A 144,179-nucleotide genomic window follows, 5' to 3' on the forward strand; every position below is an offset into this window, starting at 1 on the left:
ATTCTGGGTATTCTAGCCCCTGTCGACCCTCTCGCTTCACATGCAGATGAATGCCGAGGCAGCGTTTGATCTGTGAGGACTGGGGGTGGGCTGACCCGCTGGCAAGTGGCACTTCCTGTCCAACCAGAACTCCGCGTGGCACGTTTCCATGGAAACACTTCCTGATGTTTGTAAAGGCACAACCGGTGATGCTGTAAGCAGCACTCATCTCCTTCTCCATCCATCCATCCATCCATCCAAACATTACTGTACCTCACTGCAGAATGTAAGTCAAGCACTTTCATGGGTCGTTTTGTTTTGTGTCACTAGGTAACTTATAGTCTGACAGCAGAGCCCCAATATGATTTTACCAATGACAGAATTATTTAACATCTAACATCTGTCTTCTCTGTCTTCTTCCTCTTCTTCTCTCCATAGAACCTTCCGTTCAGCGGCTGGTAACAGCAAGCCGCGTCCCACCTCACTCTGCAGGCCTGTGAGCCTTCCTCGCCTTCCTCGCCATCCTCGCCATCCTCCAAGGCATCGCCCTATCGTTTGTCTTCCGCTTTGCAAATCCAGTCAGTTCTCTGTCAGACAGTGCACGGTGTGTAAATCAGACGTACGTACATCAGAAACAACCTCCGTGGCTGGGGAAACAGGGGACGGCCAATGAAACATGACGAGGAGTGGAGCGGAGCGTTGGACCGGGACGGTGTGGATTTCTTGGGGGAACTTAGGGAGTGAACTGAGGTTATCTAGAGAGCAGGACCACTGGGGCTAGACTATGGTTCTGCGCCTCTGGAATGGGTCATATTCTGCTATCAGGATGAAAACATACGAATGTATAATTTGTGCATCTCATAAATAAAATATATGAGATCTAAATGAAAACCCCAACCATGAAATGACAGTTATTACGAGTCCTGTAGGATGAGGCCCTGTGTTCTCTTCCCACAGTAATAATCAGGATTGAGGTCTAATTTCACGCTCTCCCGATGTTTTATAGTGGCACCGTTATGTAACTGTGACTGGCCACTGGCAATACGCAGCCTTACGTAATGACACAACACAGTGGCCACTGTGCCGGGTCCCCTCAGAGTGGCCCGTGTTTTTCCATCAGTGCACAATCACAAAGTCGCGGCCACACTGAGCGCCATTTACGGCGATGAGCATTTTTAATGGGATCCGTAAACAGCGTCCTTGCAGTGTTACTGTGAGCGCACCACGTGCAAACTGCACTAATTTTCATATGCAACAGTGTTGTAGATAAGAGCATAGGACCGGGGGTGTAAATGGGGAGTGCTCTTTATTGTAAGGCACCTGTGCGACAGCGCCTCCTGCAGGAAGCCAGTGATCCCTCAAGCTCGCTTTCTGATTGACTTGACTCTCAGTCCCCTATCCTGTCAATTGTGTTGTCACCTCTTGGCAGACAAGTCCTCCAGGCATTCGGAAATAAATCTGTTCTGTCAGCTGTCACTTTCCACTAGTCCTGTCTGTGTTTACTGGAGAGAAAAATCAATTAAGCTTCACCGGGCCATCGGCCGAGAACGGTGGGAAAGTCTGATGTGTTTATCGTTTCCTCGTGATCCTCAACGCACCTTATTATAGTCTGTTAGTGATCTTCTGCTCTGCTTGGATACCTGCCTTTGGCAAAACAACCAGGTCTTCACTCCTCTAACTCTGCCTACTCGGGTTATTCATGAGACGATCAGAGCCCTGAAGAGCACACTGATATCTGCTGATGACGCTAATCTGAGACCGAGCGGCCGCTACACTCGAACATCAGTCTTGTGGGTAGAACATCAAGGGGTCAGCATGACAGTAATGCATTCCAGATAAACATTGCAGATAAACAGCGCAATGGGTCTTCCAGCTTCGACACTTGTCTGCCGCACAGAGACTCCGGTGCCTGTCTTTCCGAGGGATATTTGGGAGTTTACACAGGATGTTCTCTATATCACTGCTGGCCACTCTAATGTCACAATACAAATGCAGGAAAAAAACAAGTATCGTTCATGGTAATTAATGCACTTATGTCACTTAATCGTATCACTGAAACTAAAAGAGTCTTTTAATGATAAAGGAACATAGAAATCAAGGAAATCACATGATCCTAATCACAAGATTGAAACTAACAAAAAAATACATAAAAGCAGGCCTCCACGTACAGGAGAGTATTGGGTGCTGGGGGGGCAGGGGGGGGATCAGTATGGATACAATTGGTTATATGGATTTTGAGTGGGCACTGCTCTGGTGAATGGAATAAAGCACATGAGCATACAAAACCGTGAAACGATTTTCTGCTATCAAACTTATAACCATTACAGCGTAAAAAAAATCGGGAACAGATAATGAGATAAGCGGCCATAAAGGTTACGGCAGCTTGTTCTGCTCACTTCCATTCATCTGCTCGATAAACATATAAAAAGCACTTCCTGCACAGCATGTGCTTGATTATTTGACTGCTTGAAATACAGCGTCGCATTATAACCTGTAGGTACAGATGCTAGTTTGATGATGTTTAATGTAGCCAATCTGTTTGCCCTCTTGTGACCAGGCAGGATTCTGCACTATATTAAATGACTTGGGTTTACTTTGGAATCTAGCATTAGCGATGTTTATAATAGTGTCATTAGTACCGCGACTAAAGAAATGTATTAGCGAACAGCTTTCAAAAATGCGGTACCGCAGGACCTTTTCAGTATTGGTATCTTGTGCTGGACTTGGCTGCCCCTGTTTGGACTGAAGCCTCCTCCTGGTGTGGGGGGGGGGGGGGGGGGGTAGGATTTTAGGTGAAGTCCAGGTGTTCGCCATGGCGACTCCTCCGCTACCTACTCATCTTCAGCTGCCCGCGCCGTTCAAAGGCCTCGGTCAGCCTCAGGTCCTCAAAGATGTCACTTAGCATCAGAGTGGTGAGTGCTCACCATCAAACCTCGCAGCCGCCGAGCGATTGGCGCCGAAGCCGGGCCTGTCCTCCCCTCCAGCCGCGTCTGATCTCTTTAGACCCCACCGGGGCGAAACCCCTTGAGAAGATCAAAGATCTGAATGTCTGCCTGTTTCTGCAGAGACAGTGTACAGTCAGTACTGAAAGATCGCTGAAACGAAACATGAGGACAGGTCAGTAGTCGCACGTGCAGCATGTCCCCCAATATTTAACTGCAGGAATATTAAAGACCTCGCAGCAGCTCCAGTTTCCTTGTAATATGGGGTCTTTTTTTAACATTCAGATGATTCATTATTCAACAGCAGATGCTAAAAACACAGGCTACCATACCCTTTCCTTTTAGAGATAGCAGTGGGGTTTTTTTTAGAGATCTGTTCACAGATATCTTTTGTTTTCCAGTTAACTCGCCCTGACTTTCACACTAATACAACTTCTGCCTTGGCGAAACTTATGGTGACGCAGTGGTTTGCACTGCAGCCGTACCCGATGGTGGCGGCTTTGAGTCTCTGTGTATGGAGTTTGAATTCTCTCCCCGCATTTTCATAATCCACAGCGTGTGCCCTGTGATGGACTGGCATCCTGTAGGGGGCGCCCCCTGTCTTCTTCATTGGAATGGACTCCAGACTCACCACAACTCTCTGCTGGGTTTGTGGTTATGGGTGATGGATGGGTTTTTTTTGCAATCAGAAATGAATAACTTTTTAAAGGTTTTCACTGTGGGGGTGGTGCAGTGGTTAGCACTGTTGCCTCACAGTTCTGGGATCAGGGCTAGAGTCTCCTCCCCGGCGCCATGTGTGTGGTCCTGTGCTCCCTGCAATGGATTGGCACGCCATCCTGTTTGGCGCCCAGTAGCTTCCAGGATAGGCATGAGACCCCCATGAGTATATCACACACAATCGCATGTCTGGTGTATTCTAAATTATTAACAACTGTGACACATTCCTGTGAGCTGTTTGTTCGGCAGGTGTGAGCCTCCGTAGATCCTCCAGTGTGTAGCGTGGTGGATGCGCGTTGCCGTCTTGCATTCTCGGGGTTGCCTAGGGAACAGAATTGTGCTCTCTGCCTGGGACCTGCTCTTCATGCATACCCTGCTGGCCGTGAAACGCGTGGGAGTGGGTCGGTGAACGTGACCGACCGTAAGCAGGCAGCTCTGTTCTTTTCAGCGTCATTCATTCCTATAATAATGAGCATTTGGCGTCTCCAAGTCCCGTATGAGCACTGAAGGGCTTTATCATGTGAAATACCGCGGCAACCCATCATCTCTCCCAAAGTCTAAGTATGCTCCCTCTCTGTGCACAAACTTCCCTCGTCTTACGGTGGCTGGCAATCAGTTTTAATTAGTCTGAATCATCATGTGACGTACAATAACTTATCAGCCTGTGGACAAAGTACACGGCAGTAGGTGTCGTAAAGGCTTTGTGTGAGAGACTGTTAACTTTATAGGTAGAGTTCACAGGTTCCACCCTGGGCTAGATTAATGAAATAATCACATAACGGTAAAAGGGGAAGTATATAAACGACCTGAGGACGGCATACCCACATAAACATGCCAGGGTAATGTACACCCCTTTCAAACACGGAGGTCCCTTTGCCGTCAAAGCTGTTAAAGTGAAGTCAAGTGGGTCACCGCGTGAATCCGCGCCCTTAGTGCGATAATTTATAACCCAGCCGAACTTAATCAGGGCAAATATGAGATAAACGGCTCCCGTGTGTGATTCAGTCGTAAATCGCAGAGGTGCCTTTGTGTTGGAAACCGGCTGTTTCTCAAGCAGAGGCCTTCGCCGTTTCTCACGAGCCTCACGCCGGGCCGCTGTGGGCCCGAGGAGGCCGCTCCGCATTCCGGTCACGGCCCTGCCAGGCTGCGCTCTCCTCTCCATTCAGCTCACGGGCAGCCTTGACGACGGCACAGGGGGGGGGGAACCGGAGATTCCAGTCAGGGAAATGTAACGAGTGAAGACGAGGGAGGTCCCAAAAAGGTGGAATAACAGGGCAGGACGTGCAGGACTCCTGACCTCAGCCAGCAGATCTGGCCACAGCTGTTCTTGTCCCCCTGAGGAAGACCTTTCACATAGAAGAGACGTGACCTCGGGTGCTAAATGGTTCATAGCAACATGCAGTTGCAGCAAGATTGGGTTTCTTAGCATGTTAGGCTACGTACCACATGCTGTCAGTCGTCACGGCGAGTTGAAGGCATCAGTGAATAAATCCAGAACTATATACTTTTATATATACTATATATTTCGCCAACTTTAGTCAGCTGGCTAGCGTGAGATTTTCAATTTGAGACAAGTATGCACACACATTTACAGTATATGTAAGTTTTATTACCTTGCAAATAGACTGTAGGGTTTGCAAACTACCTCGCCGCTTTTGATGTAGCTAATTCTAGGTTTATAATGGAATTATACAGATTTCTGGCGTGAGCGTGAGAGTCTCGCCAGATGCGTGAGAGTTGGCAACCCTGTGTACAGTCGTCATGTTGAGGACCAGGACGCTAAAAAAGACATCGGCCACTCGATACGGGTAGCGTGCCGTGCATTGGTGTGTTCGTTTTAGACAGTAGGGTCACATGACACAAACAGAGTTCCTTGAGGCCTGCTTCAGTTACAGCAGCTGTTAGCATGCGCTAAAAACGGGCCACTTAGGCTAATGTCGCTATTGCTACCGTACACACGGTTATTCAGTTAGCAGCCAAAAGCCAAATAGATTACGATCCTAAAACAAAAGATTTCATCCTGCGCATCTCCAAATGGGTGTGGACTCCATTTAATATCACGTATCGAGAAGACGGTTTGCGTTTTCTGCCTGCTGCAGTGTATCCACTCAAGGCTACAGTTGCGTCTTGGATGATGGGTACACAATGCAGGTTAAATGACATGACCGTCAGTCATCTTTTAAAGAGTAGATAGGTCTGTTATTATGGTGGTCACGTGACCACGTGTTTTGTAAAAACAGAAGGAAATCTGTGCCCCTCTCTGCAAACCCTCCGCTCCCTTTCTCAGTCTGTTGCATTGTGTCCCGTGGATTATTTGCTTAATTTCTTTTTAGCCCGTGATAAAAGACCAGCGTGTTGTTGCCAGGGCGACCACCTCCACTGACCCCTGAATAACAGTGAAGGAGGCACATAGATTGGGAGAGAGAGAGCAGGGGGGTGGGGGCGCTTAGCCCATTTCCAGAATTGTAGGCACATTCATCCCCGCGCTGTGAAGTGGCCCCATAGATGCATTCTGGGGGAATCATGGTGCCACAATGAGGGCTTCTTTCAACAGCCCCTTTAACACTGGACACTAACCGCAGTCAGTGTTTCCCAAACGAAAGCTGGGTCACTGCCACTGGCCCAGTGAGGACCAGTGACACCCGGCGGGCCATTTGCAGTGAACCGAAGCTCAGCACAAAGACAGATTCTGAGGATGGTTAGGAAGTCCTCACACCAGCACAGAGAGCGTCATCACCTCCGGGTGGCTCTCATGTGTCATTTTGGCTCCTCCCACTCATCATCACGTGACTCTCTTACGAATTGACGAATTGAAATAATACACCCTGTAACAATGCATTATGTAATAACACCACATTTTGTAATAACCTTCTGCCTTTTGTAATAGACAGCTTGAACACAATATGTAACAAATTTCCCCGCGTTTTGTAATAAATCATTACGTATTGGGGTGGTTATTACAAAATGTGGGAGGGGCGCTCTTTTACGGTGAAAATGTAATAATGCATTATGTGATAAGCAACCAAAATGGAAGTCTTCACTCACTCTTTGTCAAGCTATTATATAATGTGCTGATACACACCCCCTCTCACGTGACCCTCCCAGGTCAAAAACAGGCACGAAGCAGCCGCCTGCATGCAGTCACATGACCACCCCCACAGCCAATCTCGATGACGTTAATCACACCCCCACCCCATGCGCTGATCTAACCCATACTGTGCCCTCGGCAAACAGGCCCCACTGTTGGTTTTCCCTGATCTCACTGATTGCTCCCATGGCTCGTGTGCTGTGCGCACGGATTATCTCACAGGGTGCCGGCCTCTGCCTGGCGCCTTTCATGGAGCCACCTGCCGCTCCTGCTGGGCCTCGCCGGGCACGCGTTCCCGTTCTGGCGTGTCCCGGAACGCGCTCCTTCAAGACCGGCTCCAGAGCCTCAGACACCTACATGCAGATCCTTTCATATTCAGAGACCAGGAAAAACATCTATGTTTTAGTGATGGAGTCAACGAGGTGCCCCTCCTTGAAATTCACATAAACCCCAGGAACCCAAAGGGAAGTACAAGTACTTCAAGCGGATGAGAGTGTTTGTGTTGGCTCTGAGCACTAAGACGACCCTCTTGTGTTCTTGCTTAGAAAAGTAATCCCCTCTCTCTGCAACAGAACAGAATCTCAGAGCCTTGTATATATGTCAAGGTATAAATGTCTCCATAACCTTGAGATGGCAGTTCAAGGAAAGTTCAACTGGAGGTACTGAAAGAACGCCCTCTAATGGCAGAGCTCCTCTAGTGAAGCACTTAAGCACTTACTCCCATCGAGCTGCGGAAGGTGAGCAGGAGTGACCAATCTGCGCGCAGCCACATCGAGTCTGTGGACCTGTGTGGGATCTGACAGCAGGAGGTGACCTTCAGTACACCACAGTACATCTGCCGACCAGTTATATGGGTGTATAGGAATGAACACTGATGCACGGTATGTGTACAACAGCGAAATATGAAGTCACATTGCAAAGTAAGACCAGGTGTATGTAAATCAGAGAAGGGCAGTTGCAATCCTACAGGGGAATTCATATCAAATCAGAGCTGATATAAGTTCCACAACAGAATATTTTACTCCTGTTGACTTTTCAGACATTGAATCACTAATATATAAACCTGCATGGCTCTGTCTATTGACTTTAAGGTTAGCATTTCGCTGTAGGTGTGACTAGGAATTATTTCTGTATCTGTAATTGCTGTGTCTGCTCATGCTGCAATGCATGTGAACCTCCAGCAGGGGTCAGCATAGAGCCCATGTGTTTTTTTTTTTTTTATTATTTTATTTTTTCTTATTTTTCATGTGGACCCCCTAGGTTTTGTAGCAGTCATTGACTGATAAGCTGTTTACTGAAGAAGCACTTATCGGGGGTGGCCAGAGTGCGTCAGCGGGGAGATTAGAGTTCAGGGATGTCTGCGATGGGCAGGAAGCACTGCCAAGACGGGCCTCAAGCAACAACCCCCCCCTCCCCCCCAAGGACGTGCCGGCAGTGGACTTCCCTGAAAGACCTGCTCTTCCAGCGCCTGCAAAAGGCATGCTGGCACGAGACCCACGGCCTGCGTGTTTAGTCATTCCCATGGTGAGAGATAGCAACCAATAAGCTGACAACCAATCAGACGGCCAATCAGAGCACACACTGACCGGGCAGGTTTTTAAATGTACCCTGTACGCTGACAGTTGCCTCTTTTGTTTTTATTAATATACACTTTTTATATTTGAATGCAATTTTTATTGTTATAATTCCCCCCCTCCCCTTGCGGTTGTTGCTTCCACGACTCTGCACAGGATATGTGGCTAGAGAAAATGGATGGATAATACGTAGCTGTGTGACCTATGATTGATATTTTAAAAATAAGAGAAATACAATATAGTGTAACAGTATTATGGGTTATAAATTGGCTTGAAAATAACACAAAATGAGCCCCTTTCACAGAACTGACACTTACCCTTTGAGCCCGGAAAAGTGCACAGCAGGTTTAAGCCACAGTACTCTAGGCCCACCCAAACCAAATACTACACCGCAAAGTGCTTTTGAACCTGACTGTTTTATGCTAAGTTGTGTGTATAGTGCAAACTCCCAGCTGTATATCTCTATGCCGGATAGTCTGTACCAGTGGTCAACCACAAGCAGCCTGCAGAGAATCATTTTTTTTTATTTTGTAATTTTGCATTTACAAAATATTTCTCAGACAATGAGCGCTGCCCTCTTGCAGCGTGCTGAGAGAATAATTAACCCCCTTCCAGCTGACAACTATTACTGCCATCAGATAATTTTAAGTGATTATTGAAGTCAGTTCTTTCACTTCTGCTTGAAAGAGATACCAAAACTAAGCATTTGTTTTTTTTTGTGATGCAAGTAGCCGATGTACATATTCGCTCGGAAATTGTGTTCTGCTTTTACAGTAAGCAGCTGTTTTCGGTTCTGAAGTGTCTCAGAGGAGGTGTCACGTGGCCTGATGCCCAGCGTCCTCCTCGACAGGGGGGCGGCACTGCCCCCAGCCAGCGCTCTCCCGCTGTGCCACTTCCACCTTTCACATCTCCTCATCGTGCAGGATTCTGCTGTTTCACGTGATTTACTCTGAGGCAGTAAGAGGCAGTCTGTTCATATCCCTGTCAAATTCCTGCGCATCCATTTAATGATATACAAGGATTAAAGTCACTAACTAACTGAATACTAATGACTCAGGTAAATCTAAACAGTGGAGAGTTTTATCAGGAAGCACTCTCTGACACACACACACACACACACACACACACACACATCAATGGCAATTTAGAAATTAAGACTCATGGGGAAATGAATTCCACCCAGGGAGCTGACGGTGAATTCAGTGCACAGTCCTCTGAGTCATTACCTTTGTGCAGGCATCTTTCCTTACGTACGCCTCATATTAATATTATTCAGTGATTGGTGTGTGGGATGTCCCCCCCCCCCCCCCCGCACCCCCACCCAGTATCTAGCCAATAAACGGGCCCTCGCCCTCCAACACAAAACCTGACTCACCCCCCTGCAGTCAGTTTTGCCTTTGATGTCATTAATCCTATGTGTTTTTATTCAAAAGGTACAATAAGCAATAAAAACCGTAATCTGCCTGGAGTAAGGGTTGAGATGCTCGTCGGAGTAATGAATGTCAAAAGCCGACTGGCCTGCCTGCTTAAATCATTTTCATTACTTCTTTGTGATACACGTTTGTGGACCAGTGAAAGTCGATTCATTCAGATGAAGTAATTCTACATAATGGATTTTAGTTAAATGATTAAGCTAAACAAAAATAGTGTGTCATAATGAACCATAGCACAGTGTACAGAGCTCAGTATACATATAGTATCTATATAACTGGGCGGGGCTTACACTGCCAGGGTCGTGCCAATGGGGACGGGGGCCTCGCCCAGGACACACCCACCTTATCTCTGCCCCTCCCTGTCCCTATCTGCACCTGCTACGGGGCACTTCAGGCCAGCAAATCCCTCCAGAGCTCAGATGTGCTCACTTTTGTGCTGCCGGAGAGCACAGGCGGGCTCTGGCCTGCTCTATACCGGCTGACCTTCGACCTCAGATGGTAATGACCTTGCTCTGTTTGTGGTTTCCTGTCCGCTGGAAGTCAGTGTTTAAACATGTCTTTGTCAAATTCCTGTTGTTGTTTTTTTTATTTAATAATGACAGTTACATTTGTAACTGTGTGAAGTAACACTCTTCCTCTTCGACGATAATGCAACCCACACAGCTTTTTGAGCAGATTCTCACAGATACGTCTTACATCAAAGCACATGGCCGTAAATGTAGCATACAGCTTTTGCGCAATTTTCTGCAGAAGGCATGAAAACTACATTCCATGCCAAATCGATAATCCTTTCATCATGAAATATGTGCTCTTGCCAGTTTGTTCCTTCTGTCGGTGATCACAGCAGCAGTTCAGAATCCTGATGTCTGTGGCCATTTCTGGGACAGGGATCGCATGGGGGGGACACTATGAGATGAACTCTGGGTCTGTGACAGTCGTGGTCTCTTCCTGTTGTCACAATATGTCACATTGATTAAATCATGGGTCCCAGTACATTTAACAAACAACACTAACAATTACTTCAGGGGAAATTAAATATTTATACCATTTCCCCATGAAGTTACTCAGTTTCACATAGCTCAGTTAATTTGTATAGTTTATGTTTAATACAAGTTTTTCTAACTGGTAAATTTTTTTGGATAGTGGTTTGTAAACACTTTGCCGGGAATGTGTACTGAAAAGAGCAACCTTTAACACAAAGTTTTCGGTCTCCATCTTTGCATAAATAAGAGCGATAAAATAACGTTATGATGGTTAATTATTTTCAGGCCAGTCATGTATAATAATCACAGCTTAACGACACATTGGTGATATTTTAACCACCTAAATGCAGGTTTGCCACAGTCTACTGCATTCACTGGTCATGTTGTCACTGACACATGCTTGAATTAATCCTGAAAATATTTTTTCACCGATAATTTGAAGTTTGATGTGCACTGCCCGGCTAAAAAAAAGGTCACCATTTAAATTTAAATCAAGCAAGTACTTAAGAGTCAATTATTGCTCATTATTACAACTCAGCAACGTTGTGCAGCAATGGAGTAGTGAGTTGAGTACCTGAATCTACTGACTGGCCAGCTCATCCCATCAATGGATTTTTTCTTCCCTGATGGCATGGGCAGATTCCAGGACGATAATGCCAAGGTTCATCGGGCTTGAATTGTCAAAGAGTGGCGTGAGGAATCATTTTCACACATGGTTTTGCCACCACAGAGTCTTAACCTTAACCCCGTTGAAAAGTCTGTAGGATGTGCTGAAGAAGACTTTACAGAGTGGACCGACTCACCTGTCATCAATACAAGACCTCGAATCTGGATGGGAAAAAAAAACGTTGAGGCGTTGCGTCAGCACGTGGAAACAGTGCATTAAAGCATGTGCACCATAATCGAAGCTAATGACAGTTCAAAGAAATATTAAAGTGTGTGACTTTGTTTTTTTGGCCAGGTAGTGTATGTAGGTGTGTCCGTCATCTTCCATTACCACTTACCCAATACACTGTGAGCCTGGAATATATCACATTTATCCAAGGCTGGGAACAGCACCGCAGGAAGCAAGCTCGTTATGATTCTGGAGACGGAGGATTCAGCCCTGTCACTGGGGCCACCAGGCCACCCAGAAAGTGTCCCATTTGACCCATTAATCTCTTTGCTTTTCTTAAACATAATATTTGCGGTAAAACTCTGACTATGCCATAAATCACGTCCATGGGTCTGGAGTCTAAAATTACGTTTACTGAGCAAATAATTGTCGTAAGAGGAGTTGCTGGTTTATCAGGGGACTGTCACTTGGAGTTGGAAGACTAAGGTGTTAGAAAAAGTTCTGTATTGTTTTATTTTATTTCCAGCCTGCAATTTTGGGGGGAAAAAACTGAAATAATTAGTCAACATTAGTGTTGGCATTTAATAATGGTCCTTCCCAGTTCAGATCCCAGACTTTGAGAAAGACCTGCATCCTTAAAGCGCAAACTAACGTGAGTGGCCTGTGAGGGCCTGACCGTAGGCCAGATTCAGGCTCCGTTGAGTTTTATAATGGTTGTGTCTGGAAGAAAGCACAGCTCCGATATCAGCGCGATTTTAAGGACAAGCTTCAGCGGGTCCAGGCCTTCACAGCCACAGCCCTGAACTGTGAGGTCTGTGACTCAAACTGCCGTGCCTCCCCCATGTCAGGATGAGTTTCTGCATACACTCCAAAGTCAAGGAGCAAGCCTTGTGCAAAACAGTGACACATAAATAATAGCAGTAGTATAACTTAAGGGTGACTTGGGAAGGTAATGGGCCCCAATGAATGAGGGGGGAGTCCGGGGGGGGGGGGGGGGCCAAGTTGATGCGGCCGACTTCTGGAGCATCCTGACGTCGCCTGATGCTTGCTGTTATGTTATCAGTGCATATTTAAGTCTGTTCTGTCTGTAGACTTTTTTTCCAAGAACTGAATCTGAGGCAAAGTCTATTTTTCAGTGTTTCGTTTTTATTTTTTTCTTCCTTATTCACTGTTTTGGATGGATGTGTGAAAATGGTGGAAAATTCTCGTGACCAGGATGGGGACACTCCTGCCTCTAAGGGGCCGGCATCCCAACCCACATGTTAGAGAAACCCAAGCATGACATTTATTATTAATGTGCAGCCCAGAAAAAATGGATTGTAATGAAGTGTCAGTCTCCATCGTGGTGGCTTATGTGATATGTGACGCAGATGTTCAGTATCTGACCCAGATTGGCTGTTATAATTAGGCAGTGTTTTCTGTATCTGGATGTAAGTGGATGAAGCAGTTTTCCTGATCCTGTGAATCCCACTTTGAAGAGGCAGCTGACAATTTGAGATTTCCTGGATTCCATTGGATGAGACAGACTAACCCATTCAGATCCCATGAATCCCATTGGATGAAGCAGCTAACCCTTTCTGATCCTATGAATCCCATTGGATGAAGCAACTAACCCCTTCAGATCCCGTGAATCCCACTGGATGAAGCAGCTAACCCTTTCAGATTTTGTGGATCCCCATTGGATGAGACAGCTGACCCTTTCCGATCCTGCAGATCCCATTGGACGAGGCCTCCGACACACCTCTGCCTCCGTGGCATTGTGCTAGCTGGCATTTCCCGCGTACTGCCTGTGCCGGTGGGCAGGGCCTCGCTCTCCTTATCACTCGCAGCCGTGCACGACAGTGTGCGTGGAAGCTGGTGAAGTTCTTAACCACACGCACTGCGCAACGCCCTGCAGGCAACGAAAACAATCCCCTGTCCCCAACCCCCGAAGGTGACTACCTGACTATCAAACCCCAACACAGTCCATCCAGCAAGCGGCGGGGGGAATCCTTAGCTGAATGAAAATCAGAAGCGCCAGGCCCCCGCACCAGGTGATGCCGCTTGTGATTGTCAGTAGTGCGACGTTGGATGTTTGTTCAAACATGATGATATTTATGTCCCATTTGTACATAGGCATTGAGGTGCACTGAAGGGCATGAAGCCAACAACCAGATGGGAACCTTCCAGTCACAGACACGGACCTAATGTGCTGAGCCGCACGTCGCCTCTATATCTGATCGATGACTAATTTGTGTATGACCTCAGGTTAGCAAGATGAAAGTTATACACACTATGGCTTCATTGACCTAATTGCAAATGATCCTTATTTGGCTAGAAAGGAGTGTAACCCAAAATTTCCATCCATCCATCCATCAATAGCCATTAAGGCCACAGTATCCCTGGAGGCACAATTGGGGCAGTGTGTTTCTTTAACAGATGTCGCTACAGTGTAGCTGCCACTGACATTGTGGTCGAGATGCTTTATTTGAATAGGGTGGGGCAGCAGGGGGAGGCTGCAATGCGGGTCATGCAGAACCGCGTCTGATTTCTGATTTCCTGAGCCTCCCCATACCATGATGCTCCTACTTCCTCCTTTGACTCTGGTCACACCCTTCTGGGGCTGCACAAATATTCCTCCTTTATGTCATGAGGACTTTTTTTAGCTTACGACCCCTATTTCGCCGATGGGGTGGAGGGGTGGAATTGTCCTTCGTAAATTTTTGTTTTTTGAGGGGGGGGGGGGAGTGTCACCTTCAATACATTTCGCCAAACGGAAAGGGATGGGGCTGCAGTTATGGTTAAAATAATTTTTTTTTTACTTTTATTTTATTTTGTGACCATGTTCTCCTACGGTCTTTCACAACCCCTCCAGGGGTCACAACCTATACATTAGAAGGTCTGGAAACTACAGGTTGAATGAGCTGGGTGTCCGTCTAGTCTCCAGATTACAGACCTTATGCTCATGATTATCGTCTGCCCTGCTTGGACTCTCACTCACTGCCAGGGTAAATTCACGCTGAACGTTGTGCTCAGTGACACGACAGTGATGCTGTACCTTGGACAGAAAAGCCGACGACAGCCGCTTCTTCTCCGCCTCGTGTTAGTTTTCCCACCCGCTTGCTGGATGTTTCGTCTTCATCAGCCCATCGCCAGGAAGTCTCCGTGAACCACTCGCCATACTGACCTTCTTTTGTTTAAGTTGCTTTGCCATCTGTGCATGTGGCCCCTCAAAAGTCGAGTCTTTGCTGTCAGTTCTGCCATATGTACAGAACACACTGAGGATTGAAAGTACATTACTGTCAGACTCCATGGTGAGTGTACTAACAACGACAAGCAAGACAGACACAAGTATACAAGTACATGCGAGTATTGAAAATAAAATAAAATTAAATACTTTGTGCCAAAGACAATAAGGCAATTCCATATATGGTGGATTCACAATGCAAATGCAGACAGCAGCCATTAATTCGTTAATCAATCTATGTTGTAGGTAAGTAAGTAAACAAAGTAAAGTAATAAAATGGCTACTGCTGGATATAGCTGGGTGGGGGTTACAGAGCGGTGGGGGGAGGGGGGAGAGAGGGGAAAGTGTCCAGCATCCTGACAACCTGGTGGATGAAACGATTCCTCAGTCTGGTGAAGCAGGCGTGGAGGCTCCGGTACCTTCTCCCAGATGGTAGGAGACTGAGGAGGTTGTTAGAGGGGTGTGTGGGGGGGGGGAGGTTAGGCATTTATCAGCACTTATTCATCCATCGGGGCTTCTAACACCTGCAGAGGACTGGACATCATCCTTATTGCGTCTCTCACCGTAATTAGAGCGTGTGTGTCTTGCAGAGACATTCTATTGCAGTTGGATTATAAACAAACTGCTTTGGATAACATAAAGTGACCACAGCACAATTTTTGTTTCACTCATTTCTCAATTTATGGGTATGCGTCTGCGAATATATATATTAATTATAAATATATATGTTATATTTTTTGCAAACTGCAGCCTGGTTCTTCACTGTTTCTCATTAATGAAGGGCTTCTTCCTTGCTTTATGGCCCTTTGGTTCTGCTCGTAGGAGCCTGTTATGAATTGCCCTAGTAGTGCACTTCACACCTGCACTTAATGTTTCTCATTCTTTTAGAAGGTCACTTGAGATCATCCTCCGATTTATGAGGCACTGCCAGATAAGTTGATGCTCATCTCTGGCATTAGTTACTTCTGCCCTCCACCTGGCTGGTTTTTGTCATTGCCAGTGTCTCCTGCTTCACCTTGATCTTGTGTACTGCGGTTTTAGAAACCTTGAGCTTAGAAGCAGCCTGCCTCGCAGTGTAGCCTTCTTCCCACAGGACCGGGATTAAACCAGAATTAAACCAGGATTTAAAGATGCAGATTTTAAAAAAAAAACATAGAGTGGCCTCTTCATTTTTCCTGAGCTGAATCTTTGCCAGCTTTTAACTATATTAGTATGCTATCGCTGGAATGTGGAGGACAGGGAGTGCTTAAGCATATACTTCATTATACTGTGATCTTAAATACATTTTTGTGAAAAGGGCTGACAACAAAACACTGAACCAAAACTCAGTTCTTAACCCTTTAAAAAAAAAATCAGCAGATTTGGTGAAGTAATTCATGGGTTTGTTAGCTGCATTCGCACCTGCCATACAAATTCTTATTGTTTTGCACAATTGCATGAACAGACTTGGCACTGGAAAAGGGGACAGACATCTAATGGTGACTCTCCCCTGGCAACAGGGTTCGGTTTGTGTCTCTGTCACGATGCCCTGACGTGGGTGCTTCACTTCTGGGACGGCGGATTGTGACTCACTGGAGTTTCCAGAAGCAACAGGTACAGCCTGACTGATGAGAGACGTGCGTTAACATAAGAAGGAGAGATATCCGTCTCTATTGAGACACCTTTGGGGGAGGGTGGAGACCGTGGAAGTAATGTCAGGATTGTTATTAGTGACACATGCTGTATGCATTTAGCTGAGAAGTGGCGGAGCAGCATTATAGGATCAGTATTAGGGTTGGAGCTAAAATTAGGATTAGCATTCGAGATTGAGTTTTAATAAGATGGAACTTGAATCAGATGAGCATGTTTGGTTTCTGTAATTAATGGGAGACAGACAGACAGACAGACAGACAGACAGATAGATAGGTAGATAGATAGATAGATAGATAGATAGATAGATAGATAGATAGATAGATAGATAGATAGATAGAACCTTATATTTTAAGCCAATCACACTGGAGACAGCAGTCTTCTTAAAATACTTTTATTTACCCGATTCATCATCCCTGCTTTCCCAGCATCTCAAAACTGGAAATCTTCCTCTCCCAGTGCAACAATGTTGCTTGGTAAGACTTTAATATAAGCATCATTATTTAAAAACAAACTATAATATTTTTAAAAATCGACATGAAAAATATTTCTGTACTCTATATAATAATAATCTATACATTTTCATTTTCAAAAGCTATGCTTGAAACACACAGAGCAGCAAGCTGCGTTACATGGGAAGCCCCACGGGACTCGGGCTGACCTAAGCGATAGTGAGTATGACTGTTCAGCGGGCTGCAACTTCAGAATCAATCCGCACATTTCAATTTCTTTCAGCCAAGCTGCCATTTGATGCCAACTAGTGGCAGACGCTCTGAAAACGAAGACCCTGAGAAGCAAGACGGCAGGCTGAGATCTTTCCGGAAAAAAAGGCAGGTGGAACCTGACAGCTGAGGGGCAAGACGGAGTCGGCGTCGGATGGCGTTTCTTCAGAATTAGTGGCGGCCTTGTGGGACTAGATGAAAGTAAAAGGTCTCTGCAGATAAGGATGGGGGTGCGAGGTCTGCAGACTGGGAGTCATGAAGACGAGCAAGTGTGGTACTAGTTCTGCGTTTTTGTTACTTATAATGGACAGACTGAGTAGTTTGTTTACTTCTGGGTCGGGGGGGGGCGGGGTCAGGCTGGTGGCAGACGCTGTGTTCACTTGAAGGAGGCGCGGACCACGCGGCCCTTGAGGGGCTGGGGGGGACGGAAGTTCTCCACCATGCAGCAGGATGGCTCTCCCTCGGCGTTGGAGTGAAGGCTCCGGAAGTGTGCGATCTGCAGGGAGAGATGGGACAGGGTGAAGATGGAGGAAAGTGAGGGGGAAAGGAAGGAAGAGATCCTCTGAAAGCAGAGGAGAGGGAGCAGGAAGGAGGGGCAAAGAGGCACTTTGTTCCCCACCAATCACGTAGTCACTCATACCTTTCTGTCTAATGTCATGTCATCAAATAGCATGTCTGTTTATATCTTAGTATTTATAGTCCATTTTTTTCATTTTCATTTGCACTACGACCAGTGAGACTGACATATCAGCTCAGTGTATGACTCTACACGTCATATATCAAGCTGGCAACAAAACACTTTGATACAGGAATAAACAGAGTAACAGGTAGTTTCCCAGTTGCATCCTGTGGTGAACGAGGTAACACATCCCACGCCAGCCTCATCCCCAGTGCCAGTGTCCTACGGACATCTAGCTATGCTTCTGCAGCCACTGGGTGTGTGTGTGTGTGAGCACAGGGGTGTCACCGTGTGTAAAAAGTAGCTATTGATGGGAATGCATGATACCAAGGAAGTGTGTGAGAGTGCAGGACACAGGAACAGAGCAGGTGGCGTCGGTCAGATAGTTACTCTAAAACACGGCTCTGCTAAATATAGATGCCGGATTTAACGCCTTCTACATTAAGCTGTCATGCTTCCACCACCTTATGGGACATCCATGTTATCAGATCTAATCAGGATGAAATGGGTAATAAAATGATAGCTAAACAAACACAAACTAAGATAAAAAACAAAGATCAGCGATCTAGATAAAGTACCACTCAAGTTGTGAGATGAGTCAGAAATGCATTCTAAAGTGGTACCAGTATACCTGTTATTATTGCAACGAGGCACTCTGAGGAAACGGGAGCGTCGGACAGAGTGTGAAAACCGAGATCTTATCTCTTGTGACGTTCGCGCGCCTGCCAGCGAGCAGGAGATATAAGCCCACAGGGAGCCCTGAGAGTGGCCAATCTACAGAGCTTCTCAGATGTTTGCGTGGCCAGATGCATGGCTCGACCTGCAAACTTAAAGCCAGCAAGTGGGCTCCTTCCACAAACTCCAGCTCAGTGTTGGACAGTTCAGGTCCAGAAGCTGCAAGTCCAGACCAAGACTCTACCAATGAGTTGAAACAACAAAACAAACGTGCTTTATTTGACCTTGGAACGAGTAGAGATACAGGTACATGGGAATGCTTCTCCTCACTGACCCCAGCTTACTTTCCATAGCTTGGAGGTCAGCGCACAGGGTCAGGGGATGTGCAGCAGCCCTGAAGCTGGGAGTTAAAGGTATTGCTCAAGGGCCCACAGACATGTGACTGTCAGTAAATGCATGAAGAGTCACAGTCGCAGAGTGCTCAACTGGGTTGGTAGAAACAAAATCGTGGTCTGGATTTGTAGCTTCTGGACCTGAAATACCCCAACCGTGCTCCTGTGGAGGCTTAGACCTTATTTTTTACTATTACAACTAAAATGAAATTCATTTTCAGGGAGCAAAGTGAGAGCTGGATGCCTTCTGTATTACTTCATGTTTTTTTAGCACTGTAAATCGTAACATTGTAAATCGTAAGCCATTGTCTTGGTTACCTAAGGGTACACAATAAATCTACAGTATATAATATAGATGTACAGTATAAAATAGACCTAAATAAATGGTATTTGGCTCTTTTGGCAGGGGCATGATCACCTTGTCTTTTTATAAGAACTAAGTATGAAAACACAATGCCATTACTCAGGGCGGTGAATACGACTAATCCACTGGGCCGTTCGGTCTCTGTGCAGCACCTACGACAGGTATTCAGATGTGATGTGCGATAGGAGGGGTTTTTTGCATGGAACAATTACAGGCGTCAGGCCAAAAGCAAAACTGGAAACCAGCCAGTCACGTGGAATAGCGTGTAACGTACTCCCATCTCATCCAGATCCTCACTCTGAGGTCAAAAACGACTATATTTACCGAGTGTTTTTGTTTTGCTGTTTTGTTTTGTTTGTTTTTTTTTTACCTGTGGTCAGTAGTTAAAAAAAGAGTCAGCCCTGCTCTGATGTAAGCCAGACTAACAATTAGTACTAAATTACATGTTAGGTCAAGGTGAAATTGCTGGATGGATTTCAGACGTCAGGAAAAAAAAAACCTGTTTTTCACTGACAGGCCGAGCAGCCAAACGTGGCAGGAGAAGCTGGTGACACAAACAGCCCGAGAGGGAGCAGCCTTTGATGTTTGCTGTATTAAATCCCTCCTCTAACCCAGTGGTATTCAAACTTTCTTTTTAGCTGGGCCCCCCTAGGGCTGATATATTTGACTTGATCTCCTCCTCCCACACACACACTGACGTGGTGCATGTATATTTCAGACATTTGAATTATTTTAATTTGTTAGCGCCATATACTGTGTGTAGGAATATAATTCGTTCACATTATTTTTCTATATCTAAAGCTTGCAATTTCAAAATAGGTCTGCCCCCAGCCCTCACACAGTCCTCTGTTTTGTTTTCAATCACCCTCCTTGCCCCATCCGGGGGCAGTGCCCCACAGTTTGAGCACCTCTGTTGAATACGCTTGGCCTGGTCAGCCTGCCTTAGACAAGACAGTCCACAAGGCTTGGGTACAAACTTGAATGGGACACCAGTCCACCACAGGCCACACACACACACACAACAAGCAATTTAGAGACACCAGTTAGTCTAACTGCATGTCTTTGAAATGTAAGGGAATACTGAAGTAGCTGGAGGAGATCCAGACGACATGGGGAGAACATGCATGTATCTAGAGCGGAGGCAAGATTCAAATCCCCAACCCTGGGGGTGTGATGCAAAAGGATCAGCCACTAAGCCATTCTGTCACACTGTTTTGCGTCAATGTTTATTTTTAATTATTATGGTATTCGAATCTTTTGAAATGGCCAGTTTCCCCTGTCACGAACTGACGTCCAGCCCACTGAGTACTGTAGCAGTCAATCAAATTTCTCAACAAGCACCAAGTTCCAGATGACATGTAATGCAGTCGTTATTGGTGCAGTTGTGGCTAAGATTACGACAGAAATACCTCGGCTGAAAACAATTAACTCCTGAGGCGTTGAGTGACGAGTGAGGGAACCAGATCCGACAGCAACTGACAGCTCCAATGCACAAAAACCACAACGGACTCAGGCAGAGGTGCGTGGGCTGAGGAATTCGATTTACCTGGCTGGAGCTCACGGTGATCGGCTCCTTCAGGACGATCCATGTGACGCTCTCATACAGGGGGGGCGTGGTCAAGGACCCGTCGTAGGTCCAGAAGTCCAGGGAGCCAGGAAGAAGTATTTTGGGATCAAAGTTGGAGAATGCGGTCTGATTGTTCTGATATCAAGGCCACATAGAAAGGTACCAGTCAAAACATGTTGAAAATTTTACAGAGAGCCCTTTTTGATAACAAAGAATCATGCTTAATTTGCAACAATTTACAGAGAGCCCTACTTCCACCCCACCCCCCCCAGGTTGGCAAATTTTACCAAGGAGGACTGCCCCTGTCGTCAGACCCCGCCCCCACCCTCATTGTGAGCCCACTCCTCCACCCCAGTATGATGGTCTGCGATTGACAGAAACAAAAGAGGAACAGCGAGTGTCGTGGAGATGCACTAACAGTAAGCCATCCTACATGAGCCTGCATGTGCCTTAGTTTTTATCTGTGATATAAGTCTGATACAAACCTTGTGAAATATAACCGGCATCTAAAATGTCTACAAAGAGCAACTGTTAATACCTCTGTCCATAGAAAGTGCTTGACTTAATTGTACAATGTGATGATGGCTCCTCAGTAGGGGTCATGACCCCAGAAGACTCATTTTTGTAATGGGGGGGGGGGGGTTGGATTGTGAAACTTCACCTTGAGTTTGATGGCACTCAGAGCATCCAGAATTCTCTGGAGATGGTTGTTGGGGGCACCGATCTGAAACACAAACACCCAGATGCCCGCTGAGCATTTCCACCCAAGCGCAAGTTTCTCTTTAGACCGACGCGATACCGGATGCGTCTGAACACGACATGGTTTCGGTTGCTGTGATCAAAAGGCGACCGCTTGAACCATCTTTCCATCTCATGCGTTTTTTACTGCCAGCCTTCGCACGCCCCTGTTTGCCCATCAGGGCGCCGGGGCGACCGCCCACTGTCTGACATCTCTAACGTCTTTCCACTTTTGGTTAGGAACTAGTTAAGCAACTAACTCAAGAGACCAAAGAAAGCACAAAGGTTCATAAAAACGTATGTCACCATAAAAGTCATGAAAACAACAGTGATAATTATACCTTGAGGAAGACTCCCACCACGGCCAGTCCGTCAGGCTTGGTCACAGCCTCCGCGAAGCTGGGGTATTTGGTGTTCCAGTGCACCAGGTGGAGCTGGAGATAAGGAGATAGCAGTGAGGTGACATGGACCAGCACCGGTTCCTCGAGAGGCGTCCTTCTGTCTGCCTGCTTTCATCTGCGAGATAAAGCGGGCCGCGACCCCAGCTTACCTCGGAGGCGTACTTTTTCCCAGCTACTGTGTGCTCAGATCCTTTGTGGTCATTGGCCCCCCAGTGGAAGTGGAACTGGCGGAGCCGGTATGTCCCAGAGACAGGTCCCCCCTTCAGAGCTGCAGGTCAGAGCATGTGGCATGAGAGCAGGCCCTATTACCCCCCCCCGGCCAGGTCCACCCCCCTCCCTTGAACTGGCTACAGGCACACGAGTTCAAGTCTACAAAAGGCACTCAGTCACTCACACACACACACACCCGCATGCACACACACACCTGCACACATACAAACACCCGCACACACATACATATGCACACACACACACGCATGCAAACACACACACGCATGCAAACACATGTACACACACATGCATGTACGCACGTGCCTGCGAGAGAAAGCTCAGTGTCACCCAGCAGACAATGGCGGCTCCTCCTGCAATTCTTACGCGCTTGCAATTAGTAACAACTCATTGTCAGAACTTCCTAGCTAGGTGTGTTAATATACAGTACGGCCGTGTATCAAATGGCAGGGCGGGGGGCTCTGATGTTCACGCTGCCTTTTAGTGCCCTTCATCCCCGCAGGCATAATTGCTGAGCAGTACTGTCGGAGTTATTCAAAAAACTCTGTGTGTCAGGATGGTAAAGCCCGTTTACCATTTACCATTAAGCGAAGTCATACAGTAATAACACTTTGGTTATACAATGTAAAACACAACATTAAGCATAACAGTAATATAAAATGGATATATGTTATTTTGTAATATATAATACAAATTAGGCCTATAACACACGTTAAATGTATTGATAAATTCGACTATATAATATATAAGTTTTATATATATTATACGTACAGTACACACGCATACATATATACGCATACAGTATATGTTTATACTATAGACACACATACACACGCACATAGACCTATAAATGTTAAAATGTATCGTCTAGGTAAATATTGTGTTGCCTGGCATTACCTAATTTTTCAAAATAAGTGACAAAAAAATTATAACTAACAAAATGCAGATCTGAAAGCAAAACAGGCTGAATAAAATCAAACAACGCTGTTAAGTTAAAGCGGTTCCCAAAGCAAAATGTTGATGTAGTTTGACATTTATTTTGGCTGGACTTTTAAAGGAATAATAGGACTCAGCCAGTCACCCGTGGGAACGCAATGAACAGCAGTAAAACTAGACGTTAATTATTAACTACTAACAAAGACAAGGGTAAAACTACATGTACATTAAATATATATGCAAGGGCGTCGTTAGGTCCGATGATCTCCGATCACTCGGGGCTATAGCGATACCCCCGAGTATTTCAGCCCCGATGCCAATCTTCCTTCAAAAAAACAAAGTCAGGCCCCAGGTAAACTTTTCGACAGCTAGAAACGACCCTGCGTATAAGAATATTAAACTACATGTATATTAAATGTAGGTTAAGAACTATTTGATCAGTCTTAAATAAAAATGACACATAAATGCAAAATAAATATGCCCGAGACACTATAGCAAACTTTTTTAAAAAACATAAGCGGCACTTTGTTGACTCACTTGAGCTGTCGGTGCCATCAGCGAAGTCCACCTGGAAGGAGTGTCCGTTGTTGAGAATGTCTATGGTGGTCTTGGGGTCGTACTGGAGGCTGAGCGGCTTCAGCGCCGGGTCGTGGTGCGCCTGGCTGGGGACGATGTCGATGGGGGACTGCCGGTTACCATTGGCAATAGGAAACTCCCGGTGCCACTCCGCGGGTCCTGCAACACAAGCCGGCAATCTCCATTTAAAAGCCGGCTTTTTTACGGCAACAATCCAACGTGGCTGTGCTTCACAAGCAAGTTTTTTATATACTTTTTCCCTCTAAAGATCGCTTGACCTCTTTTACCCCCTGTTAAATATGAACCCAAAAGCACACACCGAGTGGATGATCAACACGGACGGACACGACATTTAGTTAATGCATGAAAATGGTGATGATATACTTGCAATTCATAGAATAACTGGATAACTGGTGTCCGACTGCAATACTAATAATAACTAAAAAAAAAAAAAACAACAATATGAAAAGCTCACCATGTTTGGGACCGTATCCCCAACAGTGAGACATGCTTTTGAAATATGATCTTAAGTCTTAAATCCCAAATGAAAAGCAGCCACTCTGTGACAGACTGACAGCCCCCGCGGACCGGCGACGCGCTTTTTATACGCTCAGCTGCTATGTATCGCAATCTGATGGGTTTGGCCACATGATCTCGGTCATCTTCTGCGGTCGCAGGTGGAGTTAAAGAGGGTTACATCAGTCCTTGGGCTGCCCAAAGCCAAGTTCCTCCAGATCATGATGGTTTTTAAAGAGTTATCCTCACGGGCATTTCCTTCAGGGCGAGTCGAGGAGAGAAGAAGCGTGTGTCCATGTCCACTTGTTCTCCTAGAAAAATAGTATCTGCTTTCTTGGTGCTTATATGGTCTTGGCTGCTGGGACATGTTTACACCGTCTCATTTGTAATGGTGGTTCTCACCATTGTCAGAAAAAAATTGTACACTTAGACTGTGGGTTCCGGTATTTAACGCTTACCACTCGATCATGGCCACTTATAATGAGACAGGAAAGCAAGACGGCCAGCTCTGAGGCAGTCCTTTAAATGCGTTACTTCAAAAGAAAAAAAAAACGCCGCTCTTCTGACCAGCAATTATAGTTTTCAAACAGAAGTGAATGGAGGTTAAAATGCACTCCGTGCATAGCTGTCCGCGCGCCTCCATACACTTTTAAAGGAGCCACTACATGCCAAAGAAGCGCGCCGAAACACAAACCACGTACTCTGCATTACATGCACCTGCATCCGGAATACGGTTACAGTACTGTACATGCATGCAAGCATAACATACTGTAACATCCCAACATTCAGATTTTCCTGAACGATGTTTACTTCGTTAGAAACACCTTATCAAATTTAAGGCAGATCATTCCGCTCATATCCATCATCACTCATTTCTACATTTGCTTGCTAAATCCCATTTCTAATCACCTTTCCGGGTCACATTTTTTTTCAGCATTTTTCCAAAATTGTATTATGGCGACCAAAATGTGGACCATTACATTTGTTTGCACCATAAATTCGTACATTGATCGCAAAATGAAAATGTACACACCTTCTGCAAGTTGCTGTGGACATGAAAACAAAATTATATGCGGTAATAAACTTTGGACAAAACTAATGGCTAGCTGATGCAAGCCTTTACATATTTGTATTTGAATATGAGATTAAGTTTGATTCTCACTATATTCTTCAGAGTAGCCTAAATGTTGTGCAGAAAACCAGCTGTCAGACCAGATGTTTTATTATTGATAATAAATTTGTATATTTTTGTATTTTATTTAATAGTACAATGTTTTGTTCAAGCTTGTGAAATTAAATTTAAATTTTAGTTTCCTGATGCCAGTCTGAGTTTCCTGAGGTTTTCCCGCCCTCCATTATATTGAGGGTATATTTTTTACCTATTAAAGTGTAAATATATTAACAAACTAGTAACACGAGAGGAATCCTGGAAAAAAACAGCTCAGTAGCGACATCATGCGGAAATTAATTTGTTGTATCAAGAGGAAAAGATCGTAAATAAATCGTTTCTGTATTTTAGAATCTGGCTTATGCTGTATAAAACTATTCGGGACATGAAGAGCATCCACACGCTTTCCAGTACTTCTTGAACTAATTCGCAGGTGAGGTACAGTAGCATGAAACCTGTTTACATTTGAGCGGGAGAAGGATGAGCTTTTTTGCAGTGTCCCCCCCCAGGGCTGTACGACTTCAAGTCAAACCAGTCTGTCACACACACCCTGAAATACCACGTCAACTTCTCACAAACAGTGATGACTGTTCAGGAGGGCTGATGCTGTAATTGGAATAACAGAACCTTTTGTTGGCCAATACAAAAGCAACAACAACAAAAAACAAATACCTGACAACATATTATAGTAAAAGCGTATTGTGATGACTTCTGATGTATATCCCAGTCAACAAAAACAGTTGTTTTGTTAATATAAATAGAACCAGTTTGGACATTTCACCCTGAGACTTTGAATACAAGCAGTCCCCGGGATAAGAAAAGTCGACAGACGCACAACTCCTACTTACGAACAGACTGCCATAAAGCAGATTATATTAAAAATTAGGGTTAAATACAATTGCTCGTAATAAGGAACGCACGCATTATTCCGTGATGCTCATGAAAACATTGCACAGCTTCGTCTTCTCGAAGTACAGTAGGCCTACTACTCCGTACGTATGTAGTTACTTTCATATTACGGCGTTATTATTACGTACTACATTGTGTTTTGTATTATTATTGTTCAGACTAACCCATAAATACGATTTAAAGATATAATTATGAAGCGGATCTCGTTCGTAACCTACAGACTACCGGTATCCAGAATTTGAATTTTTCTAAATTAGGATCAATGCATATAAGTGGTCTTTAAATTACTGAAAGGGATTATTAAGGTAGAATAAAAGTGGAAAGACATTTTATTAAACCCTTAAATTAAATGCTGAGGGGAATTTTCCAAGGACCAGCAAAATTGTTTATGGCCGCAGTGTGGCACAGGAGCGGCAACTGGCACGTACGTTAACGGGGACGAGCTCATACGGCAGGTGCCTTATTAAAGGGGTAAAGCAGGCCAGCGACGGCTGCCAAGCCCGGCAGACAGGCTCACACACACCAACTGCCGGAGGGTGTGCTTCTTCAGAGCCGCACCTTCTCCCAGCTCTGGGAATTTCGCGAATGCTACTTTTAACCGGAATGGTTTCCAGGAGCCGTTTACAAATCAGCGGAGTCTTGAAAGTGCAGGTTTCGGTTCCCATGCGGTGGGTCCATGAATTTGCAGTCATTTCTCATGGCAGTTGGCACGCTCTGGAAACTGCGCGCTCCACAGAGCGGGTGTACAGGCGACGGCTGACAGAGGCTTTGACAGAACGGGGCGACCAGCAGAAGGTCTTTCAGCACAGAGAGACACCAACAGCAGAGTCAGCAGAACGCTTTTTATATTAAACTTTGGTTCAACAGAAAAATGTGCAAATACAATTGTGGGGGGGGGGGGACTTAAATTGAAGTGTTGGGGAAAAAAGGCACCATTCTGGTCAGTGAATTTACAGACACATCATTGCAAGGCAAAGCAAGGCTAAACAGACAGAAACTACACTTAAGTAAGCAAGCGGAAGTATGTTCATTTGTTAAAATAAGGTATGAAATAGGGCAGTGTCAACATTTGGTTAAGGAAGAACATTGATGTTTACTACAAATCAGATCAGTGGGTCTTCCTGCACCACGGGAAGCTGCTCTACTGACTCACAATGGCTGATATCGCGCAGGGAACACTGGTCAGGTTAAACCACGCGGAACACAGGGTTAGGGTTCCAAGCTTAGAGTTAATGTTCAAACAGCTCCAGAAAATATGAGCTGGTATTCAACAAAAAACAAAAAAAAAAACAACAAACCAGCACTTCCAGAGGACCTTCGGATCTGGGTTTCCTGCATTCCTGCAAGAGCAGCCTTATAGCTTAAGGCTTTTCACCCTGTTACTGTAACAAGAGCCCTGAGGTTGGCGAAATGGATTCAGTGCGATATTATGCTCCCAGCATTTTGGTTTCGGTAATTACCAGTCTGTGCCAAGCACAGTCCGCAGCCTGATTACAGGGCTGTGAGGACGAGGGGGCCAGGAGTACAGAGCGATAAATTGAAGCCATAGTAACCAGACTGACCAAGACACCCCCTCCAGGTAGCAGGGAGGGAGCCAAGGTCCACCCTCAGGTTTGGGGCTACCTGAGCACTTAGGCACTTTTAAACCAACTTTTAAGCAAGTTGAATGAATTTCATTCATCTCAGCACTGGGGTTGTTAGGATACATACATGGCAGTGACACCAGGCTTTGGGGGCAGGAACAGCGGCATTAAGGCAGAGAAAATGGGGAGGGGGGGGGGGGGGGTAGAGAGGGATGCTGGGAGAGCCAGAGGTAGGCTGACGGTAGCTTCTGTCACAGTTCATCTCAGTAGTTAAGAATCTGAACGTCGAACAGATCGCAGACGCCCTCGTTGTCATCCAGGTTGAAGTTGTAATCCGCGGTCGGCGCGGGAGACAGCCGCAGCAAGGGAAACACTGCGTGAGGAAAAAAGGTCAAAGGTCGTGAACGTAGGGAACGATCGCGAGGAGAACGAATTATAAAAGACAGGGACAAGACGCTGAAGGACAGGAAGAACTGGACCCACCATCTAAAGACATTAACTCATCAATCAGGTCGGCGACCCCTGCAGGGCAAGCACAGTAATTACATATGCACACTGAACTCAAAGCCAACCCCCCCCCCCCCCAACACACACTAAAGAGCTCCTCACGGCCCCCGAGCTTAGACAAACATAGGCGTTTATCCTTACCAGTCTCTGTAACAACCCCAGCACAGGTCATGGGTTCGGGCATCAGTGGGTATACAGGAGACTGGGGGGTGCAGTCTGGGTAGCATGAACATGTCAGGATTGTGAAAAGGGGACTGAACACAACCATCAGAGCCACTACTCAGAACATTAGGAGTCAGCCAAGCTAAGTCTTCTGTAAAAAACTGTCCTACTGAATCGTTAATGTGAGGCCAACGACCTCAGGGTCAAAGGTCAGTAATATGACAAGGGATTTTTTTTTTTTTTTTTTAGCAAATGCTTCAATGCAAAGCAACGTACATTTTCGAGAAAACAGGCTAAGACAGTCCCTGGAGCAACTGAGGGTTAAGGGATTTGCTCAGGGGCCCAAAGGTGAAATTGCTCTGCTGACTCTGGGATTTGAACTGATGACCTTCTGATTATAGGCATGGTGTCCTAACCCGCTGAGCCACACGCCACCCTCCCAGAGGGGTCTTCTCGCTCACCGATATGCACGTCGGCTGCGGGGGCACTTGTGAGCTGGGGGTCCGCCAGAGAGACCTTGCGGTCAGACGGCGTACGTAGATCCACCGAAGATTTCGGCAAGCTGGCCGGGGTGTCGGGAGGGGTGGGAACAGCGGAGATGTCGTCGGGGGGGGGGACAGAGAAGACCACAGGCTTGGAGGAGCTCGTCTCACGGTTGATCAGCAAGACATGGATGGGCGCCGATGAACTGCGCAGGTTCACCTGATACTTCTTTTGGCCATTATGACCCTGAGGCAACACAACCATTCGTGTCAGGACATCTGAAATTCATTCTGGAAAATTCTGTTATGTCAATTATAAAAAAAAACGGCTGCTGTTTCTCAGGGACTTTCAGAATCACTGTACTTGTAGAGGTCTGGTTGCAAAATTAAACCAGAGGAAAGTAATGCACACACACACACACACAGCAGAAAGTGTATTTCAGCGAGACTCTCCAGAGACCATGACCATCTGCTGAACGACAATTTGGAACGAACTGCAACATACCATCTCTGGCATGGGGACCTCCAACTGTGTCCCAGATGGAGCAATGACAGCCAGCAAGTTGTCCCCTGTCCCACACAAGACAATGGCTTAAAGAGATTTTACTACAGCTAAACAAGATCACGCAGGAAGTTCTCAACATAACCAAAGGTATGGAAGAAAAAAAATAAAAAATGAAAAAAAATCAATCGTAGACTTTTCTAACATGTCATGATCTAGACTTCCAGGCCTGCAGGGGACCTTATTTGGGTCTCCATGGTGATGAAGGTTCTGATAACAGAAACATTGATTCTTCTGAATATTAACTTCCTGCCACATTAGAGACACATGCAAGGGGCATATCTTTCGACTGAGTCTTGGTGTTTAAATCAGCCGGCACTGCTCTCTAAAGAATACCACAAGGGGCAGATGCTTTAACGGCGGATGGGAAAGCACGTGGACCAGGGAGCTGAACATCTTGAAGTGTACTTACCGTTAAAGGCGTTGCAGATGTCCTCATGAGTGACGTATTTAAATGTGAGCAATGTTAAGGAAACTGCCAGCGTTCCTCTGAGCCAAATATTGGTCTAGGGTAGATGAGGTAAACAGGGGGGCTTATACCCACACCCCCCTCTGCTGTCATGTTTGAACACAGTTAATATCCAAAGATGCACTGTTTACATTAGAAAGCAAAATCCTTTTCTCATCAAAATGGTCTATTACGTCATTATCCATTCATGCAGATTGAGTAATTAAATTGTAGGACACTATTCAGAGGTACTGCATCACCTATCATTCTCATCAAGGCCCAAGAAGCTGGTGCCCTTATGGGCCAAGACACCAGGAGCCCCAACCCCCTCAGAAGGATATTTGCTATCCACAGGATCGTCACTCAGGTAGTTGATGCTCTGCTGCAGCCATGATTTCTGACTGTCAAGTTCCTCCTCTTTCAGGACCAGCTCCGAAATCTGAGCCCTCAGAAGCTCGACCTGGTCCAGGGCTTCTTTGGTGTGGCAACCAGAGTTTTCACCCCTGGAAGAGCAGGATGAGAAAATCCAAAATTGGAAGGATTCGTTTACAGTATCAGTGAAGACCTATGACCTGGGAGGTACGCATTCCCAAAGTAACCTTTCACCCCCAGTGCCTTACTTCCACTGGATAATATTCTTGGTCTTCTTCTCAATGAGTCCGACTCCCTCGAGAACATTGGTGATGTCATAAATCCTCCTCTTCTGCCTCACCGCCAGGATATCGGCAGCCTGTCAAAACAAAGACCGGCCACTTCGATCGGGGCTCTGAATGGAGGCGGGTCCTTCAACTCACAAAACTATGAGGAAATTCAGTTACGAAATCGCACCGGGGAGGCCACCTTAAACAAAACCCCAATGAAGAACACTTTGTGCACCACGTGTCAGAATACACGAGTCTGCGAAATGTGCGTTTTCTGAAGCATAGGGTCCCGCTGGAGCAGAAGCAGCTGCTGAGCTTCTGGAGACCCATGTAAAATCATGTTAAATAGACAACCATTAAATATTGCAAGTTTAACGAAACAAAAAAGGAAAACGGCATCGCCATTCTGCGAACTGTGTTTGCAGCTTTAGTATAAGGCAGGTATGAAAACGCCGCTGTAACACACCCATTTCTAAACCTGGAAACATCAGCATTATCCGGGCTGGAAGCGCAAGAGCAGTTCCACACCTTTACTGAACGCGGCAGAAAATGTGATTTCATATTCGAACAAGCAGAAAACGGCGCCCGAACTCCATGCACGGTTTACGTTATCGGTGCTGAAACGGGTCGGATTCTTTGTCTGGGAGAAGCGCTCATAGAGGAAGGTGTGGAAAGCCGGGACGCACCGCTTTGAGGTCCAGCACGCCGTCCTCCGCCTCCTGCAGCAGCGACACGAACTTGATGGTGAGCAGACCCAAACTTTTCTCATGGCGACTCGTCCCGACCGGAACGCAGCTCAGAGCTCCGGCCATGACGGCGAGGGCCACCTCACGTCGCCTCCTCTCACCTATACACCGCTCACCGTGATCCCATCCAGAAAGGACCGGACCCGCACCTCGGCCACCCCACCGGCCCCCGTGCGAGGTTTTTAAATCGCAGGAAGTGACGTCGGATTACCGTCGCCAAGGCGACCGGCGCACCTGCCTCCTGCCCACGGACCTTCGCACATCTTTGGCTGAAGCCCGTAATTAGTTTGCATGGGGAAACTTGAGAGGATCAGCCTGGGATAAACTTTACTTCGACTTCCGAACAAAGACCGTAAGTTTTTGTTTCTTACGAACCCATTTTTATACATACACACACACACACAGATATATATATATATATTTTTAATATATTTTAGATGTCCACCAAAGTTTTTATAACATTTTCTGACCCTCAGACTGCTTTTGATTACAGAATTTATTTTTATTTTGCATCCTGGCCGTACAGCCCACAACACTTCCAGTTCACAAAGCACAAAACATTCCCAATCCCAGACGACCTGATAGAGACCATTGACTTTCATTTTTTTCTTGTTCACAACAGCTCCTTACATAAACAGTAAAACTCCGTATAAACTACAATAAATGTAGAGCACTGAAAAAATACCTGACTGATCCTGTTAAGGCTGGAACGGAAACACCTGGAGGACTACAGCTTAAATCTATTGTCTGAAACGTCAGCTTAGTATTCGAAGGAAGACAGAATCTGTCAGTAAACAGCAAATGCACTTTGCCAACATTTTCCCCCAAAAGCATTTTAATTTCGTGTTGCAGTACATGGTTATATTTAAAAATACGTATAAATAATTACAACAGGAACACTGGAAATAAAGTGTATCAGCATTGCATTTGCCTTTCCACTGTACAGAAAACACTAAAAACCATAAATAAAAAAATCGATCATTTAAGGAGAAATTTCACTAAAATTGCTTTTTGTCTCGTGTATAAAACGAGCTGTGGTTTCATACGCATTAATAAAAGAAGCTCGGCATGTTTACAGTCCCTTGAGGAAGGAGTATAACGGCAGACTGGTTAAAAGTCCTTCAGCACACTCGTCAGCAGCCTCATCTTCTCGTCCATCGTCCTCCTCCTCGACTCGGTCTCTTCCAGTAGCTGCCGCATCTCCTCCTCCACCTGGAGCACCTGGAGAAGCAGGTGAAGTGTGGACCTTCAGCAGCCTTATTAATCCCCACCCCTAACTAGTAAACTAACTGCTTATTCGAGGAACATAAGCTGCAGACACACCACCTTAACCTGCATTAACAGGGGAGTCCACTTCCCCGTATTAAAGGCGAAATGGCCGGTTGCCACGGTTACCCTCTGCCTTGCCAGCTCCACGTCTTTCTGCTTGTCGCCGGCGAGCTGCAGGAGTTCAGCCTGGTGGGACACCTGCAGCGCCTCCATCTGCCTGCGGAAGGCGTCGTCCATGCTGTGCAGCTTCTCCACCGCGGCCCTGGGCACGTAGGCACACGCGCACATGGTAAATTAAATAGCAGGAGGTGTAACGGCATGCCCCCCCCCCCCCCCCCCAGTCCCCGGGGGCCACCTTACCTGTGCTCCTGCTGGGCTCTCTCTTTCTCCTCCATGAGCACCTTCTCCTTGATGTCAAAGTTCTCCTTCATGCGTCTGACCTGTGACTCCAGCCGGGTCAGCAGCTCTGCCTTGTCCTGCCACTTCCTGTTCATGGTGCTGTTGGATGGGGGGGGGGGGTTTAATGGAAAAGGGGCGATCTGTGATCCAATGAGACAGAACATTCCGGACCAGAATCATATCACGCAACACACCATTCAGGTATCCCCTCTTTATCTCCTCCTCACCTGTGCTCCCTCTTCACCTCCTCCAGCTCGGCCTCCCTGTCCTCCAGCAGCAGCTCCAGCTCCTCCTTGCGGGAGCTGAGTTGATCCAGGTGCTCCTTCTGCTCTCTCAGCGGAGCCGTCTCCTCCTCTAGCCGCGCCTCGAACTGCCGCTGGGCCTGCAGGGTCTCCTCCCGGAGGCGCCGGGTCTGCTCATCGCGCTCCTGCAGGCCCTGGGGGCGCGAGCGAGAAGGAGAGTGATGGCTGGGAGCCGATTCCTCGCTCGACCGTGAGGACGGCCGGGGCTCCAGGACGTCATGCTCATAGGAGGTCATCTCGGCCGGGCTCTCGCTCGCACCTCCTTCAGCTTGCGGATGGTCTCCGTCTGGTCGTCCACAATCTTGGCTTTGATCCTGAGTGAGGTGCAGTCGCTCTCGCTCTGTTTCTTCAGACTCTGAAGCTCCGCGTTCAGCACCTCAATTCGGGCTTCAAAGCGACCCCGGTCCTGGGCCAGGGAGGCCCCTGCGGAAGCAGAACTGGACCGTCAGGCCGAGGCGGGCCGGCGACAAACCATGAGAGAGCCCGGCTCGCCATTCTGACCGGGCCTGAGAGATCGTGAGTCCAATCAGAATGATCCCCTTAAAGATAAAGTCATTTGATGACATGCTTTTCGGTTACCTAAGAATATGAATTATCATCAACAGTAATTAACTGCTGCAATTGCTCATATTTTTCATTATCACCACAAGTTATTGCCAGGCTCAAGTAAAAAAAAAAAATATATATTTATTAATTACTAAATTATTCATAAAAATATTTCTTCAAAATGCTTTATTAAAACACAAGCACAGCCTACAGCCAACATTTTTCATGTCACGCTGTAGATAGTGTGCAAAAAAAAATGGCCACCGGGTGGTGCTGCAGGGTAACAGACTCCCGGTCCTCCTCTATAGGTTAGGTCCTTCGAGCCTCGTCCAATAAGCCTCCCCGGCATCGTGCTGTGGCCCCGCCTACCCTGCTGTGCCAGCTCCTGGCCCCAGAGCTTGCGCTCGGCCCGCAGGCCCTCGATGACGGACTCCTGGGCGGCCAGCTGGGACAGCAGCTTGGACTTCTCCTGCTTCAGCAGCTCCACCTGGACGGCCTGGCGCTTGTCCTCCTCTGCCGTGGCCTCCAGGGACCGCAGGCGAGCCTGGAAGACAGGCTGTGATGAGGGCGGTACCAGGACGACCTGAGCGGCCGCCATTCAGAGAGACCGGAAGACCTCCCGTCCGGGCAGACAGCCATTTAAAGGGCGATAACGATTAGTCTGCCGAAAACCTCCGTCCACCACACTCCTGTCAGCCAGATGATAGAGCAAGACACCTACTTACACACTGATCTCATATAATATCTTCACATTCTTAAATTCAGAAACATTCTCCTACAAATAATGCACACGATTCTACCTTAATTCACAGTTTAAAAGGTTTTGGATCATGATTCTTAATTTAATCGGAAATGCACTTCGATAGAGTACGAGTGCATTTTTGCGGAGGATGGCACACAGACAGGGAACGGGAACATCTCCACACTCCTCACGCTGACAATGGCTGCTCTCTCCTGCCCACATTCCCCGGAGAGTGTGAATGGAGTCGGCGTGACCTTCTGCGCTTCCTTTGATGCGAAGGTCACTGCTGAAGGAAGGAACCTCACGATACAAAAGCATCTGCGTTTTGAAAAGCGATTACCCCCCCCCCACACACACACACACACAGACGGCGGCTCCTTTATGTGCCACACACACACAGCGCCACCTACCTTCAGCTCCGTGACAACCTCCCGCTTGGATCTCACCAGCTCGCCGATGCGTGCCTTCTGCTCCTTCACCATGCTAGTGAGCTCCTGCACCAGTGCTCCGGACTCACGCTCCCTCTGCTGACACCTGGACAGTTTGGCCCTGCATTCCACCAGCTCTGCCGCCTGGAGTTCCAGGGCCGTTTTCACCTGCAGGGGGCAGCACAGAGCAGAGTCACTCACAGACGAGGACTTTGCGGCATTTCAATGGTAGCCACCCCTTTCATAGAAATGAAGCAGGTGTGAGGGATTACTCAATGAGATTTGTGGTAGCTGGCGCCCCCTAGTGGTCGGCTCACCTCGGAAAAGCGACCAGCCTCGATGGTGAGCGCCGCGCGGAACTCGTCCTCCAGCTCGCCGTATCTCGCCTGTGCGCCGTTCACCTTCTCCCGCAGGTCAGCCAGCTGCTGGGCGTGGCCCCGCTCCACGGGGGCCACCGCACGCGAGACCGCCTCCTGGAACTCCGGGCCGCCCGGGATCAGCCGCGCCTCCAGCTCCTTCCTGGGAGAGACAGGTCCGAGGGCCCCGGTCACACGGGGCCCAGACGGGCTCCCCGGGTCCTGGGGCCACGCGGCAGGCGTACCTGTGCTCTTGCTCACGGGAGGTCAGCAGCTCATGCAGCTGCTGTAGCTTATCCTTGTGCTGCCGTGCAGACGCCCGTAGGATCTCCAGCTCCCTCTTCAGGGCAGACACCGTGTTCTCCAGCTCCTGGGTCCTCCTCGCCTGACCAGGCACAGGAGATCCCAGGTCTCACAAACGGCTCGACGCGGCGGGCTCCTCTACAGCGAGCCGGTGTTTGACTAAGCCAGTGTTTCACAACCCGGTCTTCAGGGACCCCTAGACAGCCCATGTATTCGCTCCCTTCCAGCTCCCTGACAGACAGTCCACAGTTTTGGGAGCAAAAACATGGACTGTCTGGGAGTCCCCCAGGACCGTTGGCAGTTACACGTACTTCATAAATATTAAGTGCTAGAATATATATATAATATTTATAAGTGCTAATGCTGCTAGCACTTTTGACCCAGCAGCACCTCATCAGCCCGCTGCTGGGCTCTCAGAGCTTCATCCCGGGCCGCGGTGTCCTGGAGGCTGCGCAGCGCCCCCTGCTGGCGGTCCTCCCGCCCATGGGCTTGGGCCAGCTCCTGCCGCAGCTCCTCCACCTGCTGCTGCAGCTCCACTCGTGCTGCACGCTCCTTCAGGAGGACCTCTTTCAGCCTACACCCACCCACACACAGTGTCAATCGCGAAAGAGCGCCCCCCCACAGACACACAAACAAAATCAGTACTGCATTCATTTCTCCCTACACAAGCACACACCCACTTTTGGCCACATCACCCTGATACTTGTACCCTTCCTTACTCTAACCCCAGTAGGAAGGTCAGCCATTTACACGCTTAACGGCGGCTTTCCAACCTAACATTCTGATCCTCAGCTACACCTTCTAGCCTCTGGCTACAGACAGACATAAAAAAACAAATCATACATAAAGAAGTCTGCAAGGGACAAAACTACAATCACTGCCAATTCACACCGCTTTATACGAAGGGGTCCCACATCTCTGGCTGACCACATCTCACAGATCTGAAGATGATCTCCTGTGCTGCCTCTCTCTCGGTTCAAAGATAGCGATGATCCTTTCATTTGGGAGAGAGCCAGGCAGCGTGGCCTCACCTTGATTAGCAAAAGCTGCTAAACAGTCACACGTAAAAAAACAAAAAAAGAAGATGTTTACCCGTGTTCGGAGCCACACGGCCCTCGGCAGGACACTAGACGGTACATACTGAGCACACCAATTAACATCTCCTTTCCGGAAAATGCCGGGGAATCTCCTTGGTTACCGGTAACTCGGTAACCCTGCACGTTTGAAACAGTTGGATGCAGGATTCAGGAAGTGCCGGGCTCGGTCATGTGACTGGCACGTGACGTCAGCCTCAGCAGCTGATTCGGCCACGGGGAGGGGGACCTGCCCGTCACTTTAAATACCAGCTGAGGGTTTCACGAGCGAGAGCACAAAGGTGACGCGGAGGCTAAGCCGCCTAATCACCAGCAGGGCGGCCTCACCGGTCGGATGTGTGCAGCGCCATGCTCTGGATGTCCCTCTCCTGGCCGGCCTTCCTCTCCAAGCTGCTCAGCTGCTCCGTCAGCTTCCGGACGGCCTGCTCTGCTTTCCAGCGCCTCTCCCGCTCCTGGTCACGCTCCTCCACCACCACCTGCAGACAGAGCGATCGCGGGCATCGCGAGAATGCCACCCCCCGCTCCGTAACGCGCACGGCACAGGTGCTGCGAACGCACGCACCCTTCACGGACTTACTGCACTCAGTGCTGCTGATGCATCCTTTGTACGCGGCATTAACACGGTAAACGGGCTCCGGCAGCACAGCCGGGCCCGGCAAACGGCACGACCGGGTTCAACAGCTCTCTAGGCCAGCGTGCGGCCTGTTCCGCAGTGGAGTGTAGGAATTCTACATAAATAACTTTATTTACATGTGAAAACCACTGGAAAATCCGCGCCTGTAGCTCCTTGAAACTGGTCTTTCAGAGCCCCCAGTTCTGCGTACATAATACTTCCAAAAGCCGGATTATGGCCCAGCGTGACGGCATTCCCAAGGCTCCATGAGGCGCCGAGGCAGCGGCGACCAGACCAGCGAGAGCCGAATGGGGAACGGAGGGCCGGCGGGAGACGACGCCTTGATCCCCGGCGCCTCACACCCACCCTGAAGCTCTCCTCCTCTCTCTCCTCTGGGAGACACTCTGCATCCTTCAGGCCCGCTCTCTCCGCCCTCCCCGTCTCCACGCGCTGGGAAGATGAGCAGGGGGGCGCCTTCTTTCCCGAGGAGGTTGCCGACTTGCTGTCTGAGACGGCACTTTCTGAAGTGCTAGGACAAAAAAAAAAAAACCAGTAGCAATATTTGCCGTACCAACTCTAAGCCAGTAATAGTACTGAAATCCTGTCTGTAACGTCACTGTCTGCCAAGTCTATTCCCAGGTATAAACCAGCATCCCGTACAGAATGTACCCCAGTGTGTACCCTGCGCTTCTGCAAATAGGCTCCAAGGACTCATATTAGGTAATCAGTATGATGGATGGATGGATGGATAATGGAATAAGTAGGCAAAATAAGAGCCAAGCAAAATGTACAGAACATGACGTTAATGACACTAGGTATGTTAGAACAGTCGGTACAGAATAAAGACGACCCATCCTCCCACGTCGGCACACCCAGGGTCACGAGTACAGAGCGGGCCGCGGACGAGCGGCAGCCTCATCTGAACTCGGGAGTGCCGCCGATCAATAAGCCATTCTGTCCTTTAATCCTGCATGAGTATTTCTTTTTTCTCCTCTCACCCACGTTTTTCTCCAAAGCCAAGAAGGAGAATGAGGGCCACCACACAGACACCAGTGGGGTACTTCATTAGCCACACCTAGCTAGTGCAGGGTAGGACCCCTGTTAATCTCCAGAACCGCTTCTAGGGTTGATGAATAGAAGCCAGTTTTACAAAAGACTGCAGTACCGAGCTGCTATTCCTGCACTTGGGGCCTCCTGTAAAAAATCCGGCCACTCCCCTTCGATCTGTCCGTATAACAAGCAGTTTTCAGCTTCAGAACTGCCACAGACTGGATGTTTTTTGGTCGTCACTCCACCCTCTGTAAACCCTACACACTGCAGTGTGTGAAAATCCCAGGAAGGCGGCTGTTTCTGAGACGCTGGAACCACCACCTCCAGTAACTGACAATCACGCCACATTCAAAATCACTTCTCAGCCATTGTAACCCTCAGCTGAACAGTAAGTGAGCCTCTTGACCCCGTCTGTGAGCTGTATGTATTCAGCCCATGATTGGCTGCCTGGAGGAGCAGGCTGCTTGCATGCAGGTGTCCTTCCTAAAGTGGCCACTGGGCGCAGACTATTCACGTCAGCTTTAAAAACATAAGAGAATTTACAAGCCAGTCAGTCAGTAATGCAGAGGAAACGGCTACAGGAAGTGGTGTCTGTCATACTGAAACCTTTTCACTAAATCCTATTTTTATAAAATGTTGTGTTGATTTAATGCAGAATTAAGCAAATTGATCTCACACACAAAAGGATTTCATGCTGCATCAGTCCTCCATTCCTCTCTAACACACACACACACACAGACACACACACAGACACACACACACACAGACACACACAGCGCACCTGTGTGACCTCTGTCCCTTCAGCTCCCCAGAGTTCTTCTTCCTGGGGGCCACTGGGCCCTTTCGCCCAGCGGGGACCCGGGACTTCTGCCCCCCCCCCTTGGGACAGCTCTCCTCCCTGTTATCGCACTCGCTGTCAGAGGTGTGGTCCGTGTCTCTGCGAGGTTTACAGACGAGGGTGGGGGTGGAGGTGGAGGTGCTGGGAGTCTGGGGGATGGGGCAGGGGGGGGGGGGGGGATCAGCACATCATCATATTTAAAAATAAAACCGGCAATAAGTAACGATTAATAAGTAAGATTTCCTAGAACTGCTCCGAGACACAACACACCTCCGGGAAAAGCTGGGAGACCTGCGGCCTGCAGATTCCGGGGCCCGTGCTCCTGGGGCCACAGGGTGTGCACTCCCTTACGCCGGTGGCCCCTAGAATGCCCATCCGCTGGCGGAGGCTGGTCAGTGTATCGTCGACGGATGGCGTCAGCTGCGGGGCATCCGCACCGGCCTGTGGGTCGGCGGAAGACGAGACGGAGCCAGAAGATCAGCGTACAGCCTCCACGCTGACTGTCCACGGCGCCAAGCAAAGACGGGATCAGGGTCCAAACAAACGGAGACGTTAAAAGGATCAGGTCAAGCTAATCGCATTAAGTCGCTTCGGGATTTACCAGATATTAAGTATGTGCTGTACACCGGTTCCCTTCTGCACTTTTAAATAACCTCATTAAAGCATAACCTTGTGAAAAATTTAGGATTAATTAAAATCCTATAAGTCCATTACTAATTTATTCTGTTTTGAGAAGTTTTACTCCTTCCCGATAATGTATTTGCATAAACGACTGTATCAGTTCACTGATCTTTCATGCACTACTGATAATTCCTGGCTGAGATACATTCAAATGTGCTCCATTTCAAAGCCTAAGGCCCTCCCCTTTGCATTCACTCAAACACGACGGGAGTTATGCAATTTGCAATCGACCAAATGCAGCTGGGGAAAGAGACGGCATGGGGCTGCAATCCTTTAGACCAGAACATCCTCCAGAAAAACAAACAAGGAGATGCTATTTGAATGACGTATATTCAGCTGAATCTGCCAGATTGAGACCATCTGCAGCTAAGGAATATCCTTGTTAACATCTGCGAAGAAGGACCGAAAGCATTAATGTTTCCCCAGCAGCGAGTGCGTTTCATGCTGCACCTGGTCCCGGCAATTCTACATTTACCCTCTCGTCGGCGATGCTGCTGTCTGACAGCAGGAACTCAGAAAAGTCCTCCATCCCTGGGATATCGACAGCACACTCTTCCAGACAGGGGGAGGGGTTACCCTGCCGGTCCACTGCATCCAGGGAAGACAGCTGCGGCAGGGACTGCAGGATTAGGTCTCTGTAGCCTTGGAGGGACCAACAGATGAGCAACGTTTTGTAAAGTAGGAGAGGAAGTGAGGACCATGTCCGCCTTCTATTCTATGATATCCTTTTTGAAAGAAACCGATCAGTAACAACACAGAATAATAAAATAGATGATAAAATAAAGGATAGAAACATCTAAACCAAAGAAGCTCAACTGAATTACCACCTACCCGGAACATCACAGACCGGATTCCCACTACCGTCGGCGCTGAAGGCCACGCTGCTTAGACTCGGCAATCCCAGCAGGCATTGCAGCACCTGGCTCATGCTGCTCACATGATTGCTTTGCAGGCGAAGGTGCTTCAGTTTGTATTGCGTCCCATGGAGGTGAAGTAAACCTGCACACATTAGAAAATGATCTTCCGGCGCTCTATATCTCTTTAAGCAGACACGCATGCCTGCCTAAGCACTACAGAATTTTTACCTATAAACAGCACCCCATAATGTTAAAAATCACACTGTAATACAAAAGCATCCACTTACCAGATAAGTCACCTATCTGATTATATGACAAGTCCAGCTTCACCAAGTTCACAAGCCCTTGGAGTCCTAGAGGAAAGAACTGTTAAAAATTCAAGAAAAAAAAAACCATAGGAGAGTCATGGAAAAAAAGAGAAGTCAGGACACTGGCCTTCGACCCTGGATATGACGTTGCAGGAGAGGTTGAGGCTCTGCAGGGAGGTTAAGGAGCACAGCCCCTGGATGCGGCTGATCTGGTTAGAGGACAGGTCCAACTGCCGTATATGCCAAGCAGAAGTCAGCCCCTCGATCTTAGAGATGCGGTTGCAGTGAAGGTTTAGAGATCTGACCTTCGAACTAAGCGGGATTTCCAATAAGCTACGGAGATAAAATGAAAGAAGCGGATACGTTGAAAAGTAATTTCACTTAAACTTCGCCTTACATGCAACCATACATTGACTTAGGGAAGCGAGAGTAATTGAGTTCCAGCGGTTACCTTCTTATGTTCTTGTCAATCAGACTAAGCTCCCCATCCGCCATCGTCCGCGAATTTTAAGGGCTGGTACAGTCGTGGCTTTGATAGCTTATAATGTCACCCAGGGAAAATTTAATTTGAAGCGTTTCGGTTGAGAAAGCACATAAGTTTATTTTTACAATACAGCCGAGCCACAGAATTACGTAACGACGCATCGTATTCGTCATTTAAATGGTACATTTATAAGGTACATTTATATGGTAATTTACTCTACATACTGTTATTAGGTGTAAGGTTTTGCAGTAACGCACCCACAACGTTATAACAACATTCAAAACAAAGTCATTGAAAAGAGCCGTATGCTAGCTAGCTAGGCTACCTACTACCAGCTGTCCATAGACATCCAAACGATTTTTATTTTTTCTTTTGCTATCTTTATAATACAAGAGACGTGAATTTAAAATCTAACAAGGAGTAAGCGCCGGTACCGGGTCTACAGGGAAGACAAGTATCGCGCCGTGAAGAACCGCTCAGCTCGGACACTCAAACCAGCCGCCATGACTGCTGGCTTCCGGTGACGTCACAGACCCGCCCACCAACTTCTGGTTATATGGACGCGGCTGTGCGTTACCAAGGATACCGGTAATACATACATACACACATACATATATATATATATATATATACACACACACACACACACACACACACACACACACACATACATATACACGGATAAGCCATAACATTAAAACCAAACAGCACTAATACTAATAAGTGAAGTGAATTATATTGTGTTTATCTTGTTATAAAGGCATCTGTTAAAGGTGCCATTATACATTAGGCAGTGATGTACATTGACAGTGAGTTCTTAAAGTTGGAAGCAGGAAAAATGTGCAAGTGTAAGGATCTGAGCAACTTTCACAAGAGCCAAACTGTGATGGTTAGACAACTGAGTCAGGTCATCTCCAAAATGGCAGGTCTTATCCGGTGTTCTCAGTATGTAGTGGTCAGTACCATGTATAAAGTGGTCCATTGAAGTCAACTGGTAAACCAACAACGAGGTCATGGGCGCCCAAGGCTCACTGATCCCACAAGAAAGCTGCTGTATCACATATTACTGAAAAGGTAAATGCTGGTTAGAAAGGGGTCAGATCACACAGTGCATCACAGTTTGCTGCGTATTGGGCTGCGTAGCTGCAAACCGGTCAGTGTCCATGCTGACCCCTGTCCGCCACCAAAAGGGCTTTAAGTAGGCATGTGAGCATCAGAACTGGACCATGGAGCGATGGAAGAAGGTGGCCTGGTCTGATGAGTCATGTTTTCTGTTACATCATGCTAATGGTCTGGTATATGAGCATAATTTACCTGGGGAAGAGATGGCACTAGGATGAAGTATGGCAGGGTTCTCCAATTCCGGTCTTTGCCGGTTTCCCAACTCAACACACCATAATCAGCTAAGTACCAGGTTTAGTAAGTGTGGTTGAACAGAGAAATCTGTAAACTGTGTTGAATTCTGGCCTTCCAGGACCGGAATTGGGGAACTCCGCACTACGGGATGAAAGCAAGCCAGTGGAAGTAGTGAAATGCTTTGCGTAATGTTCTGCTTGGAATCTTGGGGTCCTGGCGTTTTTGTGGCTGTAACTTTGACATGTACCACCTACCTAAACATTGTTGCAGACCAAGTACACCCCTTCATGGCAATGGTATTCTGCAATGGCCATGGTCACAATCAGCAGGATAATGCGCCCTGCCACACTGCAAATACTCTTCAGGAATGGTTCAGTAACATGAAAAAGAGTTCAAGGTGTTGACTTGGCCTCCAACTTCCTGAGATTGCAATCCAATCAAGCATCTCTGGGACGTGCTGGACAAATAAGCCCATGGAGTCCCCACATCGCAGCTTACAGGACTTGAAGGATCTGCTGTTAACATCTTGGTGCCAGATGCCACAGGACACCTTCAGAGGTCTTGTGGAGTCCATGCCTTTATGGGTAAGACTGTTTTGGTGGCAGTAGGGTCACTTCCAGAACATTAGTCTAAATACTAGAACTCGTGGCCATAAGTGGAAATTAGCGGGAGAACATTTTAAAACAAATTTGAGGAAGCACTTCTTTACACAGCGTGTAGTTAGAGTATGGAATAGTCTTCCTGCTAGTGTAGTGGAAGCTAAAACCCTGGGTTCCTTTAAATCAGAGCTAGATAAGATTTTAACAACTCTGAGCTATTAGTTAAGTTCTCCCCAAACGAGCTTGATGGGCCGAATGGCCTCCTCTCGTTTGTAAATTTCTTATGTTCTTATGTTCTTATTAGGCAGGTGGTTTTAATATATTGGCTGATCGGTATGTGTACATACACTATATAGACAAAAGTATTGGGACACACCGTTTAATCATTGAATTCAGGTGTTTCATTCATTACCAAAGGTGTATAAAATCAAGCACCTGGCAATGCAGTCAGGTTTATTTGTGAAAGAATGGGTCACTCTGAAGAGCTCAGTGAATTCAAGTGTGGTGCTGTCATAGGATGCCACCTTTGCAATAAATCAGTTCATGAAATGTCTTCCCTGCTAGATATTCCACAGTCAACTGTAAGTGGTATCATTGCAAGGTGGAAGCGTTTAGGAACAACAGAAATTCAGCCACAAAGTGGGAAACCACATAAAGTAACAGAGTGGGGTCGCCGAGTGCTGAGGTGCATGGTGCGTAAAAGTCACCAACACTCTGGATGATTCAGTAATTGCAGAGTTCCAAACTTCCTCTGGCATTAACTCCACCAGAAAAACTGCACTGTTGAGCTTTATTTAAGGAATGGGTTTCCATAGCTGAACACCTACATGTAAGCCTCACATCACAATGCCAAGCGTCGGATGGCGTGGTGTAAAGTACGCCGCCACTGGACTCTGGAGCAGTAGAAACATGTTTGTAGAGCAGTGTTTCTCAGAGCAGTCCTCGGGGACACCCCCCCCCCCCCAGCCCTTGGAGACGCCCAGGGAATTCAGAGCAAAAACGTGGAATGCCTGGGGATGTCTCAGGACTGATTTGAGAAACACTGCTGTAGAGTGATGTAGTCTGATGGACGAGTCTGGGTTTGGCAGATGCCAGGAGAACATTACCTGCCTGACTGCCTTCTGCCAACTGTATAGGTTTGGTGGAGGAGAGATAATGGAATGCGGTTGTTTTTCAGGGGTCGGGTTAGCCCCCTTAGTTCCAGTGAAGGAAACTTTTAATTCTTTAGCATATCAAGACATTATGGACAATTTTATGCTTAAAACTTTGTGGGAGCAGTTTGGGGAAGGCTCTTTTCTGTTCCAGCATGATTGTGCCCTAGTGTACAAACCAAGGTCCATATAGACATGGTTGGGTGATTTTGGTGTAAAAGAACTTGACCGGTCCCCACAGACCCCTGACCTCAACCTCATCAAACATCTTTGGGATGAACTTAGAATAGATATCGAGAGCCAGGACTTCACATCCAACATCAGTGCCTGAGCTCACAAATACTCTTACGGATGAATGAGCAAATATTTCCACAGAAACACTCCAATATCTTGTGGGAAGCCTTCCCAGAAGACTGGCAGCTGTTATAGCTGCAGAGGGGGGACCAACACCGGATTGATGCCTATGGATTTAGAATGGGACGTCATAAAAGTTCCTGTAGGTGTGACGGCCAGATGTCCCAACATTTTGTCCAGATAGCGTATATAATGCAGTAATACTGAAAACACAGTAGAAAAAGAAACAAAACAAATGTTTTTTGTTACATTTACTGTTACAGTACATTTTTTCCATGGCTATATACAATTCTCCTTGTCCTATTTCATTTTAATTTTACTTTTCGGTAACGTGTGCAGCTTGGCACACTGTGTAAGAAATTAACCAGTCAGGAAGGATACTAGTTAACCAACAGGAGTGGAGAGGTTACTTGTGTCACCGGATGACAGACTAAAAGGTATTTAACTTGTCTGACGGATCGGCGATCACATAAATTATGTTTGATCCTTTAAAACAAGTTTGCAAAGGCCATTCATTAAAAAATTCTCAGCACAATTATGTTCTTCATATTTGCTCGTCATTGTGATAGTAATTTAAATCTACGATACACAATCAGGATTTATATTTGCCACATGGCATAAAATATTGGCTATACTAGAACAGCTGCATGATTGGTTTTGCAATCTTGGCTTTCAGACAAAATCGATTTAGCCAATTACCTCCAGTGCAGCCACTGGCCCTCATTAACCTTAGAACATTATATTCTGGTGCTGATTAATTGGGCAAATTAGCTCCGCCATCTGTTGCCGCTACACTGCCTTTCTGTAGTCCTGTTCTGGGGACGGACTTTCTACACCTCTGCTAAACACTGTCAGCTGTCGTTAATGACAGCTGTACAAGGTCAGTAATAGAGATTGAATGTAACGATATCACCCAACCCGCTTCTGCCCGCAATTTCTCATCTAACAAAGACTTAAATCACTATGGAATAAGAAGACGTTCTCTTACATACATTGATAAAATGCATATTTCCCTGTAATATATAAATTAAATTGAAACACTACATGGAGTATAAATGTCATGTCCACACCAAGTCATCTGTTTTACTCTGGTTTAACAAAGACAAATCGGTCCACGTTGGTGTAACTACAACACTGAAAGAGGATTCATGCTAGCCAAGATTGAGAGTAATTTGTTCGTATTATGAAGCTTGTTCATTACGCTGTTTGTTCTCCATGTACACATGCTGTGATTCACATTGCAGTCCCCATCACAATTATAACTGTGGGATATTAAAGATGCATTAAGTCTGTAAGCATTTTTTTTTAATGTGGAGAATCGCGGAACTCAGCTTTCCTCTGCCCGACTCCACGATACTTCTACGGCACTTGGTCTAATGGGGTTCATTTATTGCTGTGGATCAGTGTTTCTCAAACCCCAGATAGTCCACATTTTAGCTCCCTCCCAGCCCTTAAGCACACATGAACCAAACAATCCAGACCACTGAATACCTGGTACAACAGAAATGTGGGCTGTCTGGGGTCCCCCGAGGACTCCGGGCTGAAAATCACTGCTGTAGAATATCGTGGCTCATAACACATTGCACAAAGACATATTATTTAGATTTAAAAACGTTTTTTTTGACCGACCCAGTTTTGGTTCTAAGCCTGCCAGTCTGCATTTCCACGTTTGTCCTCAAATGTTTGATCCATCTATCCATCCATTGTCCAACCCGCTTATCCTACTGGGTCGCGGGGGGTCCGGAGCCTATCCCGGAAGCAATGGGCACGAGGCAGGGAATAACCCTGGATGGGGGGCCAGCCCATAGCAGGGCACACTCACACACCATTCACTCACACATCTTGCAGTTGGTCTTTGGTCGCTCTAATAGAATCTATCACATTCTTGTATTTGTAAAGAGAAAAAATTTTTTGGACATGATGGTATATAATAAGAAAGGCCAGAATATGCATTATGACAATTTATTTCATCCTATTTCCTATGTAACTGAATCAATAACCATACAACAAATGTAAATAAAAATGCATTATAGCAACAATTAACAACATGCTTATCATAAAAATAGCTTTACAAAATGTTTACATTTCTGTACAAGTGTATTTCGGAAAAATGCTGGAAATGTATTACTGGTTTTAAATCCCTTTGTCATGAATTATTTGCTGAATGGTATCTGAATATGTTTCTGTATTTCTATAAGCATTGGCAAAAAAAATCTGCATAAATAAATGAAAATATACATTAAAACTTGTATTGTACTATATGTATTACTGTTAAAAAACATACATCATTACCATAGCTGACACATACATATGTTTGAAATATTCACTCTGTTTATACATTATCTTTTAACCATGAATTTTGCTCCAGAGCAGTGTTTCCCCAACCAGTCCACATTTTTGCTCCCTCCCAGCTCCCTGCCAGACAGTCCACATTTTTGCTTCCTTCCAGCTCCCTGCCAGACAGTCCACATTTTTGCTCCCTCCCAGCTCCCTGCCAGACAGTCCACATTTTTGCTCCCTCCCAGCTCCCTGTCAGACAGTCCACATTTTTGCTTCCTTCCAGGAACTGGAAGGGAGCAAAAATGTGGACTGACTAGGGGTCCTTGAGGACTGGACTGGGAAATACTGCTCTATAGCGTAATACCAAACAGGAATGTTCTGGGGTAGATCCACCAGCACACTTGTGTCCAAAGGTACAAGGTTTCGCTATATAAAAATAAAGAACCAAAAGTATCATTCTCAGCCTTCACAAATACATTTGTGGGGCTCTTTAAAGAAAACTAGGCTAATGGGGCAGTTATTATCGACGTGAAACAAAGGAAATGAATCGAGTTGTCGTTAATGGTGAAAGATGTGTGCTGGTCTCATCTCGCAGTCAAACACACAATTCAGGCTGGTCTATAGCAGTGCTTCCCAACGAGGTTCTTGGGGTCCCATGTTTCTGCTTCTTCCCAGCTCCCAAAATCTGGGTTTGATAATCACTGGTAAGTTTTCACTGAAGCATTACATTTTACTCATTTAGCCCCCAAAAAGCAGGGTTTGTCAGTCCCTGGAGCAATTGGGGTTAAAGGGGGGCAGCAGGGAAGTCACTCTGCTGGACTTGGCATTTGAACTGGCAGCCTTATGATTACAGACAGAATCCAAACCTGTTGAACCACAAACTGCCCCCATTGGAGCAATGGAGTAATCATGGTTATAGAGGGTGTCAATGTGGCCAGATGATTGGTGGTAAACGACTGGGGGCGGGGCTTATCTCTAATCATCTCCTCACAGCTGGCAGTGGTGATGTCTCTGAGAATGTGTGTTTGTTATATGGTCAACCAAAGGATTTAATAAAGATATAAAGAATGTTGAGATGTTAAGAGCCACACATAACTCACGGAGCACAGAGAAAATCCCGGTCTAAATTTGTGTTCTCATCAATAATACTTTTGTCCTTTCTGTAGGTGGATAAACAGAGATTAATGATAACTACAATGCTTTCATTTTCTCTCACACATGCACGTCAAGGACGGCAAACATGCATCAATTTTGTTTTGTAACCTTTTTGCAGACCTGGCCCTTTGAATATGTTTAAATTAATGAGTCAATGCAGCGACTTCATTTTTTATTTGTCGCAGTTTTACTGCATCCAATCAGGAACGAGCAATGCTGGTGAATGTCACAGCGACGCCGTGCATCCGTCACTTTCGCCATCTCCCCCGCTTCGCCTCGGCTTCTGATCAGCGTTGGACTTCCAGACTGCATTTATTTATTTTTACTTTCACATTTGTATAATACATACCATTTTATTGAGGTGGCAAATCATGTACAAACAATGACAATGTACGTCACCATAAAATGGAATTAACAACAGCAAAATATAGACTTCAGATGGCTTTGTGAATTTTCAAAATAACGGAAAGTAATTAAACTCCACATTCCGATTTTCTTCCAAAAATATTCGCAGAACCAATGTTGACAGGCAAATTCCAGAAGCTTCTTCAGACTGAAACACTAACATAGATGAACACTATTACTGAACACAGCACCAGTTGCTCACGACACCTGATTACACCAAGTTCTTTCTGGAAGTTGGATGTGCAGTCCGGTATGGGGCTGTCGACGCAGGGGGGGGGCAGTGAACGGGTAGTTCTGTTTTTGTCCTGTTCCTCGGACATCGTGGAGTCGTTCTGCAATAAGTCCTGTCATATCCTTCTCCAACAGCCAGTGCTGACCCTCAGTTAACAAGTCCTGTAAATAAGACAGTGGAGTAATGGGGGGGGACATGATCCAGGTAATATTCCCTACAGGTCTGGATGCTGTCCAACCAAATAGTCATTTCAATATTAGGTCAAATACTGTACAAGAACTCGTGGCCATAGGTGGAAATTAGCGGGAGAACATTTTAAACTGAATTTGAGAAAGCACTTCTGTACACAGCGTGTAGTTAGAGTATGGAATAGTCTTCCTGTTAGTGTAGTGCAAGCTTAAAACCCTGAGTTCTTTTAAATCAGAGCTAGATAAGATTTTAACAACTTTATGGTGCTTATCCAATGGTTTGTGACTGATTGAGGAAGCCAGCTGATTCACTGATTTAATGTTCATTCTGGAACAGAACAGCAATTTCAATATCTTACATCCATCCATCCTCTGTACTACCATTCCAGTACAGACTTGTGGTAGATGCCATGATGCCGTCGTATATTTGCAAACACAGTAATGAAATGGTAGAACATGTGACTCTTAGGTAGGACTTTACAGACAGCCCTACAAGTCGGTATAGAGTAAAACTCCTCTGCCTTCAATCCAAACGGCCTGAGTGATCAGCGCTCGCTGACAGCTTCAAAGCACCGTCTTTAGCTTCATAAATAATTTGAGAGCAGCCCCATACAGGCCTGCGGTCAAACCTCCCGCTTGTCTAGCCTTAGCTATGGGACGCTGAGCTAGGGTCGGCTCAGCCAGTGGCCACGGCAACCAGACCGCCATCTGCAATTCAATTAGCGTCACGCGGCGTGCGTGGCTTAGTCAGGGGTTCCGAGAGTCAGCCGCCATCACCGAGGTTCAGCTCAGCTCCAGCTGGCCAAAACCTGCAGCTTACGGGACCAGGATCCCAAAACCGGCCAAACCCTGCAGCTTACGGGACCAGGATCCAAAAACGCTGAGGGACTGCACGTGCTGGACTGTATGTATGTGAAAACCGATCCCATCCTTCACCACTGAGAATCAGCCTGTCTCATCTGCATTTATTTCAGTAAATCCAAAAGTCATTTTCAAGAACTAATGGAAGAGGTTATTCTCTAGGTATTAATGGGATTCCAGGTCCCTATGCACCAGAAATTGGCCAGTTTAATGGCATGTTATGGTGACTTTTGTAAGTGTTATATATCTCTTTTGTCTTTTGTCTTTAACATGTCGCCCACAGTAAACCAAAAGCTAAACTTCCCTCTACCAATTATTTATACTAATTTGGATAATGGTCTCGGTGTGGTAATTATATTAGTCTATCACAAGGAAATAATTTCAGAGGAATAATTAAGGAATCTTACATTCTCACATGTTTAAATAAGAATCTTCCAGTCACGTTTCACCTGCTTCGTGGGACCACCTTAATGGTACGATTATTCTGCAGCTTTCCAGTAGGAACAATCGCTTCTGAAGTACGACTCCGTATTACCACCATAACCAGACACATACGGCGAAAAAAAACAAAAAAAGTCTGGTGTTCAAAAGGCCAAGTTGCCGGAATTAAAAGGAAAAACAGATCGATGTAGCCGAAAACTGGCTTATTAAAAAGCAGCACGCTGGCAGCGACTGACCCCTGATCCACAGCAGGGAAATATCTAAGGGGAATGTAGCTCTCGCTTTTTCTATATGATAAACACATACAAGCGACCGAACGAATCAAAAAGAGCCAGTGACATTTAACAGCTTATCAGCGAGCGAGCTGCCTCCCCCCTTGACGGGGGCACTTTCGGGCGCTCAGAATAATCCCCGTGTTGTCATCAGCGGCACAGTGCGGCGGGAATCTCAGCAAAGACCCACCCTTCGCTAGAATGAGAGCGAAGTAATAGATTTTTCTTCTCGGTCAAGGAGAAGTGAAAATCAAAACGATTACTGCCAATCGGGGAAGGACAGGCCATCAGTCAGCAGGAGCTGTACGTTCCTTTTTACTTCAGATGAAAAGGCATTAAATCACAGCTGTTATAGCACCTCTGTCTGTCGTGGAATCAGGTGACCTCGTATATACTGGCACGGCAAAAACAACCTGAATATTCTTAATTAGACAAACATCCGCTGCAGGTCAATTCGGTATGTGTCAGTATGTCAAGTTTACGCCGTCAGATTGTCAGTGTTTAAAATTCCTTTTATTTTCATATTCATATTCAATTTACAGTTTTTCTTGCACTCAGATTTCATCTCAGTGTATGACGCACAGATAACAATAAGGAGACTCAATACCACGGGTCACTGTCACTCAAAGCCTGACATTTAGAGAACCCTTACCTCAGTTGTCGATGTCTGACGCGTGGTTCTCTATCTGAAACACAAGTAAAAACACTCCAGACTTTACCAAAGTGCTCAGAGTCAGGGAAGCCTGCAGAAATCCTTTTAACAGTATATAATACCCAGTTTTTGTATTATTCTGAGTGTATGATGATGTAATCTATCACAACACACCCATGTAAAGCACCTTGGGCCCACTCTGCTGTGAAAGGAACTGTATAAATATACTGTAAACTGAATCCAATGCTTTCTGCACTCTCGCACCAGCCCTTTGTCAACGGTTCTGTGCCCGTCTTATCACCATATCGCTGCCGCCTTCGTCCTCGAAGTCATCCTCGCCACCGTCCGTGACCTCCCCTGCTGCTGCTTCAGCGGCCTCTTCGCCCGAGTTGTCCGCCGTCTCCGAGACCGACTCCTCCTGCAGAGACTCGTAGCTGTCCTTGTACTTCCTCTGAGCCTCTAAACGGAGGGATAAGGAAGTCGCCCCACGAGGGGCGGGGTCACAGGGCTGTAGTTATTGGCTCAGCACTGTTTTGGGATGTTTCTGCCTTCTCTGATTGGTCATGATGAATCGTCCCGCAAATGGGCCGCTGCGCGATTACAAGGAACTTTCCCAGTAACGCCTGACAGGCCACTGACCGGCCAATGGGGCACGTTATCTGTGAAGTACACTCTGATCCCCAAAGCTGAGCTGTCTCATGATAAGAGTCTAGACTATATATGACTGACTCATATTCTGCCAGTCTGGAGTGGCCAATCTCCTCCTCTGTTAATGGCCTCCCCCCCGAAATCAGATGCCTCTTTCTTTGACAAACGCCTTTGACTGTTATTGAAATTCTGCCGACAGTACGAATGATAACTCCTGCCTTAATTCCCTCTTTTACTGGTCCCCAACTCTCCCAGCCCTGACAGACACGTTCGGGTGTCCAGTGACTGAGCACCGTGGACCTCTATCTCCAACGCTGTCAGAAAGAGCAATGGTAGTGTGTGCACTCCCTTACCGCACTCCACTCTCTGCTGCTTCTCGATCTTATCCAGCCGGCTGAGCAGGGAGTCGATCTTGGTCTTGATCTGCGTCATCTCCCGCTTGATCGTCTGCAGCTGGCCCGTCTTCACTGCAGACAGACAGCAAATGGTTAGATGCTCAGAGGAGATTTTAGGGTTAAGTGGTTGATACGAAAAACTGAACTAATAAAGACACAGATCAGTGCCCAGGTCCCTGGGCCACCATTTTTCTAAGCTTTCTGCATCACATGACCCACATGTGCGGACAGTCACGTGACCCACATGTGCGGACAGTCACGTGACCCACATGTGCGGACAGTCACGTGACCCACATGTGCGGACAGCATGGATCCTCAACTGCTCTAATTTAGAGGTTCCCAACCTTTCAAAGTACGGGGGACCGATCAGCATTTTCGTAACATAACATTTCCGAACAGACAGAAACGTGAGGGGTCATAAAACATGAAAATGTACAGTTTATTTTTGGAAATTAACCAACCCCTTCGCAAAACCCCACTGCTATACTGGCCGTGGACCAGAAACAGGGATTGAGAACCTCTACTCTGATTAATTAATAATCCTGCCATTAATTCAATAAAAGCAGGTAACAGAACCGTGAGCTTTGGTTTATTACACACTGACTTTTATTATTGCATTCATTTTTCTGATCATTATCTTGTTAAATAACGATAATGCTTCTTTATTTCAGGATATATTTCAGGATGACACCTGACATGACAGCTGATGACACCCGCGAGGTGACGCACGCGTGTCACATGTAATGTCACAGCGGCGGAATAGTGTGATCAGTCCGGCTGCCTAAACTCCAGGGAGCCTTTGAGGATGAAGCAGACGTTCAAGATGAACCAGGCGCTGAAGGCATGAAAGAGACTCCCTAATTTGGCTCCTATGGAGAATCCGTCTTCAGCACATCCTGGACGGGAGGGAACCGCGACAGCGCCGGTCCATCCTAATTTGGGATTAAACTGAGCAGATTCTCATCTTCATAAGTAAAACTCCGAAGGTGAATTCCCCCCTAAATTAATTTGCATCATTATATCACCCTCTACCTCTATATCATCGCTCTCTGATGAAAACTTTTTGAAGATTGTGACTTTTTACTATAGATGGAATACGCCCTCTGTCTACTGATAGCATTTGACACCTAAGTGACCAATGAAAAGATGTTTTATAAAGTCATCTATCTAACTACCATTTACGTTTGTGGTTATTAACATTTATATTCATGAGGGTTGTTTGTATGGATTACTTTATATTGCTAATTCTAACAACGTAATGTTGATAGCTAGATAGCTAGCTAACTATTATCATTGCTAATTGTGAATATAAAGTGAGAATTGTTTGTATCTTGTTGACAGTGACATATCTCCCTCCCTGGTAACAATCCACAAAGGTCCATTTAACACAGTATACTGGTCACTTATGGCTGCGTCAAGGTAGGGTACTAAGGGTGTCTCATTGTGTTGTTTTGGGTTTTTTTGTATAGTAGCTTCTGTGAAAATGCATTTTTTTTCACTCTCCTGAAATAATGGAGTTTTGGAGATACAGGTTTTTCATTGGACAGTGATGATATACGTCCTTCAAAAATAATTAAAAAAAAACAAGCAAAATAGTACTAAGCTACACTTTTGCGATGTAATCGGTAAAAACTTAAGGGAGCGACTGTATGTTGTTTGGCCAGTAATTTGAAAAGGTCATTGACCCCTACAGACCAGAAAAAGGAAAAATTCACAGCTCTACAATGTGGCAGCGATAATTAAACACAGGGCCACAGGTGCAGTGGACATCCCGCCAGGTAGAGGGCGCCGTCACACTCCCCCCTATTGGAACAGATGGCTTGAGAAATCCACGGGTGACAGCTGGTGATCTCCAAAGAAGAACCTCCACCCTGCGAACCAGGGTGCTGTCAGAATGGCTACTAGAGAAGCATTCTGAGAACAATCCAGAGACAGGTGACAAACTGTTCATGACTGAAACTGTCTTACTGTCTAATGAGGCTAAAGAGAGAGTCTGGTCGATGTGCACTTACAGATTATGGATGGATGGAATTATAGTCAAACTTTTAAATATTTCCTGAAAATGGACCCAAAAAGTAACAGACATCTTATTATGGTATATACACCCCAGACTGAAGTAGAAACTCTACTTCAGGATCATCATAACCTTTAGACCCGAATCTAACATACCATTTATGATCTCACTGTTTCTAGTATAACAGTGTTATTTGAAAAAGATAGATAGCATAAATTTACGAGACAAGACATGTAATAACAAACATTATCCATCCATTTGTCCATCCATCCATCCATCCATCCATTTTCTGAAACTGCTTGCCCTGTTTAGGGTCATAGGGGGCCGGAGCCTATCTTGGAGGCTATGGGCACAAGGCAGGGAACAACCAAGGATGGGCCGCAAACCCATCGCAGGGCACAAGGCAGGGAACAACCAAGGATGGGGCGCGAACCCATCGCAGGGCACAAGGCAGGGAACAACCAAGGATGGGGCGCGAACCCATCGCAGGGCACAAGGCAGGGAACAACCAAGGATGGGGCGCGAACCCATCGCAGGGCACAAGGCAGGGAACAACCAAGGATGGGGCGTGAACCCATCGCAGGGCACAAGGCAGGGAACAACCAAGGATGGGGCGTGAACCCATCGCAGGGCACAAGGCAGGGAACAACCAAGGATGGGCCGCGAACCCATCGCAGGGCACCTAACAAACATTAATGATTAAATAGTTAGAAATATCCATGGTGTGCAAAAGGCAGCACAAGCATTACAGAATAGATAAGTATTTACATATGTACACGTGTGGGTTGTTGCAGTGGGAAATATATCCTGTTCATTTGGAATGATCACCACTGCTGTCTATTTCAAGGTTGAGAATGAAGTTGGATGTGGAGGTTCTTGCTCCTTCAGATGACAACCGGAACTTTCTGTAGCATTTTAGCCTCTCGCTTAGTGAAAGATAAACAAATACAGTCTGGTAATGCTCGCTATTCGCCTGTATTCCGGTGACTGTCAGATATTTTTCATCTAAAATTATCATGGAAGAGGCGGTGACTAAATCCTCACGGAAGATTTAATTAAACACTGATTCACACGTCCAGAAACAAAACATGCTTACTGGCGGCAAAAACATAAGTATTGAACATACAAATCATGCCAAAAAAAAATCACAGATAAAACTCACCAAATAAATATTAAATATAATCTTTCAAAAGAGGACGATGTAATAACAGGGAGAAAGAGCAGGATGCGAGCGGACTGGGAAGGAAAAGAAATGTTTGATTCATTCCGTAAAATAAATATCCCGTATTTTTTCTCGGATAAAACCGCGTCTTAGGGATGCCGGGGTCCTGCCGTATCGCGCTGCCTGTGCTGCCCCCCCCGTCACGGTTCTGGGGAGCCGCTGGCAAAGCAAACGCTTCTTACTGTCTGTGAAATCACCCGATGGACCACGATCCCCCCGGGGATGAGCATGTACCCCCTCCCCAGGGCCGGATCTACCTTTTCAGCATCCCCAGGCAAAGCTTTACTAGGGAGGCCCCCCCCACCAAGAAACCTGATGACCATTTCACTGCTTCTGCAACGCAGGTGATTCAGAGGCCGCAGGCAACTGCCTATTTTGCTGATAGCTAGACCCAACCCTAACCCTAACCCGATAAACCCTTTATGGATGGATGGATGGATGGATATATTATACATGAACACAAATGTATACATTCTGTAAACAACTCCTGTGCAGCCAGGGAGTTTTTAATCTTCATAATGAATTGATTTGGCACCGAAATTGGCACTGCAAACTGCAATAAAGTAGGTTTTGTATGGATATCATTAATTCCTATTAATTATCTCCATATATTATCTCCCCTCTCTGCTGTTCTCTGCATCGGCCTGACATGAATGTAGCCCTGCTTCCTGAGCATGTTAATGCACGCGGTGACGCGGTGACAGCGTCTGTCGTCTAGCACCTCGTTGTACCCGCCGAGCGAGTCCCGGGAACCGGCGAGGTGTGAGGTCACTGGCCACTAGGGCGGCGCTGTGCCAGCCCGCCCCCGAGCTCAGGAAGGCGTGAGGATGCAGAGATAGCGGACTGATTTACTGACCGCTTAGCCTACAGGCTGTATGTGTGCCCCCACACACCTGATCTCACATTAAAGCCCCCGCTGTCCTCTTTATGAAGCAACAGGACGTAATAGAGTGACATGCACAGTATGAGAGATGTGAGCAAAAATTGAAAGTCCTCTTCAGAAAGCAAATATAAAGTGCAAGATCTCAGAAGGACAAGACTTCATAGCATTTTCTCCTGCACACTGTGAAGAGGCAAACGAACTTCCGGGTGCCCTACGGGAGAGAAGGGGAGGCGGGTGTGCTTACGTTTCGGGCCAGAGGATGAAGAGCTGGCTGTGGGCACTCTGGAGGATGAGGAGGAAGAGGACACCATCTTGAGAGGGAAGGAGGCGGTCTTCACCCTGCGTGTGGAGGGAACCACGACCCGGGATCGCTTGATCGGAATGACCGGTCGCGGGGGGGCTGCTACTCGGCCGTGGTATTCAAACAGACTGCAAATCAAGCAGCGGGAAGAGGCGTAACTATGCGGGACGGAGCAGAGAGCCAGGACTGCACAACATCTGCTGGTCCAACAAGATGATTCGCAACACAAAGTCTTCAGCCTGCGATTTTTTTCGTTATAAATCAGAACGAAACAAAGTCGACTGACATCAAACTTACACAATCGTAACGTGTAATGTTTAGTCTATAGTCCTGAAGACGATGTAATTAAGTTGAACAGCAAGCCTGGCATATTTCATAGTTTGGATCGCAATTTAATGATGTTCTCTTTACATGGAGATTCCCCAGCATCTGACTTCCTCCCCGGTTTCTATTCGTATCCCATGGGTTGCTTGGTGACCAGAAAGTGAAATATCTCCGATCACCCCCAGGGGCAATTCTAGGACATTTCAATGTGAGGGACATATAAGTCATACAAAGGGGCCGACCTTATCTATAATTAGCCAATCATATGTTTTGAATGAGTGGGTGACAGAGGAGGGGCTACTCTGTGGGCCAATCAGCTTTCAATACCCCATGTGGCCCCACCCCCTTAAGCTCCTAAACACCAGCCATGGCCGCCACAAACCCACACCTGGTTCACAGGCTCTTTTTCTGTTGCTTGGTGACAGCAACTATATCACATAAATTTCCCTTTTTATCCATTAGGGGAGTCGCTCTGCGTTTTTCCATTTCAACAGCAGAAGGGAACCTGCCTTGTTTACCAGAGAGAAACACGTAAATGAAATCCACGTCGGACGGACAATTAACCCTGTAGCTTTTCTGAGGTGAAAGTCATGTTTTAAACTGAGGGCGAGTTCAGCAGCTCTCAGACATTTACATTTCATTTATTTTATCCAAGGTGATATTGTGAAAGAGGGGTCAGTCAGTCCCTGGAGCAATTGGGGCTAAGGGCCTTGGTCAAGGGCCCAATAGTGAAATCAATCTTCCAGCCCTGGGATTTGAGCCAGTGACCTTCTGATAACAAGCACAGTGTCCCAAACCACTGAGCCACAAAAGCCTGCTGCTCCGATATGAATATTTAGCTGCGAATGCTGCTGACTGCACAATGACAACACCTTGGGCCAACAAACACAAAAGGATTTACTCTCTACCTGCCACACTTGATCTCTTTTTTTAATATTTAAGCTGCCTAAGCCCCATTTATGAGAAAGATTATAGATGTATGTCCTGTCTCTAGTGGCAAATGTGATTCACACAAAGTTTTTAAGCACACAGAGGTATAGTTATCGGTGTGTTCAGCACTTTGGGGAAATTATTTTAGACATTGTTTGCTTTTCACTGCTACATGGGTGAGCTTATATTAACATTAAAGAGCGACATGATGCAACAAGGGGAAAAATGGTTTGACATCCATTTGGCGAGCGGGCGGTGCCGTTCAGGACAGGGACGTGCCACAGTCACCTACCGGCTGTAAAAGTCATCTCTGTAGTAGTCGTAGTCGAACTCATAACCACTGTGGACGTTGAGACAAACAGGAAGAGAGAAAGCATGTCAGGTAATAATATAATTTCACTTATATAGCAGGCACCTTAATCCGAAGCCATGTCCGTTGTTGAAGTGACTCTGCCAACCCTGGGATTTGAACTGGCGACCTTCTGATCACAGGCATGGAGCCCTAAGTTGTTAAAAATTCCCACGCCGCCTCTCTTTTCTAAGTGTGCTATGCACGGACCACAAGAATAACCTCCAGCGATGTAAACCTAAAACGTAGTGGGAAGATTTAAGGTCCTTAACCCCGCGTGTACCGACTGATGAAGGACGGTACATCCTGGTCAGTTTATCTGAAGGTGCCCTTAACCTCCTGATCATCTCAAACTGCCAGGTGAAACCCAGACACTCCACCAACATTTAATGGACCTTACAGCCCCCCAGTCACCTCTTTCAGACCCTTTTCAGTTATGGCACTATACTGCCCCACAAAGGTGACACACAGTAACTACACTGACATAGAAATTGAGAAAAAAGGGCTTCTAAGTTTCTTGACTGTCCACCAGTACTTCGATAGGTAAATGATAGTGTTTTCTCCAAAACCAAGTATAAGATATTTTGTCACGAGATGAAACAGAGTCTGAGAGACCTGGGGCGAGTTTCCCGAAGTCTCCTTAACGCTACATCGCTTGTAAGTTCTATCCTTTACGAAGGTAACGTTAAGGCTGCATCAGGAACCTCACCCCTGATCTCATAACTCAACTGTGATAATAATTAGTTGTGTTTTTCCTTCTGATGCATACCAGCTTCTGTTCAAGCGCACAAGTCTGTCCACATACGGCCCTGCTGCTAGCTCACCATCCCGTCTAAGGATAACAGCCGGCAGGCCCTGCCGTCATAGCTGGCCTCACCTGTAGATGGCAGAGATGGGTCGTTTGGATCCCAGCTTAGGCCTATAGGGCCTGGGTTCGCCTGCCATGTTGATGTCTGAAAAACAGTCACATAAACATTGGATAATAATGCTCGGGCACGCTTGCTAATTCACAGAAAGATTAGAACGTCAAATGGTGTTTGTGCAAATACGTCGCTTTTATTTGTGCAACTTCACCAAAATAGAATAAATTAGGCAATTATTAAGCGTAATCGGTTCTATAGTTTTCAGCTCAGAAGGCTTAAGTAATAACTGATTAATTAAAAAACATTCCTAAATGAGACTAATTTAATTTAACTCAATTTGGAAAAGCTATAGTGAGATTTGAATTGTAATTAACTTCAATCAAGAGTCCTGTCGGGATAATTAATTAAGAGATCAGCTGGAACAATAACTGACATAGGGAAGGTATGAAGGGGACCAGGAGGGGAAAAAGCCCCCCCCCCCCAGGAGGGGAAGGCAGAAGCCCACAGACGTGCAGGACCTGACCGGTTCTCCTGGTCCACCTTACATTTTTGGAGAGCTCATGGAAAATGTTCACCTGTGCCAAGTCAATTCAGCACATATGTCTGTAGTTGCTTTGGAAGATAAAAATAAATGTAAATGTTTTTGTTTTTTAACAATACTTCACCTCCAAACTGAGTGGTTTTTTGGATGTTAGGAGAACAGAGGGGACACATAATGAAACCATGGAAACGCGAAGGGGCGGAGCTTACAGTGGAAACCATGGAAACGCGAAGGGGCGGAGCTTACAGTGGAAGTGTGCACCTGGCTGACATTACAGTCAGCAGGTCTTCGTGTTGAGTAAGGACATCTTAAACCAGGACATCTTCTTATCATCCTTCACGAGACCCCAACACCACCTTGCCTGAACATCACCCCAAAACCTAAATTCCTCCTCATTAGTGGAAAACCTTGACACAGCACGACACAGCACCAGAACCTCCTCTACAGCTGAACATCACTGGAACATGGAGGCTTGAAACCAAAACATCTCTTCAAAATCCGAACGTTACCACATCACCGCACATGTTCTTCTGTTGTTGGGGATTGTGTGCCTGACAAGCATGAGAAGTCCTTATTGGGACAAATTCCAACTGTCAAAATGCTTCAGGTTTATAACAAAGCCAAACGATTTCATTGGTTAGCACCAATGCTTGAAGTGGGGAAAAACAGGTGCCAGTACTCCCCTTGTTATTCAGTACCAAGTGCCAGTACTCCCCTTGTTATTCAGTACCAAGTCCCAGTACTCAGCTTGTTATTGAGTATCAGGTGCAGGTACTCACCTTGATATTCAGCACCAAGTGCCAGTACTCCCCTTGTTATTCAGTACCAAGTGCCAGTACTCCCCTTGTTATTCAGTACCAAGTGCCAGTACTCAGCTTGTTATTGAGTACCAGGTGCAGGCACTCACCTTGTTATTCAGCACCAAGTGCAAGTACTCTCCTTGTTATTCAGAACCAGGTGCCGGTACTCACCTTGTCATTCAGCACCAGGTGCCAGTACTCACCTTGTCATTCAGCACCAGGTGCCGGTACTCACCTTGTTATTCAGAACCAGGTGCCGGTACTCACCTTGTTATTCAGCACCAGGTGCCGGTACTCACCTTGTTATTTAGCACCAGGTGCCGGTACTCACCTTGTCATTCAGCACCAAGTGCAAGTACTCTCCTTGTTATTCAGAACCAGGTGCCGGTACTCACCTTGTCATTCAGCACCAGGTGCCAGTACTCACCTTGTCATTCAGCACCAGGTGCCAGTACTCACCTTCTTATTCAGCACCAGGTGCCGGTACTCACCTTGTTATTCAGTACCAGGTGCCGGTACTCACCTTGTTATTCAATACCAGCAGATATTGAGAGGTGCCCATACTCTGAAGTAAAAAGAGGAGCTGGTAACACGTGCTGGTGAGTACTGGCCCACCAGGCTAAGATCATGAAAGTGCTTTTGTTGTCTTTCGGTGGGAACTGAGAGGCTCAGAAGCAGCTTCTACCCTCAGGCCATCAGACTACTTAATACTAACTGACAGTAGTAATTACACTATGTTGCACATATCTGACCTTCTTTCTCTTATTACCAGCATAACTTTACTGTTCCTTATTTATTCCATATTTATTATATTGTAATGTTGTGTTACTGCTTCCAGTGTTTTTATGGCGGAGTTCGTCACTTTGTATTTCACTGCAGGTTATGGTTGGAATGCATACTGTGCATATGACACATAAAAGCTTTGAATCCACTTGAATCACTGGTTACCACTGATGGCTTTAGTCACAATAGGGCTGAAATCATTCTGGTTTTGTTACAGACCTGAAGTCTATAAATTTCATTGACTGAGAAAGCCTGATGGCTCGGTCGGGCACGTGTCACTTGACCCCTGAAGCAGCGCAGAGTGACTTCTTAACACCACACCAGTTAATCCATATCTCACAAAGAACAACCCTGACAGCAGAACAATGATCGCCGCTATCGGAGTGCACTAGGCGTGAAAAGCCATTTAGAGCGAGGATGACTGTGACAATGATGACTGCCTAATAGGAAGATAATAACCCTAAAAGCAAAGATATATTCATTGTGTCCTTTGTGTAGCTGCGCCGTATAACCAGCTTAATATCCTTTACCTGACTCAACACTGCGTCTCATTTACGCCTGAATTCTGTGACGTTCCTGGTTTCCAGTCCGGGTGCAGGTGCCGAGGTCGGATTCAAGCAGGGGAGCCATATCTGATAGGATGTATCCTTAATGTAGATGAATCCACTCTCACAAACAGCTTTCCAGGCACTTTCAAATAACCCTCAAACCGCAACAGTATGTGTCTCTGCGTCTGTGTGTGTCTGTGTGTTATGTGTGTATCAGTCTGTGTCTGTGTGTCAGTCTGTGTGTGTGTGTCAGTCAGTCTGTCTGTGTGTGTGTGTCTGTGTGTGTCAATGTCTGTGTGTGTGTGTTGTGTGTCTGTCTGTGTGTGTCAGTCAGTCTGTATGTGTGTGTCTGTCTGTATGTGTGTGTCTGTCTGTGTTATGTGTGTCAGTCTGTGTGTGTGTGTCTGTGTGTGTGTGTGTACGTGTGTTTGAGTGTTTCTCAATCCCGTCTTTATATAGCAGCATTCTCATTTTCCCTAAAGGGGAGTGAAAAATAATCAAAATCGCAAAGCCTCCTAAATTAAATCTCATCTCTGGCTTGTGTTCTTTAAGGACAGGGATTCCACGGTATTCCATGTCAATTATCAGTAGTTCTGCAGGGAAATTTTTTACAATAAATAAACATTCAGATATGCGATCTTAATCTTTTTTCAAGCATTGCTTCTTTTGAAGCCTACAGCTAATTACATTTAAAAGAATAATCCACCGATATGGAATATTAATTAGTGGACCGTAATACGAACCAAAATATCCAGACCCTATGTGTTTTCCACATTAGATCAATAAAGCCCTACTTTATGGTAGTATGTCTGTGTCACCTGCAAGAGAGGGCAGCCCTGGCCAAAGCCACCCCCCCACCACCAAGACCACGCCCTCCACACCAAGACCCGCCCACTCAGAAAAAATTACATTTTAGAAGCCTTTCCCTTCTGGTATAAACATTAATATTTAAATTCTAGTTTTTTATTCTATTGCAGTACAGCACAGCAGTCATTTCTTCCAGTAGAATTTGGGCACATTTAGAAGGCCTTTTCTCGTGTAATTAAGGATCCATTATTACATTCGGCACAATAAACAGGGGGGGGGAACGGTGCTGCCAGGACTTTGCCAAAACAGGTGGTTCTGTAGCTGCCTGTGGACCTGAAGCAGATCGCCGCTTAGCAGAAGAGGAGCAGACGGTCAGATAAGCAGGAAATCTGCATCGCTAATGGGATGAAGGGTGATCAAAGCGTGTGGATGGAGGAAAGGCCCCAGGAGAGCGACGCTCTGGACCGAGGATGGGGGCTGAGAGCCAGCGAAGGCAACCTGAATATACCGCTTGCATCCAGTCCCTCGGGCACTACGCCACCTGCTGGCTGCGAATTTCCGAAATGACGATACGGCGTGGTCTATTTAAATAAACAAACCGCCTCCCTACTACACCAATTAGATGAACCTAGACACAAAGGGATGACAGTCGTGTTTCCCAAACTCGCGGAGAGGCAGCATTGAAGCCCAGACTCCCCAACCTCCTTCCTGACAGCCGGCGTCTCCCTGAGGAAGCCGCCTCTCTTTCATCCCACACACTCCGTCACCCTCCTCTCCGCCCTTCTCTTAGCTCACAGAAGACCGTAACCCACAGAGGAGGATCCTCTGTCATCCGCAGACTCTCCGGGAAAATGTGACATGAACAGCGACGGAGGGACACACTTCAGCTCGGCTGTACGAGTCACAGCTGGCAAATAACAAGAAAAACACACATTACTGTTGCCTACAGGGGAGACGGTCTGTGTGTGTCTGACGGGGGGGGGGGGGGGGCGGCATGTGAGGACGCCAGCCCTGGGGAGTTAAGCCCTCTGAACCAATCTCAATAAGACTAGAGCCGCCTCCTCACATCCAGTCCAGCTGATTAACTATGTTTTCACCTCCCACTGGTGCCAATTTGCCCCCTAGATCCTGACAGTCTGACATACTGGGAGGGTGAAAGCAAGAAAAATCACATGCACACAGTACTTCCCATCTGCCACAGTTACGTCTCCGTTCTATTTGACAAATTTGTAATTAAGGGGATAAACCGCTCTCTTTGTGTGCGACATCGGGTCTGGGCTTCTTAATTAGTTCGATAACATAATTAATCTTAAGACTCCGGCACTGCAGAGAGTGATGGACAGATGAGTAGATGTGCGCATTCCGGTTTTTGTCCACGGCACAGGGATGAAATGGTTCAGCCCTTGTGACGACTAAAGAGCTGGGGTGGTTCTGGGAGGGGTGAGAGGGAAGGCAGGACCCCCCCCCCCCCCATATTCGTATGCTATTTGGGTCTGAAATAAATACATTATTATTATTTCTTACTTATTATTTACATTTATATATGTGGAGTAAAATTTTGTGTACTGGAAACAGGCGAAACACTTTCATCGAATCGCTTCAGTTGGTGAAAAAAATAAATCAACCGTCTAAGCAAGAAATCAGAGTGAGTTACATGTTTGTGAAAACTGTGAAATGTAACTGTGAAGCATCGCATTAACTTATTGGTTTCCGAGAGTCTTTTGCTTCTTAATGCTGGCAATTTAATGTATGTAATACTTGGAGGACATTAAGGTCAAATGGGTTCAAATCCCGCCAATGACTCTATGCACGTGCATGAGCTTGCATGTTCTCACCATATCTGAGCAGTTTTCATGTTCTGATTTTTTTTTAACCATTTTACTACACGGATGTAGAGTGTATGACTGCGTACGTGACAAGTTCAATTCAATTCAATTTTTTTTTCTATATAGCGCCTTTCACAACAGAATCGCCCCAAGGCACTTTACATGGGTGTGTTGTGATACATTCCTGCATCATTTATAGAGAAAAATAAAACTAGAAAACGTGGTCAGCCTTCCCCAGCAGTAACCTGAGAAGAATCCCCTTCATTTTTGCCCTCTAACCATGTCCAACCAGGAACGCTCCACTAGATACTAACAAAAGAGAGCACAAACACCGTCAATATGAGAAGAAGATGGAGATGGATCGGACACACCATCAGAGAAGAACAAGACTCCATCAAAAGGACAGCTCTTTGCTAGACCCTAGGAGGAAAACGGAAGAGAGGCTGGCCAAAGGACCCCCTAGTGGTGAATCGTGGAAACACAACTGCAGACCCTGAACCACAGCCGGGGCCCAGTACAGAAACTTGCCGTAGACTGACAGAAGCAGCAGTCCTCATGTCTAGCCAGCGGCATGGGGTTCATGACGGCTGTCCCCTGTGACTCCCCCTCTACTCCACCCTCCCCCCGTCCTTCGCTCACTGTCGCCTGCAGGACTCCATCCATGAAGCTGACGTGAAAGACGACACGCATGCGATAATTTAAGAAATCTGCAGCATTTACACGCCACGCCATCATCCCCCCGCCGCCATCTAATCTGTCCACCCTCTTGGAGACATTTTCCACCATAACTCAACATCTAATCCTAATCCTGTTACCCAAGTCCCTCTGAAACTATGTCACCCAGAAGACCCACGCACAGACTTTACAAAGCCCGTTCCTCTGTAGCACGTACTTCTTAAAGTGCTTCTGAAATATGACGTATTTGAATATTTGTGTAAAAAGTCCATGTTGACTCTAAGCCTTGTCGGCATCTGTGACTTAGGAAACTGTTAGAATATCCGACTGCCTGTATTTGTTCATTTAAATACGTCTTATACAGTAGGCACCTCATATCACATTTTTATTTATTACATCTCACGACGCATTCAAATTTATTTATTTAAATATTCATTTATTCCTTGAATAATTAATTTTTTCCCTAGCTTAACTGTGGGCTGGCGGATCGCACTGCAAGGTCGCGGTTTCTCGTTCCAAGCCTCACTTCCCACAATCCTTTTCAAAGAAGCGCTTTGAAAGCATTAAGCCAGTTTAAAGATGAAGTCATATTTAAGATTAAGAGCTTAAAAGAAAATGGAACAAATATATATAACTCCCTTTGGAATATAACTCTCTTTGGAATATAACTCCCTTTTGGGATACAGCAGTTTTATCTTCAAAAAAACACTTACTTAAGCCAGTTTTATTCACTTTTTTTGGATGACAGGAAAACAGCATGAGTAAAGCAACAGAAATGCTCATGACAATATTCATAATTTCAGAATATCACAGCGTCCAAAGAGATATGGGCCAGAGGTGCCAGCATGCTGTACCACCTCATCCTTAGGGGCCAAACAAGAGAGCGGGTATCAACTGAGAGAGCGGGCATCACGGAGAGAGCGGGTATCAACTGAGAGAGTGGGAATCACAGAGAGAGCGGGTATCAACTGAGAGAGCGGGCATCACAGAGAGAGCGGGTATCAACAGAGAGAGCGGGTATCAACTGAGAGAGTGGGCATCACAGAGAGAGCGGGTATCAACTGAGAGAGTGGGCATCACGGAGAGAGTGGGCATCACGGAGAGAGTGGGCATCACAGAGAGAGCGGGCATCACAGAGAGAGCGGGCATCACAGAGAGAGCGGGCATCAACTGAGAGAGCGGGCATCAACTGAGAGAGCGGGCATCAACTGAGAGAGCGGGCATCAACTGAGAGAGCGGGTATCAACTGAGAGAGCGGGAATCACGGAGAGAGCGGGTATCAACTGATAGAGTGGGAATCACGGAGAGAGCGGGTATCAACTAAGAGAGTGGGCATCACGGAGAGAGTGGGTATCAACTGAGAGAGTGGGAATCACGGAGAGAGCGGGTATCAACTAAGAGAGTGGGCATCACGTAGAGAGCGGGCATCACGGAGAGAGTGGGAATCACGTAGAGAGCGGGTATCAACTGAGAGAGTGGGCATCACGGAGAGAGCGGGTATCAACTGAGAGTGGGAATCACGGAGAGAGCGGGTATCAACTGAGAGAGTGGGCATCACGGAGAGAGCGGGTATCACGGAGAGAGTGGGCATCACGGAGAGAGCGGGTATCACGGAGAGAGTGGGCATCACGGAGAGAGCGGGTATCACGGAGAGAGCGGGTATCACGGAGAGAGCGGGTATCACGGAGAGAGCGGGCATCACGGAGAGAGCGGGTATCACGGAGAGAGTGGGCATCACGGAGAGAGCGGGTATCACGGAGAGAGTGGGCATCACGGAGAGAGCGGGTATCACGGAGAGAGTGGGCATCACGGAGAGAGCGGGTATCACGGAGAGAGTGGGCATCACGGAGAGAGCGGGTATCACGGAGAGAGTGGGCATCACGGAGAGAGCGGGTATCAACTGAGACAGCAGGCATCACGGGCATCAAACTTGCTACATAATCAAGGCAGGTGTGAAGAACTGGCTTACTGTCAGAGAAACCAAGACAATAGAACGGGCATCAACCAAAGGAGTGAGCATTAACTGAGAAAGTGTGCATCAGTGAAGAGAGAGCAGGTATCACGAAGGCGGGCATCAGAGAGAGACTGGTCATCAACCGAGACAGCATAGGGATCATGGAGAAAGTGGGCACCACAGAGGGAGTGGGCATCAACCATGAGAACGTGCATAAATAGAAAGAGAATGGGCATCACAGAGGGAGAAGTCATCGATCGAGACAGTGTGGGTATCATGAAGTGAGCAGGCATCCCAGAGAGAGTGGGCATCAGTGAACAGACAGCGGATACCACAGACAAAGCGGGCATCAGAGAGAGAGAAGGCATCACAGACAGAGTGGGCATCAACCGAGACAGCAGGCATCATAGACAGAGTGGGCATCAACTGAAGAAGCAGGTATCGCAGACAGTGTGGGCATTACAGGGTGACTGGGCATCATAGAGAGACAGGGCCTCACTAGAAACAGTGGGCATCAACAGAGTGCGAGCATCACAGAAAGAACGGGCATCCCAGTGAGTGGACATCACAGAAAGAATGGGAATTACAGAGAGAGCAGGCATCACAGTGAGCAGGCAGTACTCAGAAAGTCAGCATCACAGAGAGAGAGGGGCTAAACAGAGACAGCAGGGATCAACAAAAAGTGCGGGCATCACAGAGAGAGCGGGCATCACTAGAGATTTTGGGCATCACAGAGACAGTGGGCATCAATGGGCACAATCCTCCACCAAAATCACTGGCACAGCAGCGATATGCATGGATGACTGTCTCCACTGGCATCCTCGGAGGAATCTGCTGGCTTGTGACACTGCCAGTGACGGGCGTCTCGTGCGGCAACAGCGAATCTCTCGACAGGAAACCGCAGCTCGTGGCATGAATCCGCAATCTGTGGCACCGTGGGGTGGGTCTCACAGCTGAGGGCCTGTCATATCAATGACTAACAGAGGAAGCCGTCTCTCTCTGCTCCGCTCCGAGCGCCGCTTCACACACCCAAAGTTTCCACTGTTCCTACAGCCTACATTCCGCCTCTCAACGGGAACAAGAAAAGAGCGATGGTGTGTGTCTTTTTCAGGCACTGGCCTTCTCACTATCGGCACTGCCGGGTAAATATAGAAAAGTCATGAGAATGTTCTTGTCAAAACCCTGATATAATCAGCACTTGTTATTATTATTATTATTATCATCATCAGCGGAAGTAGCGATCATAGTAGTGTTTATGCTTTTCTTGTTGTTCTCGGGTAGGTTACAGTTCACCAGTATACTCACACATTATTTCTATGAAATATTTTAAATAAACTAGTGCCTCTTAAGTCCTGCTCTTTAACAACATGTTCATGATCCTCTTCTCCTTCTGGAATATTAGGAGTGACCCAGTAATTGCGTGCGGTATATTAGAGTTAAAATATAATAAACCAGCCAAGATCTGAACGTGTGTCAGTACATCATTAGATTGAATCGGTTTGTCTTTCTCCAGGTATTTCCATGCAGCCTGTATATATACAGAATCTGGGCAAGTTAAAAATAATAATGATTTTTAAAAACATGCAAACGCTTTTATTACTATTTTTCCGTTTTCTTGTCTGCTCTCAATTGTAGCAAAAGTTAATGATCTTGATTTTATTAGCCTTTATTTTCAGAATAATACTGAGATTTCGGGGGGGAAGCACACACACAGCGGCTGAAACACCGCCGGTTCACACTGATCGCGTACTCTGCTGCCGGACCCTAAAATACTGATCCACTCTCTTTGCACCGAGCTGCGTACCGACAATGCCCCACTTTCCTGCTGTAAATTGTGAAAAGTTGCCGATGTTGTGACAGGACGTCTGTCTGTTTCTCTCCGTGCGTCGCAGATGATTAAACATCCACAGCAATTATAACAATCAAATACCGGTATTTAAAATAGAGAACCGGAGATTGGCGCTGTTTGCTCTATTCTAGTTTCTATTTTCTAGGGGTTATCGTTATATATAGACAGGCAGACACACGGACTTATAGACGGACGGACGGACGGACGGACAGATGGATGGATTTATTTACGAACAGGCAGGCTGCCTGACTAGGGGATGGGTCCTCCGCCCCCGTCCCGATCGGCGACCCCCGTCCCTTTCTCATACTCACATCTCTGGTGGCGTCGCCGGCCTTTATACACGCTCATGCTGGACGCGGCTTCGCTTCGGGTTCCGTGTCTCGCCGAGGTAAAACGCAGGAGCCGGGAGCCTGGCTGCTACCATCCGCTTTAACGGGGGTGTCTCTTTATTTCCGAAGTCAGCCCATGTTCACAGCGACGGCACCCAGGGTACTGGGATGCTCAGCGGGACTCAGCAGCGCCGCCGTGCGTTTGACACGAAATCCCGAAATTAGCGCCATAGCATAACCGGATGGCTATTACAATGTTGTAAAATGCTCATTTAATGATTCACAATACGGATAACGTAAACTGCTACATTTTAAAGCACTGATGTTTTGACGTAGTCAGCATCTTGACATCTTATGACAAATGGTATAACTTAAGTGAAGATGGAATAAGACTCCCGGTGCACATCTGATTCCGGAAGCCATTAAATAATAGCACATTACTGGACATTACTGACCACAGGGCACGAGGCATGGGGCACCTTGACGGGACACTCAAGATATGGGCATTTTAGAGATGCCAGCTCACCTAAACGCTTATCTTCCGACTGCAGGAGGACACCGAAAGAGATTCACACAAGACTGGGAGGACAGGCAAACTCTCCACACACACACACACACACACACACACACATGTATATACTCACATTTGTATTCATATCATTTCTATGGGCAAAATCCTAATCACAGCATGACGACCTTAACCCCATCCTAGCTCCAAGCTTAACCATAAGTAACCAAACAAAATACATCTTTTGGCATTTTTATTTTTTTGATTGCATTCACAGATCTTTGTGGGGGACCAAAAATATGCCCCCCACAACATCAAAACAACAGGTTTTTATGGTCCCTACAATATAATATATGCTTAACCCCCCCCCCCCCTACACACACACACACACAAACATACAGCAGCAGCAGCATGGTTCAAACCCACAACCCTGGAGATGTGAGGCTATAGAGTCACACCAATCCCGTTTGTGTTACTATCTCTGTCAGAAAAACACTTAAATTCCTTTCCTGGTTCTAATGGCACCTTAAGTGAACGTGGCAGATCAAACTTCACTGGGGGATCGTGGGCCCTCGGGGGAGCCTAAAGCCGCGGGTATTACACAGACAGTGCCGCCGTAAATTGCAATGGACGCTCCTCAGAGCCAGGTGGCTCATCTCCCCGTGGTGACGTCACCACTCCTCTCTCCGCTTTATTCAGCTCAGCACTCTGAGTGGGTGCAGAAAGGTAACGGCACATGCCTCCCAGTGGGTGCAGAAAGGTAACGGTACATACTGTGGGTGCAGAAAAGTAACGGCACATACCGGGGTGCAGAAAGGTAACAGCACATGCCTCCGAGTGGGTGCAGAAAGGTAAAGGCACATGCCTCCGAGTGGGTGCAGAAAGGTAAAGGCACATGCCTCCCAGTGGGTGCAGAAAGGTAAAGGCACATGCCTCCGAGTGGGTGCAGAAAGGTAAAGGCACATGCCTCCGAGTGGGTGCAGAAAGGTAAAGGCACATGCCTCCGAGTGGGTGCAGAAAGGTAAAGGCACATGCCTCCCAGTGGGTGCAGAAAGGTAAAGGCACATGCCTCCGAGTGGGTGCAGAAAGGTAAAGGCACATGCCTCCGAGTGGGTGCATAAAGGTAACGGCACATACCGGGGTGCAGAAAGGTAACGGCACATGCCTCCGAGTGGGTGCAGAAAGGTAAAGGCACATGCCGTGGGTGCAGAAAGGTAAAGGCACATGCCTCCGAGTGGGTGCAGAAAGGTAAAGGCACATGCCTCCGAGTGGGTGCAGAAAGGTAAAGGCACATGCCTCCCAGTGGGTGCAGAAAGGTAAAGGCACATGCCTCCGAGTGGGTGCAGAAAGGTAAAGGCACATGCCTCCCAGTGGGTGCAGAAAGGTAAAGGCACATGCCTCCCAGTGGGTGCAGAAAGGTAAAGGCACATGCCTCCCAGTGGGTGCAGAAAGGTAAAGGCACATGCCTCCCAGTGGGTGCAGAAAGGTAAAGGCACATGCCTCCCAGTGGGTGCAGAAAGGTAAAGGCACATGCCTCCGAGTGGGTGCAGAAAGGTAAAGGCACATGCCTCCGAGTGGGTGCAGAAAGGTAAAGGCACATGCCTCCGAGTGGGTGCAGAAAGGTAAAGGCACATGCCTCCGAGTGGGTGCAGAAAGGTAAAGGCACATGCCTCCCAGTGGGTGCAGAAAGGTAAAGGCACATGCCTCCGAGTGGGTGCAGAAAGGTAAAGGCACATGCCTCCGAGTGGGTGCAGAAAGGTAAAGGCACATGCCTCCCAGTGGGTGCAGAAAGGTAAAGGCACATGCCTCCCAGTGGGTGCAGAAAGGTAAAGGCACATGCCTCCCAGTGGGTGCAGAAAGGTAAAGGCACATGCCTCCCAGTGGGTGCAGAAAGGTAAAGGCACATGCCTCCCAGTGGGTGCAGAAAGGTAAAGGCACATGCCTCCCAGTGGGTGCAGAAAGGTAAAGGCACATGCCTCCCAGTGGGTGCAGAAAGGCACTTTCATACCTGCTCCAACAGCAGCGACACTGCAGCTCACAGAGCCAAACAAACACATTTATTTAACTTTGTGTATATCTGCACTATAAGTCACTGGTTTTATTGTAGGACCAGCTACATATAAAAGCATGTCCACCACCCACAGAACGTTCTGCAGGTTCATCCTGGTGTCGGGTTAAGCATCCGGCATGTTTCTGTGAGTAGTTCAGCTCACAGCACCTCACACTGGTGTTTATCTTCAAGTGAATCCACCAAACCCTTCACCCTGGCAGCTCTGAAAGCTAAATGCAGATAGATGTCTTCCCTGTGAAGGTTCAGAACCTTTTGAAAGAGCATTTTTTGCATTTCACTTATTTAGCAGCTGAAAGCAGGTTCAGCCAATCCCTGGAGCTACTAGGGGTTAACGGCCTTGATTATGAGCCCAGCAATGACATCACTCTGCTGACTCAAGGATTTGAACCCATGACCTTCTACATACAGGCACATTGTCTTAACTTGCTGAGATACACGCCTTTATTACAAAGCCTCACAGCAACCCCAAGGTCCCCGAGCAATGCTTATCCACAGCTAACTGGCTGTGCTTTTCTGTCATGGAGACTATCTTTTCCACATCACATATGAAATCCACCAAAACGGTGGAAGAATTCAATTGGATTTGAATCGATCTGAATAAATGAATATGAAAGCGTTTCACGTATCCAAAAACAACACAGAAGACAATCGATCGAACCTGCTGTCCTGCCAAAATATGCAGAGTCATGCAATTTTGGACGTCAGGCATCACAGAGCTGGCTGGCGGCGGTATGAAAATAAAATCTTAAATCAATAGGCTGATGTGCGCCATCTCATGGACACAGCTGCATGGTGCAAGTTTCAAGACAAGGGGCAAGGAGCCCGTCCCGGGCAACACAACACAGGAGGAAGAGGTGCAGCCTAGACGGGATGCCAGTGCATCACAGGGCACACAGATACAAACAACGGACAGATGAGAAACGCAGATTAACATAACTGTGCATGTTTGGCCTGGAGAACTAAATCGAGGAAGCCCATGCATAATCCTCCGGGTTTAAAGTATCTAACCCAGGAAGAGCGTGCAAATCACACATACACTCACTCACGCCGAGCAGGAGCCGGACTCAAACCCTCCATCCCCAGCAGCTGCTCCAGCGACTGATCCGCGGTGCCGCCCCGCAAATTACCGCCGTGGCGATTGCCGTGGTATCGGGGCGGCTTTTGTAAAAGAACAATGGCGGAGATTCCGCTCCAGGTTTCCAGTTTCTCATGTCTTTGTGTTCACTCTCAAATGGAGTCGGTCTTTTCTCATCTTTCCAGTGTGAGGAAATAAAGACCACTCACCACACTGACAAGAATAAAGCGAGTGACTTAATTCATTTTAAATAACTTTAAAGTTTTATTTATATTACAAACATTTATGTTCTGATAATGAAAAATGACAAGTTGCATATAGACTATACTGTATGTATTCACTGACGACATCAGACTGCGGAAAAGATTAAACGCAAACCCACTGCTAATTCAAACGCTTGACTTGATAAGACTATTAGAATGACTAATCTAATCCTACAGCCCGTCATTCAGGCATAGCCTACAGTTTAATACACAGAGGACAGAGGAGCAAAAATTAGGCTCTGTCATTGCCTCAAGATCTTAAGCTGAATTACTCAACTGGAAGATCGCTGGTCACATTGAACCGATTAAATATCCCGTTTCCTGCTACTCTTCGGGAGCGAATGCTGTGGGAACGCTTAACGAGATCCCAAGGGTGCGTTTCAAAGGCTTCAGCCACCACTGAAGAGATCATGGGTCAAAAAGAACATATTTCAACATATGTAAATGTTAAGAGTTAAAATATAAGCATACATGCAAATTTAACACGCGGTACTTCGAGGTTGTATTAAAATACTAACATTGACCACTTGGTGGCGCCAAAAGACTAAAGAGAGCGAAGACTCCGCATGCCTGCCTGGATAATCAATTACGAATAAATTGTTTTGTGCAATTCCACTTAATACGATATAACAAGCAGGTTTAAACTCGGATTCAAATCCCACCAGACTTCAGAACGGTTACTTAATAAAGTAATAAAGGCCACAGTTGTTTCTACAACTATTGAGTTAAGAAGCATTTTAAGACATTGCTACAGAAAGATGGCGCTATTGGCAAAAGAAGACGTGAATTACCATGCGCCCACATTCAGAAACATACTCATGCGAGTTGACGCTGGCATGGTAAAACACATCTTTACACGCAGACACACTCAGGCACCCAGCCCATCGATGTCAAAGTGTTTTAAAAAATAAATAATTAACAATAAATAATCAAATTAAGTAATCCGCCTTAATGGAATTATCCCTTTAATTTACCAAAGTAATCGCTCTTAGTTTAATCTGGGATGCAAAGTAGGTAGTAAACTAGTAGTAAAAATGGACAAGAACTCCTGAAGCCACTTGATCAATGAGTTACAGAGTGAGAAATTTGCTCCAGAAAAATATCACACTGTACCAACACGTAAACACCTTAATATGTTTAAGATGTCACCTAAGTAACTGGGGGATAGCACAGTATCTATATTGGTTCTGGCTTTTCAGGGAGTTAAAATGGTAAAACTTGTCTGATTTGTCTGCGTTTGGGATCGTCCGCAGTGTCCCTGAGGACTGGTTGACCAGTCCTCCAGCAATTTGATGAACACTGGAGCATGGAGACTGGCGTAGGAAAGCCTGGAGCTATCTGCTTTGGTGAGGGACAGCCAGTGATAGGGAAAGCCCACCAGGGCCAGGAAGAGGCTTCTCGCAGAGCCTGTGACAGCTTGATAGCAAAGGATGCTCAGCAGGAGATGGGAAGCTATGCAGTCAGTGATGGATGTGCAGTATCTTCTTGACCTCTGTGCACTGGATACTAGTAATGGACAAAATGGCTTTGTGAACCATTTGCTGTATTTTTTAACCCCACTAGATGGTGCTCTCTGCTCAAAAAAGGGCAAAAAGCATGCCCTAAAGCAAACCAAGAGCTCCATCAAGTGGGAACAAAAAATGGTTCATGGAACATCAGTTTGTCCATCACTACTGAGTACTCAACTACCCACAATTCCAGCTCCTCCAGGGACATAGAACACCTCTGATTGGGTGAAAATAATGAACGTCGGATCAGCCACACCCCTGAAAGCAGACAGGAAGCTAGAAGATCTGATGTGTACCTCAGAACAAACTTCAGTCGCCCTCTCTGACCTTTAACAAGCTGTCTACCAACTGTTCTACACATACAATTATAACTGGACACGCTGAGAGGGACGGATCACTTGACCAAAGAGGCGATCTCAGCAGAGGATGCCTCAGATGTTTGAAAGAGATGCACTATACTGACATACTGACAGGGGGCGCTGTGGAGGTATGACTGCCCCCCACCACCCAGCAAAGCCCACCAGCTCTGTATGCTTATTACTGGACTACAGCAGCATCATCTCATGGGCTTCACAGTGGGTGATGGCCCTCAAAACTCTTCTCTAACTGGAGCATAATGTCTTGCGGCACCTTGAGAGCTTCCTGTCAGTCAGAAACACCTCAAAAGTGAGTACCCAGGCAGGGCCTGGTTGGCCTCCTCATGCGTTTATAGCTACTCATATAGCCAATCAGAGAAATGCCACGAAGTTTGGTAACATCTGGTTAACATCTTGGTAAGTCTCATTTATATATAAGCAAACCCAGTAATGCTTGTCTATGACACACACACACAAACATCTTTCTATACAGCTGCTGAACTACCAAATACTAAAATAACTATAAACATCAAGATTTCATTAAGAAAAACATTAACTCATCTGTCCTTTACTACTCTGACATTTTGATATTTATAACTTAACAAATGTTCTTAGTTAAAAGTGCTGTAATCCAGGCAAACAGTGAAATCTGCCGATCGATTCATTAAGCGTTTTGTTAAAAGAACAACATCATATTTACATTTGGAATCTAGTTCCCATGAAAACAGGAATGACCTACTTTTGGTTTGTTGGTGTTAAGAAAGTATTAGTCCCAGTGAAAATGAACATAAATGGGAGCGAAAAACTGTGTGATTACTGAAAGGAAAGAGTATAATGAGTATGAAATGGGAACTTTACACACTGGAGAGCACAAACACACACACGCACACACAAACACACGCATGCACACACACAAACACACACGCACACATGTGCACACACACGCACACAAACACACACACGCGCACACACAAAAAAAGACACACGCATGCACGCACACACAAACGCACACACACACACACACAGTTAGACCCACATCCCTTACAGATCCATGACCCCCTGCCCCCCCCAGTGCCTGAGAAGCGCAGCTAATAAAGGCAGCAGGTGAGGCAGCGGTCAGCCTGCACACTCAGTCAGGTTTATTAGATTTCCGGTGCGGTTCTGTAGGAAGGACAATGATTTGTGCAAAGAGACAGGTGGGAGAGGGTCTCGCAGCATGAATTAGGCTGACACGCCTTTTCTTTGTTGGGGGGGGCTGTCACTCATAACATATATCTTATGGCTGGAGAATAGTAAGAGGCCAGAATGTATGCTAAGTACTGCTAAGTGTTTGGAAACACACACACACACACACACACACACACACACACACACACACACGCACACACGCACACGCACACGCACACGCGCGCGCACACACATGTACGGTAAACATATCCTTATGGGGACCGCTCATTCATTTAAAAAAAATGCTAACGCTAACTATGACAACCTTAACCCCTACCCTGCCCTAACCATAACCATAAGTAACCTAACAAAATACAACAGTTTTTGCATTTTTAGTTTTTTCATAGCAGTCACTGATTTTTATAAAATAGAGTTTTCCCTTATGGGGACCAGATAACCGGTCCACATAAGGGAAAAAAAATGGATATTTATCACGTTATGGGGACATTATGTCCCCATAAGGATAGGTAAACCCGCTCGCGCACACACACACACACACGCACACATACACATACACACAGAGCACTGAGGGGGGCAAAATGGCTGCAGTCATAGGCCAGATCATTCAGGATGTGACGTCAGGGTGACAGGATGGTCACTGTTCTGAGATTGGGCACAAAGGGGGGAAAAACGTGGACTGTCTGGGGATCTCCAACGACCGGGTTGAGAAACACTGTCAGATATAGAGTGACGTTTATAGAGTGACGTTTACCTTCTGCTGTGCTTAAAGAAAAACAGCTGTGAATTAATCCAGAGATTATGTTGTGGACCGGCTGTGAAGTGGCTACTGCAGCAGCACAGTGCAGGAGACCAGCAGAAAACCATATACTGTAATCCTGAGGACCTCCGGAGTGCGAGAACCAGCAGAAAATCATATTGTATGCAGCATGTGAATCAAGGGGCTAACAGAGACCCAGCATGATGCATGAACCAGAAATGAAGACAAGTCGCGGCATGATCCCTGGTGGCACTTACCGAGAGGCTGTCCGGCCACCACTCGGCTGTTCTCCCCCAGGACGGCGGCCCTGGCGTTCCTCTCGCTCATGTACTGCACGAAGGCAAAGCCCTTGTGCACAGAGCAGCCTACGATCTTGCCGTATTTCGCAAAGATCACCTCGATGTCGGCCTTCTTCACGATGGCTGTGTTGAGGTTGCCGATGAAGACTCTGGAGTTGAGTGACCTCGGGTCATTTTTGTTGGTCACGTTGCTGGTCTGGCTCTTCCCCGTCATCGTCGCCCGGGCGCGGTCCTGAAGAGCAGAGGGGACAGCGGCGTTGAGGTTCTTAGCAAGACGGCGACCCTCCGACCTTCTAACAGTTAACTTCGCGGCAGAAACATCTCCGAATAACCTTCTGAATGACAACACGGTGCAGCCGAGTTCTTCCCATTTCATTATCTCGGTCAGGTTTAAGTTGTTTTTCATAAATACATATCGCTGTTTATGAACAGGAAGCCTCTTTTGAAGTGTTATCAAGATGTCTTTTGAAGGCCTAGTCAAACACTGACAGAAACTTCTGCCCACTGAAAACAAATAGAGTCAAAACGCTTTTCATGTGATGGAAAAAAAAAACGCAGGTAAAAGTACAAAGCGGCGCAGGAGATGTTTATTCTTCAAAAAAGACGATATAATTACAGAACTCTAAGGCCTGGAATGAGGAGGGAAATGCAGGAGAATGGAAGAGGCATGAATAGACACTAAATGTAATTTTTTAACAAATTCCGACTCAAAGTCCTCCAGGTAGGTTTTAAGCCCTGAAGTGTGAGGACGGTGCCCCTCGCTGTGCTTGGAGAGTGTGGGTGTGAAGTCCTTCCTGGCCTGGAACTCCGGTTTCCACATCCAGCTGTGTGATGCAGGGCAGAGGCGGCTCTCTTCAGGCTGTTTACTGGGATTTCTCTCTGTGAATCTGCATGAAAACGCAGTTCACTCTGTAACTTTACTATCTTATGATCTTTCCAGTTCATTGTACAGCATGTCTACGGGGAGAATCTCTTTAATGCAGTACATTTTCTCCTCAACAGGATGCAGTATGTACAGAACTGCCTGTTTACTCACGCATAGGAGCATCCAACCACATCGGTAACCTGTCATTTATAGAATCAAGTAATAAATTTTACTCATTACTTACAAAGCTCTCCACAGACGTGCTACCCAATATCGGTCTGACCTTCTTCCCTACACTCCAGCTCGCGCATTAAGATCATCGAGCTCCAACCATCGGACTGTCCCTAAATTCAGACTATCCTCTATGACACGGCCTTCTGTGTGGCAAAACCTACTCTCCTCCTCACACTTCCTCACATCCTGTGAGAGGTACAGTCTCTTAATGTTTCCAAGCATCAGTTGAAAACTCATTTTATTTCAGGAATTCTATAATATATCTATCGGTACGTAATATTCTGTGTTGTTGCTGCTTTATTGTATTATTGTTTGCATTGCAAAATGTCCTTGAGTGTGAGAAAGCCGCTATATAAATAAAACTTTATAATAATAATAACAATTATTATTATTATTATTATTATTATTATTAATAATAATAATAATAATCAGACTTCAAAGATGGGAGATGGTAGGCATCAGACCAGCATCCAGCTATGACAGAAGCTATCTAGCCAGTCATGAAACCATCCAGGCAAACTCTGCAATGGGCCTGAAGCTGTGCAAAGGTACTGGGTCAGTTTACTGCGCCTGATGCCGTGTAAAGATACCGCTTCAGTGTATCATCATTCCAAGACATTAAGAGTCATCCTCTGCGATTTTCCCATAACGGCGGATAAAAAAAATCAAAACAGTTATTCTAATGATGTGAATTAAACATCACCTCTACGGTGTAATTTTAATGGTGAGGTCAACTCTCTCTATCCGGGATTGTTCTAGTGGGTTATACACCCCCCCCCCCCCCACCCCCCACAGTAGAAACTCATATATAATGCAAGGCGATCTAGCACATGTGGAAACGGACAGAACACGCAGCAGCTCGCGACGGGCCGCACACACCTGGCAGCTGCTGTAATCACGCCCCCCCCTCCTCCACCAATCCCGTGTCCTGAGCGCTTTTCACAAAACGCTCAAATTAACTGCTCAGCTCAATTGAGCAAATTACCCCCGAAGCTCCATTCTGAAGCTCTGAAAAGGTTTATTGGGAGACGGCAAACATTAGTGAGGCAGCGACGGGCTCGTTTTGCTATGACGGAGCTTGTACGTGCCACATCTAACCAAATATTGTCCTCTGAGCCACGTGACCCCCCCCGAAACGCAGCATCACATACGCCTGACATCTCGTGCAGAGGGAGGGGGTGAGGAGAGCAAAGGGGGTTTGATTGGTCAAGGGAGAGTGTGACAGCTACGTGGCCCCGCCCCCAGCTCCGGGTCGACACGCCCACTAAACAAGGCTGACATTCAGGGCCGCAAGCCGGGTATTATCTTAGTGCCACCAATACTGAAATGAAGCTAAAAAAAACCCGATTCTAGTAATAAACACTCATTAGTTCATCGATAGATGGACGTAACATTAGCAGAGAGGCGATGCCGGTTTGCAGGCAGCTCCCACGCTGACCTGTTCTCCACCCATTAACTTGGGAAACGGCCCAGTGCTTAAATGAAACAGCAGAGCGAGGGGCCAACGGCGGCGGCAGGAACCAATAATGAGGGAGGGCCTGTGTGCCATTCCCCCAGGGGCACGGAGCTGTCACATCCCGGAAAAAACGCAATAAATTGGAGGGAAACAAGGGCACATTCCGACCTTGGTCCTGAACGCACCCCCCCATCGCAAAACAGTCCCTAAGCAGGATGCTTGATTGATAAATCACTCAGAATAAGGACATTTGGGCCAAAGGCACACTGCCCTTCATAGTTAGCACAGCAGAGCAGTTTAAAATCGGTAGGTGCTCTCCCTGATTTGATTAAAGTAATATTGCAGTTTTTGTTGACACCTAAATCCATTCCACTGCTCAGTAAGCAAGGCTACTACCTAATCAATACTCGTAGTCGTCAGGATAATCAATGCTAAACAATGTTAAAGCACTCCCTTTGTTGAGTAAGTCGATTTAGGAAACAGGCACACATCATGTACCTGTTATTAAGTACCTGCTATTATGTACCTGATTCATGACATGTATTCATTGTTTTTTATTGATTTTGGGGGACATATGTGCAAATAACTGGGAAGGTGGTGCAGAGTTGGTGTTGCATAGCAATAGTTTAGAGTCACATTGATTCACATCAAGGAGAGTCACACCACATAGAATCACAAGAGACGAAAAGTTCAGGTTCAGAGAATAACAATCCATACCAGGATTTTGGTTCAACCAACCAGGTGTGTATAAAGAGTCACAGTCACAGAGTACTCAACTGGTTGGTTCAACCAAAATCTTGGTCTGGATTTTTACTTTTTGGACTATCCCCCTCTAAGAATCACACAGCGCAGAGTCAGACCATGTCGATTCACACAGAGCACAGTCAGACCAGAGAGTCAGACAGTCTCACTGCAGCCCTGGAGAGCAGGTCAATTAACACCTGTCACGGTGTTTCTCAGATACGACTAGACCAGAGCGACAGGATGAAGTCTGAAACAGAAAACAAATGAATCTCAGTTCTCTTCTCTGCACATCATTCATTTTATAAATGGCTCCTTCAGGCACGGAGTGCAGCGCAGGCTGAGCAGTGCTGAGATTAACCCTTCGGTGTCCATCTCTGTGGGGTCAGCGACTTCCTGGTAGCAAGCAGGCCCGCATCGCTCCCCCCCATTAAATTGAGGAGGAGAGGATAGGACAGAGACCCCCCCCACCCCCCCCTGTAATATGGAGCTTTGCGGAAGCGACTTTTGAGAAGACATTCACATTCTCCGCAGAGTAAAACCCGACTGCTTGACATTTCAGCTTCACTGGAGCCCTTTGCTGTAGAAGGGAAGCCTTCTTCCACTGCCCCCCCCCCCCCACCCCCGCATTAAGCTTTAAAAGCAGGTGACAATTCATGCTAACCAACTCTCTGCCTCCCACTCCCAATGACCTCTGTGCCAGCGTCCAATTAGCTGCCCACTTCGTGTGAGGACCCGTCTCGCACTGCCCCCCGCCCCCCCATCCAGGCCCCACTGGGAGAAACGTGGCTGTGCAGCCTCCATCCAGGGCTTTGTTTCCCAGTCAAGGCCATCTACATGCAACTTTATGTGAAAAGATACCCCCCCCCCCCCCCCCGCAGCCTTTAACCACTGCCCATTGATTATTTTTGTGGGTGGGTGTCTAAACGACTTCTGCAGGTTAGTTAAATGCTAGAGCTGATTATTGGACATCTTGATGCAAGGCAACAGAGAGTTGAGAAAGCAGGGTTACCCAGGGGTTAAGGCCCTTGGTGACATCACTTGGCTGACCCAGGGATTCAAACCAGCATCCTTCTGAGCACACAAGATGAACACCTCTCTTCTTAAACAGTTAATTGTCCAATTTATGGAACCCAGATGAGTCTTTCTCTCCAAATGTAGATTTATCTGGGATGTTGATCGGCGTAGGTGGTGTGATCGTCATTGCCCCCCCCCCGCACAGGTCATGTAGGCTTTAATATGGCAGTAACCTCATCCATCTAGGTCACCTCTGACATGTGACACTGATTAAAGTCGCTGGTGAATGAATGACGAGTCCCCTGGCAGGACCTCGCAGAGCTCCGCGGAAATCGCCCTGCACCAGAGACGCCGTTTACCTTCTGGGATCTTCTGTCATTTCCGTTACTGCTCCAGTTCAGCCATTAGTATGAATCCCAAAGATGCAGGGTTGAACTTTGGTCAGCTGGCTGGTGTGACATTTTAAATTCGTAATTTGCTTTAAATAAATAGTCTGTGTGGTTTGCAAGCTACCCCAACGCTTTGGGTCTAGCTAATTTTAAGTTTATAACTGAATTTGCCGTAAGTTTTCTTGCGTGAGCCTGAAAGCGTGATTTGCCGACCGTGGTGATGGACTATTTTGCCTGTTAGGAGGCTCTGCACAAACCACAGATTAGTGCCCCAGTGCCTTCCTGACGGTGGGAAAACGTGACGGCGTGAGCCTCCCCCACCACAGCCCTGCAAGTCGCATCATACTGCGGTTCATATCACCCGGAGTCAGCCATCTAATTCGAAGAACGAAATCGGTCTAATGAATCTCTTTTATCGTCTCTTGCTGCATTATTAGTTTCATTTTCCTTACATGAAGCTTTAAATGTGTTTTTGTTAAATTATGGTCCAGATATCAGTTTCTCCATATTCAGTTACAACTTATTAGGACTGTCTGAACAGGGCAACAGATCACGAGTGGAAGCCTATGGCAAGAGGGAGACTCTGGACCAGCACCAGAAGAGCGTGGGTTTGTACCAAAGGAGGAAATGTGATCAGAGGTCTGCTCAGGTTCACTCCCTAACCCGGAATCCATGATGCATCTGGTTTAGCTACAGCCCGGGCCATTTTAAGACCAGCACCAAGGTGAATAATCATTTTCTGATCTCCCTTTGTTTGTGTTAAGCGAATGGTTTTATCCAAAGCAGCATACATTCAGAGAAATCAGGGTCAGAGTCCATGGAACAATTGGGGATTAAGGGCCTCGTTCAGTGGCCCCATGGTGAAACTGAAACTGGGCCAACCTGAGGACTAGAACCAGCAACCTACTGATCACAGACACAGCACCTTGACCCACCAAGCCACACAGCATCCCCGGTGCCAAGCCATGTCACGGGCGACTAAACGCCACCCAAGCTTTAGATAAACCCCCAGGCGCACATGAGGGCTGCCAGTGGTTTGGGTCTGAACCCCCCCCCCCCCCCCCCCCCCCCCGTCCCTGCCACGTGATGGATCGGTCCACAGGGGCCTCTCAGAGCTTGACAGCCAAGGAGAAACACTGAGCACTTACTGGGTCGGCCGCTGAGCTTTTACTCCGGGCGAGAGGAGAATCTGCGCTATAAAAGATTAAAAGCTCCTTGGCGGATCTGGAAGCTCTCTGGCCGATAGCGAAACGCGGACCGAGACGGCGATGGGGGGCAGGAACCCGACTCGGTAGGAATGTGAGGAAGAACTCAGCCGCTGGGGGCTGGTAGACCAGGGAGAATACAGCACAGGGTCCGGGAACAGCGCTTACGATCACGCTCCTGTTAGTGCAAAAAGAAAAAGAAATTCCGGAATACACATCCTGTTTTTTCTGGGAAAAGGGCGATGGATCAGACCAGAGCAGGGATATGGAGTCCCAATGCCGCTTCACAAAGACACAAAGATAACAGCCTCCTGTGGCGGCAGCGCGAGACACCTAGGGTACGTTTCCTTTGTTTTCCCGCTAAAACATGCTGCCCTGTAAAGAGAGGGAGTACTGGCAGGTTTCTGCATCTTGGTGATCATCTCTGATTTGAAAAAAAAAAAACAAAAAAAAAACAGACAGTTGCCAAGCAACAACATCTGACATCAATCTAGTGTCCGGAGGATCCGCAGCACGCGTTTCGGGGCGTAATTTCACAGGAAGGCCGTTTATCACGTCACCCCGCCATGCCACACTTTCAAAACATGCATTTTTCAAAAGCAGAAAAACATTTTTCAATAATCACTTTCTTTACTGCAAAAGAACGAATGTAACAGAATGTAAGAAAGCTCACTGTAAAGAATGACTGTCTCACAAACACACAGACAAAAGGCATAAAATTCAGGGGGGGTTCAAGGGATTTGTATTGGCTGGTTTTGATTACTGGGGGGAGGGGGATTACCCTGCCACCCCCCTATAATTTACACCCATGCACAGACACAACAACGACTCTTAGCTAGAACAGCTATTGCTGTTCTGTTTCTCAGCAACCGTGTTCGGAGTTTATTCCTGGCCGTCTATTCTCTAAAAGCCCTTATGCGGAGAGGACTGTGTTGGCATGTTATACGTCACACCGTTACATACAGCAGGGCTCACGTAGTCACATGCTAAGGGCACATCTCAGTCACCTGTTCACCAGAACCTGGTTCAGAACTTCCGTGCCGTGGTGCGGGATTAGCGAGCCGGATGAGGTTTAGCTAAACAAGGATCAGCATGCAGCAGAATGATGCCACACGAGACACCGTGACTGAACACAGGATGCATGAATTCCTGTGCTTTTCCGCTATATAACGGGGTCTGTTTGTTAGCTGCTAAGTGCAGATAATTCACGTTAAAAGCACAGTTCAAGGTGAGATTTCCGATTCATTCAATTACAAGGTATTGAATCTGATAACTTTAGAAACAACATAAATCGTAAGCATCATACATAAGCCCCAAATTATCCAGACGCCAGACCATCATCCATCTTTACTAACATTTGAAATGAATGACAGAATTCATAAACGTTATTCTCCTGAATACAATGCATCCGGCTGGAGAGATGCCACGCCATTTATGATATATTTTACAAGCAAAACATATTCTTTGCATTTCTGTGTGAAACGTGGCAGTTAGTTATAACATATCTCTCACTGACGGCAATGGCTGGCGGAAAAAACACACTTATTTAAGCTCTGGAACATTCTGAATAATTCTTTCGAAAGATGTCAAGTAAGGAAGTGCGGCTGTGACATCCTGCTGGTTTTGATATTTGCAGTTCTGTAACAGCCAATAATGGGTGACATCTTATTTGTAATTTGACAGATGTAGAAATAAAACCAGGTCGACTTCCCATGCCGTGAAATATGGTCTTTGAATAAAAATATCAAGCCAGAGGTTGAACTTGGCTATTTTTGGTTCAAAGATACAAATGTTTTGTTAAATTAGACAATTATTCAGGTATATATCCAATTGCAAGATGGACAAAAAATAATTTTATCCTGATATGAATACAATTAGCCTACAGTACGTCATTTTACATGTCTTATTCCTGGTAAGCAATCTGTGAGGTTCACATCCATTACAGAACCTGAGCACATTATGAAATTAGCTGAACACTGGCCCTTTAAGATCCCAGTTACCCTGCCAGGCAGAAATAACTAGTAAGGGTAGTAACGGAAAACAACTTAAATTAAGCTGTAGGACTTTATGGTGAGTGAAAACACACCATAACTTCCTGTCCAAACCGGAAGGTTTCCTTTGGTTTTTTTTGTTTTGGAATTAAGATCAATGTTTGCATGATTTGCATATTTATATTTTTTTAACCAGGGAAAATATTTCATTACAAAAGAGCTTCAAATAATTTACAAGGATTTAAAAAAATTCTAGTGATGCAAATTGGCATGCAAGCTCTATTTATGATTCGTCCTGTTCTGCTTCTGACAGACCCGCCTGCATCTTCTCTCTTTTCTTTGGCTTCCAGAGGCATTAATTAGCTCAGTAATTACCGAGCCTCAGCAGACACGAAGCCAAAGCATTCAGAGACACCAATTAGCAATTAGCCGTAACTAATATGGGACAATTTCATGCCTTCTGGAGTCCAGCGGCTGCTGTAGGTTGCCTCTGGCCAGCCATTGGCCGTCACATGTCATGTGACCTCAGAAAAAAGGAGGCCACGCCTCCCGATGGAGCCAACTTGTGATCAATGTGATAAAAGCAGACACCCCTTGATGGGCCTCCCCCAGATGGGTCTCCTTTGACGTGCTCTGGCCTTACAGCCAGAGAGTCCAGGATTCAGACCCCATGGCCCAGTATATAAAAGCTAGCTATTTATAAACGGTCAGCTCTGTTTCTAGAACAGTCCGTAGTGACAGCATGAGAGGTGACTACAGGCACTATCCTCAGCTGATAAACAGGGGCTTATAAATACCTTCATTTGCTTAAAAAGGTCTTCTTCCTGTACTATGACAGTGTTTCTTTGACCAAATTATGGCAGAAAAATGATAAATATCTATTTAGTGTATATGAAAGTCTAATGTGCATAGTATGCTGTATTATTTAGACACAAACGGGTTTGAAATTATATCTTTGTGGGGACTCTCCATTCATTTCTATGGGGAGAACTCTAATCACAGCCTTAACCCCTACCCAGCCCTAACCTTACCCATAAGTAATCAAGCAAAATACAAAACTTTGATTGCATTCTTACTGGATTTTTGTAGGGACTGGAAAAATGGTCCCCACAATCAGGTTTTTATTATACATTGGGGGATATTTCGTCCCCAAAATGTAATATAAACTAATCCACACACACACACACACACACACACACACACACGGAGCTTTAGCTGATGATCTTTATGAGGTCACACACCACACCCACCATACCCCTGACCATCTACCATCACTCAGCACCCGAAGTGGACATTCTGCCTTTATCATTTCAGGATATTTCAGAATTTCTGCTTTGATTTGATGATGGTGGTGAAGATGATGATGATGAGGATGACTGTTATTTTGCTTCTTAGAAAAGCCAGCGGCGTGACCTTTTCCGGCGTGAGGACAGCGGCTGTGAGGTCAGCAGTCACTGCCTGACTTTCCCATTCTCCCCCCCGATTTGCAAACCCTCAGGAACGCCACGGCACTCCCTCGGCGTGGGGGCCGCCGGGGGCAGTAAGCGGGTGGGAACGTCACGGCATTACTGTTATCCCCCCCCCCCCCCCAGGTGGCGCTGTTTGGTCTCCATGTTCCTAAGCTCCACCTGCTCTGTGTTCATCCTTCTTCTCGCGAGGGGGTCTTTAAACATGACGAATCTGACCCGCCCCAAAGTGGCCCCCAGGAAGCAAAGGTACGCTGACATTTTGTTAAATCACAGCCACTTTCCCCCTCAGCATGAACACGGATGAGTTTGTGGCCTGTTTCCTGTTGGATGAGGCAGGTTTTACTCTGTTCAGTCCAAGGGGGGGGGGGGATTTTTTTTCTACCCGGTGCTGGAAGGCTTGAAGTTCGCACAATACACCCAGACAGGGATATTTCTCCAGATGAGAACGACCATATAAACTGACACTACAAAAGACAGCAAACGGCCACACCTTCACGTTTTACCTTCTTACCCGCCGTAACTGCATCCCAGTCCGCAAATTTCTGGTATAAACTGTAAAAGTTTATTTGGAATTACGCTTCTTTTCCCCCCACTTTTATAAATGTCGCAAATGTTAGCAGCATATTATTCAATATGGTAGTGTAAATTATTGCTGTAATAGAGCACTGGACAAGATCGCTGAGATGAATACAGAGGCAGGCGGATGGGATAAGAGTAAACACAATAAATCGCCTCATTTGCATGTTCAGTGTTTCCGCTGTTTTCCGCCGTTTCTTGTCACTGCCGAGGATTGTTATCTCGCCACTCTGCCTGACGGGCCCTCCGACCTTGAATTTAAATTAAAATACCGCGGCTCCCAGACACTCTGGTGTCTTGACCTGCCGTCGATTGGAAACGGCCGCACAGTCAAATTTTACTGACCTCATCACAGTCAAAACTCTCACACAGCTACAGGATTAGTCTGATTGGTTTTCAGGAGGCCTTATTCATTTCAAGTAATCTAGTTATCTTAATCTGGCTGCCTGTTGCCTTCTTGGTCTCATGTAGCCACTCAATGTAAGCATTAAAGTCCTCAGATGGCTTTTCTCAAGTATCCAGTGGGTTGGAAGCCAATATTATGTATATTCCCAAGCATCAGCGTACACATTTTAAATTTGCCACTGATAAAATCATCCACCTGCAAGCAAATCCATTTGAGTATTGAGAATTGAGTATACTGGTAACTGTGGATTTATTTGAGTGTGTAATGAAAATATGCAAATTTGCATCATGGTTAAAAATGTCTAGAATCTCAATTAACTTTTGCACAGAAAAAAGTTCCAATTTCTTTTTTCTTGATCGTTCAGCACATTCGCTTGTTTTCCTCAGTTGCTCACGTGACAAACAGACAGAGTTAAGGGGCGAGACCGCAATGGAATCAAAGAGGAATGTCCATGATGGAATTAAAGGGGAGTGTCTATAATAGGATTAAAGGGACGGGTGCTAGTTGGAATTTAAGGGGTGTGTCGATGATGGAATTAAAGGGGCGTGCTCATAATGGAATTAAAGGCGAGTGTCCATGTTGGAATTAAAGGGGCGTGTCCACAGTGTAATTATGAGGCTAAAGGAGTGTGTCTACAACAAGGTTAATCAGCATTCCTACTCGCTCAGATCCTTATTCCCAGATCCTTATGCCCAAATGCGTCTTTCCCCTTACACGTTACCCTGATGAGAAGGGGAATTCTGAAGTAAGCTTTCTCTTATTTCCATCCTTATCCCTGAAATTGGCCCAGACGGGATCGACGCACAGCACCAAGCCCTGGGCTCAGGCACGATGGCCCTTCGAGGCCGGCACCTCCTTAGGCTGAAGCCGTACGCGAGCTCACACCGTCTGGCGCTCTCAGCTGCGGTCTGGCACACACACGTAATCACGCCCTGGTGAAATCCGTACACAAACACCACCACCCCCCCACCCCCCGGCGCCTTGGCAGAATGTAAATCCACACAGGCTGATACATTCAACTGCATTTAAATCCACGGCAAAGAAGGGGGGAAGTTTCCCTGAATAACATTTAAATCCACACAGGCTGGAACTACCAGCTGGCGCTCTCAGCCGCATTTAAATTCACCTGCAAACACGGAAGCCGATAAAAGTGGAGTGAGGGAGCGGCGGAGGTAATATGACCCATGCAGAGGGAGCTGGGAGCAGGGATGGGATTAATATCACAGCCAGGCGGGATAACAGAACCCAAGGCTCCACATCAATCCTTATCAGGCGGGAGAAACAGAAGCTGCTGGACCACCCTGGACGAGACCGCGGGGGAAAGACGGCAGCCAGACTGCCGGTTTGCACAGACACATCAAACATTTACACCGTTCATTACCTGCACAAATACACACACACACACACACACAAACATGCACGCTGGAGAACAAGCTTACCTAGACATTTAAGGTCTCGCTAACACACACACACACACACACACAAACATGCACGCTGGAGAACAAGCTTACCTAGACATTTAAGGTCTCACTAACACAGACACACACATATGCAGAGAATTAATTTAAACAAACATGTAAGGTGTTTCTAACACACACACACACACACATAGATACTAATTGTTCTGAAGATACAATCCATTTCTTTTAGAAATCTGGTGCTTAGTTCCCTGGAACCGGAAAAATACACTGGATATGAATCCGCCACATTGTGTTAACAAAAGGGATAATAAAAAAGACATTTCCTCACACTTTCTCTAAGGTCTCTATGGCCTTTTGGCAGTGTAATAGGTGTGTGAGCCGATACATTATTTACAGGAGAAAGAGGATGTGGATAAGGGAGCCCAGGACGCAGGATGGATTCTCAGCACGGACACGGGAATCATCTCCCTCTTCGGCCTGCTCCTTGGACTCGGGTGTTACGGAGGAGCTCTGAAGGTCGAACGTAACAGCGCTCCACACACGTGAGCGGATCATGCACATTACCGCAAACATGACACCTTACGGTGCTGCAGGAGAGACTCTGCAGCCTGACGCAATGGCAGATTGTGTCTCCCGGGAAATGCGCGTGGCAGGAACTGAATTAGCATCGACGCTACACTCAGGACTTCCACCTTCCCGGCGCGCTCCGAATCCGCGGTCGGCTGCTGCAGACACTCATCTTTGTAACCGGCGGCTCTCAGGGGCCTCCGCGTCTCCGGGTTCGAGAGGAATGGAACACTTCACACACGAGTGCCCAGACCCCTGGAGACGTGACACTCTTCATTAAAACGAGATTGGGAACCCCAGGGATTGGGGCGGGGGGGGGGGGGGAGGGCGGGGTGATTAGGCAGCCGAGGCCATGATGGATTCATTAACGGCGTTGCGATTCATTCCCCTCTTGCTGAATATAATGGCTCTTTCCGGTTATTACGGTCTCTGCCCCTTAGGCAGGCGCAGGAATCTGCTCACAGGGCGGTTCATTAAAACTCGCTCGCTCATAAATATCGGCTGCAGTGCCGGGGATATTTTCAAACTGAAGCGATTGCGGGCCATCTGCTGAAAGCTTTCGGGAAAGTCCTGTCGAAGATCATGGCGGACGGGAGCAGGATGAGGAGGGGGGTGCTTACCACATGTGGGGCATTACCAAGGAGACCACAAAGAGAGGTGAAGACCACCTGCAGCGCCCATAGCTGAAAAGAACCACATACTGTAAATATTTGGTTAACAACGCTGGGCAGCTCTGGAATTTACTCATTTCTATAAATTAGAAAAAAAAATCCAATTATTGATGTGGTTTCAGGCAACAGGAAGATGTGGGGGGGGGATCCAGTACCTCTGTCAAAGGCTGCATGTTCTGGCATGTTTACTCTGAGATGTTGATGAACCAACTTCTGCTTGGCATCCCGCGTGGCATTTTACTGATGCAACTTTCGGCTACATCCTCACACTAAAGGCAATAGGGCGATCAAGTTTTTGCGAAAATATAACTGTCTCTATAACAACAACAACAACATCCTGCATAACGCCTCAAGCTTTATTGTACTTACTGGGCAGTCCAATCAATAAATGTGTTATGGCACTCAGTCTTCAGAGCACACCAGAGCCTGCTGGATCTCTCAACTGCTCTCTACAAGGTCAAGGTGAATGTTATGTCAAGGTCAATCGACAGTGAGGTATCAGAGGAGATGAGAGCTGGCTGGATTTTCTGCTGCTCTGTACAAGGTCACATTCAATGGTATGTCAAGGTCAATCTCCACTGAGCCATCACAGCAGATCAGAGCCGGCTGGACCTCTCAGCTGCTATGTACAAGCTCAAGGTCAATCCACACTCCATCTTCAGAGCAGATCAGAGCCGGCTGGACCTTTTGTCACAAAAACTTGCATTCTGTCAAGGTCAATCCATGCTCAGGCATCATAGCAGATCAGAGCCTGCTGGATCTCTCTGTGACTCTTTACAAGGTCAAGATCAATGTTATGTCAAGGTCAATCGACAGTGAGGTATCAGAGGAGATGAGAGCTGGCTGGATTCTCTGCTGCTCTGTACAAGGTCAAGGCGAATGTTATGTCAAGGTCAATCAGCATCACTGTCATAAGATCAATCAGCACCACTCTGAAAAGGCTAATCAATCGGCAACATTGTGAAAAGGTTAATCAACATATTACTACGTCTGTATATTACTTCCGGTATGGCTGACCACAGTAATACTTTATTAAATATTCATATTTGCTTTCTTTTCTTTTCAGTTAAGAAAATGCCTGACTGCCTCCCTGCAAAAGGTCTGGCCATAACTGTGTAATTATAATCCTTTGGTTATACAAATATACAATAGCAATTAGCTGGGACTGACGGATTAATTAATGGCTTGTTTAACGGAGATTATATATCAGATGGTGAGTCTGCTGTCACTCTCCTCATCAGAGACCTAAAGAAGATGAGTGCAGAGAGTGAAGAACAGAACGCGTAACAAAGCAGGTCATCAGAGGCAAAATCACACCCCCGGCAAACTGGCGACCTCTGACCCCCCCCCCCCCGACCCCCCCCAATGAGCCCCGAACTAAATGAATAAGTGAACTAAATGAACTAACAAATGCAGCCATGAAACACACACTCAAAAAGGCATTTGAAGACTCAGGAGGGTGACATTGTGGATGTGATGAACTGTAACATTGTGGGTGGTGACTTCAATCATAAAGGACCGACTCATTGACGGACATTGTCTTGACTTAATTACACTCTATACCTCCCTTTTAGCAAGCAAGTCCACTCATTTCTTTTTCCTACAATATTAGCATGTCCAGGGGGGGGGCTGGGCAGCCAGTTGACCTTGAGCCCCCAGAGGTTTTTATTTTTGTTCCTCTCCTACATTGCCATTTGGCTTTCTTTATTTCTTTGTCTCTCCATTTCCCTGTTTTTGTATTGTTCTCTCTTTATGACGTTGCACTGTATCACAAAACACTCATGTAAAGCGCCTTGGGTGACTGTTGTGAAAGGTGCTGTATAAAAATGAATTGAATTGAATTGAATTGAATTGAATTGAATTGAATTGAAGGTGAAATCTAACTTCCTACATGTCCTGACGAGGTCCTTACATCAGCCACTGAGCAGTTCCTGGATAAACACCAACATCTTATTTGAGACAGGTTTAGTTTCTGTTTAATTTCTCATGCCTAGTCACTATGTTTTATTTTTGTTTGAGTGGGACATTTTTAGAACAAAATTATATTTGCAAATGGAAATTCCTTGGACATTTTTTCCTGTCTGTAAATAAGTAGTAAGTCTGTCACGTGCTACAGAGTGAGGAATCTGGAGGGTGTGTCGGATGCATTTCTGTCCAGAGCAGATCCCGCTCTTCCTGCACTCTGAACCTTACAGTAACCTTACAGCTCTGATCCGGAGATGTGTGTAAAATGCCACAGCTGGCCTGCTGTTTAATCAGCTTTTTAATGGTCTTTAATAACGATGTGACCACAGCACAGAGATGAAAGGATCCTGACTGGATAGTCAGGAGTTTATTTTACAGCTGACGGGTTCTGCTGAGGGCCGTGTGAGCAGGGTGGGAGGTGGGGGGGGGGGGGGCACTTTCAGGTCATACCCTGGTGTCTGTGATACTAATGGGGTGGTGCAGGGGGCTGTGATTTGCGGGGCGGGGGCAGGCAGGTAAGTAAAAAGAGTGAAGCAGAGAGAGCCTGGGAATAAGGAAAGGAGGTGAGAGAGACACAGACAGACAGAGGAACAGCATTTGTACGGAGTGTTCCGGTACCATGATGGCGTGAGTGCCAGAGTTTCATGGTAGAGTAACGATCGGGGTGTGTGATGGGGTCGGCATTATCTGCCGGTGCAGTGAGTGCCATCCACCAAGGAGCCACACCTTAAACACACACACACACACACACACACACAAATACACACACCTGCTTCTTCCAACCCCCCCATGCTTTTAATTCTGAGACGTTCCCCTCCCCCCCCGTGAGCAGCCGAGCCACTGACAGCCGTTCTTCTGCTTATGCAGAAATAGATGGTGTTATTAAGGTGGAGTCATTCCCTCCCCCCCTCACCCATCTGTAACGGCAGCTGGTGAGAGGGTGGCAGAAAATGAGGGAGAAAATGCGGGAGTAGTGAGGAACGAGGAAAATGGGGCAGGAGCAAGGGATGGAACAATGTGATGAAAAGAGGGAGGTGATGGAGAAAGAGAATAGGCAAATATCTAAACGGATAAGGTGGGGAGAAGAGTGAAGAGAGGGACGGAAGAGAGAGGTGGCATCATGGGTAGGGGGGCAGAGAGAAAGAGAGGGGGACAGAAGAGGGAAAAGGAGGGGGAGAGGAAGAGATGGAGTGATGGGTAAGGGGGCAGACAGAAGGAGAGAGAGGGGGACAGAAGAGGGAGTAGAACGGGGAGAGGAAGAGATGGAGTGATGGGTAAGGGGGCAGAGGGAAGGAGAGAGAGGGGCAGAAGAGGGAAAAGGAGTGAGAGAGGAAGAGATGAGTGATGGGTAAGGGGGGCAGAGAGAAGGAGAGAGAGAGGGACAGAAGAGGAGAAAGGCAGAAAGAGAAAGATGGAATAATGGGTATGGGGACAGAGAGAAGGAGTGAGAGAGAGAGTGAGAGAGAGAGAGAGAGAGAGAGAGAGTAAAGCTAGATGCAGCACATGTCTTTGAGTGGCTGCCAGGTCAGAGAAGTACAGGTTTCATGCAAATGTACCACTAAAACAGGGGAGAAGGAAGCACAGACGGGTGTTTGGATGCCGGGCTGAGCCTGCGCGGGGGGGGGGGGGCACCCGTAATGAGGTCTCTGCAATTTCAGCTCGGCTCTTCCTGGGTGATAACAGGACGGCCAGAACGCGAAGATCCGACCCGTCACTCGGAGCCGCGTTTCCTGATTGTTCTTGTGAAAAGCAATTTCGGAAAGTCTCACAGAAGCCCCCTGGAAAGCAAATAAGTCCGCAGGGTCTCAGCGAATCATCTCTGAGCATCTCAGGACATCAGGACACGAGGTGTCAGGCGTCTGCTCTCCAGACCACGATCGATCGGACATCTTAGGATAAAATGTCAATGGAGCCTTGTGTGACCTTGCTGACATTTTCACACGTTGTATCACACGAATAGTGCTACCAAAGTGAAAAAAGTCAAACAAATAGTTACCATTTTGATATCCAAAATAGCTTCATCCCTGTAAAATCGCCCTGTGAGCAGGACGGTTGGGCTAATAGTGGCCAGACTGCGGCCGGAATGACATCAGCAATCTTCTCCAAACAGAAGGTCAGAGACCTTCGGAGACGTGTTCAGGAGGACATCTGGATACGGCTGGGCCAGCGGGTTCCGACACAGGGTGAGGATTCCGTTTCAGGTCAGCGGTATCACAGAGACCTCAGGGACCGTGAGAGTGCCACTGTCCTTCACTGGTGAGGGACCTACAGGCCAGAAGAAGCCTTCAGCAGGACCTTTGGCGAGTTAAAAATGGATGCTTCTCAAGAAAATGAAGCAGCCCTTCATTAAGGATGAAGAGCTGTGGAGAATCTACACCATCAACACAGTCATTCCCCACAAGACACTGACTCCTACAGGAGGCATTGAGAAGCTGCCATCTCACCTAGGCCCAGAACCATAGGCAGCAGCGCGGTCATGTGACATGACACCAGTCATGTGACACAATGTGGAGAGAAATACAACCAATGCAGGCACCACTTGCCACATCCTCTCATATGAGGGTGAAAGTCAAGCAGAAACAGCTGCCGCGGTCCTCACTCATCCACAAGATGCTGGTCCAGGGTCCTGCACTGTTTTTTCATGCATTTGTTGTTCTAATTGAGATGCCATAATCATGTGACTGTAATCATGCAATAGTAATACTGACACATTCATGTGATTCCTAGCACTTTTCTAATGAACTGGGACCAGAGAGTCTCAGTTTGAACCTGATTGGATCAACAGGGGAGTGAAGACTCATGGGCGTTCATGGAGAAAAACACAGAACAACCCCCCCACTCCCCCACACCACCACCCTCAAAAAAAAGGCCACAGGTAGCTGAAGGGCAGAGGGTATCCAACCTGCTGGAAATGGCACCGTGAGCAGGCAGAAGCAGCATGTGCAGATCGGGGGTCATGCTGAACAATGTACAGTCACTGCTGGACTATGGATTCCCGGCAGTGAGCGGCTTAAAGCAGGAACAAAATAAAACGAAATCAAACAAAACATTCATTACGCTTCCAGACGAAGGACTGGCATTGCATTAAAGCTTATTAATAATCTCTAATTAATTGAAACAAGAAAGAATAATGGGTACAATGTACTAAAGTTCCCTTTTTCTTAAATATCATACACTAATCCATTTCCAGAATGATCAAAGAAGCGTCCCAGTAAGAAGAGTGGATTTTAATCATCTAGTGTTAATTATTTATTAACGTGCAGATATTTAAGCCGGACAGAATGTTTATGATGGAAATGTTTCAGTGGAGTACTTATTTATATGTAAAGTAGGAGATATAGAGTGTACTTAAAAGCTATTTTAATTTAGAGTGTGTAATATATGATGGGTGCAAGTGAAATAAATTGCCTGGCAGTTTAATAAGTTTCCATTTTTTTCAGTTTCATTAGAGAACGTTTTGTATTTATACAATAACTAGCCAAGGTTGCCGAGTTTCACTTCAAAGCCCGAGGAAATGTTCTAATTAACCTATTCAATATGCACAATTAGGAGGACTTAATAAGTTAATTATGTTTGCACTGTTAGTACAAGACCAGTCTGGGAAGCTTAATTGACATCAGCATTCCTGATTTCGAAGGAGGACTTCAGAGATGCTAAAATAAAAATCAAAGGGGAGATGGATGCTAAGCGCTAACTTCCTTTGGGGGGGGGGGGATTGGCAGGCGGCGTGGTGGCGACATTTCCTGTCGGGAGGCTTTCATGCCTCATTTAAAAATAGAGTTTTATTTTCTGCCTGATTTCATGTGCAAACTGGTGGCTTAATTTCTGCATAGAAAGTGTGAGAAAGGGGGTTTGATTAATGCCGGGGACGGAGAACGTACAGACAGACACAGGCACACAGCTGTAGGAAGCCACTCAGCCTGAAGGGGGCGTACTCCTCCACCCCAGAAGCACCTGGGCTCAACTGCCCATTGATTGCTTTACAAACAATCCTGCTTGTGACTTTTCTTTGAAGTTAAAGCATTGTGATCTACAAGTGAATGAATTAATAAATGGTCTTTAAGTGGTAGTCTCCACGTGTACAGTCATGAGAAAAAGAAAGTACACCCTGTTTCAGCTCTATGGTTTAACGTATCAGGACATCATAAAAAAAAATCTTCTGATCCTTAGCAGATTCGAAAAGGATTTAAATCTAACCTCAGGTGTAAAACAGCGTATGACAGATTGACAAAAATGGCCGTGTTTAACAGTTGGTATGAGGTGTTATTGCTAATAAGCTGTGTTTGGTTTTCGCCAGTCGCGGTGCTGTGCATTATGGCCAAACATCTCCACTTTGGTCTCGTCAGTCCAAAGGATATCGTTCCAGAGGTCTTGGGGTTTGTTCAGACGCAACTTTGCAAACCTAAGCCGTGCTGCCATGTTCTTTTTAGAGAGAAGCGGCATCTTCTGGTAGCCCTTCCAAACAAGCCATTCAGTCTTTTTCTAATTGTGCCGTCATGAACTGTAACATTTAACATGCTAACTGAGGCCTGTAGAGTCTGAGATGTAGCTTTTAGGTTTTTTGCAATTTCTCTGAGCATCGCAGTCTGACCTTGGGGTGAATCTGCGGGGACGTCTGCTCCTGCGAAGACTGGCGACTGTCTTGAATGTTTCCACTTGTGAATAATCTTTCTCACTGTATAACGATGGACTTCAGATTGTTTGGAAATGGCCTTATAACCCTTCCCAGATTGATTGCTTTTCTAAGATGATTGCTGATGTCGTTCCTCCTTGGCATTATGGTAACACACACCTGACTGCTCCAGACCAGCAAACTGACAAAGCTTCTGCTTTTATAGAGGTGGTCACACTTGCTGATGACCAATTAATCAAGTGCATTTGATTAGCAGCATCTGATTGCTACTTACTCTCTCAATTCCTACGGAAGTAGCACTTCATTTTTCACACACTGCTTCTGCATTTTGGCTTAGTTTTTGTTAAATAAATAATGTCAGTGTAATATGTCATTTGCTTTTGTTCATCTGACGTTGTATTTGCCTAATTTTAAGATCTGCTAAGGACCAGATGATTTTTTCTTATTATGTCCTAATATGTAAATCCTTAGAATTGAAAGAAGCTACTTTCTTTTTCAAATGACTGTATGTGCATGTGCACAGCTGTGAGGTTCCATGTGAGTTTGGTGGCAGGTGTCCACGTGCCAAACGTGAACTCAGACATGACCTCATTCTCCATCTGAAGAGTTCTGGAGATGAGAATGACTCACGCAGCAGAGATTCTGTGAAATAATGAATAATTTATCCTGGAGAATCTGTAACTGGCGTCTTTCTGGCAGCTGTTATGAGCCTAAAGACAAAAGGAAAGGTACAGAAGCCAGACTGGCTGTGGGTCCCGCAACAGAGACCAGGCAGAACCCAGTCATCCATCCATGCATCGTCCTACTGCTTATCTGGGTCAGGGCTGCTGGGTGGACCTGGAACCGATCCCAGGCAGCACAGGGCACGCGGCTGGGGTCACCCTAGACGGGATGTTGGACCATCATAGAACCCACACACACACACACACACACACATACACACACACACAGAGTAATACACTTGGACTGCAAGAGGAGATCTGCTATATATGAGAGAATGTACAAGCCCCACATGCGAGTGCAGATGGGGTTCAAACCCCCAACCCTGGAGGTAACCCCTGACACACCATGCAGCCCCCAAAAAGAAAAAAAAAAAGAAAAAAAAGAAAAAAAAAACACAATGTTCCGGTAACTTCCATTAGCGATAACGCTTCCATTGGATCAGCTTCCTGTCCAGGGCAGGAAGCCCAGTGAGCAGAAGATGCTGGCCAGAACATCACTCGCTGGGACAGCTCTGGCCCGGCTACGTACCGCTGCTGCTGGAGGTAATGGTTTCTGTCCATGGTGCTGAGGCAACCCACCCAGAAAATGTGTGTGGTTCTGCTGTCCAAGGTCCCGGAGCCATCGACCAGAACCGGAGCGCATCCATCCACCAGGAAAGCTAGCGTTCTACACACAAACCCTCGCGAGATAAAACAGTCATTCGTTCATCGTTTTTATCTTTTATTTTGAATCTGCTAAGTGATTTTATGTTAACAGTTTGTCTAACCGGTCACTGGTCTGCAGGTGACAGTCAGCTGACCACCTAAAAGCAGAGGAGAGACCCCATACTTAATACTGACCTCCCAAACCCATTCTGCTCCTGATCCTGACCTGACGGTAATAACATTAATGTATGATGACCTCTGCCGTTTAACACCGGCATTTAACACCGCCGTTTAACACCGGCATCAGACATGCAGTTACATCCTGCGCTTGCATCACTTATTAGCCAGTATGATGATTCAGGCGCTTCTGTTAAGTGCAGATTCAACAAATTAAGAGAGTTCAGTGGAGCTCTTTAGAAATGCATAGAGCAAAATGGGTTTTATATCATTTAGAGACACAGTATTTCCCAAATTTATCGAGATAATAACTCGGCTTGTACTCTCCTAATGAAATGGAGTCATAAAATGTGCTTGTGTGCGTGATAAAGACACTCACGTCACTGGGTTTGCTGTGGTGGGTTAGCGTTTATGCTTGTGTGCATGTGTGTGAGGAATCCACACCATAATTCACGTTCTGGCAATGTGCCTGCACATAGGTTTCGTGTGTGTAGGTGTGTGTGATCGACAGGAGCGCATGTTAATGACTGAATTTCTGTGTACTTGTGTGAATAAAATGAGGCCTGCCCAGACCTGTCAGACGAATCAGTCCTGGGCCCATGCCCATGGAGAACAGTTATGGGGGGGAGGGGCTTTGGGGGCGGGGCATGGGGGCCACATTACACACTGCGTCAGGCCCAGCGGGCTCCGCGCATTTGCCCGGAGTGGCATATGTGTGCCTCAGAAAATGGGCACGGTGGGGGCCGGACACCCGCCCAGTGTCACTGCACACGTCTACAAACACGCGGCCCGACCTATTGAAGGAACTGGAAGAGTTAAGGGAGAAAATAAAACCTGTCTGTATCTCTCATTCAGCAACAAAAGGCATGCAATTCACAGCCCCTTCGCTACAGCTTGCTGATATCTCATTTAGTTTTTTACGCTTTTATTATTATTTTTTTTTTCACATAAAATTCTATTATTCTGTAACCTAATACGGTTTTCAGGGTAAAACTGACTAAACCGCTCTATCATTTAATGACTTCATTTAAGCACTGAACTATAATTACAGTAGTTCAATATAATTGACATTTGATAGTCTCTCACTGGCCTGGTTCTCCAGTGTGGGTTTAATCGACCAGATCGACCTCATTAAATGGCGTTTACTGAATGGAGGGCAGGAAGAGGGAAACTCAACCTGGCGAACGATTACTGTAACCACAGAAGGCAGACAGACGTCACCCTAAAAAGACAGGAGAAGGGACGCGTAAAGGAGAAACTCAATTCAGGAATAACTGCCAAGACAAAAATATATAATAAAACCATAAAAGCGTTAGGTTGATGGTAAGCGGCAGCGGAAATTTAGACACAAATCACTTTTTTTTTTTCAAAAAAGGTGCCATCTGCTCTCCTACAGTTAAAGCTCACTCGGTGAACTTCCGGAAAGCAGACAGATAGTTTGGAAGACAGGATTTCAGAGATAAACTCCCCCTGGTAAAACTCGTCTCTCTCCAAAAAAAAAAAAAAAAAAAAAACACTGAACAGAAAGCAGCATATAGTTCAATTGAAAAATAAAATATTTCACTTCCTAACCAGATGTAAGCCGAAAATGAATATGTACATAATTATCATAATTCATACATCAGAAAGCGTTGAAATAAATGATAAATTCTAATGTTTTATACATTTACTACAAGATTAGCAACACAGGGGAGGTGGGGGGGAGGCGTGAGGCCCAGCCACCCTGCATGGGACCCCCGTCAGCTCCAGTGATGATGGAGGGGGTGATAATACCCCCTATCTCCTCCCTGAAGGCCCAGGCCTGCACAGGACCGAACGCATCATTAGGAAGCTGTCAGTTGGATCAGCACGGCGACAGAAAGCTTCAAAAGGACAGCAACCGCGAATCGATGGCTGGAGACAGCAGTGAAGGGAGGGGGGGGGGGGGCAGGCCGGCATGTAGGAGAGTCCTGAGTTCCAGTAAAACACGATGCACCAGTGCATGCTGGGATGTCAGACATTCCACGACGCCACAGAGACAGGCTCATGCCGGAATGGTCACGGACATTTGGGGACTTGACAAAAAGCTAAACAGACCTCGGTAACGGCTCACGCTCATGGGGGACCGGTATGCCCCCAGGAAAATGCACTCAGCATTTAGCTACACAAGAATATGCGCTGGATTCATTTACGTTTTATTCATTTAGCAAACGCTTTTACCCAAATTAATAAACAGTTGCAAAATCATTCCACTGACCCAGGGATTTGACCCAACGACCTTCTGAGCACAAATATAATGTCCTGACCTGTTGAGGCACACACTGCTCCCAGTGAAGAAAAGTGTCTTTCATTATACACTCACCTAAAGGATTATTAGGAACACCTGTTCAATTTCTCATTAATGCAATTATCTAATCAACCAATCACATGGCAGTTGATTCAATGCATTTAGGGGTGTGGTCCTGGTCAAGACAATCTCCTGAACTCCAAACTGAATGTCAGAATGGGAAAGAAAGGTGATTTAAGCAATTTTGAGCGTGGCATGGTTGTTGGTGCCAGACGGGCCGGTCTGAGTATTTCACAATCTGCTCAGTTACTGGGATTTTCACACACAACCATTTCTAGGGTTTACAAAGAATGGTGTGCAAAGGGAAAAACATCCAGTATGCGGCAGTCCTGTGGGCGAAAATGCCTTGTTGATGCTAGAGGTCAGAGGAGAATGGGCCGACTGATTCAAGCTGATAGAAGAGCAACTTTGACTGAAATAACCACTCGTTACAACCGAGGTATGCAGGAAAGCATTTGTGAAGCCACAACACGCACAACCTTGAGGCGGATGGGCTACAACAGCAGAAGACCCCACCGGGTACCACTCATCTCCTCTACAAATAGGAAAAAGAGGCTACAATTTGCACGAGCTCACCAAAATTGGACAGTTGAAGACTGGAAAAATGTTGCCTGGTCTGATGAGTCTCGATTTCTGTTGAGACATTCAAATGGTAGAGTCAGAATTTGGCGTAAACAGAATGAGAACATGGATCCATCATGCCTTGTTACCACTGTGCAGGCTGGTGGTGGTGGTGTAATGGTGTGGGGGATGTTTTCTTGGCACACTTTAGGCCCCTTAGTGCCAATTGGGCATCGTTTAAATGCCACGGCCTACCTGAGCATTGTTTCTGACCATGTCCATCCCTTTATGACCACCATGTACCCATCCTCTGATGGCTACTTCCAGCAGGATAATTCACCATGTCACAAAGCTCGAATCATTTCAAATTGGTTTCTTGAACATGACAATGAGTTCACTGTACTACAATGGCCCCCACAGTCACCGGATCTCAACCCAATAGAGCATCTTTGGGATGTGGTGGAACGGGAGCTTCATGCCCTGGATGTGCATCCCACAAATCTCCATCAACTGCAAGATGCTATCCTATCAATATGGGCCAACATTTCTAAAGAATGCTTTCAGCACCTTGTTGAATCAATGCCACATAGAATTAAGGCAGTTCTGAAGGCGAAAGGGGGTCAAACACCGTATTAGTATGGTGTTCCTAATAATCCTTTAGGTGAGTGTATCTCACTTTAAAAGTCTAATCTTGACAACTGTCAAAGTCACTAATTTATACCCACAGACACTGGGAATTCATCGAGGGTGCAGTTGAAGGCCAGATCTTGTGACAACCTGATGTTCTTAATCACCACGCTGCAGCATTTATGCACCCAAACGACCCCTAAAACATCTGTGATTTTATTAGCATTTGAAGTGCAGGTTAAGACCAGCAAGAAACAATGATTTTTCCACAATCGAGCCACGTCTCAGGCATGATGATTACCTGCAAGTAACTTTACGCCCGTTATATATTAATATGATTATTTCTGCCATTCTACAAATTTGCCTATAAAAAAACATCATTCCAGAGACACCCGGCTTTCAGGACCATGGAGAGAGACAAGAGCCCTGCAATCGCCGCTAAATCAGATACATTCTTCATCCAGAAAAAGGGCCGATAAGTTTTTAAGTTTAAGGATTTCGGGGGGAAAAAAAGTTAAATATTACACTGAGGGATTAGGTAACAGAAAACCATTTTCACGCATGACTGTATCTCAGGAGCAAGGATTACTGGCATATATCAGTAATACTGCCACTCCAATGGTCTTCATACTTCATTCCTAATCTTATTTAATATCTCCTGCACAGATCTCCCTCGCCGCTCGGCATATAAAGCGCCGCTTATCTGCAGTATTTCCACACCTCCTGACAGGCAGGTTAGACGCTGTTTGATGACCGCATGAAACAATCAGTAGCGAAACGAGTCGGTCTGTGGGTATAAATACGAGCGCCGAGGCGGAGACACGGAGCGGGCATGGGCGCCCAGATAACACGGCCGGCAGCGCTCCTCCATCACCGGCTTAATGAAGGCTGCTTCTGTCCGACCACGTATCATTTATTTATATATAAGAGACTGCTGACACTCCTGCTATAAATAAGGCCGACAAACAGGAGAATTATGCGGCTGCTTGCTCGGCAACTGTAACTCCTTGTAGTGAGTATTAACATTTATGGCAGATCGTGAAGTGGAGGTTTGTCAAATTAGAATATGCTACAAAATAGATGAACAGATAAATGAGAGGATCACGCTGGAGAACCAGCACGGGGTGAAATGACAGCCTTTTTCCTATATGCATCCTCCTGAAACTTTCTCCTTCTTGGGTGACGATAAAGGCGATTTACGGCGAGCCAGGACACACATGGAGTTCATCAATGCTGGCCAGCACCTGCTCTTTATTTAATTAAGTGTTTATCAAAAAGCGAGACTGTTAAAAAAACGCAATTATTTCGCATATCGCAAGTTTGCTGGTGTAAATAAGAAAAACATCCCAAAGAGCATATATTGTACCCCTACGCACGGCAGTCCTTAGCCTAAGAAAATCCCCTTAAAACCGCAATATGTGCATCTTCTTTCGCAAGAAATCGAAAACCTGACCTACTTTCACAACATATACGTGGATCCAAAAATCGCAGTGCATTACACATAAAGAAGAAAAAAAAAGAAATAAAAAAGTAACGGGAAGAAAAACGCAATGAACTGCAAGAAAGTTTCACGTTAAAATAGCAGCACGGCTTTAAAAATGAGACTCTTTAAGAAGGCGTGTATAAAATAAAGGTCTTCGCAAAATCACAAAACGGATCATCGGCACCACAAGATAGACAGAACAGCAGAGATACAGCAAAAGTCAAGACAACAGAAAATGAAGGAAAAACCTCGCGGAGCGGCAATCCCTTCGTTAAAAGCCGCGATTTAAAGCACAGCATGGGGGAAGAGCGCTAAAGGCATCCGTATCCTCAAACCAGCAAAAGAAGCGAAAATAAAATTAAAAAGAGGTTTAAAAATCACAAAAAAATCCACTGTGAAATGTACTCACCGATCGGGAGTAAAATGTCGCTATAAAAACGAGACAGGGCGGAAAGCACAGTATGGCGGTGGGCAGCGACACGGCTCGGTTCGGTTCGGTCCGGTCCCGGACGTACCGTGTGCCTGGGATCCGAGCCGGCCGACGATCGCGCCCGGGAAGCCCGCTGCAGCCCGGCGAAGTGCACGCCGCGCTCCTACCATCCCACTGTTTTAACGGTGCGCAGTTCATTTCCCTGGGGAGTTTTTTTTAAAGATGCAGTACCCACACCCCTGCCTGACCCAGCAGAACGCCGCTACGATCCGGGCGCTTATTTATCATTTATAGTCAAGAGAAACACAGTAACGCGGTTTAATGTCATAATATAAAACCTCGGAATATTACCCCGGTGTCTGACTCACTGACCTATAATCCAGGAAATACAACACTTTAAAACGCACCAGGCACTGCTGTCATTTGAGAGGAAAAACCTCAACGATCTTATCAAAAAGTTTCTCCTACTCTTACACGCTTATTGCAAGCCATTTAAAGTTTGAGCAAATAATTTTAATTCTCGTTATAAAAAATAACGGTAATTTTATTGAAAAGGGGTAATAAGGATGATGTTTTTCCCGAAATTCCAGCATACAGTAATAAAGCTGATTGGTCGTTTGTAACGTGATTGAATCCCCGCACTTGGGACTCCTATCTCTGTTTTTCTCTTCTCTACTTGCTAATGTGATTCCTGTTCCTGCTGGCCGCTTTACAGACCTTCTACAGGTTCCCACCCTGGATCTGTCCTGGGTTTCGGTGCCAGAACCTGGTCCTTCCTTCCTCCACTCTTCACTAGGCAGAAGAACGGGAGAAGCCCCTCACCTGCCCTCAGCCCCTCAACACGCCCCGCCAGCTGCCCTGCCATCTTTAGATACTCCGGTGTACAGTGTGCCTGGACACGCCTCTCCCTTACACTCCATTCTTCACTGAAACATCTGTCCATGTAGCAGATCAGTGGCGTTTCCTCACTTTTGGCCGTCTTTCCTGGACACGCGGTTCCTCACACTGAACCTGAATGCAGATCCTCCTGATCGCTCACCTGAACATGGGGGGGGGGGGGGGGGCGGTGTTGTCCTAAGTATAACTGACTGCCGTGTAGCATCCCCACCCATCAAGAAGCTCTGGTCAGATGGGTGGGGGTCTCCCCAAAGAGGTCAATAAAGGTTATAACAAGTTAAAATAGGACGTGTCGGCAGGGATTGCGGCTAGAGGAAGATGGTGATGTCACTATGTTACTGTTAAATGCGGACATCAGATGTAGATGTTTCTCGAACAAGAATCCCAAAATAAAACCAAAAAATCAACAAACAAAAACTGCTGATGTCACCCCAGTGTCAGGAGCATATCGAGTTCAGGTGTGTAAAGGAGTGTTTCACTCCAGTGCCCGCCACATTCCTGGCCAGGTCCGTCTCTAAACGACCCAAAACATGACTGACCCCCCTGCTGCTGCCTCAGCGGGTGGGCAGGGGCAAGATTCTGTCAGCTGGCACGGAGACCCCGGTCAGGGCACAGAACTGTTCCTAATCGGGCATGCCAGCCGTTTACCAGCCACTCAGTAGCGCCCCCTACTGTCAAGGGCTCCACTGTCGTGTCACTTGCCATGGTGTGATGCCAATAATCTTCCAGGTCAGATTCCTATCGGGGATACGACTCGCTGGGTCGCGGGAGCTGGGTCATGAGATCGCTTCAGTGGGATAATATGCAAAAATAGATAATGTCGTATGAATAATTTTGGACTGTAGGAATTGCTAGGCAACAGTGTTATAACCATATTAAGCGGGTGCCCAAGGTTAGAGAAAAAACCCTACTTATGCATATCAAACCTTAATCCCCTTCATTTAAACCATTCGGAAACAAATGATGGAATTTTGCCGATAAAATGTTTTTGATGTTTGTTCCTTTTTTGTACTGTACTTTGAACACAATTCTAATCGTTTCATCGGGCAAACACCAGAAATCAGGCTAATAATAAATCACAGAGTGTGTGTGTGTGTGTGTGTGTGTGGGGGGGGGGGGGGGGGTTATGTGTCTTTTGCACCCATCTCCTCATCTCCCATAACTGCTTATCCAGTTGTGCTGCACTGAGCCCAGAGCCCATCACTGGAAACCCATTACACAAGGCAGGGGACAGTCCACCACAGGGCACGCACATGCCAACCCAGAAGAGAGGATACCCAAACCCTCCACTCGAACCCGCAACCCTGCCAACGTGAGGCCACAATGCTACCCAACGAGACTCCAAGAAACAGAGCATCACTCTGCATCCGAGGTCATGAAATATCGATTTGAATGAACAGAGAAATGAAAGTTGAAGCTTGTGATTTTCCTGGGGTGCAGAGCACTGTGTCCGACTGCATTACAGCATGTGGGATGGGTCCTGACAGCCTGGATGGGGTGTCCGCTTCATTGCCTGTCACGTACCACACGCAAGCCCATTGCTCAGGTCCATTTCCGGCCCATTAAAAGATGGCGGTTTCTGAGAAACAGACCTAAGCGACGCTGGACTGTCATAATTGTCCCTTTAGTGGGTCAGAATGAGTCCTCAGTTTTCATCACGCTCAGCCAGTCCTCATTACATTACTGGCCACCACCACTGACTGACAGATCCAGTCCCGATGGGAGAGAATCCATGTGCCGTCTATTCTGGCTGTGCCCTGGAAGAAAATGACTTCCCCCGATATTACGCTATGAGCTCTGCACCAGGAAAGCTACTGTGAAAATGACAAAATCATTATTACAAAGCTTGAAAAAAGTCACAACGCGGTGATTGAATTAGCAGCTTTGAATACTTACCCTTTCGTGCAGTAGTCTGTCAACTATTCCTGAATTTATATTGCATTTAATTTTATTGGTGAAGCTTAATATGATTCAGCATGAAATCTACATGACTCGCAATTCCATACTTCAGTACCCAAACCATTGAGTTCACGTCTACACCGTGTGTTGCTGTATTTCATTCAGAGTGGCTGTTTGCACAAGAATGTAATCACACCCTCATCTCCTAGACTTGGGACGGGGTAATTTCAGCCCCTATCAATAAAGCTGCTCTTAATGGTATGGAAATTTCGTCCATTTCCTAGAAAAAAGAGTATTTCTGGAACCATCCATGTGTGAAAGGAGATATATGATTATGAGCTCATATCTGTGCAGATTTCTCTACCCTGTTTTATTTGTCAATTGTTCAGGTCCCCTTAGTCCAGGAATGACATTAATGCTGTTTTTCTACGCAGCTCCATCCTGAGATTCAGAGCCCAGTCTTGGCTGTTACACGGACCCTTAATGTGGCTCCACGGCTCATCTGGAGATAACACTTCTCTTACGAGATCCTGGTGTCACCCCAACCTCTGCGTGGACACAGCCAGACATGCAGCAGATTGTTTGGAACGCAGGACATTTTCGTCCAGAGAAGGTCAAATTTCTCTGGCCGCCTGTAAGTCTCCCCTCCCCCCGGGGTCTAACAAGCCATCCATTTCATAAGTGCTCTTCAATCCAATCCATGTAGAAACATGAGGATGCTGCGTGGCTAAGCTAAGGGGGCAGTGTGTGGCTCAGTGGGCTGAGCCTGTGTGCCTCTAATCAGAAGGTCTCTGGTTCAAACCCACCCTCAGTATGTCTGTGGGTCCTTGAGCAAAGCCCTTAACCCAGCTTCCTGGGCGCCGCTACAGGTGGCTGCCTTTCATGGGCAGCTTACTCTACAAAGAGCAAGTTGAGGGAAACATGAAGCCAATTTTCCCACAGGGATCAATAAAGTATCAATTATTATTATTATACCTGCGATCGGAAGGTTGCTGGATCAAATCACAGAGTCGGCAGAGTGATTTCACCTTCGGGTCCCTGAGCAAAGTCCTTAACCCCTAATTGCTCCAGGATCTCAAAATATACGTTGCTTTGGATAAAAGCATCTGTTAAATAAATAAAAATAAGATAAGCCTCATAAGCCATCAGAGAAGAACAAACTGTAATGTATCACCAGTCATTTCACAGGAGGCACTGTGAGTTATGCTTTTCATGGATTTAAACCCTACTGAGCCATGTATAATTGGACACTTTTTCTTCCTGGTGGGCAGAGCAGAGGGGGAGTATATGAGGGAAAAGAATACATGTTTTAAAATGATTGTAATTAAATCCAGGGACAGTAATGAGTTTAAGTAATCGACAATTACAGTTAATTAGCCGAACCAATCCCTCGCACTTCACCGCTTGCCCTTTGTCCAATTCCCAAGATGGGACAAGATGGATTTTCTCTGCAAACGCAGGCAGTCATTTTTAAGATTTCATTATGGTGGAAGAAAGGATTGTAGATGCAGTGTAGATTCAGGAGCAGGCATAAAGGAGGGGATCAGATGGAGTGAGAAAAGGGAGGTATGAAAGGCAGCCATCGGGAAGACGGAAAGCGGCAAGGTCACCTCTCTGTTTGATGTCTGACATTCCCCTCACAAAGAGCAAACATGCCTTCGGATTATATGTTATCTTAATTACTGAAATTTGCACTGGGAGACGCGTAGTCAAGCGAGACAATGCTTACGTCCAGTCCCTCCTGGCTGTGACAGAGTCATGTGACACAGCGTTTGCCAGCAGGCTCCCGCATTACAAATCACATGTTAAGCTACTTTTTTTTTTGCACGTTTGCATTAGTCTTACAGCTATATTGTGATCATTTTTTTTATTTGATGACTGGTGCAAAGTCCAGGGCCAAGTTGTGTTTTGTATCCGCTTCCTGCTATGATGGAGGAAAACAAAACACCGAAAAACGAACAACGAACAAAACGAACAAAACAAACGAAAAACGAAAAACAAAACATAACAAAACACTTCCTATGTAGAGTCACCTCATTGCGACTGCCATGCCGTGAGTGTTTAAACTCCGGTTGGTCACACATCATTTAGTTTCAGCCAGTTATAGCAGAACAAAGGCACACAGACATACTGCAGTGTCGTGAGAGTGTTCACAGAGACCGTCCAGCCGAGCCACAAACGCTGTTGCGAGAACATTGTCTGCGAGCTGCAATTGGCCCACTGACAATGTTCCCTCATCAACCTCTCATGCGTTTGCATATTTCAAGCAGTTGGTTTCACGCTCTAGTTTGGACGTGCGGGGGTCTGCGAGACTTTCCTGTTAAAAAGCTGTGAAAGGACACTCCATCTTTATAAAGCTGTCCTCTTATGATGGATGATCACTCGGATGCGCTAACAGATGCTTAAGTGGTAACAAATCAGAAGAGCGTACCATATGACGGAGAAGGAGAGAAGGCCATGCAGCTGGGCAGCGTCAAACCCAAACACGCGCTACAGCCCAGCGACTGCGCCGTTCACCCCCAACATCTGCCAAAAGACTCGCATCGTTGCAAGGACTTCAGCAGCTCTGCTGGGTTTGGTTACGTCGATTAGCTATATGGCTGCTTATTCTCACAACATTTGACGCTGCAATTTGGCAATTAACGTGGCAAAATAATGACCTAAATCAGGCTGAGTTCTGCATTCAAAGGTACAATAGCCTTGCTTTCCAGGGTTCAGGCCTTCGCCGCGGAGTTAGGAGACTAATAGCTGCACCGCTACGTACCTTCCTGCAGAAACATCAAAAGAGGCCCTCAGAGTCAGGTAAAGTGCTACCATTGTCACCACTGCCATTACTCCTGCCGGTCTCTATGGTGACAGTGTCAGGACGGGGATGGAGAAGAAAATGAGATGATCTGATTTTAGAGAGATTGGGAGGCGCAATTTGTGTAAATGATTTGAAATTAACGTTCTGCAAAGGTCACTTTAGATGAATTCTGTATCAGATCCAGACACCAGGAGCCACGGGAACAACCTTTAGTGGCTGTCAGTCGACGGCCCTGATATGACGCCCCTTCTTCATTCCATGAAAACAAACCTGCGTCACTCTTTCTCATTTGCCTTGTATTTAACTGCTGTTCATTCGCTAATGTTTCCGTAGCTAATATTGCCAATGCTTCGGGTGCTGAATGGACTGAAGGCAGCTAACCTTGAGCTGATGATTGCACACTCCAGCTGAAGCGAAAGGCACACAAACACGGCCATCGGCAGCATCACACACTGTGACAATGAACAGACAACAAACAACGTCGCTCTGTTCCTTCCCTCTGTTCCTTGACTTCGTAGCTGCTTTTTAAATCTAGGAATGCACCGTTAGAAAGCACCGTTATTCTGGCAAAAGTTCGGGGAGGCAATACATGTCGTAGTGAAATTACGATTACGATCCAACTGATTGGTTGTATGTTGATTTGGTTGGTCCTGCATTTTACATGCAAAAATTGTCATATGTATAGTAAAATGTATAATAAAGTTATATCATCTATAAGTCATTGTTTTTTACATTTTTATCACCATTTTCTTAGTTCACTTCTCCGGGCGGAAACTGTCATACACTCTTGCTGCCAGACACGGGACAGTCGTGGCCACATAGTCTACGAACCATCGTAACGTCGATCAGTCGTTAGTCACATAGGTAATAAGTCGAAGACGACCTGTACGTTCGATTTAGCCCCACAGCGAATAGTAGCCACATTCACAGAGATTACACGAACATCAGAGCTCCTTGACACACTCTCTGTACACAAATGAATGAAGACGCTGCCACTTTAAAAACTGCGGGCCTCTAATTTTTAGTTTTAATTGGTCATTTTTAGTTACATATTTAACTAGATATGGGTCCCCTTAAATAGTTTCCATTACACGCGAGCTACGTATACAATCTCGTGTTATCCGTATGCTTTTCGAGACTTTCAGAGCGTGTAGCTTCGGGCAGCATATACATTATTATGCGAAGCTTTATACCGGTATTGGCTTGTGGCTCTGAGGTCTGGGAAATGTAAGGATTTTATTAGGTCATAAGTATTTATGGGAAATAAGACTTCAGCCTTTTATTAAGGATTGTCCCGTCGGTCACCCAAATAAAACTGGAAGGCCTCTCACCTCAGGGCAAATCGGTTTGTGATCAATATTTGTCCTCGTTCACATACGCACGCAATAAAAATGAGAACTTTACCTTTCTGTTGTTTCGTGTTTAGCGTTCACAATCACAACTGATGTTATTTTACAAAATGCATTCGTCAGTCACTGCATTTTGGTCGTTTGTATTGTAGCCTGTTTTACACCGATTGTGTTTTTGTTTTTAAGGAGGCACTTTAAGAAATTTAATTCGTTTATGCAGCCGGGCGTGCTCCTGCACGGCGGCCCCAGGGATCAGAAACGCCGATGTTATGAGGTTATGGGAGAAAGACATTCACTGATGTGTTAGATGGGGCTGTGTGGCTGAACCGCGACTTTAATGCATCCAACTTGTTTTCTGCGTTTCACTTTGCTCCGAGGAGTGAATCATAGCGACTCTCTGGGTCACATTTAGCGCCCTGGATCAAAACAGGGAGGCTAACGACATGTGAAAGGGAACCAGAGTTATGTGTGGTTCTGTAAAGAGACACACTCAAGTGAAAGGGCTTCCTTTTTTCACTTCATATTTATTTAATGGGCCACAGGGTTTCAGAAGAGCTGTGAGTCCCACCGCAGCTCCCAGAACGGCGAAAGGTGAAAGCCGAACAGAGGAGGTGAAAGAGCAAACCGGGATTACAGAAGCAGCTTCTGCTCGGGGAGGCAGGTCTATCTTTACAGAAAAAAAACAGTCAAGATCATTTTAGAGTCTCTGTCATGGTATTTAGGTCACAGATGAAAGCGCAGTCAATGTGGTAACAAAGGTTCACTTTCGCAGGTTCAGTCTAACTAGAAAATGAGTCTTATTGAATTATTCCAGCAGACTTATGCCTACCATTGAGAAACGATATAGGAACAAAAAACACAAAATAACAACATCTGGGGTGTTTCGCAAAATATTTACTTCATCGTTCTTTTGTTCTGCCTTTGCTGAAGATCAGTTCCAATATTCAAGAACAGAAGTACGGAGAACGGTAAAAATCCCCGGATGTTGTTCTTGCCCCGTCCCATATATCAAGGATACATTCTTGCCAGATGAGACCAATCCCATGATTCATTGCACCCGAAGTTCGTTTTTGGAAGGCAAGTTAGCAAGACCAGTCTTGCCAAGACCATCAAGTATGACTTTTACGTTCTTGGTAGTGAGATTCACTCCTAGCCTCAACATGTCTGACGGACATGTCAAAGCACATATAGTGGACAGAGCCGAAACACAGCACAAGAAAACAGACACAATCCCACAGACAGCCTGAAATGCCACAGATCAGCGTCAGGTATGGCTGAAAAGATTGAAGAAGCACTAGGAATCCAAAGATGGGAGACATAACTTTATCATTTCTACATCCAGAATAGTAGGCTTTTTTTGTTGATTCATGAATGGAGTCAAGGAAGCATCGCAATTCAAGTTAATACGAATACGAAACATAGTGCCCAAAAGCCCCAAATTCAACTATACTGCGGTTTAATTTCATTAAACACATTGGCGGATGAAAATGATAAACATCTGGATGCAAATGACTGCCGTGGCGTCCATCTGCTGCCACAGCTCGCTTTATAGCAGTTTATATCCTGCTGGTTGAAAGCTGCAGCTTGGGTTTTTTGGCTTTACATGCCCCTGTTTGAGAGAGAGGGCAGCTGCGTGGAGGTCAGAGACGTGCTCCGTGGGCAGCAAGGACTGGAAAGACTGACATGGCCAAAGAATAATGCTCCAGGGGCAGTGGATGGATGGATGGATGGATGGATGGATGGATGACCCTACTCTCAGACACCAGTTGTCACTCTCACCTCTAGATGTGTGTGTATGTCTTTAAAAAGGAGAGCATGATGGGATATGAGGAAAAAGATACATCCCAAAATACCTGTCCACGTACTTCTACACATGGCAAATAAGGTATCTTTTCATTTCATATTCTGTAGTGTAATGGTTAATTCCTCGGACAAGGTCGACATGGAGTCCCAGAAGGTTTCCTGCTGTTGTACCCTTGAAGAGGCTTGAACTCTTAAGAGCATAACTGTGAAAAACCTGCTGTTAAATGTCAGCTGCTATGTTTTATTAATTTAGCTTGTGCTTTTATCCACAGCAGCATGCATTTTTTAGAGAAAGTGGGGTCAGCCAGTTCCTGGAGGAACTGGGGGTTAAGGACCTTACTAAATGGCCCAATATGGTAAAACCTCCCCATCAACTCTGAGATTTGAACCAGCAACCTTCCGTTTTGCAATCATAGCATATTTACCCATACAGCCACACCACACTTCAGATTACAGTATACATAAACAGTGTAAGATGTTGCTTTTCTTATTCGTAATCAGAAACCCCTTTTACTCTGCTTGGACTACATATCTGAATTTGTTAACGGCGTTAAACAAATGTATGGAGAGCAACACTAGTCACGGCAGGCGAAAGCACTAGTTGATTGTTGTCAATCAAAAAGCTGGTTTAGAACTTCTACAGGAAATGTTGAAACGCTGAAGTCTCTCATAGCATAAATGTGTCACAGACGTTCTGCTTTCCCCCCCTACAGTCTGTAATTCTGGCCAGTGACACGGTAAACACAGCTGTCAGCAGCTCCTTGCACCATGTGGGCTTCCCTGGAATGTACAGCAGGATCCTGCTTCAGTAACCTTATTCCTGGGCTGTAACATAGCAAACTGATCCAGCCGAATGCATCTCGCTACATCTGTCAGTGGACAAATAACTGCTTGGCTAATCCTAGAGTGGACATTCTGTTGGTCTCCCACCTTTCAGAGTTCCTCGCTAATACCAACATGAGCTCTCATGCTTACTCTACTCTCTGTACACTAATGACTGCGGTTCCAGAAAAACATCTGTTGTAATCCTGATGTTTGCCAATGATGCCATCACTGCTGGTCAGGTAATAAATGGAAACAGGATGTTGTCCCAAAGAGAAGTTGACTATTTCACATCATGGAGCCCCGAGACAAGGAGCTCAACATCATCGAAACCAGGAAAACGTCTTCCTCAAACACCCCCCACCCCGCATTCATAGAAATCAATAATATCACTGTCAGGCTTGTGGAGATCTTCAAACTCCAAGGGACCATCATCATCAACATACCAGGGGTGAGAGAAGCAGCCCTGAAAATGTCCAACTTTGACCATCTGATGTCACAGTCCTCCACAGCAACATTGCAACCTGCATTACTCTCTGCTTTGGCAGCACATCTGCCTGCTCCATGAGAATCCACAGCGTGTCATCAAACCTGCGGAGAAGGTCATTGGCTGTGATCTCCCCTCCAACAACACCAGAAAAAAGGGAGCCTGCTGGCCACACTTCCTTCCCTCAAGGGTAAGAGCTATTTTAAAACTAGACCCATGGAAAGCAGAACCAAACAGGTCTCAAACAGCTACATTTGCAGAGATCAACCTGAAAGAATCACCCCCCATACTCCCCGAATTCGAGCAATGAAATAGTGCTACTGTACTCATCCTTGTGGTGACATTAGCAAAGCCTCACATATCCAGTTTTATACCCCATTCACACCTTGACTGCCTTCATTCTTACTTGCATATAGATGGACTACAGATGTCTCTATTTTTGTGATAATTTGTGCTGGTATTGTGACACTCATTCCATAAATGTACCATCACAGATACATCGCCAGTAACACCTGAAATTGTCAAAATAAGCGTAGTTAGGATCAGAATTCAATGAGCAGCTCGCCCGTGTTTAATTCATGAGGAGCTTGGCTGGAAGAGTGGAGGGCAGCGTCCACCGAGAGTCACGGAAAGACCTCGGCTTTCACTGCGCATTGGCTCTTGATTCCTTTTGTAAAGTTTGGCTGATAGTCTGGGTGTGCATCAGACGCTGGCTGACAATTAATGCCAAAGCCCACAGTGCTATGAAGATAGAAGAACATCTCCAGTCTGGTAATTACCATTTATGGCCATCGATCCTCCGACTGCTGATCCTGGGCAGGACGTCATGGTGACCTATTCCTGGTAGCGCAGGGTATGAGGTTGAGATGTCAGTTGCCCTATCCGCATGTCCTTGGAGGAACCCAGAATTTCCTGTGTGACACGGGGAGAACATTCAAACTCCACTCAAAGAAAGGGGCCCGGCCCTGGAGGAGTGAGGTAACAGTACCCCCCCCCCCCCCCTTGCAGCGACCTTGCAGTTTGCGTCATTCTTTCCCATAAATCATCTTCGTACAGCAACACGTTTAATCCAGCTGCACACTGTCAGCCGTAACAGTGAAGGTAAACAATGGCAACTGCAGCCAACATAAATCACAAGATGATCATCACAGCTGCATACCCATTACCAGCTCACACAACCATTCCTGCGAGCTAAGGAGCCCACAGCCTTAACTATTTACTTCATGTGTTGATAGAGTCCAAAGGTGTCCATAGCGATGACTCACGAGTGAGAATGTTATAGGCAGAACCTGAAAATATGAACCTGAGTACGACCCGCCCTTGGTGTACAAATGCCTTGGTTACCTCTGTTCTTATGACATTTGCTTCAGAAATGGTAAGTCTCTCTTGAGACTTTTGCTTTTCCCTCAAAAATAAACCAGGAACAGACATATAGGTATTTTACTACAGTGGCTGAACATTTCTTCCAAGAGGCAGGAAATCTATCAGAGTAGAGCACAGGCAGATCATTTAAAACCGCATTCCCCTGCGAAACGCTTTAATTAGCGGGCGAGTTCCTTCCCGGTTCTGCATTTCTCTTAAATAAGCAGCTATGCACTTATTAGATTCAATTAAGCTTGATCTATAGCTAACAATGGCTTCTCCCTTCCCCAGAAGAGGTAATCAAAGCAGAAACACCACCTTTCGCTCACCCCGAAGACGCGGTAAACAGCTCGGATTCCTACACGCTCCCACGATGCGATCGCCCGCATTCGTTTGCCCGATTAATCTAACACGGCGGTCTAATGAAAACGCGAGCGGACTGTAAACTCGCACGCATGCTGGCATCCTGACGACGGACCAGGTACGCGTACTCCTTCCTCAGACACCTCAGAACCTGCGCCATCAGGGGTGAAAATGACAGGAACTCATCCTGCATCTGGGTCCAAGCGCCACAGTCCAGAAAGGGCACCTGGCTGGGATTTAAACCTGATAATGATCTTTGAACATGGTCATTAACATACTGCGCTAAGCACTACCAGCCTTCGATATAAATAAACATACGTATGTGGTCGGTATCCATGCTATTCATTCGCTTTTTTTTTTTTTTTTTTTGGTAAGACGTGCCCTTTTGGCGATTCTATCTCAAATTGAATATTCACAAAATAATCAGCTTGGCACATTTTCTCCTGTGGTTAGTACAAGCTGAAGTTTTGCTTCTCTAGGACGTGCAATATGTTGCTCAGATGTTTAATTTAACACACCTGAAGGCCTTGAGACTCCCGGCCTCACAAAACAAACATCAACTCAGACACACAGACGCTGAGAGACGTAAACAGATGCAACGGACACAGGCAAACAAGGACAAACAAGGACAGATACATATACAAACGTTTACTTTGAAGTTGCATTTTCAGCCACGTGTCTCTCGGTGGAGGAAGGGATGAACACTGCCTTCCTTAATATTTCCCCATAGCTATTGGAGACATGTTTGTTAGCCTGTAACACATCGCTGTCATTTTGCTGGGATTTCTACCAACCCGCCCCCCCCCCCCCACTCTCCCTTCATTCGTCGGCCTTCAGGACTCAGCATTGGTAAAATGGGCTGTTTCTACTTTCTTTTCCAGAAATTTCTGCTAGCGTTTCGTTTTGCTTCCTGTTATTTGTGAACCAAACGATGAAACACGTTGAGGCATAACAGAACACAGATAGCAATGCTATGTATATTTATGGCATGTAGATTTAAACAAATCAGAAGACAGCTGTTGTGGCCATTTTTTTTCCTCACAGGAACTATGTAAAGAACAAAGTACACATGTGAACGTAAACAGTAATAAGTGCGATATGGATATTAAATAACAAACGTGTACATGCATCATGGCTGAAAGTGAGGCGGGAGTCAATTTGTTTGGGCAGATGTCGGCAAGGAAGAGAGTGGTTATATGCAATTTTTATACGCAAAGTTATATCGCTTTGATTGCTCGTTTTGAAATAATGTTAGTTTTGGTGAAAGGTCAGTTTAATTTACATAGCAGTTTTATTTATGGTTTTGTTTGGAACAATAAAATAAATAAGCTGTCCACTGAAGTGTGTACAAAACCTTTCCACGACTTTTGTTTGTATTTAAAGGCTGACACAACTGCAGTCGTATAGTAAATGTCACTGTACCTGATTTTCAATCAGGAATGCAGTAGTTTATATTATCCCACTGGTTATCATAATGTATCACATTACACGCAGAGTATCACAGGATTTTATAGGACAAAACATTGCAGCACTTCATGAAATCCTGCCTTCATTCCTTACTGAATGGCGGGCTTTGTGTTGTGTTTGGTGGATAATGGTTTCTCCCACCCTCCCCCTACGGTGGATAATGGTTTGTGCCCACTCGCCCATCCACAGCCGTTTAACAAACGCTCAGCCGCAGTCCTTTAAACTAACTGCCAATAAAGTTGTTAAAAAACTATTAGATCACAGCCTCCTAAATTACTGCTGGTGGCACCAGCCTTATTGTGGCCAATTAACTAACGATAAGTGCTTTAAAGTCATGGCAACCTAAGTGGTTCTAGGAGACAGCGGGAGCAGGGTAGGTAGGGAAAGTCAAACGTGAGATTAACTCCAACCTTCCGTCATTCGGAAACTGACAGGGATGACATCCTGCAACCCAGAAGCTGGGTGACCGCTCAGGCAGGCTCGCTTCAGCCCTCTTTGTTCTACGGCTTTGGAAAAAATTAAGAGACCATTCAATATTTTCTTAAATCTGCATTTGTAAATCCTGGTTAAATCCTGATTCTGCTGGCAAAGGCTGCACTGTGAGGCAGGTTGTTTCCAGGCTCAAAGTTTGTAAGACAGCAGTACAGAAGAAGAAGGTGAAGCAGGAGACACTGGGAATAACCAGAAACCAGCCAGGTAAAAGGTGGAAGCCACATTCTAATGCCAGAGATGACCGTTAACTTACCCGACAGTTTTTAATGAATCCTAGGATTACCTCAAGTGATTTTCTAAAGGAATGGGAAACATTAAGTGCAGTTGCGAAGTTACTGCGATAGAACAGTTCGCATGAGACTCCTAGAAGCAGGACTGAAGTTCCATAAATAAGGAAGAATCCCTTCATTAATGACAAACAGGGAAGGCCCAGGCTGCAGTTTGCAAGAAAAAACAATGTATTCACAGATGCACACCCATAAATTGAGAAATATGCGAAAAAAAGAATTGTGCTGTGGTCTTTTAATTTTTTTCCAGAGCTGTATATCTTATGTTTATTGGACACTTATAACTGATGTACATTTTTTTTAATGTAGGGTCAGACCAGTCCCTGGAGCAATCGGGGGTTAACAGCCTTGCTCAACAGTAAAACCACTCTGCCAAGCCTGGGATTTGAACCTACAGCCTTCTGATCATCTTCCGTGAAGCTAGGAATGCAAAACAGGAGGGCACCCTGGACAGGATGGCTATTGGGATATCTTTAAATAGAGGGCTCTTTATTTACTAAGCTGATGGGCTTTAAATGCCAGCCGGATAATTGTCCTGCTGTCTTTTCAGTGGGCGAAGATGAGGAGCACGTTCTGTGTACACAGCGACGTCTCTGCAGAGGCGTGCCTGCGAGGATAATGACCCAGGGACGGTCAGACGCTATTGGGACAGCGGGAGGAGGCAGCGAGGAGGGAAAGCCGGGCATATTCGCTCCGACATCCACGTCTGGCAGAATCACAGCCCGCCGCTGAGATTAGCCGCGTCCTCTGTGGGCTCAGTGACCTCGGCTTCAACTCTTAGTCACGGCGCGGTGGAGGTTAAGATCGGCTTTTCGCTGCAGATGGAAATGAATGACGGGGCCTCGCCGGCAGCGCGGTGGATATACGGGACTGCTGCAGCTTGCCAAAAGAATTAAAGAGCAATCAATTAATAGGGAAATGAGAAACGAATATCATTAAATGAATATTGCATTAGAATGCCATTTCAGCAGTGGGGCTGATTTGGGGATGTGGCAGTTTCTCTGTAAGATGCGGAAACATCGGCCAGCCGTGGGCTTCCCGATGCCTCCCACACGCACGCCTCGTCCCTCTGAAACCACTTAGTGGTGAAGATGTTCATCCCAAACACTGCAGACTGATCTCCACTTCCCACCGATTGACAGGATAACGATGTCATAACTCTGAGGGGGTCAGTCACAGCGCTGCCCTAGGAACAGTCATGTGACACAAGGTATCTGGCACTCGTCAATCAAAGTGGGAAGCGACAGGGATGCATCCTCACATTTCGCGCTGCTCCCTGAAACATGCGGCGATCAATCAGTGATCTCTCCTCTTCATGTCCAGTGATTTATCTTCAAGGAGCATATGATTGTGTTTCAGAAAAAAACTCTTCCTTGGTGATCTTTAATCTTATCCTTATATGGCCATTATGAAAGGCATTGTAACTTTCTGGGGAGAAGTTGTAATCAATAATCTTTGACTTTCATTGATTTATCAAACTTTGGTTTAATAGATTATTAAAGAAAGACAGATGGCACCCCATTTACATGTCAAAGGATCTTTTTTAGTGTTTCTGAAAAATTTATTTGGCTTGGAAAATTATATTATTGCACATCTCTCTACTGACTTTTTAAATACTGTTTAATAAGTCAATTCAAAAACTCAAAAGACAGTTTGCATTTCAGAATGAGCGCAGTCCCATGTGTGAGATTCCGTGCCAAAAAACTAATGACTTGGGCTCCATTGTGCTGATTTCACAAATGTTTACACAACAGAGGGCCTTTAGAAACTAAATGTACACTCAATTCCCTGGTCTCTCTTCATTCATAACCCCCATGCAAATAATGATAAATGAGCTTCCTTCCTATTCGATCATTCAGTTACAGACAAAACCAGTTAAGTAACTATAAAAGATCCAGACACAGAGGTCATTCACTGTAATGTGAGATACTGTATTATTTTTGGTTCAATAAAAATGCACAAACTTTATCTTGTATATAAGGTATAAAGGGAGACAATCCTTTACACACAATACCGATGCTATGAGAAAGGTATATCTTACAGAATCATAATTTCGTGTCACAGTTGTGTATATAAGGCAGTGTGTTGATCATTAATCTTTTTTATGGGACAGGAGTGTTGCAAACATCTTATATTAAAACTGTGATGCCTTTCTTAGAAAGTCATTATTAAGCCCCGCCACTGCTCCCCTGTTCACTGTGCACCCTTATTGGCAGAGCGCCCCCTGCAGGTTTCCTAAAACCCATGGTTTGCGGTTTCAGTTAAAAGGTTGTTGGGCATCACACCCAGGATCACGAGCTCCGCTGCAGATGGCAATGAATTCAGGAAACTGACCAGGCAGATGTGGTAAGTCCAGGTTCAGAAAGCACAAATCCAGAAAAAAAAAATCCATTTCTTTTCAACCAACCAGCTGAGTACTGTGTGAATGTGACTCTTTAATCTCAAATGGTTGTTGGAAACAAAATCTTGGTCTAGATTTGTACCTTCTGAACCTGAACTTTCCACCTCTGGGTCACTAGCTAATCCACTGGTTAACTGTATGACCATCAGTTCATTGAGACCTTTTACATGAAGCAAATTGTTCCTTTTCAACAGAAATCATTTAATTCCAGGCATATATGAGTGTATATTTGTGTATGTGCAAAATAAAACGTTGAATCTGACACTTGGAAAGTATGTTCTGGGTTTCCAAGGTAATAGTACAGGCAGTAGCTCTCTTTAAAGTGAAAAAATGAAAGGTTTTACGTAGTGCGTTATGGACCATTGGTTTGGGTGAAGATGTCCTGTCAAATGTGAGTTACCCTGGATCTGGAAGACCTTGCATGGAGAGACTAAAGTATGAAAAGATCTGTGGCATGCACAAGGTAGGACAGCAGTACCATGTCTCGGTCACAGTAATCTAACTTGAAATATTGCTACCAAATGCATATTTGGTTAAAAAATGTTATGTGAAGGTAAGGACCTTCTATATACTTTGATATTACAAGGTCAATTTCAGAAAAAAGTTTTTCGTGCGACAAGTGTTTCATTTTTCAAGTACTTCTTCCTTGACTTTACGGGAACATTCCAGAAGATGAAATGTGTGAATAACAGACGTAATGCTTTAAGATGAATGTATCTGCAGTTGACCACAAACATGAATTCTGTAAGGGATTAGGTCATTTCATCCTTTCGTCTGCTCTACCTGAAATGTCACAGAAGCTCAATATCAAAGGTGCTTGTTGTCTTTCTCCATTATGACATGGATCCCTTTCATCCTGGAGGAGATGCATGGGAAGCCTTTACTCCCAGATGTAGGGGCACAGAAACCTGGAAGCACCCTCCCGGATTCCTCCTCCAGTCTCATTATCCTTCTCATTGCTCCCAAAATGGCATCTTCTCATCATTATTGCAAAACCGGATGCTTAAAGTCAACGACCCATTTCCGGCCCCTTGGATCCGCATCTCCCGGTCCGGCGCTCGCCGTTTGGCCCGGATTGCAGAGAGTGCATTAGCGCTTCAGTGTGGGGCTTAATTGGACCCCATTCAGCTGCTCACGGCTCTCACGCAGAAGATGCGTGAACAGATGATGCGTGTCTAGATACAGAGTGGAAAATAATAACCCTACATATTACCTGCAGACAATGGCAGCGAAAGGTCCAAAATCAATATGTATAAATGTAGTCATTGTCCAGTAAAAATATTCGCAAAAACACCTTGAAGAAATGGAATAAAAATGAATAGACAAGCTTGGAAAACATCTGGTAAAAGCAAATAGCTAATAAAATGTGATTTGTCACTGTGGGTTTATGCCAAGGAGGAAAATAATCATGAACTATAGATGTTTATGTAACCCTGAAATGGTTTGTTGAAATATCTACCTGTATGAATGAATAAATGGGTGATATTGCTTTATTTACTAACATTGATCGATCCATCCATCTGTCTTCCAATTCATTAAGCAGAACAGGGTCATGGGGTTTAAACATGTCTGCTACAAATACTAATATGCGTATTACATACATTTTAAACCCTTTAAAGTGGATTGTTATTGAGCTGTTCTGTTTTATGTTCTGTGAAATGACACGTCATTAACGCTTTTCACTAGAGCCACATGGGAGTCATATCATAACCATGTGAGACCCGTGTGATAGCTGTGTGAGAGTCGTGTCTCAGCCATGTGGGACCCATGCCAAAGTCGTATGAGAGCCATGTCTTAGTCATGTGGAAGCCATATGAGAGCCGTGTGGGAACTGTGTGAGAGCCATTTGGGAACTGTGTGAGAGCCATTTGGGAACTGTGTGAGAGCCACGTAGGAACTGTGTGAGAGCCATTTGGGAACTGTATGAGAGCCACGTAGGAACTGTGTGAGAGCCACGTAGGAACTGTGTGTGAGCCATTTGGGAACTGTGTGAGAGCTGTGTGGGAACTGTATGAGAGCTGTGTGAGAGCTGTGTGAGAGCTGTGTGAGAGCCACGTAGGAACTGTGTGAGAGCTGTGTGAGAGCTGTGTGAGAGCCACGTAGGAACTGTGTGAGAGCTGTGTGAGAGCCACATAGGAACTGTGTGAGAGCCACGTAGGAACTGTGTGAGAGCCACGTAGGAACTGTGTGAGAACTGTGTGAGAGCTGTGTGAGAGCCACGTAGGAACTGTGTGAGAGCTGTGTGAGAGCCGTGTGAGAGCCATGTGGAAGCCACGTTACAGTCATATAGTACAAGTGAGCATGTACAGCTGTCTTGTGCCTAAGTTTCAGCAGACACAGGATCTTTGATCTGTAAATGCTACAGTGATTTCACTGATTATGACCTTTATCTCAATCATCCAGCTAATAAACTAAAAAATACTGTTTACCGTACAGATCAGGGGTGAAGAATGCCATGGAAGAGCTGGCTCAGCTCAGCTAAAGACCCCGATGATATGGGGAGACTGGGAAAGGGAGCCGGTGGGGTGGGGGGGTGTCACCTGTTTAGCCTATGATATCAAGCCCTTAAAGATAAACGCAAATGGCTGATAATGAACATTTACACGAGCTTCTGTGGGAATCATCCATGCTGAGTCCTGAGCACCACATGGTAAGAAATAGACATGTGGAGGTCAGAATGAGGCACAGGAACGAAAAGAAACTCCTTGTACTTCTCTGTACTTGGCAAATAAAAAGATTTCTGATTTCTGATGTCATTCGGATTTTCATGAATCACACTGCAGTAATGATCTGACTGAGGTCTGCAATGACTGCCTGAAGAGCTGTTGGGAAGATCTCTCCTCTGCTTTCTCTCTGCTTGATGGACCTGCTACCAGAGCTTCATCCAAACACCCTTATCTCCAGTGCACTGCTGTCTGTCCTGTATTACACTGCTGTCTGTCCTGTATTGCACTGCTGTCTGTCCTGTATTGCACTGCTGTCTGTCCTGTATTACACTGCTGTCTGTCCTGTATTATACTGCTGTCAGTCCTGTAATACACTGCTGTCTGTCCTGTATTACACTGCTGTCTGTCCTGTATTGCACTGCTGTCTGTCCTGTATTACACTGCTGTCTGTCCTGTATTACACTGCTGTCTGTCCTGTATTACACTGCTGTCTGTCCTGTAATACACTGCTGTCTGTCCTGTATTGCACTGCTGTCTGTCCTGTATTGCACTGCTGTCTGTCCTGTATTACACTGCTGTCTGTCCTGTATTACACTGCTGTCTGTCCTGTATTGCACTGCTGTCTGTCCTGCATTGCACTGCTGTCTGTCCTGTATTGCACTGCTGTCTGTCCTGTATTACACTGCTGTCTGTCCTGTATTACACTGCTGTCTGTCCTGTATTACACTGCTGTCAGTCCTGTAATACACTGCTGTCTGTCCTGTATTACACTGCTGTCAGTCCTGTAATACACTGCTGTCTGTCCTGTATTACACTGCTGTCTGTCCTGTATTACACTGCTGTCTGTCCTGTATTACACTGCTGTCTGTCCTGTATTGCACTGCTGTCTGTCCCGTATTACACTGCTGTCTGTCCTGTATTGCACTGCTGTCTGTCCTGTATTACACTGCTGTCAGTCCTGTAATACACTGCTGTCTGTCCTGTATTACACTGCTGTCAGTCCTGTAATACACTGCTGTCTGTCCTGTATTACACTGCTGTCTGTCCTGTATTACACTGCTGTCAGTCCTGTATTACACTGCTGTCAGTCCTGTAATACACTGCTGTCTGTCCTGTATTACACTGCTGTCAGTCCTGTATTACACTGCTGTCTGTCCTGTATTACACTGCTGTCTGTCCTGTATTACACTGCTGTCTGTCCTGTATTACACTGCTGTCTGTCCTGTATTGCACTGCTGTCAGTCCTGTATTACACTGCTGTCAGTCCTGTATTACACTGCTGTCTGTCCTGTATTACACTGCTGTCTGTCCTGTATTACACTGCTGTCAGTCCTTTTGTCCCGCCATGCACCTGTACTCTCGTCTGCAACTTTGGCATAAGAATTTCACTGTGTTCCTCCAAACACATGAGACAATATGACTTGAAACAGCAATGCTACAAGGTAGGTTATAACTTATTGACACTGCAGTAAATGTGGGTAGCTGCATTTACTCGATCTTGCCTCGTAAGTCCTCATTATCCCCTGTTAGATGTGCTCCAGTTCACTGCCACTATCACCCCAAGCTTAACATAGTTACCACTATGACCCCAAACCCTCTGCTTTTCCACATCACACAATGGACAGAAACAAGCAGCAGATCTAAGTACGCTTTCATTTACGGCGATTTGCAAAGGACCCGATGGCTCAGCCTCTGCCCCAACCCTAATTGTCAATTTGTCTAACGATGCAGAAAATCATTCTGAAAAGGCAAAATATATGAATGCTGGCTGCTTTGAAGGCTGTGCAATGCAGAGCAGACTTTTGGTAATGAAATAAGCCTTTCTGGATGAGGCGTGTACTGTGTACATCTGTGGAGAAGCTATGAAGTAAGCTGGAATCTCATCACAGCAACGCAAAGCATGTGTGCCCTTCAGAAGGCATGTCTGGAATGTTGTCTCAGTTTTGAACAAGTTTGCACCAAAAATAACCAACCATCCATCCGTCCATCCATCCATCCATCCATCTTCTTATCTCAGGGTCACCAGTGGTATGAACCAGAGAAGAATTTAGTCTGAGTAATGCCCACTGTCGAGCAGCACCTCAGAACTTTGCAGTGGGGATGTCAGCTTCAATAAACTGTATTCCCAGTGGTGGGCTTGAGATTCACCACAGCTCATTTTAACGCCCCTAGAAGAACACTGCAGCTAGAAGAGCACTGCAGCTAGAAGAGCACTGCAGCTAGAAGAACACTGCAGCTCGAAGAGCTCTGCAGCTAGAAGAACACTGCAGCTAGAAGAGCACTGCAGCTAGAAGAGCACTGCAGCTAGAAGAACACTGCAGCTAGAAGAGCACTGCAGCTAGAAGAGCACTGCAGCTAGAAGAACACTGCAGCAATGCCCTTGAAATTCACCATGGCTTGTGTAAATGCTCTTTAAATATACAAGACCTTGTGCGAATGTCTTTATAAACACTACAGTTTGTTTTAACGCCCTCGGGAATCACCACAGCTTGTGTAAATACCAGATATGGTAAACAGTCATGGGGAAAAATGTACCAGCTACCTGAGAAACTGATTCCTCTGCTTTATAACACATTGGTTCACAATTTATTGCTTTTTTGCAGGTAGTTTTAACAGATTGTCGGTCCATTATGGTGATACAAATCCAGGATTAAACAGCCGGAGGCCAAACCAGGCAGATATTGGAGGGGCTGAAATGCCAATCAGATTAGAGCACAAAGCGATTTCCACGCTTTGCCACAGATCGGCAGAACCAGCATCCTCGGCGGCATGTTCCAGACAACGCAGCTCTCAAACTGCCGAGCATGTTGTCCCAAGACTGCATCTTATCTGCAAAGAAGCGGAGAGGCCAAGCCGGGGGCTGTCAGGCCTGCGCAGAGAGCTGCAGAAATGCGAAGCTGCATCTCTGCAGTCGCTCTAATGATTTCCCAGGTGCCTGTGCATCCAGGGAGCCCTGCCTCTACCGCATGAACCAACGAGCATGCTGTATATATACCGCTAAAGTCACTTCAGCAGTTCCCTGTGAGTCACTGCGGACTGTGGGTTTCAGAGGTATTTACCTACGAACATTTCTGAGCACATAAGCTGCCCGTGTTTTTACCAAATGCAGTAAAGTAACAGGGAACCATGCTTCAGAGTTCGGTGAAGCGAGGCGTAGAGTTCAGAAGACACAGGGGTATAGTATGAATCCCAAACAGGGGCGGGATACACGCCAAGCAGAAGGCAACAGAGGAGTCGTCCGGCAGATAATTTGTCTTGCAGGTCTCAAGAGAGGTGTGGAGATTAGAAACGAAAGAGAAAGGGGAGTATAGTGTGCAAATTTATATCCTCCTTTAAATCCTACCCGAGGTTTCAGGAGGGAGGAGAAACAGAAGGGAATGGGAAAGCAGGGAACAGAAAGGGCAGGTAATGGAAAAAATCAGGGAACAGAAAGGGCAGAAAATGGAAAAATTGAGGAACAGAAAGGGCAGAGGATGGAAAAATTGGGGAACCAAAATGACAGATGACAGAAAAAAATCAGGGAGGTCAGGGACCTGTAAGGGCTGAGCATGGAAAAATAAGGGCGTAGAAGCAGCAGGAAACACAAAAAGCAGGGGAAATACAGTATAGGTGAGCAGATAGAACTCCATTTTGGGCACTTAGGGGGTGTTTTTTATTTTGCTCAGTGTGTTACAATATGTTTATCCTTGTAATTATTCAGAGGAAAAAATATCTTGCTATCTTGAGAAATCAAAAACTGTTAGAGAAAATGAGCTATCTCAAGATATCTCAAGATAACCAGATAATTATCTTGTTATCTTGTCAAGATAATCTCGAGATAATAGCATATAAAAAATAATTGTGAGCACGACCACTTTCTGCTTCTGTATTTTAATATGTCGTGGGAACAAATTAATAAAATGTTGTCATGATTTAACTAAAATGCAGGAACTAAATAGTAAAACATACCCACAATTTAACTAAAATGAGGGAATGAATCAATAAAACGTGGCCACAATTTAACTAATATAACATAACTATTTAGTTCAGTAAAGTACCCTGGCTCTCAATATTCTACATTCTATACAGTATATACTACAAGTGTGGGGCTCCGTACATACAGTAAGTGTGGGGATCCGTACGTAAGTGTGGGGATCCGTACATAAGTGCCTCTCACTTTCTTACATTTTCTTGTAATCCAAGGCTTTTTAGAATGATAAAACATGGCCAAGAAATATATCTATTATTTTTAACTTTATGTCATGAGCGGTGCTCCACTGCTTTGTCACTGACCCGACCCTCCTGCTTCTGTGAACAGAAGCTCAGGAACAATAAATGCGGAACAGTGGAGGCAGACAGAACTGGAATCAGTTACTTGGAATCAGTAGTCGGGGTTACGATGTGGGAGAAGTCATAAGCTGGAAAAGTAAATCCTGCACACAGGACTGACTTTTCACACAGAGGGGCAGGCATATAGGGAAGGTCCAAGGAAAACGGGATTGGGACAGGATGGGACTGGAGCGGGAAAGGCAGGCAGGATGGGTCAGGATTAGATGGCGAAGAAAAGGAAGAACAGTCAGTATACTAGTGGCCAAAATTGTGGAAACACCTAGCATTTTTGGCATTACGCTTTAAAAATTACTACACGAATATTGGCAGTAATGTTTATAAGCAATCAAAGAATGTTACAAACATCATACGTTGGACAAGTAAGTAACAGGAACAACAGTTGAATAAAGTTCCTCAATCTCTAAAAATTGGAAGTGTTTCCACAATTTCGGCCACTAGTATATATTGCATGAGAATCAACAATCCCTCACACTGAGTGCAGCCTGGAGGCTGAGGACAGCGCCGGGATCAACCCCGAGGGCATGGCCCTGGCTTGGACGGGTGGTCCCGATGGAGCCGGCACCAGGACGGCTCATCCGGGCCATAGCCTTCCCAGTCCACCAGGTACTGCAACTGACCCCGCTGATGCCTGGAATCTAAGATACCGCACCATCATCCAGTGGGATTGGGGGTGGCGGCCCAGTGGCATCCCAAGGGGAAGGGCTATAGAGGATGGGCTTGAATAAGGATACATGGAACAAGGGCAAGATGTGATACATGTAGGGCAGTTAGAGTTCGTGTCATTCATTCTAGTTTACATTCCTCCACAAAAGGACGTAAAAAGCATGCAGCACACAGAGTGTGGAGTGGACCAACCCGAACTCTCTAGTTATTGTCCTCGGCGACTTTAACAAAGGTAACCTCAGCCACGAACTTCCAAAACTTAAACAGTTTATTAAATGTGCGACCAAAGAGCAAAACACCTTGGATCACTGCTACACCACAGTCCCCAATGCTTATCACGCTGTACCCCGCGCTGCCTTGGGCCAATCTGACCACCTCATGGTGCACCTTATACCATCATACGGGCAGAAACTAAAGCTGAAGAAACCTGAAGCAAGGACTACAAGGGTCTGGAACAACGAGACTGCAGAGAGCCTTCAGGCGTGCTTGGACTGTACTGACTGGCGTGTGTTCAGGACAGCTACCGATAGCCTGGATGAGTAGACAGAGGCTCAACATGGCTCTTCACTTCATCCTCCAGCACCTCGACTCCCCAGGAACCTACGTAAGAATCCTTTTCATGGATTTTAGCTCCACCTTCAACATCACAATCTCGGCCCTCCTGCCCGAGAAGCTCTCCTACCTGTATGTACCCGACTCCACCTGCAGATGGATCACAGACTTCCTGACCAACAGGAAGCAACATGTGAAGATGGGGAAACATGTTTCTGTCTCTCAGACCATCAGCACTGGATCTCCGCAAGGCCTTTCTCCTCTCCTGTTCTCCCTTTACACAAACAGCTACACCTCCACCCAGTCGTCTGTCAAGCTCCTGAAATTTGCAGATGACACCACCCTCATCGCACTCATCTCTGATGGGGACGAGTCTGCCTACAGGCAGGAGATTGACCACCTGGTGTCCTGGTGCAAAGGGAATAACCTTGAGCTCAACACCCTGAAGACAGTGGAGATGACTGTGGACTTCAGGAAAAGCTCTGCCCCACCTCTACCCGTCTTCCTGCTCGGCTCACTAATCACCGCTGTGGAGTACTTCCGCTTCCTGGGCACCACAATCACCAAGTGGGAGATGAACATTTGCTCTTTCACCAAAAAAAAGCTCAACAGAGGATGTTCTTCCTGAGGCAGCTGAAGAGGTTCAGTCTGCCAATGACTATGATGGTGCACTTCTACACAGCCATCATTGAGTCCATCCTCACCACCTCCATCATCGTCTGGTACCCTGCTGCCACTGCCAAGGACAAGAGCAGACTACAGCGCATCATACACTCTGCTGGGAAGACGATTGGCTGCAACCTTCCATCTTCGCAGGACCTGTACGAGTCCAGGTCTTTGAAAAGAGCAGGAAGGATTATGGCTGATTCCTCTCACCCTGGTCACAAACTCTTTTGGTCTCTCCCCTCTGGCAGAAGGTTGTGGTCCATTTGGACCAAAACATCACGACATAGGAACAGTTTCTTCCCCACCATGGCCCGCCTCATCAAGAAGGCCAGGAACACTCGCTCGAATACCATGTCCTCATCCTAGTTTAAACTTGCACTCACTTAAATATGTATATTTTTTTCAGTTCCACTGCAATATCATATGTCACATTCTTCTACCTATTTATATTAGTACCTGGATATATAGATGTATGTGTGTGTGTGTGTGTATATATATATATATATATATATATACATGCACACACAATCCTGAACAAAATCTTAACATTGAGGGAAAAATGACAAGTATTCACATTCCACGCCGGTGGTTCGTAAACAGGTTGTAATTAGAGCTTCAAAATGCAAAAAGAAGGAAAATGAGCAAGAGATAAAAAACAGAGAAAAGGCAATTTATTGAAAACGGCATTTAAACTCAAACAGGCTGATCATCAGCTAATCAAAAGACCGTAGGCCAAAAAACCCCAAAAAAACAGAAGTAAACGTGTCAAAAAGGGACTGTAGTGAGTAGCCTCACCGTTCTTGTTAATCACTTCAAAAATTTGTTGAAGCATGCTTGATGCGAGTGTTTCCAGGAGACCGGTGGGAACATTGCTCTATGTGGTGAAGACGGCTTCACGAAGGGCATTCACGAACTGACCTCCGTTTTTGTAAACTCCCCTTGCCATCCATCCCCAAACGTTCTCAATGGGGTTTAGATAAGGGGAGCATGCAGGATAGTCCAAAAGAACGACGTTATTCTCCTGGAAGACGTCCTTCATCAGGCGGCCATTGTGAACTACAGCATTGTCCTGTTGGAAGACCCAGTCATTACCGCACAGATGATGGCCCCCAGTCAAGACGGATGCCCGCTGCAACATCTCCACATAACCAGCCGCCATTTGAAGCCCCTGCACAACCTACAGCATCATTGTTCCATCGAAGGAAAAAGCACCCCAGACCATGATGGAGCCTCCTCCACTCTGCCGCGTAGAAAACATCTCCAGTGGAATCTCCTTGTCATGCTAGTAACGTTGGAAACCATCAGGAACGTCCAGGCTAAGTTTCTTCTTCCACCTTTCGATGTCCCATGTTTGGTGCTTCCTTGTAAAGTCCCAAGGGGCAAGTTTGTGGCGTGAGAGGAGATGAGGCTTTTGAAGACATTTTTTGTTCTTTAAGCCCTTCTTTTGCAGATGCTGTCTTATTGTTATTGGGCTGCAGTTGGCATCAGTAAAGGCCTTAATGTGGGTTGAAGATCGGCCTGTGTCTTCACAGACAGCCCGTCGGATCCTCCGGCTCAACGCAGGTGAATTTTTTTTGGGGTCTACCACATGACTCTTTGGTCCCATAACCCTCAGGATCTTTTAAGAAATTTAAAATGACTGTCTTCCTGCGTCCAACCTTGGCAGTGATAGCACGTTGCAAGAGGCCTTGCTTGTGCAGTTCAACAATCCTGCCACGTTGAAAGACAGAACGTCTTTTTGCCTTTGCCATCAGGAGGTTATGACAGTGTGAACTGAAAATAGCACGAAAGGCAAATTTTTTGTGCAGATTCTGCCTTTTTATGGCTATGGTCTTAAACTTTTGATCAGCTGATGATCAGCCTGTTTGAGTTTAAATGCAGTTTTTAATAAATTGCCTGCTCTCTACTTTTTATCTCTTACTCGTGTTTATTCTTATTGCATTTTGAAGCTCTAATTACAACCTGGTTATGAATTACCAGTGCGAAATGTGAATACTTGTCATTTTTCCCCCCGTCTTAAGATATATATAAACCCACCTTTATCTCTCAATGTCTGGCACCAACCACCAAAGCAAATTCCTTGTATGTGTGAATGTACTTGGCAATAAACTCTATTCTGATTCAAAACTCGATTCTGATTCTGATTCATTTGCAGGCGTTAGGTCACTGGGCTAATTTGTTGGAATATGTGGAAAGGACCAGTGTACTTGTAGGACAACATACAGCACATGGGAAGATTACAGGGAGAGCCTGACCCATTGGCTAGGATGGAAGGTTGGGCCAGGGCAATGATGTTGATCAGCTTGGGTATTCTGCCGAGCTGATCAGGCCAGGAGCTGTTGATGGGCCAGCTTCCAAAGCTCTTGGCTTTGGCAGTACCACTCCTCCTTTGATGGGACTGAACTGGACTGGGATTCCCATGGGAACAGAGGAGGTTGGTACCTGAGTAGGCACTGAAAATTAGTGGATTGTTGGGTGAGGGCATACTCAGTGCCGGGTAGGTAGCGAGCCCACTCCATTGGGTTGGAGGCACACAGGAGTTCTTTGTGATCTCCTGGTGGGCCCGTTCTGCAAGGCCATTGCAGTATGGGTGATAACTGGAAGTGATTCCAAGAGAAATGTTTAGGGGAGAACAGAAAGCATTGAAGACCCTTGTAGCAAACTGTGGCCCCATATCAGACACAATATCCTCAGGTACCCTGGAAAACCTGAACACCAAGGTAAAGAGAACATCGACCAGCTCAGTGGCAGAGGGCAGCTTGCGGAATGAGCCGGAACATCCAAGAAAAGCGGTCGACCATAGTGAGGATCACAGTATTCCCATGGGAATATAGATGGACTGTTAGCCAAATCGCATACCATAACCAGGTATTCATACCGAACAGTCAGTGTTATGAAGGCTGCATTCCACTCACCCCCGGGAAGTTATAGGTACTCCAGAGATCGAGCTTGCTGATGACCCGGGCTGCTCTGAATTGTTCTGAGGTGGAAGGGACCTAGAGCTCCTAGGGTGGCCGGACCAGGTAGGAGTGGCAGTCGTGTCCTGGCTCCCAGCAGTAGAAGCAGAGCTGGTGTTTGAGTAACCTGCGGTGCCGCGACAGGTTACCTCTACCTGGAGTTCTGGGTTCAGCACTGGACTATGGAGGATCTGCAGGCAACCCGAGAACCATCCCAACCAATCTGTGTCTCCCTGTCTCACTGGGGTGGTGATCCACACATGTGGCGGGATTACCATTGTACTTGTCCGGATTCACAGTTCGGACTCCAGATGAAGAATGCGGGGGGATCTGTAGCAGGGGAGCTGCAGCAGGGATCCCCTGTTGGAGCTGCCCAACCAGGTTAGTGAGCTGTGTGATTTTGGCAAGCGTGTCTTGTAGCTGACACTGGGTGTCCACAGTGTCCATGCTGTTCAATGAGGTATTATGTTGCAAACAGAAGCTTGGGAACACTGAATTTGGAACAGTGAGACTTTATTACTGAGCACAGGCAGACAGAACTGGAATTGGCAGGCGGGAATATGGCCGGGGTCACAGTGCAGGAGAAAGAGTAAGCTGGAGAAATGTGTCCTACATACAGGCACTGGAGATAGGAGGCAGGCACACAGAGAAGGTCTAAGGGAAATGGGATCGGGACGGGATGGGATGGGACTGCAGCAGGAAAGGCAGGCAGGATGGGTCAGGGCTAGACAGTAGACAAAAGCAAGAACACTCAGTAGGTTTCATGGGAATCAACAATATAAAGTGGGGTTATATGGTGGGCGGAGCAAGTAATTCCACTCTGAGGACGATACTGCAGCATTCTCACAAGGGGGTCATGACGCCCACACCGGGAATATTCTCTGGCAAGCTGACCTGTGCACCACTGCTGCCAAAATAATTGCTAATGTGGATTTATTTTAGCAAATGCCCAGCTAAAACATTAAAATATACATATGGTTCCCCTTATTCATAATTCCTCATTGAAATGTCATCCTGTTTGTAAAATTCTATACATTTTGACGTGTTATTGTAATGCAAACTAAGAAAAAAACAACTGTTTGACACATCACAGTCGACTCATTGGTCTCCAACTGAATATTTCAATCGTCGACTTTCAGGGGGCAGCCCTAATGTGATTATTTCATTATTTCATACTTAATAAGATAATGTAGTAACTAAGTAGTACTAAAGATCTGTTCACTGTCTGGCTACTAATCCTGCTGTGATTCCTGAATGCCAGCCTGGTACCAAACCAGCGGTTTGCAGGATTGAACCCAACATTCATTCTAGCTCCAACCGCACGGCTATGTGAATTTATAGGCTTGTCTCAGCAACAGGCTGGAATAGGAGAAACGTGGCAGGGAACGTTTTCTTTTGATTAAGGGCTGCGATGATGAATAATGCAGTGATACCCTTTGGCTCTGCAGAAATTAAAGACAGCTTAATTCTCCAGGTATTACGGTAATTCATTCATCTTGCTTAGCATTTCTTTGTAAATATCTCTGCACCGACCTCTCACATCTCGCTCTTTGATCGATCATGAAAATACAACCATCTTCAGTCCTTGACAAGAGAAATACTTCAATTCGAGAGATGCACGCTGTTACATGGAAGCCAAAGCTATGGGTATAAAGCATGTCGGATCAATGCTTGATGCAGGATATACAGGCCCCGGAGTTACGGCAATGGATCGGTCGGTGTTGGCCACAAACAGTCACTATACTGGGGGGGCGGAGGGCCTGAAGTGACTTTTTGAGTTCGACCCCAGAAACAACAAACCTAGATCTATCCCACAGGAATCTGGATATTGTTTCAAAAATCACTATTCACTGGTCACGTGATGGTGTGGGGATCCATACCTTAGATCTGGCATTAAAACTTACACTCAGTGGTGGTTCTACCTAGTTTGGCACCCTGGGAGAATTTTCTCTCAATGACAAATATAGACTCATCGGAGCTTACGATAAACCGCCAAAAACTAGCCACCGGGATACAATAAACTACGAACTACAATAAGCTATATTTCATGTACAACATTGTACTCCACTGAAGCGGCGAGGAAACCGAGCAATGGCGGCGACGGACGAATGACAATGAAGAAAAGCAGACTAACACGAAGCTGTTCTTCATGTTACTCCTCGAAAGGAACCGCGCAACAACCAACAATACGACAAAAACCGTGAACGAAAGAGAAACACGGGGAAGCTACACTAAGAACGGTAAGGCACACACACAGCGGGTAATTACATAATGGCTAAGACACGCGAGGATCAGCCAATAACTGAGTACAACCACAGTTAAAGGCACACGCGACAACCGAATACACAGTACAACGAATAGCTACAATAAAACATACAAACAGGGTATACAAGATACACACGGGGACGCGAGGAATGACGGATACCGCCGGCGCTACAGTGTTATAGCGTATTTGAATAGTACATACTTCAGTAATTTTATTTATATAGTACTGTAATTTGAACAGCATTTAAAACAGATGTACTGTATTTTGAAAGAGTCAATAAAATTCTGTAAACAGTGACACTGTTCTATTACCTTATATTCATGTAATAAACATACAATTGTCAATTATATGGTAATCTGCCTGAGACATAAAGAAAAGGGGAAAAAAATCGAGTTTAACGATCGTCCGCTTTTAGTGATATCAATTTCACCCAAACAGATCTGATCACTATAAGCGGATTGCACTGTATTTATCATAGTGTGCCTTGACGTTATTACATCTAGCCGCCACTGTGGGGCGCTCTGATGGGTGAATCATAAAAAAATGAAAAGGCAGCCCGGTGTGCTGCCCACTTTGCCGTTTGGAGTCCTGTGGATCCAGCGGAAAGTTTGTTAATAACACGCCACAGGTCTGCGGGGGACCTCAGAAGCCTTATAAGGTGGCGCCCAGCACAGGGACAGCGTCTCTCACCACACGTGGCTGCCCCCTGCAGGTGTGTGTGGGCAGCGACTGGGCAGGTGACCGCCGCCCATGGGCGCGTTTCTGAAAATCTCCTATTAGCAAATTACATAGTTGAAACCATTCAGTTGCATGGCTTCAACAATGCAAGTTGCTAACATAGTTAGCAACTGTGCTTTTTGGAAAAATACTCCGGTTTAGTTTACTTCCCGACATCAGAAACGCACCCCTGAGCATGTAGCTTAGCGACTGCTAGATTGCTTAGCACCGTGGGCCTGTGTGTAGCCTTGCTATGGCTTAACACGGCCCCAGATGTTTATTCTCATGATGAAAATGCTGGGTATCAGCCGCAAGCCTTGGGGACACTGTACACATGGAGCCACAACGACACAAGGCGAATCATTCTGACGTGCCCATTTGCTGCCACAGGCCCGTCACGCGTATCCATGCTTACCAGCTGCCCTACAACGTCGTCCGGGATCCGGGAAGCCTAGAATTTTCTAAACAATGGATCAGGGACAGACAGAGACAGGGCTGAGGGGGCGGCCTGCAATATTGATGTTTCTTATAAGGTCCCAGAATTGGAACAGCGTAATGCGAGCTGTCGACAGGGCAGATTGTGTCGTAAAAAAAATCACGATGCTACGTGTCCACCCACTACTCACAGCTTCGTAAATATAACAGGCTCCTAAGAGGAAAGGCTATTTCGTCACGGGGAAGATTATCTGTACTGCTGAACAGAGGGTTTTATCTTGAAGGATTCGAGCGGCTGAAATGAATCGAGCTGCTATAATGAACTGCCAGGCTCGTTCCCCGACATTAGCCGCCCAAAACGGATGGCTCCTTGGGAGTTTGTTTTAGAACTGAGGGTTTTCTTTAAAGCTTTAAACCCTCAGGTCTTGTAGACAAGACTACTGTGCTTTGAACCTGAGCTCCTAATTATTAGTAAGCGTGACAGCTTTCCTGCTTCATGCTGGTTAAGGTGAAGCTACATGCTAGGAGACGATTTGCTTGTTTGATTGATCTGATGCGTTATCTTACCTGGGTATGTCCCATCAGGGTAAGAAATGCTGTCATTAGGTGACTCACGCAGCATTTTAGTTCGTGTGCAGCAAATTAAAGAGTCAAATGTCTGATTTATCCTTAAACAGATAACCATTGGTCTAGTAATCCTTTTTAATGAATTTAACATCGAATAAAACAATATATTTTTATTCTGCAGTATTCATACCTTTGCAAAGTGACTGTTTACATTTTTAGATTTTTATGCCATGGTAGAATTCCTCAATTAATCTTCCAATTTTCCACATAAATAGTTTATTACACAGAATTTCAGTATCAAACCTCAAAGCCAATTTAAAATCAGGCGGGATAATAATCCTGGACAATATTCTACCACTAGAAAACCTTCAAATGAAAATGATGTGAACAGGAAATGGGTGCTTGTCACTTTTAAAATTCATTCACATTCATCATTCATGTTCGTCATGTGTTTCCACTGAGCACATGAAGTAGGAAATCACCAAACTCTGAACAAATGTCCAACCACTGCTTGTAAGTTCATAATAACTATTTTGTATTCTTGGACAGGAGGGACACTTACAATAGAGACCCTTAAAAAGATATACTATCAACACAAAAGCTTCACAAAAGATGACAATCTCTGGCTATACTCTACTAGATGTCTTAATAATTTTACACATTGTTCTTCCCAATATAGATGTTATAAAACCACTCAGTAAGATTAATACTCAAAGGAACACACCATTTTAGTCATGACTTTAAACATCATCTTGATGATATCGTTACATAAAAGTATGCACGATACGAGTTCCTTCTTGAGTCCTATATGAGTTTGACCTGAGTGAAATGGCCCACATTAATTATCTGGGGATGATGGATTTGTAACATTACATTTCACTGTTATTTCTACTTCACTAATATGCTAACCCTCCACCCTAAATGTGTTTTTTCACGTGGTGTTAACAATACCCAGCTGTGCTCGATCGGCTGGAAAGCACAGGACAAACACGAGCCAGTCGGGCTTATGGCTGGCACAAGGCATTCTGGGAGAAATGCTCGTTCCTGGAGGGTTTTATACGATTTGTGGTATCGTTCGCGTTTAACACCGTTCCTTTTTTACCCTCAAACCAAGCATCTAGACTTACGCCTTCTGCTCTTTGGGGGCCTAATTTTGTGTATTTCTTTTAGATTCCATGTATTATTTATATATGCACACAGAGAGATGGATTTGTTAAAATATTACATGGAATCAGCTATGGAGGAATATGTCTTGTTTTATATAAAGGTGCACTGAGACCTGTTGTGGATCGGCTCTACTTTTTAGGGCCTCCTCCTGGTTAATGATGTCACACCCCCTACCAGCCCCACTGTGGGGCCATACAGGTCCTGTTAGCATGACAGCTGCTCTGGCAGTGTCTAGCTGTGACATCAGAGAGGGCTAGCGTGTGGGGATTAAAACTGCCCCTCGCTGACGGCAGTGATGAAATTCAGACGATTTTTAATGTGACAGAAATGGGGGTCTTTTCATTTAATGTGTGTGTGTGTGTGTGTGCTAAGGTTTAATCTTTGAGGAATGCAAAGCGAGGCCCTGCGGGATCAAGCCTCCAGATCTCAGGGTTTTAACGTTGAGCCGCCCCTCCACAGCGCCTGAAAATCACCGGCGTGCTTCGAGCAGTCCCGACAGACACCTTCCGCGTGTACCCGTTTATCGCCAGACTCCCCGAGAGAGTACGTGGGTATCGCGTCCTAAAGAACGATCCCTAAGATCCCAAAGATCTTTGAGGTTCAGAATCCATTTGATTCCCATCATCCCTCAAGGCAGCCTGCAAGAAACATCAACTTCACTGCCTGTGAATTTTGTTGCCGTCTGACTTTGAAGAACCATTCTGGTAATGTGACCCCAGTCTATACAGACTCCCTGTCCTCTTCGGCATTAATAATAATCAGTATAGTTGTTTTTGATTAATAATGATTAAGTACCGTGAGACTGATCATACTTCCAGCGGGACACCTGCTAGCACAAAAAATTCTGACTCCATCATCAGACTCCTTCCTGACTGGATAATCTTCATATAGATTTATATTCTGACCAATCCCTGTTGTGTAATTGGGTCCAAATATTGTCCTCGGATCTTTGGTGGTCTGCGACTGGCCAGCCGCCGCCTGTGCTGGATTGTGATTGGCTGAAATATCCTGTCAGATCCTGCCTAACCCCACGCCCACAGCCATCCATGTCTGCCTCACCAATGCCTTCCCGGACGATCTTCGTCTCATTTGATTCCTTCATTTTCCACGCATCAAGATTTCATGGCTTCGCCGTTTTAAGGAGCTGTTATTCAATAAGGCATGAAATATTCAGGCGCAGCCTTGCCGCCGGCCATTTTTGACTTGCCGTTCACGCCTCATATCGATTTGGTGTGTACGTTTTTAAGCACGGGGAGACCAGCGCCTGTGACGTGTTGCTTTGCATCTCTCACTTTGGTGCTTTTTTCATCTTTCCTGCACCGACACACTCTGTCTGCACTTCGGCAACACGTGAACCCTCCAATTAATGAGTGCCGAGCCAGCTCACATGGCTCAGTCACCCCAAACAGAGTGTCCAATAGCAGACAGGGCTGTGATGACTTTGAGACAAAAAATATTATTAATCATTCATGCTTCACTATTATTTACATCTTCCCCCTTATGCATTTCAGCGGCGCATTTTAAGAGGCTAACAGCACACAACATAAAAAAGCCCTTTCAGATTCATACTGGCTTATCCCTTCTGAGATAAAAAAAAGCCCCCAAATATGGTTTCATTATCATATATTGTTTAATTCAAGGGTACAATCCCATTGCATATCCAGCCCCGGACACTGGTTTGAGAGGGAAGCATGTTGTCTGGCTTTCGACCTTATTCTCCTCCCTGCACCTCCCTGTACCTCCATGTACCTCCCTGCACCTCCCGCCCAGAGACTTTCACACCTAGACCTTTGCAGCCTTTGGATTCTCTGCATTGACGTCACTCCTGGAACAAAAAACGTAAGCCTCCTCCACGCATCTCCAGCAGATGAAGAAGCAAAGGATGAGGTCGGCTTTGAGGAGACAACTGCCGGGTTCTCCATGTGACGGGGCCGGAAAGTCCACGCGTTGGCAAATCTGCATGCAGGACGGGGGCTCTGGCAGGAGCTGCCTCAGGACGCAGGAGGAGATGCTCTTCTGTCAGGTGGTTCATGGTGGAGATGGCTGTCCCGTCCCAACCCCTTCTCAGAACATCATGGCAGATTTTATATAATTCTAGTAACCATTCGCCAGTGGTCCTGAAACCTCTTATTTTGCAGGGAAAATGTCAGACAAGGAAGGATACAGGATGACACCTTGGAAGGAGAGAATCATGGATTTCCTGAGGAAGTGCACGTCTGCTTCTTCACATGCTGTCTCTGCAACCCCTCCGTCTAGCAGGGGTACGATTCCAAGCCCCTGGGGGTGGGGGGGGGGGGGCTGTATGTTGGATGACTCATTTTCAGACGTTTTCTCAGCTGAATTGAACAGCAGTCCACCTTCGTGTGAAGGAGGCCTGCCTTTCCTTCAGAGCTTTCCTGCTGGTATTGCACACTGCTCCACAACATCCACCTTCATGGCTGGGAGGCTGGGAATCAAGGTGCTTCCGCCTGGACCAGACCTGATCCCGTCGGGTTGAGACGTGACTCAGGCCATTTTTATAAAAACTGACAGTATTCCCTGAAGCTGATAGAGAAACCAAGAAAGGCCTGTCTTACACATTGCTAATTAATCAGACATGATTACTGCTAATAATACTGGAAAAGCCCATTAGCTTCATTTCTATTCACTATTGGTTTGTAAATCATCAAAAGAGACCATGTGCCTTTCGTTAGAAGTGTGTGGTGTCTGGTGCTTTCAAAATGAGATCCTTTTAATGTTGATTCTTCTTAAAGGGAGTTTTTACTGTTTCACTGGCCAAATCTTTGTACATATAAGCTCCGCTGTCTGCGTCTCAGCGGCTGAAATTGCTAATTTTATGGAAGGAAGTTTCCATAGCGTCAAAAAAAAGCCCCTTAATAGGAATTTGGCGGCGTCTCGATTCCCTGGGCAACCGTAGCTTCAGAAGCTGGAGTCAGCTTCAGTAGTCAGCTTCAGTAGTTCCCAGTCTGCAGTCCTGCCACCGTTGGGCTCAGCTTGTCAGGCACATTTATTTATATATTTTGCCATCTGCTTATTTATAGAGTAGCTACACGGGGCTGCCCGTATCTCCAAGAGCTGAAATTTACTCAGGAGGATTTGCTGACAGTTACTCTCCTCTTATCGGGCTCTAAGTCATAGAGAAATCCATACCGTTACAGTATCTCCTCCATTAAGCTGCTGTTCTTCATCCGGATCCTTCCGCGGATGAACGGCACTGTGGCAGCTCAGGATGCCAGCAGAGGGGTGCGGTTTGGTCAAAGCCACAAAGTTTCAGGTCTAAGGAGGGCCCTCACCGATATCATCGATACCCTGACTGCTCGGGCGAAGCACCTGACTGCGGGGAATTTGGAAGCTGTTTTCCAAAAGGCAACAAGGTTTTCGCCTTGGCAACAATGTCCAGACGCTCCCAAGGTTACGACGGTCCGTGTTACGATATTTCGACTTCATGACGGGCGACTGTTTCTCACTTTCAGTACATTTTTCGATGAATTACATGAGATATTCAACACTTTGTTATAAAATAGGCTTTGTGTCGATGATTTTGCCCAACTGTAGGCTAATGTAAGTGTTATAAGCATGTTTAAGGTATGCTAGACTATGATGTTTGGTAGGTTAGGTGTACTGTGTTAAAATGCGTTTTTGCCTTGCGACATCTTTGCCTTACGGTTTATGGGGACTTAACCCCATCGTAACCTGGGGAGGGGCTGTATTGGTGGGAGATTAAAATCCCCATGAGAACACATGACTGATACGGTTACAGATTAAAGGTGTGACCACCACAGTTGGGTAATTCAGGTCCAGAAAATAAAAATCAACCAACGACTTGAGCATGAAGAGTCACAATTACAGAGTACTCAACTGGTTGGTTGAAACAAAATCTTGGTCTGGACTTTTACTCTCTGGACCTGAACTTCCCACCTCTGCTGACCACAGACTGTCTGACCAGCTCCCCAGCAAATAGTTTAGGGTACATATTCAGATGTTATACAAAGAAGCCTGGGGATCTAGGTGCAGCTCTAATGTAACACATCTGATACAGATAAGTATTAGAGCCAGCTAAGTTGAAGCTAAGTTAGCTCTAATACTGAGATGCTACTGAAGGGTCTGATTATCTGCCTCAGGTGTCTTAAATTAGGGCTGCGTCTAAGCTCTGCAGGGTGGTCGACCTCCAGGAGCAGAGATAGTGACCACTGATCTAGAGAATGTGGCGTATTTTTTACTCCGAGAAGGAAAACAGAAACACATAACGACATTTGATAGTAAGAAGCAGTGTGGTGTTGTATCTATGCTGAATGACTGGGAATGGCCCAGGAGTCCATATCTCTCTGAATCAGCCGTGTTCTGGGGCCGGGCCTCCATCGATTGGTGACGGCGCCGCCCCGGTGGTCGCTACCTGGATGTGATTCCTGTCCTGCAGCGGGACGTACAGAAGTGCCCAGTCACTGAGGTGGGAAGGCTATCTCACATCCACCGGCCCCCACCCCCTGCCTGTGGGCCTGATCACTGGGCATTCTGTCATTCCGGAAGGGAAGGGAGGTAGAGAGAGAGAGAGAGAGAGAGAGAGAGAGAGAACTCTAATTTTCTGTTACATCCTCATGTAGCATGATTTTATTCTAAAAACCCTGATGCCCCTTCTATAGCCCCAGCACCGCGCCTTGGTGAACCACTCAGACTCTGATGCCAACTCCAGAAAGGAGAGCTCACGGCAGCAGAGAGGATCATGGGATGCAGGTGGGCCTTCCTGAGGGCTCTGTGTGCTTGACTCACAATGGAGGAACTTGTCCCCGAGTGGAAGCGTCCCGGAGCACCTGCCAACCAGCCGGGCATTGTGGGTTAACAAAGACCGCAGCGGCGCAGCAACGGGATCTGCGTTTAAAGTCTTACGTTTGAAACTGGGGGAAAAAAATAGCACCTGGCTTTTCCACAGGACTGTGGCTCATTCCGCCTGCTTCACCTTCAGCTGTAGACAGGACTGTTCTGCAGCCGCCATGACGTTGTAATTTACTACAGTAAAACTAATATTTCCCTGGTGGAAAGTAGGATCCATCTGCTGGTCTGCGGTCACACGGCTGGGAGGACACCAGTATACATTCCCCTTTCAGAATCAGCCTTCTCTGCTGTTTAAGTGCCTCCTTAAACCCAGGGCCACCCTGTGTCTCATTGTGTCTCTCATCAGGATTTCTGTCCTGTTTCACCGGGGAAGTCAGATGTCTGATAGCAGCCTCATCACAACATGTCCTTCACATTTCATCAGACCATAAAATTTGCCCACAAAAGGCCAGTTTTTATGCGGCGCTGGTAACGGTTGAATGTACGTGTACTGGTTACTATCAGTTAGCGCTGATTACGAGTCGGTTTTATACCGCATATCCAATCGATCGACGAAAAGCCACCCGAAATCCTTTGATTAATGTGAAATCCTCAGCTACTTAAGCTTGGCGGCTAAGGGAGGGGGACAGGATTGTTCTCTCTCTCTCTTTCTCTCTCTCTCTTTCTCTCTCTCTCTCTTTTTAATTGAATGCTGGCAGCGCTGTGCAGTACCTTGGCCGAGGTACCGCTGTAGGCGAGGGAAATTCGAAGGCCATTCTCATTAGGGGAGAGACGTTAGCGAAAAGCGATGACTTGGCGGGTCTTAGAGCTTTCCTTGTGAAAGCTGGATTTACCGTGCCGGATGCGCGCCGGGCAGCCCTGATAAATTACCCTATATGCCACTGATCTACTGTTTTCATTTAACCACAGAGCATTAAAGAATAAACAGGCAGTGTGGCGTGAGGCATTTTTTTATTTTTATAGGCGGAAGGTTCCGGATCCCGTGTTCCTGGATGCCAGCGTCCTGTAGGGTTCAATTAGCGCCTGGTTCACACCTGAGCTCCAGGTACCACATGATATATTCAGTATTACCTGACAGGGGTCCAGCCTGAGTCTGGGGTGGGTGTGTGTGCATCTGTGTGTGCGTAGTTACGCTATGAATCTGGCCAATCACATGTGTTATTTATAGCTGTACGAATTTACAAAGACTCTCTAAGGTCTGTGGTTCTTAAATCGACTGTGTAAATATGTAATGAATGGGCTTGAGCAAAATATTGCATACTGAACAAACTGCAGCAATTAGGGGACACATGAACCTGGTCCTGTTTATGGGTCAGCAGTTCTGGTTCTCGGATTGTTTTTTAACTGGCTTCACTTTTAACCAGCCCTAAGCCTGCTGTCGATCTGTCTTACTATTCCAGAGAGTCTTGCTGGCTGATTGAAAAAATGAATATGGCCACTCTTCAGTATTCATGGCATTCCAGTTTCCTCCTACAATCTAAAAGCATGCAGTTAGGTGAATTGGTGACTCTAAACTGGTCATAATCTATGTGAATGTGTGTATGTGTGTCCCCTGCATTGCGCCCTGTGCTGCGAGGAATGGGATTCGTTCTCACTCACCATGACTCGGCTGGTGAAGCGGCTACGAAAGATGGATGTAAAGAGTGATTTCAGAAAGAGATA

General features: G+C 46.1%; 4 protein-coding genes and 1 long non-coding RNA gene across 13 annotated transcripts in view; 1 reads left to right on the forward strand and 4 right to left on the reverse strand.

Annotated features, from left to right (window-relative positions):
* The window catches only part of LOC111846213 (uncharacterized), a 5,747-nt gene extending 4,292 nt beyond the window's left edge, over positions 1-1,455 (forward strand). Inside the window, exons 3-4 of the long non-coding RNA XR_011990242.1 lie at positions 47-193; positions 418-1,455. This is a non-coding gene — a long non-coding RNA (uncharacterized lncRNA). The remainder of the gene's footprint in view (positions 1-46; positions 194-417) is intronic.
* Positions 1,456-16,784: 15,329 nt separating this feature from the next.
* On the reverse strand, positions 16,785-24,597 carry LOC111846202 (carbonic anhydrase). Its single transcript, XM_023816182.2, has 7 exons — positions 24,160-24,597; positions 23,646-23,843; positions 22,094-22,212; positions 21,885-21,977; positions 21,467-21,529; positions 20,785-20,940; positions 16,785-17,624 (listed from the first exon to the last, which is right to left on the reverse strand). Exons 1-7 carry the CDS (start codon positions 24,191-24,193, stop codon positions 17,505-17,507), a joined length of 783 nt encoding a protein of 260 aa, XP_023671950.1. The 5' UTR covers positions 24,194-24,597; the 3' UTR covers positions 16,785-17,504.
* Positions 24,598-27,105: 2,508 nt separating this feature from the next.
* e2f5 (E2F transcription factor 5) lies at positions 27,106-31,622 on the reverse strand. 2 transcript variants are annotated; one of them, XM_072711254.1, is made up of 9 exons: positions 31,349-31,622; positions 30,642-30,751; positions 30,361-30,524; positions 29,986-30,027; positions 29,517-29,581; positions 28,991-29,258; positions 28,509-28,583; positions 28,344-28,382; positions 27,106-28,233 (listed from the first exon to the last, which is right to left on the reverse strand). In XM_072711254.1, the coding sequence occupies exons 1-9, from the start codon at positions 31,472-31,474 to the stop codon at positions 28,124-28,126; spliced, it is 999 nt and encodes a 332-aa protein (XP_072567355.1). In that variant the 5' UTR covers positions 31,475-31,622; the 3' UTR covers positions 27,106-28,123. The 2 variants fall into 2 exon arrangements, with proteins under 2 accessions (XP_072567355.1, XP_072567357.1); XM_072711256.1 differs by lacking the exon at positions 28,344-28,382.
* A 194-nt stretch (positions 31,623-31,816) lies between these two features.
* Positions 31,817-42,237, reverse strand: lrrcc1 (leucine rich repeat and coiled-coil centrosomal protein 1). Of its 3 annotated transcripts, XM_023816178.2 has the most exons (20): positions 42,113-42,237; positions 41,646-41,732; positions 41,322-41,527; positions 41,174-41,239; positions 40,861-41,028; positions 40,505-40,671; positions 39,619-39,789; positions 39,292-39,497; positions 37,827-37,989; positions 37,175-37,323; positions 36,144-36,327; positions 35,696-35,835; positions 35,412-35,613; positions 34,858-35,262; positions 34,294-34,468; positions 33,638-33,801; positions 33,304-33,512; positions 33,038-33,175; positions 32,804-32,939; positions 31,817-32,629 (listed from the first exon to the last, which is right to left on the reverse strand). In XM_023816178.2, exons 2-20 carry the CDS (start codon positions 41,687-41,689, stop codon positions 32,519-32,521), a joined length of 3,204 nt encoding a protein of 1,067 aa, XP_023671946.1. In that variant the 5' UTR covers positions 41,690-41,732; positions 42,113-42,237; the 3' UTR covers positions 31,817-32,518. The 3 variants fall into 3 exon arrangements, with proteins under 3 accessions (XP_023671946.1, XP_023671947.1, XP_023671945.1); XM_023816179.2 differs by having other exon boundaries at positions 35,077-35,262; positions 41,646-42,194; XM_023816177.2 differs by having other exon boundaries at positions 41,646-42,194.
* A 6,643-nt stretch (positions 42,238-48,880) lies between these two features.
* ralyl (RALY RNA binding protein like) lies at positions 48,881-104,494 on the reverse strand. Of its 6 annotated transcripts, none has more exons than XM_023816140.2 (9): positions 104,247-104,494; positions 77,649-77,922; positions 59,568-59,643; positions 58,634-58,681; positions 57,031-57,215; positions 52,626-52,739; positions 51,926-52,083; positions 51,625-51,658; positions 48,881-49,371 (listed from the first exon to the last, which is right to left on the reverse strand). In XM_023816140.2, the coding sequence occupies exons 1-8, from the start codon at positions 104,463-104,465 to the stop codon at positions 51,626-51,628; spliced, it is 1,107 nt and encodes a 368-aa protein (XP_023671908.2). In that variant the 5' UTR covers positions 104,466-104,494; the 3' UTR covers positions 48,881-49,371; position 51,625. The 6 variants fall into 6 exon arrangements, with proteins under 6 accessions (XP_023671908.2, XP_023671909.2, XP_072567358.1 ...); XM_023816141.2 differs by having other exon boundaries at positions 104,353-104,479; XM_072711257.1 differs by lacking the exon at positions 104,247-104,494 and adding an exon at positions 94,660-94,677.
* Positions 104,495-144,179: the final 39,685 nt, after the last annotated feature.

This window comes from Paramormyrops kingsleyae, chromosome 4 (assembly GCF_048594095.1).
Source record: "Paramormyrops kingsleyae isolate MSU_618 chromosome 4, PKINGS_0.4, whole genome shotgun sequence".
Taxonomy (NCBI): Eukaryota; Metazoa; Chordata; class Actinopteri; order Osteoglossiformes; family Mormyridae; genus Paramormyrops; species Paramormyrops kingsleyae.

Excerpts from the sequence above, each read along its gene's own strand:
- e2f5 (XM_072711254.1), bottom strand. The coding sequence starts at position 31,474 with ATGGCCGGAGCTCTGAGCTGCGTTCCGGTCGGGACGAGTCGCCATGAG. Across the intron at positions 30,525-30,641 it reads AAGAATATTATCCAGTGGAA|GGGTGAAAACTCTGGTTGCC; the intron begins GTAAGGCACTGG and ends CTGCTCTTCCAG. Across the intron at positions 28,383-28,508 it reads TGGGGTTGTTACAGAGACTG|GGGTCGCCGACCTGATTGAT; the intron begins GTAAGGATAAAC and ends CTTGCCCTGCAG.
- LOC111846202 (XM_023816182.2), bottom strand. The coding sequence starts at position 24,193 with ATGTCTCACTGTTGGGGATACGGTCCCAAACATG. Across the intron at positions 21,530-21,884 it reads TGGTGGGAGTCTTCCTCAAG|ATCGGTGCCCCCAACAACCA; the intron begins GTATAATTATCA and ends TTTGTGTTTCAG. Across the intron at positions 20,941-21,466 it reads TGAGTGCCATCAAACTCAAG|AACAATCAGACCGCATTCTC; the intron begins GTGAAGTTTCAC and ends CCTTGATATCAG.
- ralyl (XM_023816140.2), bottom strand. The coding sequence starts at position 104,465 with ATGAACTGCGCACCGTTAAAACAGTGGGATGGTAGGAGCGCGGCGTGC. Across the intron at positions 77,923-104,246 it reads CGACATTTTACTCCCGATCG|GACCGCGCCCGGGCGACGAT; the intron begins GTGAGTACATTT and ends TCTGCTCTTCAG. Across the intron at positions 59,644-77,648 it reads GGTGGCCGGACAGCCTCTCG|ACATCAACATGGCAGGCGAA; the intron begins GTAAGTGCCACC and ends ACTGTTTTTCAG.
- lrrcc1 (XM_023816178.2), bottom strand. The coding sequence starts at position 41,689 with ATGGCGGATGGGGAGCTTAGTCTGATTGACAAGAACATAAGAAG. Across the intron at positions 41,240-41,321 it reads CGTCATATCCAGGGTCGAAG|GACTCCAAGGGCTTGTGAAC; the intron begins GCCAGTGTCCTG and ends TCTTTCCTCTAG. Across the intron at positions 39,790-40,504 it reads GCAGCATCGCCGACGAGAGG|GCCGGTGCGGATGCCCCGCA; the intron begins GTAAATGTAGAA and ends GCCGACCCACAG.